The following is a 140,735-nucleotide window of genomic DNA, read 5'->3' as shown; positions in this document are numbered from 1 at the left end:
TATTCTTTCAGACTCCCTCACCAAATCACAGGAGCTTCTCAATCTCCTTTTATTCCCTCTCCGTTTCAGTGATTTTGTTTTTTTTTTAAATCGGGCGACAAGGGTGGCACAAGAGGGAACTGGGCAGACTTAGAGGGAGAAGCAACTTTTTCTCTGTTTACTTATTTTTTTCTCAGGACCATGACCATGGCTACCGCTACCGCCAAAATGGCAACGCAGCTGCGCCTCCGTACAGGAGGATAGATTTCCCCTCTGTAAGGAAAATCGGTTTTTCCTCCCAGTTTCAGTCGGTGGAAGCAGCAGTGGCGGCGATATGGTGGATTCAAGTGTTTCCTTTGGCTCCAATGGTGAAGGAACCAAGAGGTCTTCTTTAGACTCCTCCGCGGGAGGCTCCTTCTCCAAAGCCGCTATGTCCATCTTTGGAGGCTCCAACGCCGGAGAAGGGCAGCTCTCTTTCTCTTCCGCTTGAGATGGAGCGGCGAGCGTGGTCACCGCGGTAGAAGGGATGACCAAGATTTCCCTTTCTTCAGCCTCAAGGTCCTCGTCGTCCTCCTCTTCCTGCTCAAGTCTCTCCTCCACCACGGCTGCTTCCTCGATGACCTCAGCTATCTCCTCCTTCTCTACATGCACAATGTCAGAGTTGGACGAGTTGTTCTCGCTGCGTTCCTCGACTCCACCGTTGCTGTCCAGACTCTTTAGCTCCTCAGGATCCATAGCCACCTGCTGCCAGGACTCAGGACCCAGGGAAGTGGGCAAGCTTTCCGTTTGCCAGGAGGAGGAGACCGCCAGGCTCTCTGGGGGGCTCACGTGTTCTGAGTTATCGCTAGTTAGGATGTAGATGTCGTTACTGTCCTCGACGATCAGACCCGAAACATCGTCCTCCTCCGTGTCCAGACTGAACGCTGTGCCCTAGAAGACAATAAGCAGCGTTAAAAGGAATTCTCCACTTAAGTATAACAGACGAAAAGGATCCCACAAGTCCCACATTGTCATGTATATAATCAGACGGCACAAAAAAAAAAAGTAGCTGAAAAACCACCACTGAAGGGCACTATTACTGCACCCTCTATAGACAGTTTTTCAGCTAAACACCCCCAGCAGCGACTCTGCCCTCCTCCATTAGCGACTCGGCCCCCACAGCGGCCTCCCAGCAGCGACTCACCCCCACAGCAGCGACTCACCTCCACAGCGGCCCCCCCAGCAGTGACTCGCCCCCACAGCGGACCCACGGCAGTGACTCGCCCCCACAGCGGCCCTCCAGCAGTCACTCACCCCCACAGCGGCCCCCCAGCAGTGACTCACCCACACAGATGATCTCCGGCGTACACTGTTATGTCAGTGTGCTGCAGGATGCCTCCTTCCCCGGACGCTCTCGCGGAACCAACAGGTAGGAGACGTCGGGGACGAGGAGGATCCCGGCTGCACACTGACATCACAGTGTATGCCGGGATCAGCGTTGCTAGTAGTGCTGGTTAGTGAATACCAGCAGGGGAGCCACGGCCCCTGCCAGTATTCACCAACAGGGTGAGAGGCAACGTGTCAGCGCTGACACGCGTGTCATAGGTTCGCCATCACGGCACTAGGGGGTACTGTTGTAATGTAGTTGAAAGCTGAGACAGTCGTGTACCTCAATGACCTCCTCTGGGTGCATCTGTGCACGTTACTTGTCGGTCTGCCAGCTACATCACTAGCAGTGAATAGACTCTGGTCAGAATGGGTTTCGGAGGTCCTGGCAAAGCGAACACCATGCTCATTAAGTGAATGTATTCTTTACAGTATTGCTGCTCTCTAAGGACAAGGGAACTGAAGCAATTAGAGCGCATTGAGAGATGCTGTGCTTACTGGAACACAAACTCCGCCGAGAGGTGCTGGGTCCGGGATCCATCTGCACCCCCCGCCCATTCCCGTAATTTGAGAGTAATGGCCGGAATGACCTGATGTCTGATTAACTGACAAACAAGAGCATCAAATGCTCTGGGTGTAACGGGATCCATAACAGCCATCTACCAGACCACACAAATGGACAAAGACTCCAGCTGGAGCTCCACCCACTCGTCTATTAAAGCGTTTATAGTAATCGTGCCGCCCCCCTCTCCCCCCCCCCATTCCCTCCAATCTGACGTGCAGCAAATTACTACATAATAGAATTAAGACTACATTTCCTTTGATGAATAATTCCAAATGCCGATATGATGGGAAACCAGAAAGTGTCACGTACACCACTCCACACTGACTGCAACCACTATAATACTGCCCGCCTATGTACAAGAATATACCTACTATAACACTGTCCCCCTATTTACAAGAATATAACTTCTATAATACTGCCCCCCTATGTACAAGAATATAACTACTAGAATACTGCCCCCCTGTACAAATATATAACTACTATAATACTGCCCCCCCATGTACAAATATATAACTACTATAATATTGCTCCCCTATGTTCAAGTATATAACTACTATAATACTGTTCCCTATGTACAAGAATATAACTACTGTAATACTGCCCTCCTATGTACAAATATATAACTACTTTAATATTGCTCCCCTATGTTCAAGTATATAACTACTATAATACGGCTCCTATGTACAAGTATATAACTACTATAATACTGCTCCTATTTACAAGAATATAACTACTATAATACTGCCCCCCTACGTACAAATATATAACTACTATAATATTGCTCCCCTATGTTCAAGTATATTACTATAATACCGCTCCTATGTACAAGTATATAACTACTATAATACTGTTCCCTATGTACAAGAATATAACTACTATAATACTGCCCTCTGAGCTTCGGTTACAAGTAGTCAGAGCACTGCAGATACATATGGGACATTTCTTCTAGTCTTCCAGGACTGGGTACATCAGACACCTCAGGGACTGATCAGTAATAAGTTATGATTGTACAGTAAGTAACTTCTGAGGCGCAGTAAACTCTAAGGACCTGAGAAACCACCAGCAATTATCAGCCTCTCTGCTGGAAGAGCGCTCAACTCTCAGCAGGCGGGAAGTGATGTCATCAGTACGTGTCTCTACAGAACAAAACCCCAGCTTTTATTTAACACTGGCTGCAGGATTATTACTGTAAGTGCATCCCACTGCTCACAGTCCATCCATAACCGAACAAATATGGCTACAGCAGCTTACTGAGTGTTTCCAGATATGAGAAACTTCTCATATTATACTCATTGTTAGTAACATCCTCTCCTAGAAGTTGTCAGAAACTCTGTTGTTCCGCCTCTAACTTGGATACAAGATGTAATACAGGGGGGCATGGAGGCTCTAGTACCCAGTTGTACTATTTCTAGCTTGGATACAAGATGTGATACAAGTGGTCATGGAGACATACAGGTTCCGTTTGGTATCTGCAGCATATTGCTGCACAGCAGAGAAAGCTAAAGGCCCTTTTACACACAACGATTATCGCTAAAAATTTGCTCAAAAGCCATCTTTTGAGTGATAAGCGTTGTATGTAAATGTGCCCATCTTTCACTTTTCTGCAGAATGACGATTTCATGTTCGGCATTAAATCCATTGTTTGACAGAAGAGCTGAAAGCAGGGACTTCATGCAGTGATCTCCCCGGGAGCGCTGATAACATTATCTCAGCTGTCAGCCCCACTGCAGAACAAAGGGAATGTATTCAGAGAACAGACCAATGATCTCTGAATATAGGTTCCAGCAGCTCACATGCTGCTAATTGGCTAATTGGCCTATTGCTAATAGGCTAATAGGCTACTAATTGGCATTAGTACCATTTTTATGCAAAATGATCGTTCAAAAGCTATGTTTTAAGCAATCATCTTTGCGTGTAAAAGGGTTATTAGCCACTAGCCTACCACAAGGGCTAGTGATGCTGTCAGTTTGTTTTTTTGGTTTCTGATAGGGATTGAGGTGAGGGTTGGGTACTCCGGGATAAAAAAAACTTCAACCTTATGAGTACTTAAGTGTACTCCTCATACTCTGTTAGTTTAGACGGCATCATTAAGCCAGTGTTTAAGGCTGGGTTCACACGGGGCGGATTTGCCGCGGAAATTCCGTGTGAAATTTCGACGCGGCAAAACCACATGCAGCCGCTAATCCCGGGATTAGCCAGCCACGTGGACGGGATTTCTCAGAAATCTCGTTCACACGGGACGGCAAATCCGCTGCGGCTAAGCCGGCAGAAGCTGCCGCTGCGGCGCGGATTTGGCGACCGCAGCATGTTCATTTTTTTCCCCCGCTGCGGCTGCGCTCTCCTCTATGGGAGCGCCGGGCACAGCGGAAGAGCGAGCGGCTGGGCCGCTTCAAAACCGCCACGGGTTTTGAAGCAGCGATTCTCTGTGGAAATCTCGCGGTTTTTCGCTGCGGCCAAACCGCGAGATTTCCGTCGGGACTCCGCCCCGTGTGAACCCAGCCTTAAGGTGGTTTTTCTTCATCCATCATAGATTTCTTCACTATCTAGTGGATAGGTTCCTGATGAAACTACAACAGGGTAGTGGAAACGCGTTGAGCCTGGAACTTATATGTTAGACTGGATATTTTTACCAGTATATTGATCACTTTATTGGAAGTTATTTCTTCCCAGACATTGATCAGCAATAAATTCAGTATAGAACGGCTAATCTATAGGACCTAGCCAATAGCAAGTAGTCTTAAATATGAGTGGCACATTAACATTAGCCACTAAGATACTTGACTAAATTAGTTGAAAGATACACTTTCAGGTCCATATTGCTGATAATCCTCGTTTTTCTTATAATTTAGTAACTTCTTGTGTTTGTGTTGGAATCACTATCAAATTATTTTAGCTTATTTTCATTAAAGGTTAAATTTTAGAGACACAGAATCCTTACAGTGAAACTTGTGTGTAAAAGGGCCTTTAAATAAAGGCCCATTTACACGGAGCGATGAACGCAAGAAAAAAAACACGCTAAAAAGTGATTTAGTTTTAACGATAATCGTTGCATCTAAATGCACGACCATCGTGCACTGCTAGCTGATCGTTAAATTCAGTCCAGCCTAAAAATCGTCCTTCAGGCTTATCAGCAGTTCTCCACGGGGAGTGCTGATAGCATTGTTTTCCCCCGGAGAAAGGATCTGAATACAGATAATAGACCTCAGGCTATTATCTGCTTTCAGCTAAAGTCCCATTTACACCAGCAGATGATTGCTCAAAGATCGCTCAAATGACAGTTTGAGTGACAGCTTTGAGTGATCATTTTGCATAAAGTATTAAGTAGCTACTCAGCTACTTAAATACCAATTAGGTGTGCAAATGAAGCCTTCACTAAATGCAGTTAATAGCCCCAGGCTATTATCTGTGCTCAGATCCTTTGTTCTCCACTGCGAAACAATGCTATCAGCACTTCCCTTGGAGAATTGCTGATAAAAGTGAAGGACAATTTTTAGGTTAGCTTGAATTTAAGGATCAGCTAACAGTGCCCGAAAAGTAGACGATGGGCGCACATTTACACACACCGATTATCGATTAACGACTTTTTAGCGATAGGCTGGTGTAAATGGGCCTTAAGGCGCTATTTGCACATTTAATTGCTCTTAAGTAGCTGAGTAGCTACTTAATAGTTTATGCAATAAAGCTGTCACTCGGGCCGTGTAAATGGGCCTTTATACTGTGGAAATCAGGAAGTTTAAATACAACAGATCCAACCTGCTTGCTGATTGTTTCCAGATAATAAGAACAGTTTATATTTGAATATACGTGTGAATAAGAATATAAACTAAAGCCCCATTTACACGCAGAGATTATTGCATTAAATTCATTCAAAAGATAGTTTGAGTGACAGTTTAGAGCATAAGCTACTAATAAGCACTAATTGTCATTAGTAGCTTATTAACTTCATTTGCATGCATTTAGAGAACAGCAGATGGTCTGTTCTCTAAATACACCTCCTTTGTTCTCAGGCAAGTTACCAGCGCTCCCCGCAGAGAACTCAGCATGTGGTCCCTGCCATAGAAGACAATGGATTTTATGCTGACTTGGAATCAGCGAAGAACGTACAGCAATTGAAAAATGCATAATGGGCGAACACATTTACATGCAATGGCTATCGCTCAAAAGCCATCGTTTGGTCAAATTTTGAGAAATTGTTGCGTGTAAATGGGCCTTAAGGTGGATATATGACAAAAAAAAAAAGTCAATTTGCTGATTACAAAGTGAGGATCAGATATAAGGCAGCTTGTGATGCTATATTGCGCCCTAGCTGTTCGAGAAAAAAAAATAAATATATATATATATTAAGAGAATTAAAATTCAAAAATGACAATTTTTTGTTGTAGATCCTGTAGAACTGCTTGTAACAGTTTGAGGTGCATGTCCCTTTAAGGATCTGGGACAAACTAAAATTCATCATAGCGGACAGTAAAGCTGCCTTATGTGCAGGAATGTCACCAAATAAATACCCATCATCCTCCTGGCTTTGCTCCCGCTCTCCCTGGGGCAGTGGCTTATGTAACAATCAATAAGTCTGTGACTCTCCGGACGAGGAAGGTTTTAGTTGCCGCCAACAGATGAGATTCTCTAGATATGGAGACAGGGCGCCCGAGCATCAGACAACTAAAAACCACGTCAAGACCAGTATCTTTCTGTTGGGTTTTCGGCGCGGATCCTCACGTAGATTTAGCCCTGTAAATGGGCAAAATCTGAATGGGAATTCTGATGCATCAACTAACGACACGTCGCTTCTCGATGCGGGAACGCGATTTTGCTTGTCAGAATTCCCCTGTGAAGTTTTGTCCAGTGATGAAAACCCTCATTACATCTTATGCTCCAGTCACATCCAGAGCTGTAGTCACATCCACAATGTGGGCAAAGCAAAACTCTCTTCCTGCACTGCAGGCTGCTATCCTGACTCAGCCTCGCTTCACATAGCAGAGGGATTGTTACAGTGTAAAGTGTTCCCAGTCACTGACAGCAAGCAAAGCTCTTAAAAGATAGTGAGTAAATGCAAATGATCACCAATGAAGTGTTATTTACATGGGACTGCATGATCACATCATCCCAGCAATGAACAACATTAATCCCACCAAGTGCGTTATGGGATGTCGCAGCTCTTGGCATTAATGCCAAATGGAACTTCGTGTTGCAGCGCTGGGACTCCCTTCCCTTCATATTGGAAGTCAATCAGCTCTTAAAAGGATACAGATGATTACCGCACATCTATTAAGTGGGGTCAGAACATGCTGGGTTGCGTTGTATTGCGGAAGATGTAGTGCTACACCTGCAGTCACTTTGCAGAATGCAATGCGCCAAAGTTACATTAGCAGAGGGTGTCTGTCAGCACTGTACTGACTGAGCAGCCAGAAGAACTGTAACCGCAGCTGTGGATGTGATTGGAGTATAAGAGCAGTAGACATAATACAAGATTATATAATGTGTGAAAGGGTTGATAGTGGGTACGGCGCCAGCACCTGGAGGATGGGGACATGAAAGTGGGGGATAACAGAATAAAAGTAGCGCAGCCAGCAGAACCCAACAGAATGTGGGTTCTGCTGGCTGCACTATGCAGCACCATGCACTATACAGTAAACACCCCCGACAACTAAGCAGCATTCTATTCATGAATTAGGGGGCTCAGGACGAACATCGCTATCAGTGCCACCCAAAAATGATCACCAATTGCAGTGTGCGAGTGAGGGTTCACTTGCTTTAGGGCTCTTTAAAAGGAAGTGCTCAGTATTAAACCCCAGCAGCAAAGGAAGCAACAGCACAAAAAAATAAAAAAAGAGCATTAAATTAGGAGCCACAAAAATGACGCCAAATAAATAAGTGCCGGCCCTTTAAATGTCAAAAGAAACAAAAAAGAGGGCATATAAACAATGTATAAAAATGTAACAACTGCCAGACGGAAAACATATCACCTGGTCACAGCGACTGCAAAAAAAAGAAGAGGCCATCGAATGTCACAGCTCTGCGGTTTCAGCGCAGACCCCCACCCCCCTTTAATAAGTGTTAGGTGCCACATAAGTGACGTCTTACCCTGCGGGACGACTGGAGAGCGACAGGATCCAGAGAAGAGACTGTAACATCTGCGCTGGGAGCAGCAGAGAGCAGGGACAAGGAGAGCGCGCGTGACAGCGATGGAAGGGGAGGAGGGAGCGCGCAGCGACCCAGTTTTGTTTAGGCTTTGGCTCGGCTGCAGGGCAAATGCCGAAGTAATGCTGGGAAATGAGCGGGTGAGATCGAGCGGACGAGAGAGCAAACAGACGGAGGATCAAAGGCTCTGATCACAAGAATCATATGTCTGAGTGCAAGCAACTATACCACGTTATCAGCCACCTCAGGCTTTAGGGGAAAGCTGACTGTAGGGCAGGTGAATACATCTATTGCTTCCAGTTATCTGCCCCTCCAAGATCACTGCTTTATATCACCTTTATATATGCAACTTCTTGTTTTTCACGGGACCTGGGGATACTGATCAGGGCATTTAAATGCTGCTGTCAGGACAATAGCAATTAAAGGGATAACAGTCACAATCAGTGTGCTCTGTTACAGGCAAGTATTGGCTGTCAAAAGGCAGCCAGCACTGCCATGCAGGGAGCGGTTCCTGCTCCATACAAACCCTTCATGCCCAGGGGGTAAATATACATCATAGGGCATGAAGGGGTTAATTCACCTGCGCTTTTTGATGGTTCCGTGACCCCCAACTTCGCACTGCAGAAAGCAGCTGGCATTCTTACCCGCTACCATATGTGTAGAGTGCGACTGCTCTAAGGTCCATCTATAATGCTGCCAGCTAAGAGGGTCAAACACACTGACCCCCCCAACCCCGTTATCTCACAGCAGTCAACAACTACAATACCGCCTTCGTACGGGACAGCTGAAAATGCCCTTGTAGATTTAATGAGACAGTACGACTGCGGAAAACAAAGGAAAATGGCTGAAGACGACCAGAATGTGCATCAGCTGTGACGCAGCGGAGGAGCCAGAGCTAAAGGAGGTCACATTGAGAGCGCCGGGGACCCTCACGTGTCTGACATCTGCACAGCCTCCTGTAATCCACCAGGAAATGACTCCGTCAGCTGCGGCTGTACCCGCCGAGAATTTACCTTCCATCCAGCTGGACGACCGCATCCTGTAATCCTGAGAATTCTCTCCGAGCGCGGAATGATGTGATAGCTCAATGACCTGCTGATATGGAGGGCACTAAGACATACGTTACAAACGCCAATTTGGGGAGCGCTGGTGAGACGTGCAAACTCAAAGGAAAGAATATCCATAGGAGCAGTATTATAGTAGTTATATGCTTGAATATAGGGGACAGTATTATAGTATATTCTTGAAAATAGAGAGCAGCATTATTGGACAGTAATGTAACCTTTCATTATCATCTGACTCAGTAAGTACTACTACACCCATCATGTTATCAGCAGTCATTGGATCATGTTTTGTCGTTATACAGGTTCATGCTATCACACATTCATACCCATCCGCCTTGCTGGATGATGAAGTCTGCGCACACATCCTCCATATAAGAGACTCCAAATTGTACGAGGTTGTCTAGTTGGCGAATACCACGTCTTGTCTGATCCAGCAGGAGGCGCTGCAGGAGGACAAGAGGTACCAGTACCTGCCAAGAGGAAGAATTTAGTGTGTAGTCAGTTTGTGTGTAATGAGCCGTCTATAAGCTTTACATCTAGAAATGATAAGTGGCGACTTCTTAGTGGAAAGTTATGTGCCTGAAGCACAGGAGGAGCCGCAGCAGATACCTCGTGCCTCCCTGAGAGGTGGAGGGTACAAACATCACCCACCTTATTCCAGCCGGCGGTTTGTAGAGCAGGGTCGTCTGACTCTTTCTTGAACTCTTCATATGTCAGGCTCCTGAGAGGAGGAACCAAAATCATTATTGATGCCGCTGACCTTGTCTGTGAAGCTGTACACGGAATGTGGTCCCATCCAATACCCTCATCTCAGAAGAATACTCGGAGGCAAAAAAATAGTAACCTATCACAAGGGGGCAGCACTGAGAAATGAGGCAGCACTCACCCGCTCAAGAGGTTCTGAGAGGCTTTATCCAGTGCAGCCGGGATCTCCAGACACACTCTCACTGCCAGCTTTGCCAAGCACTCCTCGATGGTGCTGTCCGGGCTGGCGGGACTGAAGACTGGAGAGGTGTGCAAGTCGAAACCAGTGCTGGGAAAGGCTAAAACCAGAGAGAGCAGCGGTGACATCAATGAGACTATTGCCTATCCAACCAATAGGGTGCAGCAGCGGCGGCATCCCTCCCGCCCCCTCGCTAGAGCGCAGCGGCGGCATCACTCCCGCCCCCTCGCTAGAGCGCAGCGGCGGCATCACTCCCGCCCCCTCGCTACAGCGCAGCGGCGGCATCACTCCCGCCCCCTCGCTACAGCGCAGCGGCGGCATCACTCCCGCCCCCTCGCTACAGCGCAGCGGCGGCATCACTCCCGCCCCCTCGCTACAGCGCAGCGGCGGCATCACTCCCGCCCCCTCGCTACAGCGCAGCGGCGGCATCACTCCCGCCCCCTCGCTACAGCGCAGCGGCGGCATCACTCCCGCCCCCTCGCTACAGCGCAGCGGCGGCATCACTCCCGCCCCCTCACTACAGCGCAGCGGCGGCATCACTCCCGCCCCCTCACTACAGCGCAGCGGCGGCATCACTCCCGCCCCCTCACTACAGCGCAGCGGCGGCATCACTCCCGCCCCCTCACTACAGCGCAGCGGCGGCATCACTCCCGCCCCCTCACTACAGCGCAGCGGCGGCATCACTCCCGCCCCCTCACTACAGCGCAGCATCACTCCCGCCCCCTCACTACAGCGCAGCGGCGGCATCACTCCCGCCCCCTCACTACAGCGCAGCGGCGGCATCACTCCCGCCCCCTCACTACAGCGCAGCGGCGGCATCACTCCCGCCCCCTCACTACAGCGCAGCGGCGGCATCACTCCCGCCCCCTCACTACAGCGCAGCGGCGGCATCACTCCCGCCCCCTCACTACAGCGCAGCGGCGGCATCACTCTCGCCCCCTCACTAGAGCGCAGCGGCGGCATCACTCTCGCCCCCTCACTAGAGCGCAGCGGCAGTATTCCTGAGACGCCTATCTGCTCACACTGACCCGCAGAGACTTCCTCCTCCAGCCTCTTTAGCGCCTCCTCTATCTCGGCCTTAAGCTCATCCAGCTCTTCTTTGGCGGCACCGCCCGAAGTGTGAAGGACGTCTGTAACAGAGAACCCGTTCTGGATTATAATACTGTAGTTATATTCTTTTTCTCCTACTGAACTGCCATGACGGTGTCGGTCTTAACTGTATTTTTCACATTTTATTCATGAACTAGGCTGCTCAGGATAGACTTCAATCAGCCATTTTGGTTCCCGCACCCAAATTTCTCAGAGGCACAGACAGAGCGTGCGGGTGATCCGCTCAACAATGGACTGTCCCGGTCTTTTCTACGGTGCACCAGTTACAGGCGAGAGCCTGATCTCTCTTGACAGCCTGTCAGATCAAATCAGAAGCCAAGCAGAAAATGCGGGAGGAGCAGGGCCCACCGCCACGCCGAGAATCCACAGTCTCGTTAAAAGCTGCATCTTCCACCAACAGAAGCTGCACGGGATCAGGAGCACTCTGCTGCCACCCGGGCCATAGGAGGTGATACCCGCTTAAGAACTAATCCGCTAAGCAGGATTATGGCTACAGTGTAATCAATACCATTCTACTGCTCATTATCCGGAGGCATGAATAGAATGCAAGACTGGCAGTAAAGACAGACACTGGCATATTAACCTCTTGATGACCAAGCTTGTTTTTTCTCCCCATTTTCATTTTTTCCTCCCCTCCTTTAAAAAAAATTGTAATTCCTTTATTTATCCATCGACGTTGCTATATAAGGGGTTGTTTTTTTGCAGGACCAGTTGTATTTTTCAATTGTACTATTTAATGTGCCATATAATGTACTTAAAAACTTTTTAAAAATTCTAAGTGGCGAAAAAAATGGAAAAAAGAAATGCCATCTTTCGGTGAGTCTTGTTTCTACGGCACACAAACTGCAACAAAAATGACATGCTAACTTTACTCTGTGAGTCAGTACGATTACTACGATACCAAACATATATATTTTTTGTTGCTGTACGACTTGTATTTTTTTCAAAGATATTTGTTTTCAATTATTTTAGGCCACCATCTTCTGCGCGCAATAACTTTATTTTTCAGTCGAGATAATTTTGCAAGGGCTAATTTTTTTGCGGGACGTCCTGTAGTGTGCGTTGGTACTATTTTGTAATACATACAACTTTTTGATTGCTATTCATTGCATTTTTTCTTGGAGACCGGGTGACCAAAAAAGTTCACCCCTCGTCGATATCATCAGCCCTCCACCATGTAATCATGGAGGGCCTATGGATTGCCATGGCAACTATATGTCAGACATTGGAGTCCGGGTCTGCCATGGCCTATGATCTCTATAAATACTGCAGTGTATCATCGGTGCGATCATAGCATCACAGATTCCATACCAGGAGAGAAAGAGAAAGAAAAAAAGAAAAACGCAATAAATGTGATTTTAAAAAAAGCCATCTATACCCCAAAATGGTACCAATAAAAACACATCGCCAAAAAAACAAGCCTCCATACTGTCATGTCAACAGAAAAAATAAAAAAGTTCTGGCTTTTGAAAAGTGCAGATGAAAATCCCCACAAACTGTTGCGTCCAGATGCCCACAGTAAGCTGTGCCACTCAGGGGGATAATAGTTTTGCACTCTTAAACACTTAGGCTGGGTTCACACGGGGCGGATTTTCGCCGCGGCAAATCTGCATGCGGACGCTAATCCCGGGATTAGCCAGCCATGTGGATGAGATTTCTAAGCTCCTTTATGGGAGCGCCGACCGCAGCGGAAGAGGGAGCGGCGGAAATCTCGCGGTTTTTCGCTGCGGCCAAACCGCAACATTTCCGCCGAGAATCCGCCCTGTGAGAACCCAGCCTTACAAAATAAAATGTGTCGCCACATTACGAGTTCCAGAACATTTGTATTTTTCCTTCATTCTGTGGGTCAATGCGATTACAGCGATACCAAATGTATAAATCATATATTTATAATATAGATATCTATGTATATAAAACATTTTTTTTTTGTAAGGGAAAAAAAAACCCTTGAATCAGCGTCACTGCATTCCATGACGCATGTCCTTAGTCTCCTCCTCCCCCCCCCCCCCCCCCTACGGAGATCTGTGATGTCTGTTTTCTGTGCAGGAAGAGTTGTAGTTTTTGAATTGCAATATAAAAACTGATCAATACAGTTTAGTTAAAACAAAAACAAAAAAAACATTAAAAGTGGTTGTCCCGCAAAAGCAAGTGAAGTTATACACTTCTGTATGGCCATATAAATGCACTTTGTAATATACATCGCTCCGGCGTGCTTGCGCCGCACAGGTCGTCTGCGCATGCGCACACCAGCTGTGCGGCGCGAGCACGCCGGAGTGGCCCCATTCAACGGGACAGAAGAGCAGACTGCGCAAGCGCGTCTAATCGAGGGAGAAGAAGGCTTCGGTCGGCGCCATGGAGACGGGGACACCAACACCGGGGGGGTAAGTATATAAATTCTGTATGGCCAATATTTAATGCACGATGTATATTACAAAGTGCATTTATATGGCCATACAGAAGTGTATAACTTCACTTGCTTTTGCGGGACAACCCCTTTAAGTAAGAATTGCTACATTTTATTGAAGTTTTTCAACACTTAGTCCCTCGACTTGAAGATGTGATAACTTGATCACAAAAATGGTAGGCTGATGGCTTATGCATAGTATATCAGACTCTAGTGGAGGCGGGGCCTGATAGGCTGAGCTACATGGCTCACATGGAGGCCGTTGTCAGGCCTCCAGCTGCCATGGAAACCCATCGGCATCTCACGATCTCAATGCAGAGGGTCAATAGGGGTAGCCCCACCAACCTGTCACCCACTTAAAATGCCACGGTAGTTATCGATTGCAGTATGGAAGGGGTTAGGGCTCATGTCCACGGGGAAAATCAGGCCCGCTACGGATTCTCCATGGAGAATCCGTAGCGGGTCCCTCCTGTCCCGCGGACATGAGGCATTAAATCAGAATAAACTCACCTGCTGCGGGCCGTGCGTGTCTTCCTTCCTTCGCGGCCGGATCTTCTTTCTGCAGCCCGGCGGATGTGCTCGGCACGCCGGCTGCGTGCCGCGCACATGCGCCGGGCCGAGGAAAGAAGATCCTGCTGCGAAGGAAGGAAGACACGCACGGCCCGCAGCAGGTGAGTTTAATTCAGGCGCGGGTCTCCTGCGGATTCGGACGACTTCCATAGGCTTCAATAGTAGCCTGCGGAAGCCGTCCCCGCGGGAGACCCACACCTAGATGGAGCATGTCCATTTTTTTTCATGCTCCAGAATTTTTTTAAATTCACTTTTATTGACCATCCGCGGGTATTTATCTACCCGCGGGTGGTCAATGCATTCCAATGGGGCGCGGATCCGCATGCGGGTGATCCGCTGCGGATTTAAATTCTTCTTTTCGCCGTGGACATGAGGCCTTAAACAGACGGGAACAGAGCTTTCTCCACTGCCAGCGGTTCCAGCAGGATCCTAGCCGTCAGGCTTAAGCATGCACCGCCATAAAAAAGGCATAGGGGTGGTTGCTAAGGGGTTAATGTTTAGCATCTCTGTTAATGCAGCCCCCCAGACAATGTGAAGAACTACAAGTCCCAGCTCAGCAGAATGGCAATGATAAGCACTTACCTGCCGTAGAAGGGCCTCCCTCCCTGCGAGCCGCCTGCGCGGTGTGACCCAAGTAGCTGAGTACGACATACTTCGTTTCACAGTGGAAGCCAACAGGCACCGAGGAGGATGACGCCATTAACAGACCAGACAGGGGGCGGCAGAGCTCCTGTGGGGCGAACGAGAGGCAGTTAGAGCATGGACCTCAAAAATAACTCACAACATATACCTTACAGCAGCTCTCCGGCCATCATCACCACGTTACACACAGCACTGACTTATACTCTAGTCACATCCAGAGCTGCAATCACAATTCTGATTCTTCATCAACTGTCAAGCTGCAGAACTTGGCATCTCCCCGATTCACCTCAAAGTTGTACTCTGTGTGGTGCAGACAGGACATGTAGAGTTTACAACAGGTACTCTCCAGTAGCCAACAAAGTTGTTAATGCAGCTCCGGATGTCGCTGGAGTATAAACAAAATAGTGACAATTGTAGATGCAGCTCTAGATCCAATTAAAGCATGAAAAAGACTAACAGCTGAATTGTGAGTGAATGCAGCTCTGAAGTCTCTGGAATATAAGATGTGACAGCATCGTGGATGCAACAGGAGTAGAAGATGTACCAGCAGAACTGAACACCCCTTGAGATGTCACTGGAGTGTAAGATTTGATAAAACAATTGTGGATGCAGCTTAGGAAGTCACTGGAGTACAAAATGTGATAGGATTGTGGATGCAAATCTAGATGTGATTGGAGTATAAGAGAATGCAATAGCAGAATTGTGGCTTGAGCTGTAGATGTGTCTGGAGTATCCAGCATTGTCGATGCAGCCTGGGATGTCACTGGCATACAGAATGATAACAGGATTGTGGATGCAGCTCTATATATGATTGGAGTATAAAATATAATAGCAGAATTGTGAATTAATGCAGCTATGCATGTTATTGGAAAATACGATGTGACAGTAGAATTGTGGACGCAGCTCTAGATGTGATTGGAGAATAAAATAATGTAACAGCACTAGTGAATACAGTTTAAGATGTCTCGAGTTTAAATGAAAGCAAGAGTGTGGATGTAGATCTAGATGTGATTGGAGTATAATATCTAGCTTGGGATATCACAGGAATATACGATTGATGTGACAGCATCATTGTGAATGCAGTTCTAGATGTGATTGGAGTATAAGATATAGAATTGTGAGTGAATGCACCTCTGGATGTAACAAAGGTTCTGGACTATTAATACATGCCCTCATTATATAGTTAAAGTTATCTCCCCTTTAATTACAACCAGCCAATATTAAGGATTGCACCGGCAGGCTCGGCCCGTACAAGTCTCAGCAGGATAAGCGGTGATGCACAATTTTCTTCCACACCTGTTATAAGTGTCAGCGAGTTATAGCGATTCCAGGCCAAGAATTAATTTGCAGCCATTGCTTTAAGAGGAAGAACATTTCATTGAACGACTGTGACTAATGGGGGGCATCAAGTGTCTCCCTGGGAGGATGAGTGGAGGACGCCGGGCCCGCCCTCTCCTAAGACGCTCAGTGTCCTGTCGCCGCGCGGCTCCGGCAGAGGATGTGACCTTCAGCAACTTCTGTAGCTCCAGCTGTAGTTCAGTCATGGCCAGCAAGATTTATAGCCGACACACTGACTGACAGCGGAAGCCAAACTGCTGGCACCTACATGTAGCCAGGCGCTACATGCAGAGACCGTGGTCACCGCCGCATTTAAAGGGCGCTCGTAAAGTCAGGTTACAATGTAACAAGATGTGGCTCACGGATCTACTTCTCAGGGTAAAACTTAAAGGGGTTGTCCCGCGATAGCAAGTGGGGTTATGCACTTCTGTATGGCCATATTAATGCACTTTGTAATATACATCGTGCATTAAATATGAGCCATACAGAAGTTATTCACTTACCTGCTCCATTGCTGGCGTCCCCGTCGCCATGGTGCCGTCTAATTGCAGCGTCTAATCGCCCGATTAGACGCGCTTGCGCAGATGGGTCTTTTCCCTTCGGCTCGGCAGCAGCGGCGTTCTGGCTCCGATTCCAGCCTCCTGATTGGCTGGAATCGGACCATGTGATGGGGCGGAGCTACGCGATGATGCGTTCAAGGGGGCGGAGCCAGAACGCCGCTGCTGCCGAGCCGAGCCGAAGGGAAAAGACCCATCTGCGCAAGCGCGTCTAATCGGGCGATTAGACGCTGAAATTAGACGGCACCACGGCGACGGGGACGCCAGCAACGGAGCAGGTAAGTGAATAACTTCTGTATGGTTCATATTTAATGCACGATGTATATTACAAAGTGCATTAATATGGCCATACAGAAGTGTATAACCCCACTTGCTGCCGCGGGACAACCCCTTTAATAAACTTTGTTTAATCTGTCCCCCAATTCTGAAGATCTCTGCTTGCAGTCAGTGAATGGAACCAATCCTGCCAAGCTTAAAAGCCATCCTACTCTTAAAAAGCTCACAACAAAAGGCTTTGATACAATTGTATCGAGACCCAACACTCTGAACCTTTGCGGGCAAAACTCAGCTTGGTATAGGATGACGTTAACAGTGGCAGAAAAATAAAAGTGCAGCGTCCCCTGATTTTCAGCATTCAGGGGTCCCAGCGATCAGACAGTAAAAAACACCTATATGCGGTGAAGCCAGAAAAGTTGGGCGCAATCTGAAAGTTTTCGGCGAGATGGGAACCTGCTGTTCCCTCCTAGCATGCAATGCCACATACACAGAAATCGCACAGTCGCGTCCCACGCCCCCCTTCGCAGAGCGATCCCGCAGCCACGTGTCCCCCCTCCCTTCGCAGAGCGATCCCGCAGCCGCGTGGCCCCCTCCCTTCGCAGAGCGATCCCGCAGCCGCGTGGCGCGCCCCCTCCCTTCGCAGAGCGATCCCGCAGCCGCGTGGCGCGCCCCCCTCCCTTCGCAGAGCGATCCCGCAGCCGCGTGGCGCGCCCCCCTCCCTTCGCAGAGCGATCCCGCAGCCGCGCGGCACGCCCCCCTCCCTTCGCAGAGCGATCCCGCAGCCGCGCGGCACGCCCCCCTCCCTTCGCAGAGCGATCCCGCAGCCGCGCGGCACGCCCCCCTCCCTTCGCAGAGCGATCCCGCAGCCGCGCGGCACGCCCCCCTCCCTTCGCAGAGCGATCCCGCAGCCGCGCGGCACCCCCTCCCTTCGCAGAGCGATCCCGCAGCCGCGCGGCACCCCCTCCCTTCGCAGAGCGATCCCGCAGCCACGTCCCCACTCAGAGATCCCGCAGCCGCCCCCACCCACTCAGAGATCCAGCAGCCGCGTCCCCCCCCCCACTCACAGAGATCCCGCAGCCGCGTCCCCCTCCACTCAGAGATCCCGCAGCCGCGTCCCCTCACAGAGAGATCCTGCAGCCGCGTCTGTCTGTTCTCTCCCTCCCCTTCACAGAAAGATCCCGCGGCCATGCCCCTTCACAGAGAGATCCCACAGCCGCGTCCCCCCCTTCACAGAGATCCCGCAGCCGCGTCCCCCCTTCACAGAGATCCCGCAGCCACGTCTGTCAGTCCCCTCCCTCCCCTTCACAGAGATCCCGTGCCCCCCCTCACAGAGGTCCCACGGCCGCGTCCCCCCCCACCTCAGAGATCCCACAGCCGCGCCCCCCGCTTCAGATCCCGCAGTAGCGTCTGTCTGTCCCATCCCTCCCCTTCACAGACAGATCCCGCGCCCCCCCCCCCCCCCCTCACAGAGGTGCCGCGGCCGCCCCCCTTCCCCTCACAGAGGTGCCGCGGCCGCCCCCCTTCCCCTCACAGAGGTGCCGCGGCCGCCCCCCTTCCCCTCACAGAGGCGCCGCGTCCCCCCCTCGCCGTGGTCCCGCGGCGCCGCGTCCCCCCCTCGCCGTGGTCCCGCGGCGCCGCGTCCCCCCTCGCCGTGGTCCCGCGGCGCCGCGTCCCCCCTCGCCGTGGTCCCGCGGCGCCGCGTCCCCCCTCGCCGTGGTCCCGCGGCGCCGCGTCCCCCCCTCGCCGTGGTCCCGCGGCGCCGCGTCCCCCCCTCGCCGTGGTCCCGCGGCGCCGCGTCCCCCCCTCGCCGTGGTCTCGCGGCCGCGTCGGCGTCCCCCCGTCCCTCACAGAGGTCCCGCGGCCGCGTCTCCCCCTCACAGAGGTCCCGGGACTGCGTCCCCCTTCACAGAGGTCTTCGCAAAGCGATCCAGCAGCCACGTGGCGCGCCCCCCCCCCTCCTCCCGCAAAAGCAAGTGAAGTTATACACTTCTGTATGGCCATATAAATGCACTTTGTAATATACATCGCTCCGGCGTGCTTGCGCCGCACAGGTCGTCTGCGCATGCGCACACCAGCTGTGCGGCGTGAGCACGCCGGAGCGGCCCCATTCAGCGGGACAGAAGAGCAGACTGCGCAAGCGCGTCTAATCGAGGGAGAAGAAGGCTTCGGTCGGCGCCATGGAGACGGGGACACCAACACCGGGGGGGGGGGGGGGGGTGTAAGTAAATTCTGTATGGCCAATATTTAATGCACGATGTATATTATACGGCCATACAGAAGTGTATAACTTCACTTGCTTTTGCGGGACAACCCCTTTCGACGAGCGATCCGCAGCCGCGTGGCGCCCCCCCTCCCTTCGCAGAGAGCTCCCGCAGCCGCGTGGCTCTCCCTTCGCAGAGCGATCCCGCAGCCGCGTGGCTCTCCCTTCGCAGAGCGATCCCGCAGCCGCGTGGTTCCCCCCCTCCCCGCAGAGGTCCCGCAGCCGCGTCCCCCCCCCCCCCGCAGAGGTCCCGCAGCCGCGTCCCCCCCCCCCGCAGAGGTCCCGCAGCCGCGTCCCCCCCCCCCCGCAGAGGTCCCGCAGCCGCGTCCCCCCCCCCCCCCCGCAGAGGTCCCGCAGCCGCGTCCCCCCCCCCCCCCCGCAGAGGTCCCGCAGCCGCGTCCCCCCCCCCCCCCGCAGAGGTCCCGCAGCCGCGTCCCCCCCCCCCCCGCAGAGGTCCCGCAGCCGCGTCCCCCCCCCCCCCCCGCAGAGGTCCCGCAGCCGCGTCCCCCCCCCCCCGCAGAGGTCCCGCAGCCGCGTCCCCCCCCCCCCCCCGCAGAGGTCCCGCAGCCGCGTCCCCCCCCCCCCCCCGCAGAGGTCCCGCAGCCGCGTCCCCCCCCCCCCGCAGAGGTCCCGCAGCCGCGTCCCCCCCCCCCCCGCAGAGGTCCCGCAGCCGCGTCCCCCCCCCCCCCGCAGAGGTCCCGCAGCCGCGTCCCCCCCCCCCCCGCAGAGGTCCCGCAGCCGCGTGTCCCCCCCCCCCCCGCAGAGGTCCCGCAGCCGCGGCCCCCCCCCCCCCCGCCAGAGGTCCCGCAGCCGCGGCCCCCTCCCCCGCCAGAGGTCCCGCGGCCGCGGTGGAATTACGCATCGTGAGCATTGTGCTATTAGGTTCAATAGAACCTAATAGCAGGGTGCAACGCAGCGGATTTTTGCCGCGGATTTACGCGGCGTAAATCCGTTCGTGGGAAGGAGGCCTTAGGGGGCTCAGGAGATCTATGAACACTTATACAGGCCTGCAGGTATAGGGGGCGCCAGGGGGGCATCTATGTAGAGATCGCCTATGTTACACACACACACGTTGTTATTTGTCTTAAAGAGACAGTAACCACAGAGTGGAGTTTATCACCCTGCAGCTGTGCTATAGGCGGAGCAACTGCTATCACTCACACAAGTTGTAATAGGGGATACTTCTACACCTTAGTCTGACCTGGCGGATAACAGGAGGCAATAGATGGCATCCAGCTAGACATGAGAGAAATCTGATTGCAGGTGGAAGATCCCTATAATAGTCAAAACTAAATAATGACTGGTGCGACCAACGGAAAGAGCGCCAGCAGCAATCGAAACTTCCACAGGACCCAGTTCTCTGTGTGGGGCAAGTGGAGTCATCCTAATACAGTGGGATTAACCCCTCAGTGTCTGGGCAGCTGTACACCAAGCATAAAATGTGTTCTAGCAGCCAGGGGACTTAACGCCCGTCTGCGGGAAACAGCAGAGGATTAACCTACAACAACAAGTGCCGCGAGGCTGGCGACCGAAAGTAATTACAGAGTACACAGTGGCGGCACAACGTAGCCATAGTGTACATTATATATATACTGCGGCGGACAGAACCCACCATATACTACACAACGCCGGAACATTGTATTTATACCGCACACCAGAAACCACATTATATCTATACTGCACCAGGATGTACTGGACTGAAAAAGTAATCATATAGCATACAATGGCGGTACATTATATCCATACCGTCCTCCAAAAATACACTCATTGTTAGTAACATCCGTAGAAGAACACAAGGTGTGATACATGCAGGCATGGAGGCTCTAGTACCCCGTTGTACCACCTCTAGCTTGGATACAAGATGTGATACAGGAGGGCATGGAGGTATACAGGTTCTGTATGGTATCCTGCGACATATCAGTCCAGATTTGCTGTAACTGCGCCTCTAGATCGTACAAACTCGTAGGCTGTGGAAAGTTGGGTGTCCCAGATGGTCCCATACATGTTCTATTAGTGGTACATCTGGCAACCGGCGACCACGGAAGTGACACAATGTTGTGGGGGCTTCCGGTGACCCCCTTGTGTGCGGCCAAGCATTATCTTGCTGTAAGCCACCATGAGAGGATCACATGTGGCTGCAGGATGTCCTGAACATATTGCTGAGCTGTCATTGTCCCTCGTACCACTACTAGGGAGGACCGACTGTCTTATGCGATTATCCCAAGACCATCACACCATCAACCCAAAAAGATGAAGAATTAACGGGAATTTTTAATACTTCTAAGTATATTTTAACTAGAAAGGAATTAGAGATTTTAGCTAAAGGAATGTCTTATAGCCCCCCCCCCCCCCCCCCCCACTCCAGCGAATTTGTTCGATTTATTTATAGATTTGAATCAATATGTTAAAAAACTCACAATTACCAGATATTTTAATATTAAACAGATAGCGGACCCCAAAATAATTAACGATTTAGATTATAATGAGAGCACATTCACTGAAAAAGCCAAAAATACAATACCTGAAGGTCTGCAAAGCAGACACGGTCGCCATAGGCACGATCGCCATAAGGCGGGCACAATCGCCACCGCCACAATCGCCGTAGGGCAGGCGCAATGGCCTTAAGCCCTGAAGATATGTAGTCAGCCAGACAATAATGTGTGGAGGAGCAGCTTGTTCCTGGCAGGCTAATATGCAGTCACTCACTCAACCCAGCCCAGATTGGGGAGGAGTGACTGCATATACTAATAGCCTGCACATGTGAACGATACCAAAGATGTCAGCCATAGATGGGTGGTGACCCACCATACAGGATATCAACCCTGGCTGATATGACAGCGGGTTGCCCTGTATCTCCAAGGTGGGCCACACTGGCTGACACCTTGGGCTCCCCCACCAACTAGCAAACTACATACAAAAATACTAATGCATACTAATAAAATGCGGGTGTTGGTACTGCATTTTGGCTGACATCTTTGGTATCGTTGGTATCGTTCACATGTGCAGGCTATTAGTATATGCAGTCACTCCTCCCCAATCTGGGCTGGGTTGAGTGAGTGACTGCATATTAGCCTGCCAGGAACAAGCTGCTCCTCCACACATTATTGTCTGGCTGACTACATATCTTCAGGGCTTAAGGCCATTGCGCCTGCCCTACGGCGATTGTGCCGGTGGCGATTGTGCCCGCCTTATGGCGATCGTGCCTATGGCGACCGTGTCTGCTTTGCAGACCTTCAGGTATTGTATTTTTGGCTTTCAGTGAATGTGTTTTTTTTTTTCTTTTTCCTCACCTCTGTGATTTTATGTAATTTATTGTGAGTTAGCGTAGGTACTGGCGGAAGCGGTGTGACCTCGACGCGGTCCGTCAGCCTATGCGTTTTGGCCAAAATGCAGTACCAACACCCGCATTTTATTAGTATGCATTAGTATTTTTGTATGTAGTTTGCTAGTTGGTGGGGGAGCCCAAGGTGTCAGCCAGTGTGGCCCACCTTGGAGATACAGGGCAACCCGCTGTCATATCAGCCAGGGTTGATATCCTGTATGGTGGGTCACCACCCATCTATGGCTGACATCTTTGGTATCGTTCACATGTGCAGGCTATTAGTATATGCAGTCACTCCTCCCCAATCTGGGCTGGGTTGAGTGAGTGACTGCATATTAGCCTGCCAGGAACAAGCTGCTCCTCCACACATTATTGTCTGGCTGACTACATATCTTCAGGGCTTAAGGCCATTGCGCCTGCCCTACGGCGATTGTGCCGGTGGCGATTGTGCCCGCCTTATGGCGATCGTGCCTATGGCGACCGTGTCTGCTTTGCAGACCTTCAGGTATTGTATTTTTGGCTTTTTCAGTGAATGTGTTTTTTTTTTCTTTTTCCTCACCTCTGTGATTTTAGATTATAATGAGAGGGATGAATTACCACCAATTAGGACTAATCTCAAACCAAAAAGTGTATTTTATCCGTCAGAAAGTAAAGGTAACTTTTTAGAAACCTTCTATCAGAAAGTTTTGAGCGATTTTACTAAATTATGTGAAACACAACAAGAACATGTAAATTTTAAACTTAAACAAAGAAATACCCTAACAAACTTGGCAAATAATAGGGATATCATTATTAAAAAGGCAGATAAAGGGGGTGCTACTGTCATTATGGACGTAGAATATTATGAAAAGGAAGCCCTACGAATTTTGAATGATGAAGAGTATTACGGTCGGTTAGACCATAATCCCACGGGGGATATTTCGAAATCTCTCTTCAATATGGTTAATAGAGCCTTGGAATTAAATTGTTTCACTAAAAAAAAAAGAGAGGAATTTTATATTAATACGCCAACCGGAGGTCCCATACTTTTATTTCTTACCAAAGGTGCACAAAGACAGATTAGCACCACCGGGACGTCCGATAATAGCGGGAGTAGGCTCCATAACAAGCGCCCTGTCAGAATATATTGACCACATTCTACAGAGGCTAGTCATTAAACTCCCTGCGTATATAAAGGATACAGGGCATTTCTTATGACTTTTAAATCAGATAGATTGGGAAGAAAACTATATTTTATGTACACTGGATGTTAAATCGCTATACTCTAACATCCCCCATGAGAAGGGAATAGAGTCGGTCCGAGAATATCTACAGACAGATATCGAGATGCCAGAGAGACAAAAACGTTTTGTCTTGGAAGGCATCCAATTTATTTTAAAAAATAATTATTTTATATATAAAAATCTGTTTTTTTATCCAAAAAAAGGGACCGCGATGGGGACTCGCTTTGCCCCGGCGTACGCTAATTTATTTATGGGGGCATTCGAGAAAAATATTTTAACCCCCAATATAAAATTTTATTGTAGATTTATTGACGATATCTTTTTAATATGGAAAGGAGAGGAGGGAGAACTGGTGAATTTTATAACAGAATTGAACAAAAACGATTGGGGTTTGGAGTTTTCAGGAAACACAGTTTTAATAAGGCTATTTTTTTAGATGTAGAAGTGAATATTAGGAAATCGAGTCATGTGATGAAGCTCAATTGATGTACAACATTGATCATAGATCCAGAAAAGTGATCAAATAAAGTAGAATCACTCTAAATCTGGTATCCTAATGTGCGTTGTATAGTGGGAAGGACTTGCACATAAGGAGTTTGCTCATTAAAGCAAAAATGCGCGTTACCCAACGCGTTTCTCCCAACAGGTGGGTTCCTCAGGGGTTACAATGCGCTAGTTCCAACCAAAAGGTTGGGTTGTGGCTAAATTTTTATAAAGTGTGGAAGCCACACATAGTCCAGGACTGATAATCATGGACCAGTGGTCGCCAAAATGATCTGTCTCTAAATATAAATGCAATGCAGCGAAGAATTCCAGTGCACCGCAATTTACAAAAGTCAGAAAAGAATGACCTATGACGTGGCAATGATGGTCACAGTAATGGTCATTAAGAGGACAAAATTATCCTCAAAGTACAAGATGAGATCAAAAAGAGATATATAAGCCGTCAGATGCTATCAATAACTTAAGCCCTTAAAGTCCTCAAGATAGATTTGCAGCTACCTAACTGATAAGAAACTATCTGAAGTTGCTAAATAGACTGATAATGCAACTCGAGTGAGTAGCTGAAGGGGACTAGCCCCTAGGTCAGGACAAAGAACTTAAAATCAAAGAAAATAAAGACAAAACGGCGGCATGTCAGTCCTTGTGGTGGAGTGTCACTCGAGTTGCATTATCTGACTTTTGTAAATTGCGGTGCACTGGAATTCTTCGCTGCATTGCATTTATATTTAGAGACAGATCATTTTGGCGACCACTGGTCCATGATTATCAGTCCTGGACTATGTGTGGCTTCCACACTTTATAAAAATTTAGCCACAACCCAACCTTTTGGTTGGAACTAGCGCATTGTAACCCCTGAGGAACCCACCTGTTGGGAGAAACGCGTTGGGTAACGCGCATTTTTGCTTTAAGAGCAAACTCCTTATGTGCAAGTCCTTCCCACTATACGACGCACATTAGGATACCAGATTTAGAGTGATTCTACTTTATTTGATCACTTTTCTGGATCTATGATCAATGTTGTACATCAATTGAGCTTCATCACATGACTCGATTTCCCATTGTTCATATTTCAGAAGTGGCGGTTGCTGTTGTTTTTTAAGGTTGAGTCCTATTATACGACTCCAACCTGTTTGGTCACTAGTCACTAGTGGCCTTCTTAATCCTAATCTTCCCCTTATTTGTTTGTATTTGTTTTGTTCTTCTTTTAAAGGAATTTAATAAAAGGTATTTTTTAATTTTATTAGTTTGGAAGGTCCTAGCAGTAAATTTCCCAAAGTTTTGACTGGGATTAGCTGCCCTTGTAAATTAGAAGTGAATATTAGGGAAGGAAAAATAAAGACCCAAACGTTTTTTAAAAAGACCGATACGAATAGTTACGTTAATTTTAAAAGTTGTCACGCTAGATGCTGGAAAACCAACATCCCCTATGGACAATTTGCAAGGATCAAACGCAATTGCACAGATATAGAGTCATATCAAAAACAGTCCCTAATTTTAAAGAAACGGTTCAAAGAAAAACAATATCCCTTGAATTTGGTGGAAGCAGCCTATTTAAAAGCGCTCCATAATATGGAAACAGTTAAATCAAGAGAGAAAGAAGAAAAAAAAGGGGCTAGAATCCAGATTTATAACTAAATACAACTCGCAACATAAAGAGATAAAAAACATTTTGAGAAAAAAATTGGGACATCCTCAAAGAGGACCCATTTTTGAAAAATACTATAATGTGCAATCCGGTGATCACTTTTAGAAGAAACAAAAATATTAAGGATCTTGTGGCCCCTTCTCGCCCCCATTCGAAAAATGTGAGAGATAATAGTAGAGGACACTTTCTGACAAAAAGACAAATTTGTGGTTCCTACAGATGTGGGGTAGGAAATTGTAAATGTTGTCAAAATATAACCCATGGGAGAAAAGAAATAGATATGGGAAAAGGCAAAACACCATATTGTTTGAAGAAATACATGAACTGTAGCACTACCTATGTAATTTATCTTATAGAATATCCATGTGGACTTAGATATGTGGGCCGCACCACCAATGCATTGAGGACTAGGGTTAATAAACATAGAACGAATATAAAACATGGATTTACAAAACACAGCGTATCGAAACATTTTTTAAATCACCACAATAAAGATTTTACGTTATTAAAAATTACACCGCTAGAGAGCATACAATCAGGGTTATTTACTTTTTTTAAAAATCGTGAGATGTATTGGATTTTTAGATTGGGAACTCTTAAACCGGGGGGATTGAATAAAGTTTTAGAGAAAATTTAATGTAAGGAATAATTTTAATCATTGATTAATTGATGGCTATAATGATTTTATTAGAGTATTTATAAGGAGGAGTATAATTTATTTATAGACATAGTTTTAGTTTTCTAGAAGGATATAGCCCCCTCCCTGTCTTCCCTCCCCCCCCCCTTTTCCCCTTCCTTTCCTTTTTTCCCCTTCCCCTCCCCCTTTCCCCCCCCCCTTTCCCTTCCCCCCCCCCCCTTTTCCCCTTCCTTTCCTTTTTTCCCTTTTCCCCCCCTTCCCCTTTCTTTCATGTGAATGAAATTGTCGACAGCAGAAAAAATAACTGTTTTAAATGTATATGGAATTTCATTTATACAAGTAATCACATAGTTAGTAAATGAATTTAGGGAATGATTAACTTATAATATACATTCCAATGTTATTAACGTTGCGTTTCTGATTGGAACGCACCCGTTTAGTGTATATCACGTGATACGTGGTGATAGGGAGACGCTGTGTAACCACCCGGAATTCCGGGCAACACGTGATACAGGGATGTTTGGGAGAACGTGTGGACGCAGAACGCGGTGACATCACCTGCCGCACGTCCTCACGGTATCCAGGATTACACAGCGTAGTGACAGGCATCCAGACGGGATGACGTCACACGTCGGGTTCATCAGAGTCGCAGCGCATGACGTCTGTAATGCGCAGATGACCCTCCACCCCCCTGAAGGGGGTTTGGAATCAGCGACATCAAAGAGTGAAAGGTAAAACTTTCCTATTTAAACCGCTTATATTTTAGTGTTTGTATAACTTGATAAGGGTACAGTTTGTACCGAAACAATATTATCGTTGGGTGAACTTGTCATATCGTGCATGGTTTGGCGTGTTGCACCATTGTCTGGCTGTATTTTAATAAATCGCGAAGGAGAAAACCCTGGACTGGAAGTTTCATCTTTGACAGTCATTAAGACCTGTGGGAATTAGGAGGGGGAATATTGAAATCATAACCCCCTCCTTCAAAGTAAGTCTCCTTCATTTGAAGGAATATTTACACTGTGCAACTAAAAAGTTCTGTGAGCGCAGGAAAGTATTTTTTACTTAATGAAAAATTTCTTTGTTTTCTATATGGGGGTTCCCTTGATAGATCCCTGAGCCATTTCCAGCGACTCTCCTCTTGTGAAGAGAGGATTTTTTTCTTCAATACAGAACTTAGGAAGATCTACTCTGAGGTAATTATTCTTTTCCGTTTTCTGGGAAGAAAAGGAGGAGTTCATCTTTTTTCCTTTTTTCATCTTCTAATCGCACCAGCATGGGGCAGTGTGCGGCTCCACAGCAAAGGCATGCTGAGTCGTTCACTCTGAGGACCCAGACACAAACACGGCTGTCATCAGCACCCAAACTAAACTTGGGTTCATCACTGAAGACAACCCAGTTCCCCTCCGTAGTGTCCAGTTTCATCGTTCATGACACCCCTGCAAATGGAGGCAACGGGGGGGGGGGGGGGGAGAATGAGGCCGTACAAGTAATTAGAGCTGCGAGACCAAATGTCCTCAAGCCAAGTGCCTCAATGGCACCCCTTGTCTCTGAATGGCAGACATCAGAACAATTGGAGCTGCTGGTGCTTGTTGGACGATCAGACGCTCCTCCCTACTGGTGGTCTGTAGGGGGCGTCCTGAGCCCGGTCACCTTGTGTGCCTTCACACATCCACTGGTCCCAACACTTCGTAACAGTCTGGTCAGACGTTCCTCTCTACTTGGAGTCTGTAGGGGGCGTCCTGAGGGTATTAGTGTATCTTCACGCCACCAGAAGCTAGGGATTTGACAGGAGGAACTCCCCTCTCACACCCCTAGCTCCCGACAGGGTGAAGGCACAAAGGTCCTAGCAGCACAGTGTGGATAGATTTGTCCCAGCGCTGCAGCCTTACGCTCTGGGGTAATATACTTCTTAGCCTTACATTATAACCTGTAAAAGGTGCCATGTTACCGCTGTAACATGGCAGCATTTACATGTCATAATGTAAGGCTAAGAAGTAGATTACCCCGGAGGGTAAGGCTGCAGCGCTGGGACAAGTCAATGCAGATGCTGCAGGGTGTCCAGTCCATCCCGGTCGCCATTGAAGCCAAGTGTGGTACCCGGCCGGCCGCTAACCTATACGGATTACTGCTTTTCTGATCCTAGGGTCTGGATCACCAACCGGGATCGTGCACCATTGGCTGTTATATGCCTGGATTTAAATCAACTGGTAGTGCTGCTTCTCCTACCTAAACCTCTCGGTTCCGCCCGCAGCCTCACTACTCCGTCCCCACCGGCGCAACGGAGCATCAGTAGTCCGTGACGGACGCTCCCGGGAAAGCACTGTCAGTTAGGTTTGGCCTCCCTGCTGTCGACGGAGCGCAGTGCTTCTACAGTCAAGGGCCTGCCGCCGCCGGGGAAGGCACTTGTTCCAGGCAGCGCTTCTACTGTGAGGGGGCTTCCGCCTTCTAGGCCCCGCCACTGGGGAAGACACTTGTTCCTGGGCAGGCGTGGCTGCAGCGGCCACTGTATGGATTTTCTATTACTCTTTAGTGCCCTTGCAGGACCTGGAGGCGAACACCCTGTGCAGCTAATCAGGTACAGGTGGTGTCACCGACCATCATTCTTGACTCCACCAGGAATTCCTGATCAAGATACAATAATCCTGAGCCCAATCACCTTGTGTGCCCTCACACATCCACTGGTCCCAACACCCCCTAACAGTCTGGTCAGACACTCCACTCTACTGGTGGTCTGTAGGGGGCATCCTGAGCCCAGTCACCTTGTGTGCCCGCATCCACTGGTCCCAACACTTCCTAACAGTCTGATTAGACGCTCCTCCCAACATCCACTGGTCCCAACACCCCCTAACAGGCTGGACAGAACGGCCCGGTGGAGGACAATTCATGTATACGACCATCCAGCTTCTCACATCCCAATAATGCGCCCCTTTCAGACTCTGGTAATGGGGTGAAATCTTCTCTGTGGAAGAAGAGGTCACTACACACAAGGAGACTCCGAGAGCCTCTTATAGGCCAAGCAGGGAACTACTTATAGGGTCTACGGTGACAAGACCATTTCTAATGACCACAACCCTCATCAGTTACATATCTGGCTGAGATGGAACTGCATGCCAAGTTCTGCAGCAGTATGATACTTCTTGGCAGGATGGCACGTGACTATGAGCCTGCATGATGTGTACGGAGCCCCCCTATATACAGTATATAATGGTATAGCATTATATATACGGTGCCGGACTGCCGCTGGTCTACAGAAAGCACTACAGGCCCGTTATGCCCATCTATAACACACAGGAACATGCGGGAGCAAAACTAGTCCAGTAGGACACCCGGCGACCCCCCAACATCTATACATCCGAGCTCTGTATGGAGGGGCATGCGGCACCTACAGGGCTTCCTGCCCCCTACAGAAAGGGCTATAACACCCCCAGCTCCGGACTGCCTATCCTGGGGGCCATGGGTAATACCAGAGGGGCAGCGAGACCAGCAGACGACATCTCACCCTCCACCACTAGAGGACAGATACTTCAGCACAAACCTAAGGCTCAAAAAGCAGCTCAGAAGTGTCCTGTCCTTCCAGCAAGGTGCCCCAGAGGTGGTGGTGCTGCTGGTTCTGGCAGGGCTGTACACTGCAGGGTGCTCTCTGTCCCACCACGAAGGGGAGCCTTCTCAGCTCATCCAGCCTGTCATTCCCTCTTCCTGCACCAGAGGGCAGCGCTCCTTACAGAGTAACCGGGAGGATAGCGCCCAGCAAGGTCATTCTTGGCCACCAGGTGGCAGAGGACTCAGAGCAAAGCTCCGGCTCGAGAGACTGGGGCAAATACCCCACAGAGGGGTAACTACTAGAACTACCTCCAAGCCTCGGAGGATGCCCCCCCTGCTGTCCCTGGGGCTGCTGCCGCCCTTCCCGCTCACCTGTGGCCGCAGCTCGGACTGAGCAGTGCCTCCTGTCCCGGCTCCGGTTCTACATAGGAGCCGCAGCCATGATGGGGGGCGGAGCTCTCCCAGGCGACGTGCGAGGCGTGACGTTAGGTCACAGGGCTGTAGTGAACACACCCACACCTGTGGACGGCTGGCCAATCGGAGCAAGGCGGTAAACAACTTGGGTGTGGTCGGAAAGAAAGTTATTAATGAGGACAAGGCGGGGCTTTACTCCACAGCGAGGCGTGGAACATGGAAAGGCGTTCCCTACACTCACGTGGCACAGGTGGGTGGAGTTGTGACCGGCAGCCTGTTAAAGTGACACTGCGTCCTTTGTCACCTCTGGCCGTATGTAGTTCACAGGTGACGTCACACAGTATATATACGTCCTGTATGTACGTGTACAAAGTACAGCTTATGCAGTTGATCAGCCTGACCCTCATGCTTTACAGTTCAGCCTTGCTCTACTATGGGGTCACTTTTATTAGAAACCTAACAGTAATTTCTGTTACAGTTTTAGGGTGCATTCACACGAACGTATATCGGCTCGCTTTTCACGCCGAGCCGATATACGTTGTCCTCATGTGCAGGGGGGGAGGCTGGAAGAGCCCAGGAGCAGGAACTGAGCTCCCGCCCCCTCTCTACCTCCTCTCCGCCCCTCTGCACTATTTGCAACGAGAGGAGGCGAGACGGGGGCGGGGCTAAGTGGCGTGAATTAGCCCCGCCTCCGTCCCGGCTCTCCCCATTGCAAATAGTGCAGAGGGGCGGAGAGGAGGCAGAGAGGGGGCGGGAGCTCAGTTCCTGCTCCTGGGCTCTTCCAGTCTCCCCCCCCCCTGCACATGAGGACAACGTATATCGGCTCGGCGTGAAAACCGAGCCGATATACGTTCGTGTGAATGCACCCTTAAAATGTACTTCTTCCGCTCTGGGACTGCTGATAAAGTCCTTCCCCCATGCTTTACACTGCAGCTCTGCTCTTGCAGAGTGGCCAAAGTGCACAAACTCAGCAGGAAGTCAGCACATCAAGTTTTTAATGTGTGTTTAGCATATATGTTAAACCAATAGCCGTACTTTTTTTTTATGTAAAAAGTAAAATTTTTATTGTAAAAGTTGTGTTTTGTTGTTGCAAATTTTTCTTTTTAGGCATTTGAGAATAAAAACGTAGACGTAAAAATTACAGCAACGGTGCATTCCCACAGTCGATATTGAAACAGTACAGTGCATTTTATGGAGAAATGCGTATCTCATCACATCACTTTAATTGCGATTTTTCACATGAAAAAATATAATATTACTGTAAAGAGGTCACTAAGGGGCACTATTACTGTGAAGGTCACTGAGAATCTCTATTACTGTGAGGGGGTCACTAAGGGGCACTATTACTGTGAGAGGTCACTGAGGGGCACTATTACTGTAACGGGTCACTGAGGGGCTCTAGTACTGTAAGGGGTTACTGTGGGGCACTAATACTGTAAGGGGTCACTATGGGGCACTATTACAGTGAGGAGGTCACTGAGGGACACTATTACAGTGAGGAGGTCACTGAGGGGCACTATTACTGTGAGGGGTCACGGAGCTGCACTATTACTGTGTGGGGGTCACTGAGGGCACTATTACTGTGAGGGGGTCACTCAAAGGCATTATTACTGTGAAATGGTCAATGAGGGGCACTATTACTATGTGAGGGACATTATTACTGTGATAAGGTCACTGATGGACACTTACTGTGGGAGAGTTACTGAGAGGCACTATTACTATGTGAGGTTCACTGAGGGGCACTATTACTGTGTGAGGTTCACTGAGGGACACTTACTGTAATAAGGTAACTAAGGGACATTTACTGTGGGGAGTCACTGAGGGGCACTATTACTGTGAAATGGTCAATGAGGGGCACTATTACTGTGAAGGGGCCACTGAAAGGCACGATTACTGTGAAATGGTCAATGAGGGGCACTAGTACTGTCAGGAGGTCACTGAGGGGCATTATAACTGTGAGGGGTCCCCGAGGGGAAATATTATTGTGAAAGGGTCACTGAAGGGCGTTCTTACTGCAAAGGGGTCGCTGAGGGGCACTATTACTGTGAGGGAGTCACTAAGGGACACTATTACTGTGATAAGGTCACTGAGGGACACTATTACGGTGGGGGAGTCACTGAGGTACACTATTACGGTGGGGGAGTCACTGAGGGACACTATTGCTGTGGGGGAGTCACTGGGGGTCACTGTAAGGGTCCATTGACATGGGCATAAATGTGCTGTGTATTTTTTATGCACGTAATGCGCAGTAAATGAAAACCATTGATTTCAACCAGGTTATTCACGTGTTCCTATTTTTTATGCGTTTTTCAGTCATGTAAAAAAATACGCAGCGTGCCCAATTTAGTTGCGTATTACAAACATATATATATATATATATATATATATATATATATGCCTCTTCAAATCAATTTCATTATGCCTGGGGAAGAATCCTGAGAGGTACGAAAGTTCACAATAAAATCATGTATTTTTGTTAGCCATTAAAAGGTATCATATTTACAAGATTACTTGGCTTCTCTTGCTGGGAACAATCACATTTTAATACTACAGATATGGAAGCTCTGTGGTCGCCCCTGCTGATAATATGCTAGGCTGAATGAAGACAATGTCCATCTAGTTCAGCCTGTTTCAACCTCTAGTTGATCCATAGGAAAGCAAAAACCCCAAGAGGCAGAAGCCAATTAGCGCATTTGGGGGAAAATTCCTTCCCGACTCCCTAATGGCAGTCAGAATAATCCCTGGATCAACCTTTGATAGTTCCTACCTAAATATAAGACTCGGATTAACAACCCGCTGGTCACCTAATGTCTATATCCTGTAATATCCTTCCGCTTAAGAAAGACATCTAGTCCCGTCTTAAATTCCTTAACCCCTTAACGACCAGCCCATAGTGTTTTTACGTCCTGCGCAAGTGGGCTTTATTCTCTGAGGACGTAAAAACACGCCTCCTGCAGAGAATAAAGCCCCGTGGGCTATGGACGTGACAGCTCCATGCTGTCGGTGCCCACAGGTAGCCGACAGCATGGAGCTGTCATCCTGGCCTGCGGGCAGTCCCCCCCCCCCGGCATTGCAATCGGCGCTATCCAATGAATAGCGCCGATCGCAAAAAAGTAAATAAAAGTGCTTGAAAAGTTAAAGATTCAGCTGCCCTGTTGGATCGGATCCATCAGGGCAGCTGAAAGTACTTACCCAGGTTCCCCGATGTCTGCCGCGGAGAAAGGGTCCTCTGGGACCCGGCGCGGCTCTTCTGCGCATGCGCGCCAGACGAATGACGTCACGCGCGTGCGCAGAAGAATGGGAACCCCGGGGAGTTTAAAATCTCCTGGTTCCCGGCTCCTGAAGGTAGCCGGGAACCAGGAGATGTCCCCGGGGACCGCGGCAAGCAGTCCCCGGACCCGCGATCGCCGCTATCCAGTGGATAGCGGCGATCGCGAAAAAGTTTTAAAAAAGTAAAAATCAGCTTAATTTCACCTCCCCTCATGGATCGGATCCATGAGGGGAGGTGAAAATACTCACCCCCGGTCCTCAGCGGCGTCCCGGTCTTCCGGAACCTGAGTCCCCTTCTGCGCATGCGCGCCCGTTGATTGACATCGGGCGCGTGCACAGAAGGGCTCAGGACCCGGGAAATTTAAAATCCCTCTGCTTCAGGCTGCCATGTGTAGCCAAGAGCAGAGGGATGTCCCTACAAAGATGATCACTGTTATCCAATGGATAGCAGTGATCATTTAAAGTAAAAAAAAGTGTAAAAAAGTAATTAAAAAAAAGGTAAAAAAGTTTAAAAAAAAAGTTTAAAAAGTAAATAACAAAAGTTTAAAACGCTTACATTTCATCTCCACTCACGGATCATACCCGTGAGGGAGGATGAAAATGCGTACCAAAGGCCTCCGGATTTATCCGCGGACATTACCACAGCTTCTGCGCACGCGGCCGTCGCCAAAGCCGCAGACGCATGCGCAAAAGCCGTGGATTGCCAGGATAACTTAAAATCTCCCTGCTCTTGGCTACAAAACTTAGCGGAGAGCCTGGAGATTTCACGGGGGGCCCCGGTGAGTGGTTCCTGATCACGCGTTCGCCGTTATCCATTGGATAACGGCGGTCACGTAAAAGTTAAAAAAAAAAAAAGTTAGTTTCAGCTCCCCTCACCGATGCGATCGGTGAGAGGAGCTGAAACTTTTCAACGTGGCCTCCGTATTTGCACCCCAGCGCGATCTTCCTCCGTGAACTTTCCCGGATTCTGCACATGCGACCGCCGGCAAAACACCGGACACATGCGCAGGAGTCGGGGAACCCAGGAAACTTAAAATCTCCTTGCTCTCAGTGACCAACGGTCGCCGAGAGCCTGAAGCAGTGATGGGTGGCCTCGTTGAGCGGTCCCCGGTCACGTGATAAAAAGGTAGCGATCTACCTTAGGTCGGTCTCACATGACCGGATACAAATTACGGATTCCGCGTGCGTTTGATTAGCGGTAATACGTAGATCAATCGCATTGGATTACACAATTCTGCTCACATTAGTGGGTTGGAATTGTGTGATCCACTCGCAGAAAAGAGAACGCAGCAGGTTCTATTTTACCGCGGATATCCGCAACATAGAGCCCATTGTGCTCCATGGTCGCGGATATACCCGCAGCCCATACGCAACTACGTTGTATACGGGCTGCGGGTACCCGCGTCATCGCTAAGCGACAGTGCGGAAAATACAAACAAAAAAAAGTACTGCGCATGACCGCCTGTGTGAGTAGGCAGTTATGCGCAGTACATTACGCAGCCGTACGCAGGGTCACAACCGGGCTCACAGCTGGGATCCGCTGCGGGCCTCCGCAAGTGGATTCCACCTACGGCTGCGTGAGCCCGGCGTTATTCAGACCGCTACCTGTAATACGTATTTTACAAGAAGCCCCGGGAACGCTCGCCTTCATGCAGTTCCAGGAGCAGCTTGTTGAGCGTCTTCTGTGTGAGACCCCCGCACTGCAGCAAGATTACAAAGCCTCTCAGAGGGCCACTTTTTACACCCTATTCCCGCCGCTGAGGTCACGAAATACCCCCAAGCGAGAGAGGAGGGGGGATACCCGTTTTTCTTGCCCCATGTGCCCAACCCAACCAGCCTCCGTAATTACCCCTGTCTTCAGACATAAAATGCGGTTTATATTATCACTTTTATTTAATATTTAGGGAATGCCAAAAAATGGGGATGGCGGGGGTGGGTTATTTTTAGGAAGTCAAATTTTTTTCCGTATAAGTGGGCAATGGGGCCTTGAATTTATTTAGTTGTACCCTGAAATCCAGCGGGCATTCCCTCCATTATGGGCCTAGCCATATGTCCTGTAAGTAGTTTAGGGCCACAATGGGTATGTTTCTGAACACGGGACAAACGGGGGTATCCATTTTGGGGTGAAAGTCTTCATTCTTATGTGTGCTGTACAAAAAAAACAGTTTTTAAACTGACAAAATTGCCAAAAAAATGAAAATCGTAATTTTTTCCTTCTGCTTTGCTTAGATTCAGTCAAATACTGTGGGGTCAAAATACACAGTACACCCCTAGATGAATTCGTTAAGTCGGGTCTAGTTTTCAAAATGGGGTCATTTGTGGGGGTTCTTTTTCGTTTTGGCCGCTCAATTTCTCTACAAGTGGGCAATGGGGCCTGGAATTTATTCAGTTGTACCCTGAAATCCAACGGGTGCTCCTTCCATTATAGGCCTAGCCATGTTTCCTTTAAGTAGATTAGGGCCACAATGGGTATGTTTCTGAACACAGGACGAATGGGGGTATCCATTTTGGGGTGAACGTCTTCATTCCTATGTACAATGTACAAAAAAAACAGTTTTTAAATTGACAAAATTGCCAAAAAAATGAAAATCATATTTTTTTCCTTCTGCTTGGCTTAGATTCATTCAAAAACTGTGAAGTCAAAAAAGTCATCGTACCCCTAGATAAATTCGATAAGGGGTCTACTTTTCAAAATGGGGTCACTTGTGGGGGTTCTCCATCATTTTGGTCACTCAAAGGCTCTACAAGTGGGCAATGGGGACTAAATCTCCTTCAAGCAAAATTTCTGTTCCGAAAGCCACTGGTTACTCCTTTCATTTTGGGCCCCATTGTGCATACAGACGTAATACTAGGGCCACAATGGGTATATTTCTGAACACGGGACAAATGGGGGTATCCATTTTGGGGTGAACGTCTTCATTCCTATGTACACTGTACAAACAAAACTGTTTTTAAATTGACACAATTGCCCAAAAAATGAAAATTGTAATTTTTTTCCTTCTGCTTGGCTTAGATTCATTCAAAAACTGTGAAGTCAAAAAAGTCATCGTACCCCTAGATAAATTCGTTAAGGGGTCTACTTTTCAAAATGGGGTCACTTATGGGGGTTCTCCATCATTTTGGTCACTCAATGGCTCTACAAGTGTGCAATAGGGCCTAAATCTCCTTCAAGCAAAATTTCTGTTCTGAAAGCCACCGGATGCTCCTTTCATTTTGGGCCCCATTGTGCATACAGACGTAATACTAGGGCCACAATGGGTATGTTTCTGAGCACAGGACAAACAGGGGTATCCATTTTGGGGTGCAAGTCTTCATTCATATATGTGCTGTACAAAAAAACTGCTTTTAAAATGACAGAATTACCAAAAAAATAAAAGCGTAATTTTTTTCCTTCGGCTTGGCTTAGATTCATTCAAAAACTGTGAAGTCAAAAAAGTCATCATACCCCTAGATAAATTCGTTAAGGGGTCTACTTTTCAAAATGGGGTCACTTGTGGGGGTTCTCCATTGTTGTGGTCACTCAATGGCTCTACAAGTGTGCAATAGGGCCTAAATCTCCTTCAAGCAAAATTTCTGTTCTGAAAGCCACCGGTTGCTCCTTTCATTTTGGGCCCCATTGTGCATACAGACGTAATACTAGGGCCACAATGGGTATGTTTCTGAGCACGGGACAAACAGGGGTATCCATTCTGGGGTGTAAATCCTCATTTTCATGTGTGCTATAGAAAAAATTCCTGTCTTTAAAATGACATATTTGCAAAAATATGAAATTTTAGTTTTTCTCTTCTAAATTTCATTGACTCCTGAAAAAAAACTGTGGGGTTAAAATACTCATGACACCCCTCAGTGAGTACGTTAAGGGGTGTAGTTTTTAAAATGGGGTCACTTGTGGGGGTATCTATCATTTTGACTTCTATGAGCCTTTGGAATCTTGGCTTGATGTAAGAAAACAAAGTGTTCCTCAAGATGCTGAAAAGTAATGTTAAATTTGTACGTCTCCTAAATGGTTAAAAAAAACGAAAGTTTTTCCAATGTGTGCCCAAAATAAAGTAAACGGATGGAAATATTTATCTTAGCAAAAATTTCTATATTATCTTTGCACATATTTGAGATATTGCAGTTGGAAATGTGAAAAAATGACGATTTTTTTCAAAATTTTCCCTATTTTGGCGCTTTTAATAAATAAACACAAATTCTATCGCTTTTTTTTCCACCTAAATGAAGTACAACATGTGGCGAAAAAACAATGTCAGAATCGCATGGATATGCAAAACCTTTCTGGTGTTTTTCCATGTTAAAGTGACACATGTCAGATTTGCAAAATTTGGCCTGGTCATTAAGGCGCAAACAGGCTTGGTCACTAAGGGGTTAATGGATTTTGCCATCACCACGTCCTTTGATGTTCAGTGGTACTGCAGCAGCAGGAGCTGCTGCAGCCGGAGTGCCGGAGCCGCTAACAGCAGCTATGTGTATTTGTGCCCGAGGGCGCCGGCTTGCAGCTTGTGGAGAGCCACAGATGCAGCGGCGGGAGCGCAGAAGATTTCTATATCTACAGCGACAGCCCCCCATCTTTAGCTGTGGGCGTTCCCTTTAACTCACGCAGGCCAACCCATGTCTCCACCCATTTTCCCGTTGAAGACATATTACACTAATACCGCTAGGGTTAGCGTTTAGCGCTGTCAAAACCATGGTACCAAGTTGTGCCACGTTTTCAGCAGCACTGAAACTGCTGCTTATTAATTTCAATGGGCAACACACAGCTGAAAACAGCCAAAAATAGAACATGCATCACTTTTAAAGCGCGCTTAAAAACACTTGTGTGAACAGCCCCATTAAAATGAATGGGAGCCTTGTACAGCGTTTAGCGCAGCACTGAGAAGGCAACGCTAAACGCTGTATAAAAACACCTTTGTGAGGGAGGCCTCTGCCATAATCCCTGCCTGTTTCTAAGCAAAAATGGGCACAGATGAAAGAGTGTAACGTCAGGATCCGATAGTAAGCAGCCTAATGACACGAAGCTTACATTACATCAATTACATGTGTATATTAAACTTAATTCATATTTACTGTACTGCGCAAAAGTTTTAGGCAGATATGGAGAAATTGTGGCAGAGTGAAGCTGGGTTCACATGGGACTAGTGTCAGGCAAACAATGCCAGACACTCATCCCTGTGTCCTCGCTCCCATGTTGCTGCATGGGAGGTAGTATCGCTGGCTCGCTCACAGAGCGGCCAGCAGAGAGGCGGAGCCGCTGCAAGAGATCTCTCTCCTCTTGCTCCCCTGCCCTTCTTCATTCCCTTAACACAGCGGCCGTTCAGTACTGATCGTCCGCTCTTTACACTGAATGATGAGCGATCAGCTTATCGTCCATCAAATATGCAGCACTACTGTACCGCTGTCCCCCAGGCTTCACTGCTGCCTGCAAACACTCATGTTTGTACCACTCTCCACCAGGCTTTACTGCTGCCTGCAGACACTCATGATTGTACCGCTCTCCACCAGGCTTCACTGCTGTCTGCAGACACTCATGATTGTACCGCTCTCCACCAGGCTTCACTGCTGCCTGCAGACACTCATTATTGTACCGCTCTTCTGTTACAACCAAGTAGTTGTGACTCCTCAGTCCACAGCACTGTCACCTGCTGTCATTTTTCTACACTGCATATTCCATTTTTGTGCGGGCTCCGCACGACGGCTTCCCTATTGCAATTAACGCAATGACGGGGAAAAATTCTTTACTGCGCATGTCTGACGGCTCGCCGGCTGCATTACAGAAGGCTGCTGCACACAGCAAGAAATGACAGGTACGCGGGGTCAACGGCCAGGCACAGGATCGGATTCAACCCAGTTGTTTGCAGCCAGCCTAAGTTTCCATGGCCAACCGCTGCATCTATGACTCCCAATGTTGACCATTTGGTTGTGCTTCTTGAACAGCACATGCTGAACCCACAGTCTGTGGGAAACCTTTGCTGAGAGGGACCTTGAAGATGCAGTATAACTACCATCTGTCTTGTTGCTGTGCTCAGTCTTGCCGTGGTGTATGACCTGTGACATGAAACTGTCTTCCATAACCTCACCTTTGTAGCAGAGTTTGACTGTTCCTCACCCAGTTTTAAGCCTCCTGCACAGCTGTTTCTGTTAATGACTGTATGTCAACCTACATATGAAAATGATGATCATTATCACTTGGTACAGTTGGTTAATTATACACCTGACTATAATCCTTCATATTTCCTGATTGGGTGCAATTGTACCAAGAAGAACTGATGCTGAAGGTGAAGGGGTTACACCAAATACTGATGGGTTTAACATTTCTCTTTTGTTCAATTGCTTTGCATTTTGTTAATTGACAAAAATAAACTACAATTAACCCTTCTATTTCTGAAACACTTACTCTGCAGCATTTTTTCCACACCTGCCTAAAACGTTTGCACCGTACTGTAGATATGTGTGATTTCCAGCTGTGTACGCAGCCGAGGTATCTGCGGGTCCAGTAGCATATGGCCAGGTAGTTAATGGAATACTAGTATGGCAGGGCAATATGTGGCACAAGAGACACTAGAGCACACTACCCACATGTCCCAAAGGCACAATGTATATGGTGTCACGTTCGTATGTAGTCTGTGGAGTGTGTACAGTATGTGAAGCTGTTTTATTTATCCTGGACGGGGAATACTATAAGAAAAAAAATCCAAAAAAAAAACCCTACAGCTTATCATGCAAAAAAAACTGAGCCCAATGCAGCTGCATAGATGGAAAATGAAAAACTGACGGGAGTCAGAAAGCGGCGACAAAAAGGCACCTTATAAAAAGTCTTTATTTCCTAAAATAGTACTACAACTATTTAAAAAAATCCACTGAATAAATTTGGCGTTTCCGTAATTGTACGGACCCGCAGAATAAAGTTAACGTGTCATTCTTACCACACTGTGAAAGTTGTAAGAACTAAATCCCACACAAAAAAAAGGCTTCTGCAAGCCTTTATTCACAGCACATCACAAATCATACACAGTCCATATAGCTTTAGGGTTCATAACCCACAGGGTCCTGTCACTGACCCCGCCTGGGGAGTCTGGAGGGTATCTTCCTCCATCAGACCGGGTGACAGACCCAACTGGTCCGCACCGGACGTCAGGCTTCAAGTCCCTGATGCAGCTCCCTTCACCGCCTCTCTGGGTCTCTCAGCCAATGTCTTCCTGTTCCTGGCATAAACTGGCTCTTTTGTAGCCACTTCCTGCTACACTCATCAGGTTTCAACCTTTACTTTTCATTTCTCTTGGTACCAGACTGCCTATTTAGCACTCTCTGCAGGCCAGTCTGACAATGTCCTGCTACATCCCCCCCCCCCCCCCCTTCCCCCGATAAAGGCATTATCACACTTTTTTCTCTTCTTCCTTTGGCCCTCTAGGGTCAAAACTCCAGACTTGGGGGTCTCTATGTGTGGGGCTATCACTGCCATTTTCTTCATGTTCTGAAACACTAATAGTTTGATTTTTCTGCATGTTCTTAACCATCTTTCTTCAGTCTGATCATCAACTGGCCCTTTCCTAGCTATCACCTCCGCCACCTCTTTTACAGGACTTTCTTCACCTGTAACTTCTGAGGCATCTTTCCTAATCTCTACTTTAGTGGCATTCTTTGCGTCAACATTGTCACTTTCTGCCTTCTCCTTGGCCTCTTGTACTTCAGGAGGTGTATTCAGTCTTCAACTTTTGCTCAGCTCTCACTTTCTCAATGACTTTCACAATGTTTATCTCCTTTTTAGAATTCAACAGGATTTTCTTTCTTTTCATTTGTCTGAACTGGACCTTAGACCCCTCTAGTCTCTGAACCTTCTTTTCAGCAATATGACCCTGATTCCCAGGGTTTCATCTTCGCTCTTAAATTCTAAACAGACTTTTGAAACACCGCTTTTTTCTTCTGACACCACTTTCAGGGTGCGCGTCAAGGTTAGCACTTCAGTCTTTTTCTTAATATTCTCCAACAAGGTCTCCATTCCTTCTACCAGTTGCTGGAACACACTTTAGCTTTTCCCGTAGCAGTGTTCTCTTTTCAGCACCTGTCTTAGTGCTAATCCAGTCTTGCATTTCAGTGCGCACTTGCTTGTTCCACCGTTCTTTCGCAACTTTAGGGAAAATTGGTTTTTCCTCATCTTTTGTTTCTTCTCCCAGTTGGAAGCCATCTGACATTGGTAACAAAGCTTCACACTAATGTCTTCTCCTTCGTGCTGAAGATGCACTGTAAACGTCTCAATTTCATCATAGACATCAGTTTGAAGACAACACAGCTGATTTATCACTTCCACTTCTTCTAGGACTTCACTGTCTTGCTCTTCAGCAAAGACCCAGCATACAGGGTTCTCATCCAGTCTCTCTTCCAGAACTGACACCTGCGGCTAAAGTGTTGAGATCTGCTCTGACAGATTCCTCTCAGTTTCTGTATCTTCCTCTAACTGCTTGAGGAATACATCTCTCTCATCTTGCATTGTCTTCAGGTGTGCACTAAGACCAATCCTCTGCTGCGTCTCTTCTTGCACCAGTCTCTGAGACTCTTCACTTTGAGCTTCCAGCTCCACCTGCAGTCTGTTCACCTTCTCAGACAGTGCTGTCTGCATTCTGTCACCTTCAGTGACTTTTACTTGTAGCTCTTGAAGCTGCATCTGTACTGCATTTCTCTTGTATTTTAATTCATGTTTGTCTTCCAAAAATACCTTAACCTTTTGGGTCAGCTCAATACACTCACTTTTCCATGTTACTTTCACTTTTCCAGTTTGCTCCAACTGCTTGGACAGTGCCCCCATAACTAGAGCATGACTCCGTTCCAGCTCCTGGATCTGGGTTTCCTGTAGTTCAGCTTTCTCATCCAAGCTCATCTATAGCTGGAACACCAGTCTCTCATAGAGTGCTTCTTGGTTTTCCTTGTAACCCAATCTGTCTTTCTGTTTCAAAATATTTTATTGAGATTTTGCAATAAAACATAAAAAATTGCTTTAGGCCGCCTGCAGACGAGCGGGTCGGATCCGGCGGCGAGAATTCTCGCCGCGGGACCCGACCCGAGCGCTTGCAGAGACGAGCGCGTACTCACCCGCGCCCGGCGGCCCCGGCTCTTTCATGTGCCGGCTGCCGGGCAGCCGGCGCATGCGCAGACCGGAGCCGGCGGCCGGGTGAGTGACGTTTCTGTGCGAGGCTCTGCGAGCCCCGCACAAAAATAGGACATGCCGCAGTTTGTTTGCCGTGCGAGATTTCGCGCGGCCAAACTGCGGCCGTCCGCATAGGAGTGCGTATTGTAATGCACTCCTATGCAGGCTTTCAGTGGCGGAAATCCCGTGGCGGGATTTCCGCCAGTGTGCAGGCGGCCTTAGTGAGTTCCCCACGCAGGGGGCATCTTAAGATCATTGACAATATAGAAAAAGAAGAGAAAAAAAAGTTAGTAAATACCGGAGAAAGATAAATGAAGAGAAAGAAAAAGACAGAAAAAAGAAAAGTAAATAACTAAGATTCCACACGGATTTTTGAGCCTTATGATGTTAGCCGTCAAACTCCTAGTCTTCTCCTTCTCCTCCTCACTCCCCTATTCTTACTAACATGAAGTGTGTTGTGTGGGTTCCGTGCTGTCTCTCTCCTCTCTCACCTCTGCGTTCCCAGACAGTCCCCCCCCCTCCAACCCACAACCCCTCCAATGGTGTTGCTTCATCGTATAACTAGATCCGCCTCCCTCCCTCTACCTCTGCGACGCCAGGGGGAATCAGCCATCAGTCCCGGTCTGATGTCTTATGAGCTTAGAGGCCTGGAAATGCCCGGTATGTCTAGATAATCTGCCCAAGGTTTCCAAGTCTTGAGGAACAGTTCCATACTGTCTCCCCTCATGGCTGACAGTTTTTCATAAAGCATCATTCTCGATACTCTTGCTATGATAGGGTCCAGAGAGAGAGTGGGTGACAACCACGGAGAGGCAATATAAATTTTAGTTGCCATGCAAATATGCTGTGAAAGCTTATGTTGCTGGTTTTTGAAACTCAAGGGCTTGTCGGCCAGGAGGCAGGCAGATGGGGACAGGGGGAATGTTCTTCCCAGAACTCCGGAAATAAGTCTGGCCACCTGGTCACCTGTCTCCAAAGCGTCATAACCAATGGGCAGGTCCACCATGTGTGAGCCATCGAGCCCAGGCTGTCACAGCCCCTGAAACAGTTCAGGGATGTGGATGGGGAATATTTGTGGATCGTTGAGGGGACTAGATAGGACCTATGTAGGACCTTCAGAGAAGATTCAATAAGAGCTACTTGATGGCTACCCTTTGAAATGAAAGTACAGCAGTGCTGCCAATGAGATAAAGAAAGGGAAATACTGAGGTCTGATTCCCAGCGAAACATAAAAGGGAGTTTGGTTTCTGGTAGGGGTTTATTCATCATGGCATATAGTGAAGATATCATGTCCGATTGAGGTGGGGACCAAATGCAGGACCTTTCAAAGGCCGTGGGGGTGACGGAGGGGCCGGTGTCGCTTAGCAGAGAGTGGAGGAAGCTATAGATTTGCCTCATTTCTAACCATGAACGGTCCGGGATTGAATATTTATCGATCAACTGTTGTGAGGTGAGGAGTTTGCCAAGTGGCATAAAGTGATAAAGAAGCGTAATGTACCTGTTTCGCCACCACAGGAAGCTTTCATCCTGTAAACTCGGGGAACGCCTGGTTGGGGATAACAGGAAGCAGCAGGGAGATAGGTGACATCAAAGCATATTTAAATCTGGTTTTCCTCCAGGTCAAGAACTGGTGATAGGTTAGTGGGGATAATTGGTGGGTATCTGTAAATTTCCAGTTTTTATCCCAGAAAACTACTCCAAGGTCCAAAGGGGCAAAAAGAGATGCCTCCAGGTCAACCCATAAAGGTCTCCCCGTACCTGCGAATATAAATGGGATTTGCGATAGTTGGGCTGCTAAATAATATTTTTTCAGATTAGGAACAGGCACGCCCCCGATTCTTTTATGATAATGCATCACTTTTTGTTTAATTCTAGGTCTTTTATTTCCCCATATAAATTGGAAAATAGATTTCTGCATTTCTTGCATATCTTTTGTAGAAACATCTAAATAGATATAGGAGATGGGGCAGAAATGTCATCTTAACAGAGTTGATACGACGTATCCATGAGAGGGAGGGCTAGCTCCATTTTTTCATTTTTGCTTTTAGAGAAGCGAATAAGGGGGGATAGTTCCATTTATATAGTACATCTATATTGGAAGTGAGTTTGATACCCAGGTAAGTAATATAATGTGGGCAGGCCTTAAAACCAAAGTTTAATTCTATAAGTTTTTGAGTGTGTGAAGGGATGTTGTGGAATAGGGCCATGTTTACTACCAAACCTGAGACTTCTGCAAATGCATCTAGGGTTGTTATTAGATTTGGTAAAGAGGTAAGGGGTCTAGATAGGGTGAGGAGAATATCACCCGCTGCTACAACTCCTGAGATGTTCAGGTTTTTTCTTATGGCCTGGGCAAGAGGTTCCATTGCCAGTGCGAAAAGGGCCAGGGACAGAGGGCAACCTTGTCTTGTTCCTCTTTGAACATATATTTTATTGGCTATAGAAGAAGGGAGTTTTAGTTCAGCTGAGGGAGTTGAGTAAAGGGACCACAGTGCTGTGATGAAACTCCCTTGGATGCCTACCTTCTCTAGAACTGCGAAAAGATAGTCCCACGAGAGGCTGTCAAAGGCTTTTTCAATATCCAGGGCTACAGTTATTAGCGGGGCTTTGTAAATTTTTGATACGTGGATAAGGTTGAGGACTTTTCTAATGTTGTCTGATGCCTGTCGGGAGGGGATAAAGCCAACCTGATCTTTATGGATCAGTATGGGAAGGAAGGCGTTTAAACGGTGGGCTAGAATACCCAGTCTGTCTTTGAAGACCTCTGCTTGCTTCTCTGCCTGACTGCAAGCAGCTTTCTCCATTTCCAGCTTTTCCTTAAGCTGACTTATCTGGGACACCAATTCACAATTTTTCTCACTTTTCATTTCTTCTAAGCTCTGTTCACACTCAGCAGTTTTCTGTCCCAGCAACAACCTCTGATCTGCTTCAGCTAATCTCCTGTATCAGCGGCCTTTGCCTCTTGGACTCTTCTTCAAGCAGACACAGGTTAGTCCTTTCTTTCTGTAACTGAACCTCATATTTTATATTTGCAGCTTGACATGCTTCCTCCAGAGACTTTATATAAGCCTGCATCTGTACAAATCCCTCCGGAATTTTAAGCAAGTGTTCTTTCTGTCTCACCCTGGACCTCAGGATCTGCACTGACAACCTCACTTGTCTCACTAGCAGCAGCCATTTTCTTCTTCTTTTTTGCACCTACTTTTTTTTGCATACTACTTGTCAATTCAGTCTTTAGTTTCACTACTCCTCTCTATCACTAGAGGCATAGTTGTGCTAATTCCCCATGGGCGTTGCCTGCACTACCTGTAGAACCCTGTTCACACCCTGACTTACTTCAGGGAACATAACAACACATATTAGGCACATCATATAGTAAATACATCCCACCATCCCCCACACATGACAATTCTGGGTTAATGGATCTCAGTTCACATTGTGCAGATTCCCCTGCACTGACCTGCAACAAAGACACATTATGCAGCATTTTAACTACTTTGGCATCAGTTTGTTCACTGTCAAGTCCATACCATACAGAACCCAGTCTTTTTCATGGCCTCACCACTCCATGGAGTCTTCTCCAGATTTTTGGCACAGTCCTTTGGTGGGGACACCTTCTGTTGTGCCCTCAAAAACCCTGCAGTCAACCTCCAACACAGACCAGTGGGGTTTTACTGGCCAGTTAGCCACTGGACCTACCGTACATGCACAAGTCCATTTGAAGACACCCCCAGCATGGCTCTTTTTGGTTGCCTCCCGCAACAACCACCATTTTGACTGCACAGTCTCAAAACTAAACATATGCAACAAGTTCACTAACTTGCCTCGCAGACGTCCTCCTCTGCTTGAATGCTTTTGTTGCTCCCACAGCAACTGCAATTCTTCTGGCATTCTGGCCCTTTAAATATTGTTCCAGCAGCAACCGAACACTCGGCCTCCTGGCCCTTTAAACTGCATCAAGCAGACGTTCGTCACCCCTAAGGCAACCGCGTCTTCAGCCTCCTGGCTCTTTACCCGCTGCCTGCAACTTTTTGTCGCCTCACGGAAACCACACATCCAGCCTCCTGGCTCTTTACATGCGTTGCTTTGTGCGCCACTCCATTTTGTGCCAGCACATCCTCCACCATATGTGACAAGTTGGGGTTCACTCACCTCTGGATCGCCGTCCACACGGGTAGGAGGTGGCGCACTTTTCACGAAAATATGCTTCAGCAGTCTGAAGTTTCTTTAATTCTGGCTTCTGCAAGCCTTTATTCACAGCACATCACAAATCATACACAGTCCAAATAGCTTTAGTGTTCACAACCCACAGGGTCCTGTCACTAACCCCGCCTGGGGTGTCTGGAGGGCGTCTTCCTCCATTAGACCAGGTGACAGACCCAACTGGTCCGCACTGGACCTCAGGCTTCAAGTCCCTGATGCAGCTCCCTTCACCGCCTCTCTGGCTCTCTCAGCCAACGTCTTTCTGTTTCTGGCATAAACTAGATCTTTTGTAGCCACTTCCTTCCACACCCATTAGGTGTTAACCTTTACTTTTCATTTCTCTTGGTAACAGACTGCCTATCTAGCACCCTCTGCAGGCTAGTCTGACACTGCCCTACTACATATGGTACTAACACACTTTGTCAAAAAACAATCCTGACCCTAGAAGTTGTCGTTTTGCTGCAAAACCTGACATGCAGTTCCATCTCAGGCATATATGTAAATGAGAGTTGTGGAGTGATTAGATAAACAATCTTGTCACTGAAGACCCTAAAAGTTGTTTCCCCCTTGGCCTATAAAAGGCTCTCGGGGGCTCCTTATGTGACCTCTTTTTCCGCTTGTGTAGAGCTTGTTGACCACTAGACGCTTCTACGATGCAGAGCAGAGATTTCACCCCGTTACCAGAGTCTGAGAGGGTGTGCTTTATTGGGATGTGAGAAGCCGTCTCGCTAAGCGCAATCCCTCATACAGCATAAGAGGGATGAGTGGTGACCCCCCTCTTACTAAAGCAACTTTGCCCCTTGCTGGTTTAAATTCTGCCCACCACCCCGAATGGACAGAAATGTCACAGCTAGAGATGAGCGAGCACCAAAATGCTCGGGTGCTCATTACTCGGGACGAAATTATCGCGATGCTCGAGGGTTCGTTTCGAGTAACGAACCCCATTGAAGTCAATGGGCGACCCGAGCATTTTTGTATATCGCCGATGCTCGCTAAGGTTTTCATTTGTGAAAATCATGGCAATTCAAGAAAGTGATGGGAACGACACAGCAACGGATAGGGCAGGCGAGGGGCTACATGTTGGGCTGCATCTCAAGTTCCCAGGTCCCACTATTAAGCCACAATACCGGCAAGAGTGCCCCCCCCTCCCAACAACTTTTACTTCTGAAAAGCCCTCATTAGCAATGCATACCTTAGCTAAGCACCACACTACCTCCAACAAAGTACAATCACTGCCTGCATGACACTCCGCTGCCACTTCTCCTGGGTTACATGCTGGCCACCCCCCCCCCCCCCCTCGCACGACCCAGTGTCCACAGCGCACACCAAACTGTCCCTGCGCAGCCTTCAGCTGCCCTCATGCCACGCCACACTCATGTCTATTTATAAGTGCGTCTGCCATGAGGAGGAACCGCAGGCACACACTGCAGAGGGTTGGCACGGCTAGGCAGCGACCCTCTTTCAAAGGGGCGGGGCGATAGCCCACAATGCTGTACAGAAGCAATGAGAAATCCAATCCTGTGCCACCTCCATCAGGAGCTGCACACGTGGGCATAGCAATGGGGAACCTATGTGCCACACACTATTCATTCTGTCAAGGTGTCTGCATGCCCCAGTCAGACCGCGTTTTTTATAAATAGTCACAGGCAGGTACAACTCCGCAATGGGAATTCCGTGTGCACCCACAGCATGGGTGGCTCCCTGGAACCCACCGGCGGTACATAAATATATCCCATTGCAGTGCCCAACACAGCTGATGTAACGTCAGCTTTAATGCAGGTGGGCAAAAAATTAATTGGATTACACTGTAGGCGAGGGCCCCCAAAAATTGGTGTACCAACAGTACTAATGTACGTCAGAAAAATTGCCCATGCCCAACCAAGAGGGCAGGTGAAACCCATTAATCGCTTTGGTTAATGTGGCTTAATTTGTAACTAGGCCTGGAGGCAGCCCAGTTAAAATAAAAATTGGTTCAGGTGAAAGTTTCAACGCTTTAATGAGCATTGAAACGTATAAAAATTGTTTACAAAAATTATATGACTGAGCCTTGTGGGCCTAAGAAAAATTGCTCGTTCGGCGTGATTACGTCAGGTTTCAGGAGGAGGAGCAGGAGGAGGAGGATGAATATTATACACAGATTGATGAAGCTAAAGGTCCACGTTTTTGATGGTGATAGAGAACAATGCTTCCATCCGCGGGTGCAGCCTACGTATTGTTTAGGTATCGCTGCTGTCCGCTGGTGGAGAAGAGAAGTCTGGTGAAATCCAGGCTTTGTTCATCTTGATGAGTGTAAGCCTGTTGGCACTGTCGGTTGACAGGCGGGTACGCTTATCTGTGATGATTCCCCCAGCCGCACTAAACACCCTCTCTGACAAGACGCTAGCCGCAGGACAAGCAAGCACCTCCAGGGCATACAGCGCGAGTTCAGGCCACGTGTCCAGCTTCGACACCCAGTAGTTGTAGGGGGCAGAGGCGTCACGGAGGACGGTCGTGCGATCGGCTACGTACTCCCTCACCATCCTTTTACAGTGCTCCCGCCGACTCAGCCTTGACTGGGGAGCGGTGACACAGTCTTGCTGGGGAGCCATAAAGCTGTCAAAGGCCTTAGAGAGTGTTCCCCTGCCTGTGCTGTACATGCTGCCTGATCTCTGCGCCTCCCCTGCTACCTGGCCCTCGGAACTGCGCCTTCGGCCACTAGCGCTGTCGGATGGGAATTTTACCATCAGTTTGTCCGCCAGGGTCCTGTGGTATAGCATCACTCTCGAACCCCTTTCCTCTTCGGGTATGAGAGTGGAAAGGTTCTCCTTATACCGTGGGTCGAGCAGTGTGTACACCCAGTAATCCGTAGTGGCCAGAATGCGTGTAACGCGAGGGTCCCGAGAAAGGCATCCTAACATGAAGTCAGCCATGTGTGCCAGGGTACCTGTACGCAACACATGGCTGTCCTCACTAGGAAGATCACTTTCAGGATCCTCCTCCTCCTCAGGCCATACACGCTGAAAGGATGACAGGCAAGCAGCATGGGTACCCTCAGCAGTGGGCCAAGCTGTCTCTTCCCCCTCCTCCTCATCCTCCTCATGCTCCTCCTCCTCCTCAACGCGCTGAGATATAGACAGGAGGGTGCTCTGACTATCCAGCGACATACTGTCTTCCCCCGGCTCTGTTTCCGAGCGCAAAGCGTCTGCCTTTATGCTTTGCAGGGAACTTCTCAAGAGGCATAGCAGAGGAATGGTGACGCTAATGATTGCAGCATCCCCGCTCACCATCTGGGTAGACTCCTCAAAGTTTCCAAGGACGTGGCAGATGTCTGCCAACCAGGCCCACTCTTCTGTAAAGAATTGAGGAGGCTGACTCCCACTGCGCCGCCCATGTTGGAGTTGGTATTCCACTATAGCTCTACGCTGCTCATAGAGCCTGGCTAACATGTGGAGCGTAGAGTTCCACCATGTGGGCACGTCGCACAGCAGTCAGTGCACTGGCAGATTAAACCGATGTTGCAGGGTGCGCAGGGTGGCAGCGTCCGTGTGGGACTTGCGGAAATGTGCGCAGAGCCGGCGCACCTTTCCGAGCAGGTCTGACAAGCGTTGGTAGCTTTTCAGAAAGCGCTGAACCACCAAATTAAAGATGTGGGCCACGCATGGCACGTGCGTGAGGCTGCCGAGCTGCAGAGCCCCCACCAGGTTACGGCCGTTGTCACACACGACCATGCCCAGTTGGAGGCTCAGCGGCGCAAGCCAGCCGTCGGTCTGCTCTGTCAGACCCTGCAGCAGTTCGTGGGCCGTGTGCCTCTTATCTCCTAAGCTGAGTAGTTTCAGCACGGCCTGCTGACGCTTGCCCACCGCTGTGCTGCCATGCCGCGCGACACCGACTGCTGGCGACGTGCTGCTGCTGACACATCTTGATTGTGAGACAGAGGTTGCGTAGGAGGAGGACGAGGAGGAGGGTGGTTTAGTGGAGGAAGCATACACCGCCGCAGATACCAGCACCAAGCTGGGGCCCGCAATTCTGGGGTTGGGTAGGACGTGAGCGGTCCCAGGCTCTGACTCTGTCCCAGCCTCCACTAAATTCACCCAATGTGCCGTCAGGGAGATATAGTGGCCCTGCCCGCCTGTGCTTGTCCACGTGTCCGTTGTTAAGTGGACCTTGGCAGTAACCGCGTTGGTGAGGGCGCGTACAATGTTGCGGGAGACGTGGTCGTGCAGGGCTGGGACAGCACATCGGGAAAAGTAGTGGCGACTGGGAACTGAGTAGCGCGGGGCCGCCGCCGCCATCATACTTTTGAAAGACTCAGTTTCCACAACCCTATACGGCAGCATCTCCAGGCTGATAAATTTGGCTATGTGCACGTTTAACGCTTGAGCGTGCGGGTGCGTGGCAGCGTACTTGCGCTTGCGCTCCAACACTTGCGCTAGCGACGGCTGGACGGTGCGCTGACAGACATTGGTGGATGGGGCCGAGGACAGCGGAGGTGAGGGTGTGGGTGCAGGCCAGGAGACGGTAGTGCCTGTGCCCTGAGAGGGGGGTTGGATCTCCGAGGCAGGTTGGGGCACAGGGGGAGAGGCAGCGGTGCAAACCGGAGGCGGTGAACGGCCTTCGTCCCACCTTGTGGGGTGCTTGGCCATCATATGTCTGCGCATGCTGGTGGTGGTGAGGCTGGTGGTGGTGGCTCCCCGGCTGATCTTGGCGCGACAAAGGTTGCACACCACTGTTCGTTGGTCGTCTGCACTCTCAGTGAAAAACTGCCAGACCTTTGAGCACCTCGGCCTCTGCAGGGTGGCATGGCGCGAGGGGGCGCTTTGGGAAACAGTTGGTGGATTATTCGGTCTGGCCCTGCCTCTACCCCTGGCCACCGCACTACCTCTTGCATACCTCTTGCAACCTGCTCTGCTGCTGCCCTTGCCTCCCCCTCTGAAGACCTGTCCTCAGTAGGCGTAGCAAACCAGGTGGGGTCAGTCACCTCATCGTCCTGCTGCTCTTCCTCCGAATCCTCTGTGCGCTCCTCCCTCGGACTTACTGCCCTTACTACTACCTCACTGATAGACAACTGTGTCTCATCGTCATGGTCCTCCTCACCCACTGAAAGGTCTTGAGACAGTTGCCAGAAGTCCCCAGCCTCATCCCCCGGACCCCGGGAACTTTCCAAAGGTTGGGCATCAGTCACGATAAACTCCTCTGGTGGGAGAGGAACCATTGCTGCCCAATCTGAGCAGGGGCCCGAGAACAGTTCCTGGGAGTCTGCCCGCTCCTCAGAATGTGTCATTGTAATGGAGTGAGAAGGCTGGGAGGAAGGAGGAGCAGCAGCCAGAGGATTCAGAGTTGCAGCAGTGGACGGCGCAGAACTCTGGGTGGACGATAGATTGCTGGATGCACTTTCTGCCATCCACGACAGGACCTGCTCACACTGCTCATTTTCTAATAAAGGTCTACTGCGTGGACCCATTAATTGTGAGATGAATGTGGGGATGCCAGAAACGTGCCTCTCTCCTAATCCCGCAGCAGTCGGCTGCGATACACCTGGATCAGGAGCTCGGCCCGTGCCCACACCCTGACTTGGGCCTCCGCGTCCTCGCCCGCGTCCACGTCCTCTAGGCCTACCCCTACCCCTCAGCATGGTGTATTACCAGTATTGCAGAAACAGAATGCTGTAATTAAATGTACCGCTTATTGGCCTGTGGTTGGAGGCTGACTTCGCTTACGGAACGCCAGGAAATAATTTTGCGCAAGCCTGCTGTAACACTTAGCTGGCTGCGTATGAATTAGGAGGACAACTACCCCCAGCAGAGACCCAGTACACTGAGGACAGTCACAGGCAGCCCAAATAGATTTTTTTCCACAAATGTTTTTGGAAAGGCCCACTGCCCTATATACACTGTATATGTCTTCTGTCCCTGCGTCACCACTACTGGCCCTGGAGTATGTAAAATAACTGCACACTGTTGCACTGTGGACTGGAATACAGCGGTGATTTAACAGCCAACACAGAGCCAGGAAATAATTTTGCGCAAGCCTGCTGTAACACTTAGCTGGCTGCGTATGAATTAGGAGGACAACTACCCCCAGCAGAGACCCAGTGCACTGAGGACAGTCACAGGCAGCCCAAATAGATTTTTTTCCACAAATGTTTTTGGAAAGGCCCACTGCCTATATTCAATAAATATATGTCTTCTGTCCCTGCCTCACAATATATGTCTTCTGTCCCTGCCTCACAATATATGTCTTCTGTCCCTGCCTCACAATATATGTCTTCTGTCCCTGCCTCACAATATATGTCTTCTGTCCTTGCCTCACAATATATATGTCTTCTGTTCCTGCCTCACCACCACTACTGGCCCTGGAGTATGTATAATTACTGCAGGGTGCAATGCTCTGCACGGCCGATATACAAACAAAAAATGTGCAACACTGCAAAAAGCAGCCTCCACAGTACTGCACACGGTTAGATGTGGCCCTAAGAAGGACCGTTGGGGTTCTTGAAGCCAAAAATACTCCTAACACTCTCCCTATAGCAGCTCCGGCACCAACAGCACTTTCCCTTCTCTATGTCAGAACAAATCTGTGGCGAGCCGCGGGAGGGGCCGATTTTTATACTCGGGTGACACCTGATCTCGCCAGCCACTCACTGCAGGGGGGTGGTATAGGGCTTGAACGTCGCAGGGGGAAGTTGTAATGCCTTCCCTGTCTTTCTATTGGCCAGAAAAGCGCGCTAACGCCTCAGAGATGAAAGTGAAAGTAACTCGAACATCGCGTGGTACTCGTCACGAGTAACGAGCATCTCGAACACGCTAATACTCGAACGAGTATCAAGCTCGGATGAGTACGTTCGCTCATCTCTAGTCACAGCACAAAACAGAGCTGGCAGCAAAAAGAGCAGTTTGTCAGGACTCAAAACACAGACCTCCTGCGCCCCAGTTGATAGCTCTCTCTATGAGCCATCCAACCTGTGCACAGTTCCCTTGCATGACTCTCAGCCTTGTTCCCTGATCCCGGTTATCCAGTCCTTGCCTCCTGGCCCTGACCCCATTTCTGTTCCTGATTGGGCTTGTAGGGGGTCCTCCAAGGGGGACCAAATGCTGATGTCGCCTGGGTCCAAATTAGTATAAGCAATTAACGAGCGCTCGGAGAAGTCACGCTGACCAAGCATAGTGCAATCAAAATGGCTTCTGGTTTATTGAAAGAAATACATTGGATTATAAAGACCATAGACCACTGCCCAGACAGGAGGGGCTCTATCTTGTGGTCAGCAAATAACTGCAAGAATGCATTCCTTTTTTAATGAGCTATTGTAAAGAAAAAAAGAGAAACTTTAGAAACCATCTTGTTAGTTTAGAACACAGGATGTTCTTGTTCATTAGATAAGACACAGTGAGAGACCTTGAAGACTTCTGAGAAGTCTTCTCAGGCACCTGTTTCCCTAACCAAAACAGATTTTGTATTTCTTACTATTTATTCGTATTTTGATAGCCTAGCAACTAAATTAACCCTCTACAGGCTCATTATAAAAGCCTAAGGGCTCCCACATACTTGCGGTTTTTTTTTGTTTTTTTTAACGCAGTGTTTTTTAACGCGAATGTCACACAAAAATCGCAAAGCACAAACTAGCGTTTGTGCTCCAACCCTTGATCAAACTCAAGTTCTACCTCCTCATCTGCTATTCAACCTCCCATTGCTGACCCCTAGCTTCCCTTCTGACTATGCTACCTGCCTCCTCCATCTGTGCTGCAAACTGAGACCTCCCGTTGCTGACTCCTGGATCTTCCCTGGCTACTCTCCAGACCTGCGGCTATTACACCTGAGGCTCCAACCTAGTGCCTGAAACCGCTATACAGTCATCCTTAAAGTGGCAGAGCCCTCTTTGGAGAAAAATGGCGTGAGCAGCAATAGTGTCATGCTGGGGAGTGGCCAGGGGAGAGATCATCAGGGACCAAGTGACCAGAGGCCCAATCCGAGATAGCACTGATGACCCAGAATGAAAAACAAGAATGAAAAACTCAAAATGTCAGGTCTTTAAAGGTTTAATGTATATGGGGCTCATCCTATAGAGGTGATAGATGTTGATGGTGTGCTTCCCGGCGCCCCCCGAATCTTTTCGTCCGAGTAGTCAGTTACTCGGAAAAAGCGGTGCTCGGGTCCAAAAACACCCGAACCGAGTATGTTCGCTCATCTCTAGTATTTATACATAGTTATTTGATCACCCCTTAGACATCTTTTTTCCAGAGTGAATAATCCTAATTTTGATATACCTCTCTGGGTATTCCAGTCCTCGCATTCCATTTTATTAATTTAGTTGATCTTCTTTGTACCCCCTCAAGCACTGCAACATCTTTCCTGGGCACCGGTGTCCAGAACTGTACAGAGTATTCCCTGTGGGGCCTGACAAGTACTTTATATAGTGGGATAATAATTTTGTTGTCCCTTGCCCCTATTCCTCTATTTATGCACTCCAATACTTTATTAGCTTTTGCAGCAGCTGACTAGCATTGGTTGCTCCAGTTAAGTCTACAGGACGCCAGGAGCAGCGGCACGAGACGGAGGCACGAGCGGGGAGCTGAAGGGGACAGCGGAGCAGCTCAGCAGCCGAAGCAGGTGCGAGGGCAGCGGCAGCCGAAGCAGGTGAGGGGGCAGGAGTGACCAGTGAGACCGGAGCGCAGCAGCCGGCGCCAAGAGGCCACCAGGAGTTCAGCGGAGCAGCTGAGACAGGAGGGCAGAGTGAGCGGCCGCCGGGACAGCGGGTGACGTCACCAGGAGGAGTGGAGGAGCTGATAAGTATCTACTTCTGTGTGTGTTTGTGAGCTGTGTGTCTTCTGTGTATCTGGTTAGTTGTGTCTTCTGTGTGTGTGTGTGTCTGGGGGTCTAAGTGTTTGTGAGGGGGGAATAAAAAAAAAAAAAAAAAAGTTTTTTGACTGGTTGCGCATAAGTGTCAGCGGGTAAGAGGTTGCGCGAGAGGGGCAGCGGGTGAGGGGTTGCAGCAGCGGGTGAGGGGTTGCAGCAGCGGGTGAGGGGTTGCGACAGCGGGACAGCGGTTGCGACAGCGGGACAGCGGTTGCGGCAGCGGGTCAGCGGTTGCGGCAGCGGGTCAGCGGTTGCGACAGCGGGTCAGCGGTTGCGACAGCGGGTCAGCGGTTGCGGCAGCGGGTCAGCGGTTGGGACAGCGGTTGCGGCAGCGGGACAGCGGTTGCGGCAGCGGGTCAGCGGTTGCGGCAGCGGGTCAGCGGAGTGTGAGCAAGTCTATCTTCACTACTTCAACAAGTAAATTGTAGATCCCCATTAGGATGAGCTCTATGCCTGGCAATGCCATCCAGTGTGCTACTTGTGCAATGTATGCGGTCCTTGATCAGCCGATCGAGGGTGCATACTGTTGCGCAAGATGCGTGCACGTCGCACATTTAAATAATTTAAATTAAATAAATAAATAAATAAAAAGTTTTTTGACTGGTTGCGCATAAGTGTCAGCGGGTAAGATGTTGCGCGAGAGGGGCAGCGGGTGAGGGGTTGCAGCAGCGGGTGAGGGGTTGCGACAGCGGGACAGCGGTTGCGGCAGCGGGTCAGCGGTTGCGACAGCGGGTCAGCGGTTGCGACAGCGGGTCAGCGGTTGCGGCAGCGGGTCAGCGGTTGCGGCAGCGGGACAGCGGTTGCGGCAGCGGGTCAGCGGTTGCGGCAGCGGGTCAGCGGTTGCGGCAGCGGGACAGCGGTTGCGGCAGCGGGTCAGCGGTTGCGGCAGCGGGTCAGCGGTTGCGGCAGCGGGTCAGCGGAGTGTGAGCAAGTCTATCTTCACTACTTCAACAAGTAAATTGTAGATCACCATTAGGATGAGCTCTATGCCTGGCAATGCCATCCAGTGTGCTACTTGTGCAATGTATGCGGTCCTTGATCAGCCGATCGAGGGTGCATACTGTTGCGCAAGATGCGTGCACGTCGCACATTTAGAAGCCCAAATTCAGGATCTAAATGGGCAATTGGCAACACTGAGAGCCATTGACATCATGGAAAGGAGTTTGGTGCTCACTGAGCAGGCACTCGCTGGGGTAGAGGCGGGGGCGGATGGTAGTACGGAAGAGCAAGGGGAACAGGCAGTCAGCTGGGTGACAGAAAGAAGGAGGGATAGAGGGAAGAGAACCAGGGAGGCTAGTCCTGAACTGGCACAACCCAACAAATTTGCAAGATTGGCAGATGAGGGGGATGCCATTACAGAGCCAGCACCGATGCAGCACGACATGCCCTCTGAACGCCAGGGGGATGACTGCTCCAGTGAGACGGGGACGGGGAGCGCAGGGCAGGCTAGACAGGTTCTAGTGGTGGGGGACTCAATTATTAGGGGGACAGAGAGGGCAATCTGCCATAAAGACCGGGATCGTCGAATGGTGTGTTGTCTTCCTGGCGCTCGAGTTCGACACATCGCGGATCGGATTGACAGATTACTGGGAGGGGCTGGTGAGGATCCAGCAGTCATGGTGCACATTGGCACCAATGAACAAGTTAGAGGTCAATGGAGGGCCCTCAAAAATGATTTCAGGGACTTAGGGTCCAAGCTCAGGGCGAGGTCCTCCAGGGTAGTTTTCTCGGAAATACTACCTGTACCTAAAGCCACACTAGAAAGGCAGCAGGGCCTTAGGGAGGTAAACAAGTGGCTCCGGAGTTGGTGTAAGAAGGAGGGATTTGGGTTCCTGGAGAACTGGGCTGACTTTGCGGTCGGCTACAGGCTCTACCGTAGGGACGGGCTGCATCTTAATGGGAAGGGTGCAGCTGTGCTGGGGGAAAAGATGGCTAGAAGGCTGGAGGAGTGTTTAAACTAGGGACTGGGGGGAGGGTAAAATGAGAAATGGTGGGGTAGCCAGTGTAATTAGCGATCTGGGTCCAAGCAAAGGGAATGGGGGACGAGCAGGGGGTGGGGTTAGTACAGTCAGCTGCTGCAAAGGCAAATAAAGTCTTGGGGTGCATCAAAAGAGGTATAGGGGCGAAGGACGAGAACATCATCCTTCCATTATATAAGGCACTTGTCAGGCCTCACATGGAATACTGCGTACAATTCTGGACACCGGTGCTCAGGAAAGATGTCACAGTGCTTGAGGTGGTTCAAAGAAGGGCAACTAAACTAATACATGGAATGACGGGACTGGAATACCCCGAGAGGTTATCAATATTGGGACTATTTACTCTAGAAAAAAGAAGGTTAAGAGGCGACCAAATAACCATGTATAAGTACATGAGGGGACAATACAAGGATCTCTCCCAGGATCTGTTTACACCACGGACCACGACGGTAACAAGAGGACATCCGCTACGATTAGAGGAAAGTAGGTTTCATCACCAACACAGAAAGGGGTTCTTTACTGTAAGAGCAGTTAGACTGTGGAACTCTCTACCGGAGGAAGTGGTGATGGCAAAATCCATAGAGGAGTTTAAAAGGGGACTTGATGTCTTTCTGGAGAAGGATATTACAGGATATAAATATTAGGTTAAGTGTCAATCCTGGTATATAGGCAGGTAGGAACTATTAGGGGTTGATCCAGGGAACAGTCTGATTGCCATTAGGGAGTCGGGAAGGAATTTTTCCCCCAAAAGGGCTAATTGGCTTCTGGCCTTGGGGTTTTTTGCCTTCCTCTGGATCAACACAGTAGGATAGACAGGCTGGACTAGATGGACAATGTCTTCATTCGGCCTTACATACTATGTTACTATGTTACAGTCCATTAGTACCGCGAGGTCTTTTTCCATATCACTTTTCCCAAGCTGTACCCCATTCAGTGTATATTGGTGACATCTGTTTCTCTTGCCCATGTGCATAACCTTACACATTAAACTTCATTTTTATGCCCAAGCCCCTAGCTTATGTAGGTCCTTTTGTAGCCGCACATTGTCCTCCGTTTCATTAATTGTTTTATATAATTTTGTATCATCTGCAAATATTGATATTTTACTGTGCAGCCCCTCTATCAGGTCATTGATAAATATGTGGAACAGAATGGGGCCTAATACTGAATCCTGTGGCACCCCACTAGCGACGGTGGCCCAATCAGAGTACAAACCATTTATTACCACCCTCTGCTTTCTATCTCTGAGCCAGTTCTTCACCTAGATACACACGTTTTCGCCCAGTCCGAGCTGTCTCCTTTTATATATCAACCTATTATGCGGTACGGTGTCAAATGCTTTAGAGAAATCCATATATACGAGATCAACTTACTTAATCGTAGAAGCTGATCAGATTGGTCTGACATGATCGACCCCTCATGAAGCCATGCTGGTGAGGAGTTATTTTGTTGTTCTCCTTGAGGTATTCTAGGATGGCATCTCTCAAAAACACCTCAATTTTTTTTTTCAGTTATTGAAGTGAGACTTACCGGCCTGTAGTTACCAGGCTCTCTTTTGGACCCCTTTTTGTAAATTGGAACCACATTGGCGATGTGCCAATCCAGCGGTACCAGTACAACCTCGCTTTTGATAGCGTCCATAAATATAAGAAATAGTAGTCTAGCTACCACATCGCTTACTTCCCTTAGAACCCTTGGGTGTATTCCATCTAGCCCCAGCGATTTATCCTCTTTAATCGGCTCTGCGCTTCCTCCTGTGTTAGGTATGCAATATTTATCGTTTTCTTCCCCTGCATCTCGTGTGACATTTCCTTTTCGTTTAGATTTGCCTTCCCCCCCATCGTCTTCTATGATTTCTCCTGCATTATTCGTTAAAGGGCCACTGCTCTCAGTGTAAATCCGTTTGCTATTAATATAGTTGAAGACTGGTTTAGGGTTATTTTTGCTCTCTTTGGCAAAGTCTTTCTGCCTCCTCCTTAGCAATTTGGATCTTTTCTTTACATATTTAGGTTTTTTTGCCTGTATGATTTTAATGCTTCTTCGCTGCCTTCTTGTTTTAGTAGTTTAAACGCTTTTTTTTTTTTTTCGTTTATTGCCCCTCTTACAGTTTTACCGAGCCACAGTGGTTTCTTTCTACTTGTGGTTCTTTTTTTTTTAAAGGGTATGAACTGCTCACATGAGGTGATTAGAATGTTTTTAAACTTTTCCTATTTGTCGTCTGTGCTTTTATTTCTGAGAATGTTATCCCAGTTAATGTTACCAATAGTAGCTCTGAGCTGATCAAATTTTGCTTTACTAGAGTTTAGTTTTCTTGTCGCTCCCTGGTAAGGTTTCTTATTGAATGACAGCTGGACATTCATTATATTGTGGTCACTGTTCCCCAAGTGCCCCTCAACCTGCACCCCAATTATTCGGTACGGTTTGTTAGTTAGTACTAAGTCCAGAGTGGCCCTCCCTCTAGTTGGTTCCTGCACAAGTTGGGTAAGGCAGTTATCTTTGAGGCTGCCTGTCCACTGGCTTAATTGCATTGCGTAATCTGCAACGTTGCTATGGAAAGCGCAGCCCCCCTGTCCACGAGCGGAGAATCATAGCGAATCTCTGCTCACGGAATTCAAATCACGGCATGCGCGATTCCCTGCGGTGAGCCTATCTGTCGGATAGGCTCAGCGCAGAGATCCGTCAGCTCTCCCCTGCTCCCTGTAGCGATATCCCACGGCAGATCTGCCGCGGGATATCGCTACGCCCGTGGACAGGCAGTCTAATTGTTCTCAAGAACTTATCACCCTTGTGAGATTTGCAGGTTTCGTTTTCCCATATTATATCCGGATAATTAAAGTCCCCCATAATAATTACTTCATTGCAGTTTGACAGCTCTTCTATCTGCCTTCATAATTAAGGCCCATTTAGACACAACGATTATTGCTCAAGCGACTTTTGAGTGATAATCATTGTGTCATTTGTAGCGCAAGATGATCACTCAAGATAAGTTATCACCTTGCTCTGCCAGCGGAGGATGCAGAAGACAAGCGGGGTGTCCCCGCTTGTCATTTGCATCCAGCTGTTCCCAGCTCCGAGCGCCTGGCTGTTATACAGCCGGGCGCTCGGAGCGAACGATGCAGAAGACAAGCGGGGTGTCCCCGCTTGTCTTCTGCATCCAGATGATTTCTGCACGCAGCACCCGGCTGTTATACAGCCAAGTGCTCCGTGTTGGGTATAGAGAACAGAGCTGGACTGCTCTGTTCTTCATACCCAGCCTGTTATCAGGGAACGGGATACAGCTGAAACAATAGTATCAGCTGTATCCCGCTGTGAATCCCTGATAAGGCTCATAGTCATCTTTCAGCAGGCTGAAAATCAAGGATGAGCGAAGGCTTAACGAAAACTGCACAATGTAAGTGCAGTTATACACAACGATTATCGCTCAAAAGATTGCTTTTGAGCGAATTTTGAGTGATAATAATCGTTGTGTCTAAATGGGCCTTAAGATTTCAATTTTTCAGTGCTTTCGGTGGCGTATAGAAAACCCCTATCAGTATTTTGTTATTTTTTTTCTCCTTGTATTTCTACCCACAGAGATTCCACGTGTTCATCTCCTGCCCGTATATCGTCCCGTAGCCTCGGCATTAAGTACGATTTAACGTACAGACATACCCCTCCCCCTTTCACCACGCTCTCTTCTGAAGAGATTGTAACCCTGTAAATTCACCACCCAATCGCACTTATTATCAAGCCATGTTTCCGTTATTCCAACTATATCGTATGTATAGGTGGCTCCTACTATAGGGACAGGGATGGTAGATGTATAGGGGACTCCTCTATAGTGATAGGTGTGATAGATGTATAGGGGGCTCCTACTATAGGGACAGGTATAGTAGATGTATAGGGGACTCCTATATAGTGACATGTGTGATAGATGTATAGGGGGATCCTACTATAGGGATGATAGATATATATGAGACTCCTCCTACAGCGCTGACGGATGTATTTTGGGCTCCTCTATAGGATGACAGATGTGACCTCTATATTATGATGTGAGGGGGCGTGGATTTTCGCTCAGGGGGGCGGTCTTTTCGGTCTTCCTACTCTGGGCGTAGTTAATCTCCGTAGAAACCGTCATGCGACCCGGAAGTGGGCGGAGCTCCGGTCAGGTGACTGCAGTATAAGAGGACCGACGCCGCTCGCTGTCATTGTGTCTTGAGTCTGCGGGTTCGCAGGGATTACGAGCAGGATGGCGCTCAGCGATGCCGACGTGCAGAAGCAGGTGAGTTGGGGCCGCGGGGAGGATGGTCCGGAGCCCCCCCCCCCCCCGACATCACCCGCACGAGGGGTCCCCCCCTATGACTATGTCCCCCTCCCGCTGATACTGCTCTGAGGCCTCTTTGTTTGGAGTCACCTGACGTCTGGGTCACATGACGGCGACACGAATAGAGGAACTACAACCGCCATCGCTGCGCGGAATCCTTCTATTTATAGATTCGGGAGGGTCTAAATCCTCCTCTTAGGGGGGCTGTTGGTAATCTGGGGGTGTTGTAAACCATGTGAGATATAACAGTGCTGTGCTGGGGAAATGTAAGAACACAGATTATTAAATGGCGCAGAAAAATGACTAAATGCGTCAGCTATAACAACATATGATAAATGTTGATGCTGTGAAAGCCCCTCCCCAGTCCATTTAATGGAGCAATCGGAACAGTAAAGTATGACACTTGTATTGTCCGCGTAATGCTGATGCTATCAATGTAATGGTTACAGAATAAACGGGTGCCATAAACTCCAAGTCCGAGAGGAATCCACAGAAAGCCCTGGTTATAGAAGGAGCCCAGGTGCAGCTATGATGCTGGGTGATCGATGGCATTGGAGGCGGCGCTGTTAGGGGGGAAAAGGTCTTCTACTCGCTGAGGAACACTTCACCGCAGTCGCTGTCTGTCGTCCGTGTTGTGTGTTTTATAGTTGGCACTTTTAGTTGACTTTACTGATGGCAATATTTCTGCGCCATTGTAATATTGTCTTTCCCATGGCATTCTGACCCGTGAGACGCGCCCTCTGCCGAGTCTGTACGCTCCTATGCTTTATTTGACGCTATCTTGTGTGCATTTCGCTGCTCCTGGATGCCATTCTCCATCTTTATATTACAGACCAGTCGGGGCGCTTCGTGAGAGACCCACCTTGTGGCTATGTTCACCTGCACCGCACTCTCCACGGAACAGATAGGACAAGTCAAGGACATGACTTCTCTCTCCCCCCCCCCCCTCCCCTCCCCTCCCGCCTTCCGTATCGCTCGTCTTTTCCTGAGTGTTGACTATAAACATGGGGTGGTTCAGTTATGGCAGGTTCCGACTGACCGCTTGTTTGGATGAAAATGCGCTATATGTCTGATGTACACAGTGGCTGCGGGCTCTAGGAGCTGCCCCTCTTCCATCTCTTGCTGTGTCAGTCCTCACAGTTTGGTCATTGTATTTGTGGCACAGGCAATCGGATGAGCGGCACCGGTCGTAATGCGATGAACTCGTTTCCTAAACGTCTTTACATCTTGGGTCTGACGATGCGGATCCAAGTCATGTGACAGACTCCTACCCCAGTGTCGCTTGGCGGCGATGGGGGGGAAGTGACACGGTCCTTGCAGGTCACTTGCGTCAGAATGTGTGCTTCCACTTCTCCATTATGGGAATTGCTTTTTAGGCTGCATTTACATGGGCAAATGTGACCCGACAAAAGCGGGGACAGATGCCGCACTCCAGAATCTGACTTCTATGTGAGGGCTTTGTGACTCTTTCATTAAAAGCACATTTCAATAAGGTGGGGGGGATGTAAAAATGGCACTCGCATAACATGTTGCAGTCGCGTGGACATGTGACGTGCATTTTAGTTTTTAAACTCGTAAATAGAGTTCGATGGTGCATGAAAAAATACATTATGCATCTTTTCTGTCCTGCAGCATCGCTGTGAGAAAGGACTGCCCATGTGAATGACCCCCTCCCCCAAATGACCAGGACGGCTGCTATCTTCGTGTGTCTTGCAACGCACAAAACCCATACGGTTTTCTATGTGAAAGCGCCTGGAGTCACATGACTGTATTTGTGTGAAACATGCAGTGAAAAGAACCAGTGTGATTTCAACGGACTTGTTGACAAGCATGTATTTTGCGCGCACAGAACTTGCTGCACAATGGAATTATTTCGTAGCACACTTGCGCACCAAAACATATGAAACTAATTAGCCATCTCAATGTATGGGGGGGGGGGGGGTCGCTTTATTTATTTTTTTTGAAAATTCGTACAACTTGTGGGTGCAAAGCATACAGTAAAAGATGCAGTTGTGCAGATAAATATGCAACACAAACCTCTCTGAGAATCTGGCACTCTGCCCCAACCAGCAGGGGGAGCTGTTTCTTGGTGACACCCAAGGGGGGGGGGGGGGGGGTTACAAAGAATGGAACTGCTTTGATTTCTCATGGTACTCAAGATCTCTGCTTGCTGTCGGGCTAAAATAAACTTCACGGACCTGGACCTGCTCATAGCTGAGGGGTTGTTACAGTTGTGACTGATCTAGACAATCCTCTGAGGGTGTAGTCCTGCGGGTGACTGCGATATCGTACTCTCAAACCTGTTGCTCAGAGAGGGGGAGGGAGGGTGAACCCATACAGTCACAGATGACGCGGGGGCATTCTCTCACGTGTTTTGACGGAATATCCGCCATAATATCGCACTTGTGAGCCTGAGGAAAGTGTATCTGCAGCACATTTGTCCCTCCTGTCCTGAAACTGATACATTGTAACGAACGGAGAGGATTGTCTGACTGGATACATTGTAACAAACTCTCCACTGTGAGATCAGGTTTTATATTTTAAGTTTCCATTCAATGATAGCAAGCTGAAATCTTGGAAATAAAATGCTGTCTATGAGAAAGCTGTAAAGCTTCTCCTGCTGCTTTTGTGTCGCCATAATCTGTCCGATTACGGTCGTGGCGCTAGCTTGTATGCTCTGTAGCCACCATCTTGACGCGCAGTATTCTGTTTCGTAGATCAAGCACATGATGGCTTTTATCGAACAAGAAGCTAATGAGAAAGCTGAAGAAATCGATGCCAAGGTAAATGGGAAAGAGTGTTGCAGGTCATCTGCAGCGGACTCTAAGTCCTGCCCCCTCCTGTAACATGCACTTTTTTTTTTTTTTTTGTGTGTCCTTCTGTCAGGCGGAGGAGGAGTTTAACATCGAGAAGGGGCGCCTGGTGCAGACGCAGCGGCTGAAGATCATGGAGTACTACGAGAAGAAGGAGAAGCAGATCGAGCAGCAGAAGAAAATGTAAGCTGGCGGTGGTGTGGTGCAGTGTGCGTGAGTCCATGCGGTTACTGTATCTGACTCTGCTCTCTTCTGCCACCTACAGACAGATGTCCAACTTGATGAACCAGGCGCGGCTGAAGGTGCTGAAGGCTCGAGACGATCTCATCTCGGTGAGTACCTGCCTGTTCGGCGCTCCATGGGGTTCCTGCGGACGAACTCTGATTATCTCCTTCCCTTCCGCAGGACTTGCTGACCGAGGCCAAGCAGCGACTGGCGCGTGTAGTGAAGGACGCACCGCGGTACCAGGCGCTGCTGGATGGACTCATCCTGCAAGTAAGGACCCGTCGGAGTAAGTCCTAAACTCTGTCCTCTGTCCTTCTAACCTCTGTTCCTCCTTCCTGCAGGGTCTCTACCAGCTGCTGGAGTCCAAAGTGGTGATCCGCTGTCGCAAGCAGGACCTGCCGCTCATCAAGGTGGGCTGATAAAATACATTGACTTTCATGTATGGGGGTTGTAGTGCTGCTCATACAGAGCTCCAAATCTTCTGCATAGGCAGTAATGCAGCCACCACCAGGGGGCAGCTCTCTGCAGGGAGGTGTTGACAGCAGTGGGAAATGCATAAATCTGTATGCAGTGAGCTCCCTCTAGGGGAGGCAGCATGCCAATATATTCTGCCACTAATTTCCAAAAGATGGAACTTTTTGCCGTGTTTAACTCCTTAAGGACACAGTGGACTCCTGAATTGTATGAACCACCCAATGTTGACTCCCCCTCCCCCTCTCCCTCTATTCTAGGCTGCTGTCCAGAAGAGCATCCCTATCTACAAGGCAGCCACAAAGAGAGAGATGGAGGTGATAATTGACCAGGAGAGCCACCTCGCCCCGGAGATGTAAGTGCTGCCAACTTGAGGGAGTACTGGGTCATTGATGAGGTTCACATGATTATTTCACCCCCGCCCTTTCTTCACAGCGCTGGAGGCATTGAGGTCTATAACGGAGATGGGAAGATCAAAGTGGCGAATACTCTGGAGAGCCGACTGGACCTGATCGCTCAGCAGGTTAGGCTGGGACGCAACTGGCAGCTGGTTGTATGTGGCATGAGCCAAAAAAAATGCCCATGTGGTTTTAGATTTTAAATTTTTTTTTTTCTCCTTTTGGTGCCGCTAAGATGCCACGTTTAGCCTAAGGTCACACAGCTGATATTCTTGCTGAGAATCTCCAGCCAAAACTTGCCCTCAGCAGTGTTAAGGGCCATCTACATAATGACTACTGTACAGTTTTGTTTGTACGATAATACAAAGCCATCGTGTGCTAGTTGTTAACTTGTCGCTCAGTTTCAACCACCAGAAAAATCATCGCTGGTTCTCTTGCTGCGTCTAAATGTAACTGTTTCATAAAGAATTAGAACTCGCGGTGATGTCATACATCCTGTGTAAATGTACCATAAGTGTGTATGTTGGGGCTTATTTACATGTGCAGGAAAGCGCACCAGTTCTGTCCTGCATGACACACAGAACACCTGCAATGTATTAGGCTGCTGTAGCTAAAGGGTTAATTTATCCCCCCCCCCCGTATGTGAATGTTCCCGACAGGTCTTATATGATGTCAGGGGGGGGCATAGATGGTAAAAAAAAAAAGATCTTACATAAATAAGATTCACAGAATAAAATGAAAAATATACATAAAGACCAAAAGCAGTCACTGTATGTGCCCAAAATATCCAAAACGTTATTTTAGGGTAAATACACTAATGAAAGGAAAGGGGTCTGGTCCTTCTTTAAGGGGTTAATCAATTCCTTCATTTTGCCCCCTGTGTAAATCCCAGTCTGAAAGAAAAAAAATTAATTTTTCTTCTCTTCTTCTGTTCAGATGATGCCAGAAATCAGAGTTGCTTTATTTGGGGCCAACACAAACCGCAAGTTCCTGGACTGAGAGCTCTCACCATACTGCTGTACAGATAAGAGGAGAATCTGCAGAATACTTATGTTCTGGTGTCGTTTCCCCATTTGTCGCCGTTCTTTTAAGTATTAGCTGTGTTAGACTAACGTGGAGAGGGTAGCAATGATGCAGGGGCTGAGGGCTGCAGTGCTTTATGATCGGCTAAAGGTTCATGACCCTTTATGTACAAATTTTTGTATGAACTAATGGCACACGCTGCGTCTCCTTTCCCACAGGGGAGTAGGGCATGCACTGTGGCAACTAGATAGACGCTGTCTGGGCTGCTGGACACCATGTGCTGACTTTTCCCTTCTATCACTAAGCTGTCCTCATGTAGACCTGCTCGTGGGAGGATAGCCACCTGTATGACCGCGGCCACCATTGTGAAGTTGTCTTTTATTTATTACTATTAAATGTGTGAACATCAGCCTTATTTCCTGTCATTATAACCGGTGGCTGCCCTTGTGGTGTCCTGAGGATGGCTGGGCTCAGTCTGCAGCCTGCCAATAATAGTATTACAGGAGCACTGCTAACATGTATGTAATGTGTCCACAGTGGCTGGATTTTACAATAGCAGCAAAGTAGATGAGATTTTCTAAATGTCATTCAGGCGTTGAAGGGGGGGGGGGGAAACCATGCCAAACCTGTGTGGAAAACGACAGACACAATGTGTTTTAGAGCTTCAGCATCTGTTTATAGCACTGGATTTATTAAGTGGATGCCACACCTTCTACTGAAGGTGGCAACTTCTGTACTAAATGGTGCAGTTTTCGTCTGCAACTCTACCCCGTGTAGACATAGCATCAGTCTGATGCCAGTGGAGCCCTCTCTGGTTTGGCAGCAGGTAGATGCTGTATAATAGTGCCCTCAGGACTCTGCCTCATGGCTGTGTTGTATAGTACAGTTATGACAAAAAAAACTGATTTAGTGTGTATTTATGCACAGCTATAGCAATGGGCTACTGTGCTGTGTAATAAGTACCAAGATCAGACATGCTGGTTTTTCTTCATCCAGCTGCAAGTTAGCACATTAAAATCAATGGGCGTAGTCACTGTGTATTTACACTTGTGTTATAATATAGATGAAGAGGTCCTGCAGCACCACTTTCAGTATCCAATCATGGGGAAGAACTTCTGCACAGCCGATCAATAAGGGTGAACCAACCTTTATCTATTGCAGTCCAAATAAACAAAGAAGATCTGCAGCAGACCAGAGGATGAAGTAAAACAAAGTTCTTTTATTCCAAATCCATAAACGGTACAGGCAGCGACGTTTCGACCGTCTCCAGTCTTTATCAAGCATGCATGTTACCTCTATCCCACCACCTTATATACTAAAAATCTAAACATGTCAGCCAATACCAGCAATTCCCAAAAAACACTCCCATTAACCAATTAAAAATATTACAATCAGCTGCTGGTGTCAGTCACCTTACCGCAGAGTCTCCCACGTGATGCACTTCAGTCCCATCCAGCCGGAAATGTGGAATTCATGATAAAGGCAGATGAACAAAATAAATATTCCAGCAGCTTCTTAATGAATCATGTTGAATGCTGAGCCGGCACCTTCATGATGTCAACACATCCATAATCACAGTGTTAACTTTCGTTGTAGCTGCTCGTCATCAGAGCGCATCCTGCTGCATCACGAGCAGGCGCCTCCATAGTAACTCTAGTTACCAGGGACGCTGTGTCACCTCTCCGTGCAGCGCCACGTCATCAGGGAGAGTCCAGCCTGTTTCTCCTAGCGATGTGGCATAATAGAAGCCTCAGCTCAACCTGACATGCTGCATCACATGGTATGGATATGGACCTGATGACGTGGCGCTGCACAGAGAGGTGACACAGCGTCCCTGGTAACTAGAGTTACTATGGAGGCGCCTGCTCGTGATGCAGCAGGATGCGCTCTGATGACGAGCAGCTACAACGAAAGTTAACACTGATTATGGATGTGTTGACATCATGAAGGTGCCGGCTCAGCATTCAACATGATTCATTAAGAAGCTGCTGGAATATTTATTTTGTTCATCTGCCTTTATCATGAATTCTACATTTCCGGCTGGATGGGACTGAAGTGCATCACGTGGGAGACTCTGCGGTAAGGTGACTGACACCAGCAGCTGATTGTAATATTTTTAATTGGTTAATGGGAGTGTTTTTTGGGAATTGCTGGTATTGGCTGACATGTTTAGATTTTTAGTATATAAGGTGGTGGGATAGAGGTAACATGCATGCTTGATAAAGACTGGAGACGGTCGAAACGTCGCTGCCTGTACCGTTTATGGATTTGGAATAAAAGAACTTTGTTTTACTTCATCCTCTGGTCTGCTGCAGATCATCTTTGTTTATTTGGACTACACTTGTGTTATAGAGACCTTAGGTCTCTGTGGCACAAGATGGAATATTTTGCAATGACGTCTGTCCTTGACAAGTGGGATCCTGCTGGCACTCCTGCATCGCAATCAGTGGAGCAGAATTCATGGATGCAACACGCTTGTAGAATATTCCGTCCGCTGTGAAAGATCCCGTGGCTTTTACAGTAGACTAGTGGGATTTTACAAGTAATCACATATTGCACATATTCTGCAGTAGAAAAGCTCTGCAGTTTCCAGAGTGGCAGCCTGACTAATTATGATGTGGAAGTTGTGGATTCTATCCAGAGAGATGGATAGGTAATGTAATCTGCAGATAGTAGTGGTACATTTTGGTTCTTTTGTTGGCTGCAGAAATGGTCCAAATCTTCTTGAAAATCTGCCCCTGTGACATCTGTGCAGGAAACTCCACACATACTCTACCACATCCTGCACCACTCGTTCACTCTCGACCTGGTGCAGCTCAGACGTTGTGTATGAAGTTGTCCTGAGTGTTTATTTACACGCAGTGGCTTTCTTTTAAGCATTTCTGTGGCTATTGGTGTAGTCACCACCGGTGAGAAGCACAAAGGTATAACCTATTATGTGCTGTTACACAGGTGCCTCTTCTCTTGCAGCATGTTCTAGTTTTGTGCTACTCTAAAACAAGCACATGTGGGATTAGCCGCACAAGCCCTGACCAAGAATGTCAAACGCAACTTGCTGTTGCCCGTGTGCATGCACCCTTACACTCAGAATGGGGGATTCCTACAAGTCTCATTCAGCATGTGACTCCTTCTCTCCCTTCCAGGCACCATATTGGTTGTCACCCAGTTTTCGGTGAAACAGATGCATGATGGTGGCATCTAAACACAGGTGGAAAGCTGCAATTGCATAAATGGATTTATTAACCCTTTCAACATAGAAAGTTATTTATATAAAAGCTGGACAGGAAACACATCAAATAGAAATATAAGGTCTTGGCAGCATCAATCATAACATGCTTGATAGGCACCCTTGTGGGGTACACATGCTGATAGGTTGGCCCAACAATGATCATTCATGTGCTTTTACACAGAAAAAAGTGTTGCTGACCGACTGAGGCAGGGATTGTGTCCATTCACAGTAAACAGGCAGAAGTGATAACTGCCTGTTAACAGAAAAATATGGTGTTCAGTTTTCTGCATTGGCCCATGTAAAAGGGCCCTAAGGGAGAAGGAACTACAAGTCGCAGCCTTCCCTTCAGTCATTGATAGCTATTATGACCCAAACTTACATAGTCTCCATATGCGGCAGCATCCGTAATACCAGTCTCCTGGCCATTGTGTGTCTGTATTTTACTAGAAGTAGTCACTATGGAAGGGTAGAGCACAACTCCTTACCACTTCTCAGTCTGTGTGAAGGGGAATGATCATTTTAGGATTTAAAACTATAGTGGACTCTCGGCTAGTATTAGTAGAAGGGGGGAAATATGAAAGTGTCTCAGCTGCAGTCTTTATATGCAGTAACCTCAATCAGCTACAAGGTGCTAACGGTTCACTGCCCAATTGACTCTCAAACTGCAGTAACACGGGCCGCTCCCAAGATAGTACTGCAATTCAAGTCAATGAATTAAGATTACTGCAGTAACTTCTCTTGGCCACAAGATGCCATGGCTGCAGTAACCTCTACCAGCCACTAGATAGTGCCCCACAAGCCAATTTTATAATACAGAAAGGGTCCAATTGAAGCTGGTTCTGTATTGAAGGCCAGCTGTGATCGCCATCTGCAGGAGGACAATGAGACCACACGAAGAAAAGTTCTGTTTTTGACATTCGCCACTTCAACTTGTAAATCCTTTTTCAGTGTTATATAAGATGACAGGAGGAACTAATCACATCCTAAAAAACTTAAACTAAACCCACTCAGCAATTTACTGCAACTTGGAACCTTGATATCTGATAATGCACTACTCTCACCAGTGCTATAAACAGCACAAGTAGTCTCACCTAATGCATTCGAGACCCCCAGAACTGTAAAGAATTCTAGTTTCCTGGTTCTGGGAAAGTTAGGTGAGAACCAGTATGGCAGCTGCTTTTGCATTCTCACGCTTAAAATTCTGCTTCCAAGTTACTACACAGTGTAGCTCTAGCACAGCTACTGTATAACTAGATCAGTTTGGCATTCAGTACTCTTGGATAGTCACCATTTTCCCCAAAACTGAGCAAAGTTATAAAAAAAAATAAAAAATTGACTAATTACCAAAGTAGAAGTTTCAAGAACTTTAGGATTTTTTTTTTTTTTTTTTTTTTAACTTTCAACTCTGAACATCCAGAACTGCAGTAATGTTCATGTGCTCTGGGGGACAATAGAACACAGAGGGTTGTGATTGTTTGTGGGAGCAGCACCAAGTCAGCGGCTCTCGGAGCAAAACTCTTTTTGTAGGAGTTGAAAAACATTTTGTGGACAGTTTTTGCAACATCAGGATTTGGGGTTCTCAGATCCTTTATGGACATATCCCCCTCAAGTTCTCGTCGTTACTTAAAATGCCCCAAGATGTATTCTCCGATGCCGATAAAATAGACAACTTGAGCGATTCCAAAGAGAGGAGCGATGACCAGCGCCCGGCACCAGGCCCCCTTCATAAAGGCTGCAGGACCCTCATTACGCCAAATCTTCCTGTTTTTAAAGAAGAAAAAAAAAACAGATCAAACCAGAGTTCGTCCTCAGATAAATGGTCACTAGTCACTATCACTATGTACTTACCTAGCGCAATCAACAATTCCATTATAGGTGTCTTCTCCAAGACCTTTCTTCAGGGTCTGGATCCGAGTCTTCAACACTATACAAGACACATTAAGGAAATTAAATCTCAAAAACTTTGAAAGTTACAGACATCCCAAAATCCATCAAGATGTGGAATCAACTATTATCCATAAACTTAGACCCTCCATGACCTGCAGAGTGACGCTGACGCCTCCAACCCCTTTACTTTTGGGAGTCCGTAACGGTCCAAATGTATCGACTCCTACCCAATGACAGGGTGAACACTTCTGTTTACCAGTGCGTAAGCAGTCCATGTTCTCAGACCCCAACAATACCTTCCCTCCAGCATATCAGAAAAGTACATTTTAGTTACATCGCACCTTCAAATACTGATTCCACCATGAGACCATGTTATTAGTTTTTATGCATCATACTACAACTTTTACTAAAATACAATACCAGAACTGACCCTTATAAGATGTGGAATTCATTTGCAGTCACATATTTACCCTAGAGCACATACAGCACAGTGCAAATGTTTTGGGCAGGAGTAGAAAGAATGCTGCAAAGAAAGAATACATTCATAATTAGAAGGGTTAATAGTTTTTCTGTCAATTAACAAAATGCACAGTGACTGAACAAAAAAAATATCAGTATTTGGTGTGACGCCCTTCACCTTCAACATCAGTTCTTCTAGGGACGGTTGTACAGTCAGGGAGTTTACAGGATTACAGTCCGGTGTATGATTAGATCAAACTATACCAAACAGGTGATAATGATCATCATTTTTTATGTAGGGTGACACACCGTCATTGGCTGTTCTTCACTCAGTTTAAAGTCTCCTACACAGCTGTTTCTGTTTCAGACTCTGTTACAAAGGTGAAGTTACAGAAAACAGTTTCATGTCACAAGTCCATACACCATGGCAAGACGGAGAACAGCAACAAGACACAAGGTAGTTATACTGCAATAGTAAGGTCTCTCCCAGCAAAGTTTTCAAATCAGACTGGAGGTTCAGGATGTGCTGTTCAAGAGGAAGCACAAGAAAATTGGCAACATTAAAGAGCGTAGACGCAGCGGTCAGCCAAGGAAACTGCAGCAGATGAAAGACACATCATGCTTAGTTTTATTTGAAAATCAGATGATGTCCAGCAGTGCCATCAGCTCAGAACTGGCAGAAACCAGTGGGACCCCAGTACACCCATCTGTTTGTGAAAGTGGTCTTTGAGGAAGAATTGTGGCCAAAAAGCCATTGTAGAAACAAGGCCGAGCGACTTAAATAGGCATGAAAACATAGAACCAGGGTGTAGAAAAATGATAGCAGGTGCTCTAGACTGTTTGGTTGTAACAGAAGGCAGTTTGTTCAGTGAAGGGCTTGAGAGCGGTACAATAATGTGTCTACAGGTAGCACTGAAGCATGGTGTAAACGATCTCCTGACTGCCAAATCGGGAGGCGACTACTCCCTACTGATCCTTCTTGATCTCTCTGCGGCATTTGACACTGTTGATCACAAACTCCACCTTCGTTCCATTGGATTAAAGGACACTGCTCTCTCCGGGTTCTTCTCCTACCTATCTGACCACTCCTTCAGTGTCTGCTTTGCTGGCTCTACCTCCCCTCCTCTTCCCCTCGCTGTTGGGGTCCCCCAGGGTTTGGTTCTCGGTCCTCTCCTCTTCTCCATCCACACAGTCCCTATTGGACAGACCATCAGGAGATTTGGCTTTCAGTACCATCTTTATGCTGACGATACCCAGCTATACACCTCTTCCTGTGACATCACAGCAACATTCCTCCAGAATGCCACAGACTGTCTGTCTGTTGTCTCTAAGACTATGACCCCTTTCTACCTAAAACTGACCACGTGTTTCTGCCCTGTACTAACCGACCTCATCCTGACATCTCCATCTCAGTGTGTGGTACCAACATAACTCAGACAGGACGCCCTCTGCCTTGGGGTTATATTCGACTCAGCTCTCTGCTTTAGCTCCTACATCCAATCTCTTGCACCTCAAAAACATCTAAATCTGCCCTTTTCTCACCATGGACACGCTAAAAACGCTCACTGTTTCCCTCATCCACTTTCGGCTCAATTATTGCAACTCGTTGCCAATAGACCTTCACCGTGCCAGACTCTCCCCTCTCCAATCCATCCTGAATGCAGCAGCAGACTCATCTCCCTGTCCAGCTGCTACTCAGATGCCTCTGCCCTGTGCCAGTAACTGCACTGGCTGCCCGTCAAATACAGAATACAATTTAAATGCACTACTTTCTCATCCATAAAGCTCTCCACAGCACCGCGCCACCCTACATTGCCTCCCTCATCTCAATCCACCAGCCAGCCCAGCCCTCTGCTCTAACAAAATCAGATTAAGTGCCCCTTTAATTCGAACCTCTCATTCCTGCCTCAAAGACTTCTCCAGAGCAGCACAGTCCTCTGGAACGCGCTACCAAAAGCTATCCGGGACACTTAACTTCAGATGTGCTCTAAAAACACACCTCTTCAGAGAGACATACCATATTCCCTTAAACCAAACCTCTCTGTACACTATATGGCCTGATCATTGTCTATGTGTATTAGCACCCCTCACTCTCCCTCGCCATACCGTGCACATCTCCACCCCATTTACCTTCTGAATCCCCCTATTATTTGTAGTATGTAAGCTCGTTGAAGCAGGACCCTCACCCCTACTGTTTCCATCAATTGACTACTTCATGTAACCGTGGGCTTGTTTTTCATTTCCCGTCTTGTAAGCACTGCAGAATATGTTGGCACCATACAAATAAAGATTATTATTAGATCGGTACAATAATGAGTGTCTATAAGTGAAAAAGCAGCATGGAGGAGAGTGGTACAATAATGAGTGTCTGCAGGCAGCTGTGAAGCATGGTGGAAAGTAGTACAATAATGAGTGTCTGCAGGCAGCAGTGAAGCATGGGGGAGAACTGTACAATAATGAGTGTCTGCGAGGGGGGCGTGGCCAGCGACTGGCATGAACAGTCGCATGTAAGGAGAGCTCCCCAGGGGAAAACTTAAAATCCTGCAAAAATCCTGGCCAAACTCAAAACCTGGAATTCCAAACAAAGCCTAAGGACTCCTAGATCCTGAGGGGGCGATTGGACCGTGGCCGAAAGCGGCTAAAACCCCCTGAGACTTACTGCAAGGCCCTGGACCGGGGGGGAAGAGGAGCGGCGCCAACGCCCTACCAGTCTCCCGCTCGCAGCCCGACGCCGACCCTCTCGGCTCCCTGCTTGTGGGCCAGGTAGGAACCTGAGGACCTGCCCTTGCCTGCCCGGACGTGCTGTGCCCGGCGGGTCTCCCTCGGGACCCGGTTGCTCTGTCTGGGCCGACCCTCCCCCTCCACACCTTGCCGCCGCTGTCCGGACGAGCCCCGAAAGGCGGGAAAACCCCTGAGTTAAACTCCGGACCCTGGGACGGAGGGACCTACTCCCGAGAAGCGGCCGCGCTAAACCTGAGGCGCGGACCACGGCTTGTGAGCCGCTACGACCGCCCCGCCGATCCGACACCCCTGCCGCCGCCGCCGGCCGGAGCCGACGCGCGGCTTGCGAGAGACCTATCCTCCCGGATTGGGAGGCCCGCTTGGCAGCCCCCCCAGCGCGCAGTACCTGCTGCCGGGACCCGGCTGGGACCGCGGCTTGCTCCAGCGTCCGCTCACGGGCACCCGGAAATCCTCCACGGCCGGTGAGAAACTGGTCCCTCCTGGATGGGAGGGGCTGCCTGACCTACAGCCTCCGGTCTCTTCTCCCTGCTGCAGAAGCCGAGTGTATCCTACGGCTTGCCTGGCCGGTCGCCCGCCTTGTAACATCCTGCTACCGCCCCCTAGCGGCACGGCACACCCTGCAGAGCCCCGATTTCAGCCCGGAGAGCCGCATCGCTTGCAGACCGGCAGGCTGGGAATCCTCTCATTGGGTGCAGTCACCGGACAGGCAGACGACCACAGACCCATTTGAAATTGCGGTCGACCCGACCACACCATCAGCCACCCATCAGTGACCCGTCTTATGACACCCGGAGACCCCGGGGATTCCGCGCCGCAGTACCCCTCTTTCCACACCCGGCCCAGCAGAGCCGGCAGCTGAATCGTGAGTAAACCAGCGGGGGGCTGAGGGACAACACATCTGCTAAGGGACACTGACCCCTCTGGGGCGACACACCGGGCAGATAGCCCACAACAGTGGACCCCCACTACCCCTTGGGAAAACATCTATAGCTGCTTTCAACATTATATAACAGCATCCTGGGAGGTGCGCGAGGAGTGGACTGCCTCAGATCATAATTCCATCTGTCCGACCTTTTACCCCCAGCGAACGACGATATGACAAGGGGCCGGCGCCGTTCTTCACCCCCAATTGCAACCAACCCCAAACTCGGTCAAACCACACACAGTTGTGACCCGGGCCGCGGGACCTTCGCCCTCTAACAACCATTGTAACCGCATAACTACAAGGACCGGACAGCCAACTATATCCAAACCCCACAAAAGTCGCATCAAACTGCCGATTTTGCTTCTAGGTACCTGCCACAAGCAACAACTTCGACACCCTTCATATCAAACTACACTAAACGGGAAAGGACAGGAACCTTCACTTCTTAATTGCCAGCGCAAGCGCATAACTACAAGGACTGTATAACCAAAACATTTAAATCCTGTAAAAGTCACGTTAAAACACCAGAATCGCTCCTTGGCCTCTGTTACAATCAATAACCCTCGACACTCTACACACCGCATTATACTAAGCGGGAAAGGTCCCTACCCTCTAACAACCACCGCAACTGTATAATTATAAGGACTCTAGCTGACAACATCTAAACCCTGTAAGAGTCATATTAATCCATTACAGCCTAAATCTCAGGTCGGAAAAGAGGAAAAGCCATCTATTTCCATATACCACTATACCAATCTACGTCCCCCCATCATGAGCACACGAGCCAAAAGTGGCTCGGCAGCAGAAAAGTTAAAAGAATTCGCCCATTCCAAGACCCCGGATCATACGCTAAGACCAACACAACCTATCCAGATGAGGGAGCCCGAAGACGAGAGCGGGCAACCCCCGGAACCGACCATGCGACAGCTCCTCGAAGGAATCAACACTTGCAAGTCCTCTCTCACTAATAAAATAGAAGAGATAAAATCTGATTTATCTCTACTGAGACAGGACTTATAGAACATGAGAGGTAGAATGCGGGAAATGGAGGACCGCATCTCCAACGCAGAAGACTCCCTACGCCCGCTCTCCGTGGCAGTTAAAGCCACGCGGGTAGCAGAATTCTGCCAATCCAAGACGGACGACCTAGAAAACAGGTCGCGCCGTAACAACCTACGGATAATAGGCCTACCCGAAAAATCAGAAGGCTCCCACCCAGAAATATTCGCCGAAACCTGGCTGAAGTCTTTGCTGAGTGACGAAGCCTTTTCTACGCATTTCACAGTGGAAAGAGCCCATCGGGTCCCAACAAAACCACCACAGCCGGGAGCCCCCCCGCGCCCCTTCCTAGTAAGGATCCTCAACTGCAGAGATCGCGACGCTGCACTTCGTCAAGCTAGACTAAAGGGCCCATTAAAACACAATAACGCAACAATCTCCATATTTCCTGACTTTTCTGCCGAGTTACAAAAGCAAAGGGCCACATTCATAGAAGCCAAAAGAAAGTTCAAAGAAAGAAACATCCCGTATTCAATGGCATACCCAGCACGCCTGCGAATCGTAACCCAAGGAAAGGTCGTTTTCCTTCAATCTCCCACCGAGGCCTTGGAGTGGCTGGACATGCACCCGCAAACACCGAAGGACGATTGATTCTGCAACATCTAAGGCAGGACTTCAAACCTAGTCACAATTTATGCGACCGATACCCCTTTGACCTATAGACGGTGAAAAGGTGGGACGACGATACCTTTGAACTGCCAATGGACTTGGCAATCACCCACAATCCTCTGTAGGCCACCGGGATATTCCCCCCCCCCCCCCCGTATTAGAGTAACATCTGCTACTTCTGAATAGGTTGTAGCTAAACTATTTTATTTTTGTTTTCTGTGTTTGACATTTGCGCCGAAATTAAGCAAAATGTCAAAAGTTAAATGTTTAAGTTGTTATAATCTGCTCTTTAACAATACTATTAGCAGGTCTGCATTGACACAATTCCCCTCCCCACACCCACCGGTCTTTCCCCTTTCTCTTCACCCCAGGGACACAGAGGCAACACTTCAATTATATGCCCACACAGCCAGCGATGACTTTAAAATGTCTTCGCTGGAATGTCCGGGGCCTCGGCACCGCCCTCAAGCGAAGAGCAGTCTTCGCTTATATTCGGCAAACTAACCCACACATTATAAGTTTGCAAGAGACCCACCTCATCAAAGAAAAGGCCGACGCCCTTGCAAAGCCGTGGGTGCAGTGGGCCGCCCACTCCTTCCACACCTCCTCTTCCAGGGGCGTCTCTGTGCTTATCCATAGGTCATTGCGCTGGAACCCTATCAATGTTCGCAGGGACCCCGAAGGAAGGTTTATATTCATATTTGGCGAAATAGACTCCAAACCTTACATTATCCTATCTATCTACAACCCACCCCACAATAATCTTCATCTTTTACAGTCCGCCATAACATATGCACATCAATACCCCTCGGCGGGGGTGATCTGCTTAGGTGACTTTAATATGGTAATGGACTCTGCAATAGACAGATTCCACACATCCCCCAACATGACCCCCACCCAAAGTTCTTCTCTAAAACAACTAATCGAAAGTGTCGGCTGGATTGATCTCTGGCGATTTAAACACCCTGACGCGCGGGAGTTCACCTGTCATTCCCCGGGACATAGCGCGCTGGCAAGGATTGATTATATATTTAGCTCAGCAGAACTGGCGATATACCTTTCCAACATCACGCACTGCCCGCGCGGCATATCCGATCACAGCCCCATACTGCTAACATTGAAATTCCCTCAACAAACTATAGTACCCACCTGGAGGCTTCACCTTTTCTTGCTGAAGCTGATCGGAACGGATGACCAAATGCCTTTCCACATATCCCTTTTTCTAGAGGCCCACAATGAGAACACCCATCCCGCTCTGAAATGGGATACCCTGAAGGCTTACGTTAGGGGATTCCTCAAGTCCGCCATCTCATACATCAAAAAATCGACAGCCCAGGCCGACAGAGAACTAGAAACCCAGACAATAGAGGCTGAAAAGATATACACATCTAACCCCACAGACGCTAACAAAACAGCCTGGCTCAGTCTACTCCAACTTCATAAACATCAAATATACGCTAAAGCCAAGCGCAAACTATTCTTCACCAAGCAACATTATTTCGAACTGGGAAATCAATCCAGCCATCTACTAGCCAGCCTCATTACACGGGAAAATAAAACTAACACGGTCCTTAAGATTAAGAACCAAAGTGGGGTGGAGCTGACTGACGGCCCATCTATCACAAATTGCTTTAAAGACTTCTATAGCAACTTATACAACTCCTCCTCTCATAGCACAGTGGCTGATATCCTGAGATACTTGAAGGATCCAAATTTCCCAACCCTATCCGCAGATCAGGTTGAACTTTTGGAAGCCCCAATCACGCTGGAGGAGATTCAGCAGATAATTCAGGATATGGCCCCCAATAAATCGCCCGGCCGGCTCCCAATAGAGACATACCGGAAATACAGTGAACAGCTAGCCCCGCTATTACTTGAGACACTAAATCAAGCCCAAATAGATAACACCCTCCCACCTTCATTCTACAAAGCCTCCATAGTAGTGATACAGAAAACTGGAAAGGACCCGATAGAATGCAGCTCTTATCGCCCAATCTCATTAGTAAACGCGGATTACAAAATCCTAACTAAAATCCTAGCCACTAGATTAAATCAAGTAATCTTATCCATTATCCATCCGGACCAGACGGGTTTCATGCCTGGGAAATCTACAACAATAAACATTCGTAGAGTCCAGACAGCCATGCAATTAGGTAAGCAATACAATATGCCCTGGGCTTTAGTCTCACTGGACATGGCAAAGGCCTTTGACTCATTGGAGTGGGCTTTTCTCGGGGCTTGTCTGGTTCGCTTTGGATTTGGACCCAAATTCCAACAATGGATCAAAACCATATATAAATCCCCGAGCGCGAATGTAGTGGTAAACGGCATCCCATCACCCGAATTTCAATTGGCAAGAGGCACCCGACAGGGATGCCCCTTATCCCCGGCCCTATTTGCCATAGCCATTGAAGCGTTGGCGATCCGCCTGAGAAGCACCCCCAATGTAAAAGGTATTAGATGGTCGGAGCTTGAGAGTAAGGTGGGACTATATGCGGACGACACAATTCTTTTCCTATCAGACCCAATGAACTCTTTTTCCCAGGCCATGATCCACATAGACAGGTTCTCGAGTTTCTCGGGTCTATATGTTAACTGGTCCAAATCGACAATTCTGTATACAAACCTTAACCCCGGAAATGACCCCTGCGTTACCAGGTACGGGCTAAAACCGGTCCAAACGTTTAAATATCTGGGGATACTTATGCCATATGACCACAACAACGCTATAACAGAAAATATAGACCCGCTACTAAGACATTATAAAACACAAGCTAAAAGGATGGACAAAACTACCGCTCTCAGTGGCGGGGCGCATAAACCTCGTTAAAATGGCCGTCCAGCCTAAATGTTTGTATATACTGCAGCACATGCCAGTAACTGTCCCCAAACGTTTTTTCCAGACATTAAACTCCCTGATCATCTCCTTTGTATGGAACTCCTCTCGCTCCAAACTAAGCCTGTCGACACTACAAAGGCCCAAGGAGCAAGCCGGAATGGCCCTCCCGGACCTCAGACTCTATTACCTGGCAGGACAATTGAGGAACATACGGGCCTGGGTCTTAAACGGGGAGCTGCCCATAGCAGACAAACAACTGGCGAAGCAAGTAAAAGGCAATAATCTTTTAAATTACTTAGAGTTCCCGCAACACACCAACCCCATCGACGTGATCCCGCTTCACAAACTAGCCCTTGGCGTGTGGAGGGAGGTGAAGAAGCTGCAGCGATACCAAGACACAATACCCGAGCTCTGCCTTTGGAATAACCCTGGTCTTACCGCCTTACAATCAGTCCCAGACCCACAGTACTGGATGGCCCAAGGGGTATACACACTAAAAGATGTATACGCAGACGATACATTCCCTACATTCACGGAGCTACGCGACAGGCTGCAGTCCCCACATCTCCAACTATTCCGATTTTTTTCAGCTAAGACATGCCCTAAACTCCCAATTCCCGCCCGCCTCAACACATATATCCAAGTTCCCTACAATTGGCATTCTCAAGTCCCAGGGACCCAGGGGGCTAATCTCGGTCCTATATACACATCTCCTTTCGGCAAAAATAGCCCTTAACCCGCCCCTAGCATATGACAAATGGAAACAAGTTATCCCATCCCTTACATCCGAGGAGTGGCAGGACATCTCCGAATCCCATCTGGCAGTCTCCCCCGCCGTAAATAATAGACTAATTCAACTATACATAACACACCAGGCCTATCTTACCCCTAGCCGCCTATACAGAATGGGCACCACATCCTCAAATGCCTGCCACAGATGCCGTCAACCAGAGGCGAACTTCTGGCACTTGATATGGGAATGCCCTCCAATTAATGAATACTGGTCGGAAATTATCAACCTCATAAACACGCTACTACCTCCCCCACTAGCTATAGACCTAGATCCTAGGGTGGCGCTGTTCGGCCTACTGGAGGAGGAGGCGTGGCCACATTACACCCGCGCCTTTCAAAAGGTGCTATTCCTGGCCCGTAAGATAATAGCCATGAAGTGGATGGCCGTCGAGACCCCCTCAGTCCCACACTGGATCCAAATGGTAAACACCGTAACCTCCTATGAGAAGATCATTTACCAAAACCAAGGATGCCCGGCCAAATTTTGGAAAATATGGGGGATATGGATCGACTCCCACTCTACCCTATACACGGAATGAGCCTTGAGACCCGACTTACACACACCCCCCTCCCCCCCCGCCTCCCAGATCAGTGTCAGCAGACCTGCACTCCAGCTCTATTATTAAAACCGAAAGAAATCAGAGCAGAACCATTTTGCAAAAAAGTTGTAAAGTTTATTGTTATCAAGTTACCTAAGGAATACAGTAACAAAATTAGACTGATTTAATTATAATGGAAAATGCATATATGTACAATGATACACCTAGCAAAGTTTTCTATTCTGTATTCTACAATACCTTTCCTCATTTAAAATAAAACAAATTTAAAAAATAATGAGTGTCTGCAGACAGCAGTGAAGCATGGGGGAGGCTCCCTGTAAGGGCTCATGCACATGGGCGGATTTTTGCTGCGTAATGAAACGTGGGGAATTCCGCAACAATTTCCATCCATAGCATACAATGAAAAGTGATTTTTCCTGCACACAAGCAGAAACCAGTTGCGGTTTCTGCTCGCAGATGACAAATCGCAGCGTGCTGTATTTCAGAGCGTTTTCCATTGAGGTCAATGGAAGCCGTCTGATCCGCAACCCTTCCGCAATCATCATTGCGGAAAGCCCGCTGGATCCATGTCATCGCCTAGCGACAGCTCAGGGAATTCTGTACTGCCCATCCGCTGTACAAAAGAAAAGATAGGTACGCAGGGTCGACAGCAGGGGGCATGCACAGATTCCTTGCATGAATCCGCATGAGGAATCTGTGCGTGTCTGTGTTCAAGCAGCCTAGGTTCGGGGTGGCAATTCAGCACATGGAGTTGCAGATTTCATCAGTATTAATGGTGTCCTCAATGCTGAGAAATACAGGCAGCTACTTACCCATCATGCAATACCATCATGGAGGCGTCTGATTGGCCACAAAGTTATTCGGAACCCAAACCATCCAGCCAATGTCATTAAGAACTATCTTTGGCAGGGTGCAGGAAAACATTGGAGCCGCTAGCCGCAGGGAGACATGCAGATCTACTGTAGAATCCGTCCAGCGGGGAGAAAAGGAGCAGGTCCCGAAGCGGCAGGAGGCCAAAGAGTGCGACCACCGGTAAGAGAGGTCCCGATGCTGAGCCTGCGGGCGACATCATCGGCTGCCGGACTAGGGTAAAGAGGAGCTGTGAAGAAGATTGCTATTGACAGACAACAGACAAGTATATTCTGTGTGTGTAAATGGCAGCGTGTAAGAGAGTGAGTGTGTAAGTGAAGCGAATCTTAGTGACTGAGAGTGAGCAGGCAGTGACCATGTGAGCGACCTAAAAAAAATAAGCAGGCAGAGGCACGTGAGTGGTTGCGAACGGGCAGAGGCACGTGAGGAGTGTGATCTAGTTGATTTTCATTACTTCTGTAAAGTAAATTTGTAGATCTCCATTAGAATATGCTCCATGCTTTGCAATGCCGTCCAGTGTGCTACTTGTGCAACATATGCAGTCCTTGATCAGCCGATCGAGGGTGCATACTGTTGCGCAAGGTGCATGCACGCCGCACATTTGGAAGCCCAAATCCTGGATCTAAATGAACGACTCGCAACACTGAGATACATTGACAATATGTAAAGTAGTTTGCTGCTCACTGAGCAGGCACTCGGTCGGGCAGATGTGTGAGTGGACGGTAGTTAGGGAGAGCAGGCAGCTAGCTGGGTGACAGAAGGGGTAGAGGGAAGAGAACCAGGGAGCCTAGTACTGAACTGGCACACCCCAACAAGTTTGCAGATGAGGGGGATGCCAAGAGCAATAAGGGGGGGGGGGGGGGGACGACAGTGTAGACAGTAATCTGGGACCAAGTAATGGGAATGGGGGTTGAGCGGGGGGAGGGGTTAGTACAGGTAGAACTGATAGAACAGCTAATAGGACCATAAGTAACAATGAATATAAAGAATAACAACAACCTTATAAATTGTATGCCAACGAATGCATGAAGTCTGATCAGTAAAATGGGTGAGCGTGAAGCAAGAATGTCTGAAGAAAATTACGATATATTAGGAATAACTGAAACATGGTTCGATAAGTGCGATTGGGCGGTGAATTTACAGGGTTACAATCTCTTTAGAAAAGACCATGGGATATAGAAAGGGGGAGGGGTAATATGTCTGTATGTTAAATTCTACTTATTGCCAAGGATACGAAAAGATATAGATATAGAAGATAAACACGTGGAATCTCTGTGGGTAGAAATACAGGGAGGGAAAAATAACAAAATCCTGATAGGAGTTTTCTATAGGCCACCAAAAAAAACTGAAGAAACTAAAAACTTATTAAGACAAATAGAAAAGGTGACAAACTGCACTGAAGTGGTTATTATGGGAGACTTTAATTATCCAGATATAACATAGGAAGACAAAACCTGCGAATCTCACAAGGGTGATAAGTTCTTGAGAACAATTAAAGATAACTACCTTTCCCAACTTGTGCAGGAGCCAACTAGAGGAAGGGCCACTCTGGACTTCTTATTAACTAATAAACCAGACAGAATCATAGGGGTGCAGGGACACTTGGGAAATAGTGACCACAATATACTTAATTTCCAACTGTCATTCAATAGGAAGCCTTATAAGGGAGCGACAAAAATCTAAACTTTAGTAAAGCAAAATTTGATCAGCTTAGAATTACACTCAGCAACATTAATTGGGACAACATCCTCAAAAATAAGCAACAAATGGGAGAAGCTTAAAAACATCTTAATTACCTCATGTGAGCAGTTCATACCTTTTAAATATGTAAAGGGGGCAATAAGCGGGAAAAAAAAGAAAGCGTTTAAATTATGAAAACTAGAAGGCAGTGAAGAAGCACCAAAAACATACAGAAATAAGAAAATTATCAAAACTGCCAAAAATAACTAAACTATTTTTTAATTATATAAACAGTAAAAAGATTTGCACTGAAAGCACTAGCCCTTTAACACAAAATGCAGGAGAAAGCATAGAAGATGATGGGGGAAAAACAAACTTTTAAAATAGTTTTTTCTTAAGTGTATCCACGAATGAAAAAGAAGTGTCACATGAGGTGCAGAGGGATAAAACGAACCCCCCTGCTAAATATCACCTGCCTAACGCAGGAGGAAGTGCAGAGCTAGTTAAAAAAGATTAAAATAAACAAAATCGCCAGATTCAAGGGTTCTAAGGAAACTAAATTACGTGATACATAGACTGCTATTTCTTATATTTAGTGACACAATTGAGACCAGGGTGCCACTGGATGCCTATGTGGTTCCAATATACAAAAAGGGGTCAAGAAGAGAGCCCGATAACTACAGGCTGGTAAGCCTCACTTCAATAATTGAAAAAATATTCGATGGGTTTCTGAGAGATGCCATCCTGGAATACCTCAAGAAAGACAATGGTATAACTCCTCATCAGCACAGGTTCATGATTTGATCAGCTTCTACAATGAAGTAAGTTCTAGACTGGACCTGGGAGAGTCTATTGATCTCGTATATCTGGATTTTTCTAAAACACTTGACAGCGTGCCGCATAATAGATATATAAAAGGAGACAGCTCGGACTGGGCGAAAACGTGTGTAGCTGGGTAAAGAACTGCCTCGGAGATAGAGAGCAGAGGGTGGTAATAAATGGTTTGTACTCCAATTGGGCAACCATTGCTAGTGGGGTACCAAAGGGTTCAGTATTAGGCCCCATTCTGTTCAATATATTTATTAATGACCTGATAGAGGGACTGCACTGTAAAATGTCAATATTTGCAGACGATACGAAATTACAGAAGATAATACAACAGAGGACAATATATGGTTGCAAATGGACCTAGATAAGCTGGGGGCTTGGGTAGAAAAATGGCAAATGAAGTTCAATGTTGATAAATTTAAGGTTATGCACATGGGCAGGAGAAACGGATGTCACCAATATACACTGAATGGGGTACTGATAGGGAAAAGTGATATGGAAAAAGACCTGGGGGGTACTAGTGGACTGTAGACTTAACTGGAGCAACCAATGCCAGTCAGCTGCTGCGAAGGTAAATAAAGTCTTGGGGTACATTGAAAGAGGTATTGGGGCGAGGGACAAGAACATTATTCTTTCACTATATAAGGCACTTGTCAGGCCTCACATGGAATACTGCGTACAGTTCTGGACACCGGTCCTCAGGAAAGATGTTGCAGTACTTGAGGGGGTTCAAAGAAGGGCAACTAAATTAATAAATGGAATGAGAGGACTGGAATACCCAGAGAGGCTATCAAAATTGGGATTATTCACCCTGGAAATAAAGACGGCTAAGGAGTGACCAAATAACTATGTATAAATACATTGAGGGACAATACAAGGATCTCTCCCATGATCTGTTTATACCCAGGACTGTAACAGTAACAAGAGGGCATCCGCTACGTCTAGAAGAAGGCAGGTTTCATCATCAACATAGAAGGGTTTTTTTTACTGTAAGAGCAGTGAGACTGTGGAACTCTTTGCTTGAGGACGTGGTGATGGCAAACTCAATAGAGTTTAAAAGGGGACTAGATGCCTTTCTAGAGCGCTATGATATTACAAGATATAGACATTAAATAACCAGTGGGGTTGTTGATCCGGGCCTTGGAGTCAGGTAGGAACTTTCAAACACTGATCCAGGAATAATTCTGACTGCCATTATGGAGTTGGGAAGCAATTTTTCCCCCAAAATGGGCTAAATCGGCTTCTGCCTCATTGTTTTTTTTCTGTCTCCCTCTGGATCAACAAGGAAGAGGGAACAGGCTGTACTGGATGGACATCGTCTTCATTCAGCCTAACATACTATGTTACTATATTCGGCGTCAGGAAGAACAATGAGACCTCGAAGTGCTGATTTGGCCCCATAGACTCCTGATTTCACATCATACAGTCTGTCTGGGATTACATGAAGAGACAGAAGGATTGCAGCGAGCCGACATCCACAGAAGATCTCTGCTTCGTCCTCCAAGATGTAATTAAAAATGAAATAAATATCTGGAACAACCTCCCTGCTGAGTTCCTTCAAAAACAGTGTGTAAGTGTCCCTAGAAGAACCAATGCTGAAGGTGAAGGGCGTCACACCAAGTACTGAATTTACATTTCTCTTTTCTTCAGTCACTTTGCATTTCTCTTAACTGACAGAAATAAACCATTAACCCTTCTACTTCTGGAAGCGTTCTGCAGCAATTTTTTTTACACATACCTAAAACTTTTGCACAGTACTGTAAATAAATTGAAAACATTAAACAAAAAAAAACTTACCATCCAAGGGCGTCACCGCAACGGCCGCCACTGAGCCAGCGAAACATCCGGCAATGAACGAATGGTAAAATGGAGCCTTGCCCTGGGGAGACTTCTGGCCAAATTTGTTAATATTGGCGAAGAGGGGGAAATAGATGATGGAGAATGGAACGTCCCTGCAGGGAAGAAGGCGGGATTACAGAAGACGTATACAGCAAACTTCAGATAATCTGGCATCACCATCTCTTTGGCGCTGTAAAGTTAAAGGGGTTGTGCCAAGATAGCATCCCCTGTTTAAGTGCCTATTAGTACATATGAACATCAAGATCATTAGCTCTAGTGCAGAGCGTTTACACAGACTTCATTGCTGGATTGCGGGTTTCTCGCTCGGCGCTTTAGCTTCTACGTGGAGAATATATACAGAGAACGACAAGCCAGCGATGGTTTTTATACTGACTGAAAGTCAGCGATAAAAACCTGTGAATGAATAATGAGCAATAATCATCACTTGTAAATGGTCCATAACATCCCTCCCCTATGATATACACACACACACACACACACACACACACTCGTGTCCCTCCACTAGAAGGAGTGTGTGTGTCTGTTTGTATACATATTATATATATATATACACACACACACACACACATACACACACACTCGTGTCCCTCCACTAGAAGGAGTGTGTGTGTCTGTTTGTATACATATGCACACACACACACACACACATTATACAAACATACATATACATATATATATATATACATATACATACATACACACACACCAGTCATTGTCAATAACGTTTGTATAAGTAATGGGCCATTTAAGATAGCCAATTACTTATGTGATACGTGCAGGCATGGAGGCTCTAGTACCCTATTGCACCACCTCTAGCTTGGATACAAGATGGGCGGGTAAAGAGGCTCTTGTACCCTGTTGTATTGCCTCTAGCTTGAAAACAAGCTGTGATACGGTGGGCATGGAGGCTCTAGTACCCTTTTGTACCGCCTCTAGCTTGGATACAAGATGTGATATGGGCGGGTATAGAGGTTCTAGTACCCTGTTGTACCGCCTCTAGCTTGGATACAAGATGTGATATGGGCGGGTATAGAGGTTCTAGTACCCTGTTGTACCGCCTCTAGCTTGGATACAAGATGTGATACTGGCGGGCACGGAGGCATACAGGTTCTTATCGTTTCACATTTGCTGTAATTGAGCTTCTAGATGTACAAACTTGTAGGCTGTGGAAGCTGGCGTCCCAGATGGTCCCATATATGTTCTATGGGTGATAAATCTCGCGACAGGATGTCCTGGACATATCGCTGAGTAGTCATTGTCCCTCGTATCACTACTAGGGGGGACCGACTGTCGTGTGCGACGGCCCCCCCAGACCATCACACCAGCATCTACTGGCACCAACACCTCCTAACAGTTTAGTCAGAATGGCCCGGTGGGGGACAACGCATCGATACGGCCATCCAGCTTCTCACATCCCAATAATGCGTCTAGTGGTCAACAAGCTCTACACAAGTGGAAAAAGAGGTCATCACACACAAGGAGACTCCAAGAGCCTTTTATAGGCCAAGGGGGGAAACCACTTATAGGGCCTCCGGTGACAAGACCCGTTCATCTAATCACCACAACTCTCATCATTTACATATCTGCCTGAGATGGAACTGCATCCCGGGTTCTGCAGCAAAGTGACAACAATTTTTCTGGGCGGATTGTTTTTTTGTCAATGAGTGTATGTTCATTCTTGCCTAAGCAGTGTGGCCCCCAGACCCTTATAGACGCCAGATATTCCCTGGCTACGCAGCAGGTTTTTCGTTATCAGCAGAGCAGAGGGTCTCTCATAGGTGGCAGCGGTCGTGTGGGGGATGGTGGCTGCAGCTCCTCCTTCTCCTGTTAGAACGTTCTTTGTTGCTAAAGAAAAGAAAAAAAAATAACAGAAAGAACTGAATTCACATTTTCTGACTCAGTTTACTGTCAGGCGCATAGCTCTGCCTAGGAGCTGTATACACAAAACAGCAGTTTTGGAATCAAGGCTGCTCAACTTGCAACGTTACTTCATCTATATATATAAAAATGAATGTATGTCTGTGTGCGTGCGTGTCTGTCTGCGTGTCTGTTTGTCCTTTATGCGCTACTACACCATTCATCCGATCGCCGTGAAACTTTGGGAAGTTGTTGAGTACACTCCTGGGAAGATTATAGGCATAGTACAACTATCCTACGATAAATGGCGCGCGCGCGAGCGTCGTCGAAAGTTACCACCCCCCCACGTAGATCGAATAAGTAAGCCACCTGCTATTGTGATGTCATCACTGATGTCATCAACATCAGACGCCCTTGAACATGCCCCAACATGTTCTATAAAGCTGCATTGTGATGTCATTAAGGCTCTATTATGACACGTACAGCTTGGAACCACTAGAGCACGCCAGCCAATTACCATTGGAGTTGTAAGTGGGTAAACAAGTACTAGGATATCTTCCTAAGAAGCCACAGCAGCCAGATAAATTGTATGTTCCACCCAACGGCTATTTTATTCAGCCCGCAAGGGGGAAGCAGCGGCCTACAAAATCTCATTCAGGTAGGTAGGTTCAGTTCTTGGAGGTTGGGGAATGCTTATGGGCAAGGCCTTATGTCTCATCCCAACTCGATTATTCAATTCTAAGCGCAAAAGAATTAGCGTCCAAATTTTATGTACGGAATTTAATTCTCTCATTTCCCAATGTCATAGAAACTTGAAATTTGGCACGAGCATTGATTATGTCATAAATAGGAAAAGTTAATGGGTCCCAACTCGATTATTCAATTCAAAGCGCCAAAGAATTAGCGGTCAAATTTTACGTACGGAATCTAATTCTCTCATTTTCTGATGTCATAGATAGATAGATAGATAGACTGTATGCAATAACCCTGATAGATAGATAGATAGACTGTATGCAATGACACGTACAGCTTGAAACCATAAATACTAGAGCACGCCAGCCATTTACAGTCAGTCTCCATTGGAGTTGGAAGTGGGCAAACATGTACTAGGCTATCTTCCCAAGAAGCCACAGCAGCCGGATAAATTGGATGTTCCACACAACGGCTATTTTATTCAGCCTGCAAGGGGGAAGCAGCGGCCTACAAAACCTCAGTGGTCGCTGCTGCCGTCATCTAGATATATAAAAACGAATGTATGTATGTATGTCTGTCTTCGCAGCAACGCGCGACGGGTACGCTAGTTAGCAATAAAAATGGCTTTAATGCGATATTATGCTAAAAGCTCACACAGGCGACATGATGCGCCATAAAACGTGAGGCTAAAAGACCATTGATTTCTATTGGGCGACTCACACCTGCGTTTCTTTTTTTCTTTCTTTTATACATTTATATTTTATTTCCTTTGTTTTTAAGTATTTCACTTATTTTTCTCATCATATTTATTTTCAATAAATAAATGTACTTTTGAGGACATAAGCCTACGGGAGTTTTATCTCATGCTGTATTTTTATTGCCATTTATACATTTATTCTTAAGATTCATTTTATTTCCTGATGATCCCATTTAAAAATTATATGAAAATAAGAATGTAACGATAAAAAATTAATTTCTTAGGACGTTTATACTTAACATTTTATCTTTTTGCCCCACCTGAACTGGTTACGTCCGACAGTCTCCATTCCCCACTCCCCTTTTTTCTAAATAAACACCATTTTATTCTCTTCCTAGTAAATGTATTACGAGGGGGCGTGGCCAGCGCATGGAGGAGTGAGACACTGCTCAGAGAACTCCCGCAGCGCTTACCTGTTCAGAGGACCCGGGCACCGGCAGATTCAAGCGGATCACCCTGAAAATACTCCCTGAAGGAGATGGGGAGGCGCAGGACCGAACGGTCAGAAGTTACAGCGGAGGAGGGTAGCGGCCGCCCCATAGAGCGCTTCCTTCATACCCCGTGCTCGGCTCCTGGCAGACCCAAGATGGCGCCGGAGCGCCACGTGCAGGACTCACCAGCAGCTCCCACACAAGCAGCGCGCACAGCAACAACAACCGGAGGCTTCATAGACGTAGAGGGAGACCCTCCACCTCCAACAGCAGTGGCAGCAGCAGCAACAGCCCTAAAGACCCCCCCCCCCCCCCAGCGCCCATGGCAGGGCAACAGTGAGTACCCAGGGCAACAGCCCTGCAGCACAGCAGCCTCACACAGCCCTTCTCCCTACCACACAACAGAGCCAGATATATGCTGGGGGTAGTAGTCCCCCCTGGGACATTACACAGTCTCCCACAGATCACATTGTGGAGTCTTCCAGGAAAGCAAGAAGGATGCTACCAACAATGTCCCCACATGATACAGGGGAAGACACGTGGAAAACCCACATTATGGCTATACCCACAAGAGATGATCTAAATGCGCTGTTTGCTAAATTCGAAGCCTCTAACAAACAGGCCCTGGAGTCCATACATACCGAGGTACACCAGATTGGCCATAGGCTGCTTCAGGTCGAGGAAGTACAGAGTGAAACGGCAGCAATTTTGGAATCACATAAACAAGCAATACAGGCCCAAGCGGATCAGATTGCTAATCTTACTATGCACATAGACGATTTAGAAAATAGAAGCCGGAGAAATAATTTGCGTATCAGAGGCCTCCCCGAGGAGGTAGAAGGGGATCAACTCGAACAATGGGCACAATCGCTTTTCATGCGCATACTGGACAGACCACCCGATCGCCCTGTCGAAATACACAGGATTCACAGAGCGCTGGGCCCTAGAGCAGTGGACCCCAATCGCCCCAAGGATATTACATGCAGGATCCACTATTTCCGCGATAAAGATACCATAATGCGTAAAGCAAGAGACAAGCCAGACCTCCTGATGCATGCAGGAAAAACCATCATCATATTGCAGGACTTGGCCCGCCACACATTACAGCTACGAAAGGCCCTTCAACCCCTCCTGTCAGCCCTCAAAGATCAAGGAATTCAATATCGATGGGGATTCCCATTCTCGCTGTCGGCCAGGAAAAGCGGCAAATCTGCAGTTTTCCGCTCGCTGGGGGACCTGCCTAAATTCCTAGGCACATTTGAACTGCCTCAAATAGCACTCCCGGACTGGCCGGTTCCCACCAGTCTGCTAGCACAATCCACCAGAGAGCAGTGGCAGACTGTTCAGCCACGGAGACAGCGAGAGAACCGCAGGGGAAGAGATCACGCCACTTGAAGAGTGACTATCAGGCCTGGCGGGCCAGTGGCGCTTATCCCACGAAACGTGGGCCCTGGAAAGCAGGACTATTGGCGGACGCCTGAGCATGCTGGTTCGCGGGGTCTGTTCCTGGCCCCCCCCTTTCTGCCTCCGGCTGGGGGTGGAGGGGGGGGGTGCGCAGGCCCCGCGCGGGGACTTGCGGTTCCTTACCGCTTATATACATGGGAGGTCCGGATCCGAAGGGGCCTGCCACCTTAGAGTTCTCTAATTTTACCGGGTTGCCGGTGCCCGGGGTTTACTATTACTGTTATCTCCACAGGAGACCTCGGATAGGTCTTCTAGTTGTATGTTGTTTTAAAGGGGGCGGGGCGGGGGGGAGCTCCTGCACCCTTGATGCGCTTCCACTCTCCCTACTGGGTGACAAGCCGCCCGATTAAGGGCGACGTCTGGCGATTCGCTAAAATCTCAGATACACCACGACACGGTTGCTTCATACCGTCAACTACTGCTATTTTTCCTCCTCACCTCAGCTTTCCTTTCTACCCCTCAACTGTCTCCTACCCCCCAATTCTTGTCCGCTCGGTCACAGGAAAATTTCCCACAGCTATCACATGATGGCTAACCTCACATTCGGCACCTACAACGTGAGGGGCCTAAACAAGCCGGCCAAAAGAGGTCAGATCCTAGACCACCTTCACAGACAACACGTAATGATCGCCCTATTCCAGGAGACTCACTTCCATACAGGAAACATCCCTAGCTGCAAGCACCGCCATTACGCAACCTGGTACCACAGCCCACACCCACAGAAAAAAGCTGGAGGCACATCTATTGCCATCCACAAACAGCTTCCTCACAAACTTCTCTCATCGGAGGCTGACCCTGAAGGACGCTATCTGTTTGTGAAAATTCAGATGCGCTCAGAGGTGGTTACTATTGCTAATGCTTATTTTCCTAATCAGACACAGGTCCGCTTCGGGATCCGGATGCTGGGGGCCCTGGCGTCCTTCGCAAACGGCTCCGCCATAATCCTGGGGGGCGATTTCAACATGGGTATGAATCCTGGTCTCGACTCAACGGGAGATAAGTCCAATATTGCACACACAGCAACACGAAGGCTTATGAGAGAACTTACGAGTTTAAGGTTAGTAGACATGTGGCGGGTACTCCACCCTAGAGAAAAGGATTACAGCTACCACTCCCCAGTACACAATAGCTATCACAGAATAGATTACTTATTCATCTCACACAGACTCCTAGATAGAAACCCTAAATGCTCCATCGGACCTTTCCTATGGTCGGACCATGCTCCGGTTTGGGGATCCCTAGAGGGGGGTCAAAAAAACAGGCTAAACAAAAACTGGAGACTAAATGACAATCTGTTAGGCGATGGGGCTTGTTTGCAGGAGATCCAGCAAGCAATAGAACAGTTTAAAGCCAACCACATGACAGATGATACCCCGGCCCCAATTAAATGGGAAGCGCTCAAATGCGTGCTAAGGGGCATCTTCATCTCTCACGGGTCACGCCTAAGAGGGGAGAGAAGTAGAGCTTTAGAGGGATTAGTCGCTAAATTGGGCCTCCTGGAGTCTTCCAACAAAACGTCACCCTCCGACTAGGGAGCAGCAGAAATTTCTGAGGTCCGCAGTCAGATTTTACATCTCCTGGACCAAAACTCACTCTGTCAGAGAGACAAGACGAAAGGGTACTTCTATGAATACGGAAATAAATGTAGCAGAGGGTTAGCTAGGGCCCTCAACCCAAGGGCCCCACTAACATATGTTTTCTCTATTCAGACACGAAAAGGGGTACAGGTTCATACCAATAGGGAGATTCTAGACAGCTTCCACTCCTACTACCACGATCCCTATAATCTACAGTGAGAACGCATAGAGACTCCGGAGGAAGCAGACTTAGTGCAGGGCACCTATCTAAAACAAAACGGCCCTAAAAGTATCCCCATATCTGAAAGGAGCGCTCTGGAAGAGGACTTCTCCCTGTCAGAGATATCTGATACAATTCAGACTCTTAAGATTGGTAAAAGTCCTGGGCCGGATGGCTTTACCCCACGCTTTTTTAAGGTGTGCGGTGAGGCACTGGCCCCTCTAATGCTAGACGCCTTCAACGACGTTTCACTTGAACATCCATTCCCCCCCAAGCTCTTGGGGCCACTATAACAGTCATACCAAAACCTGGAAAGGACCCCTCGACGTGTGGCAGCTATAGGCCCATTTCATTACTGAACATCGACACCAAAATCTATGCCGGCATGCTAGCAGCCCGCATGAGACCCCTTATACCATCATTAAAAAAAAAAAAAAAATTAGGGAGAGCGCCATAGCCAGAGGAAGAAAGATAATTATATGGGATTCTACTTACCAGGTGTCAGGCGGAGCAACAAAAAAGCTTTTTGCGTCCCGTCTGCACCGGGAATCGAAGTTCACCTTTTCTAAGGTTTCTTTGCTGAAGGGTCTTCTTGTTTTATCCAGGAGAGTAAATCTCTGTGTATCTAATAATACTCCACCACACTCTCCTGGAGAGCAGCAGCTTATAGAAATGCCCCAAAGTTTAAAATAAAAACATATGGGGAATAAATAATAAATAGAAAAAAAGAAGAAACTTTCTTAATAGCTGCGCTACAACATTAGCCCTTGGGTAGATAAGGGAATAAGCCTCTAAAGAAACCTTAGTTCAATAGAAAGCAAATCTTTTTATTCCCCACATAACAATCAAATACAAGTAAATCGTTAAAAGCAACGCGTTTCTGCGTCTAACTGACGCCTTTATCAAGCTTATAATAATCCTCTTCTAACACACATATAAATACATAGACGGCATACCTTAATCACCAGTCCCGATAACGTACATCTGATTTCCTCCCCTGCATCATGCCGGACGCCAGTCTCCAGCATGTGTAGTGAAGGCGGGGTTCCTCTTATAGAAACTATGCTACCGACGTGAGAGTGATCACGTGGGTAGCACTCTGGTCTCTGTGAGATGACGGAGACAGGCTAGTGAGGAACCCCGCCTTCACTACACATGCTGGAGACTGGCGTCCGGCATGATGCAGGGGAGGAAATCAGATGTACGTTATCGGGACTGGTGATTAACTTATACCATCATTAATAGATAGAGACCAGGTCGGATTTGTCCCGGGGAAGGGAGGCAGGGGACAGCACGATCAGAACACTGGCCATGGTGTTGAGGGCGCAACGCTCAGGGGACCCGCTTTGCCTGCTATCTGTGGATGCCGAAAAGGCATTCGACAGGGTAAACTGGAGGTTCCTTGAGGCTGTTCTGCAGATGATAGGCTTAGGCCCGCGTTTCTTAGGCAAAATAATGGCCCTGTATAGCAGCCAGGCAGCAAGTGTGCGGGTTAATGGAGAACTGTCTGAGCCAATTAAGATCAGCAATGGCACCAGACAAGGGTGTCCCCTGTCTCCCTTCCTCTACATTTTGATAATGGAAACCCTGGCGAACGCACTGCGAGCCAACAAGGACATTCGGGGAGTTCAGATAGGCCAGAGGGAACATAAAGTCGCCTTATATGCAGACGACCTGCTAATATACGTCACTAACCCCAGAGTGGCCCTCCCATGTATAATGAAAGAGTTCGAGCTGTTTAGCAGTATGTCAGACTTTAAAGTCAACCTCAGCAAATCAGAAATACTGAATGTGACACTGACTGAGAGAGACGTAGAGGCAATGCAAACAGCGTTCCCGTTTGTCTGGAAAAGGGATGGATTCAGGTACCTGGGGACGGTTATCACAGCGGACCCCGAGAAACTTTTTGAAACAAACTACACGCCGCTGATTACAGCCCTTGAGAAGGACTTAACTAGATGGAAAACCCTTCCACTATCATGGTTCGGGAGGATAAACACAATTAAAATGAACTCCCTCCTCAGGTTCCTGTACATCTTCCAAACAGTCCCTATAAAACTAACTGAAACATTCCTAGCAGACGCTTAGTCATGAGATTCATTTGGGGCAACCATAGACCCAGGAGAAACTGGAGCGCCCTCACAAGCCCCAAAACGAGCAGAGGAATGGGAGTTCCTAACTTCGCATTATATCACAAGGCCTCCCTGACCAAATGCGTGCTAGACTTATTACACAGCAGGGACCGCAAAAGATGGGTGGAAGCGGAACAAGACTCCACGCAATACAGGGGACAGGGATACATATGGATCCCAGGTAGGGACAGATACAGAGGTATGGGACTCTCCCCCTTCATAGAAAACTTGCTCGGCACCTGGGTCGGCCCTGCCGTAAGGTCGGGACTGATCACATCTCCAGGTCCACTTACTCCCCTATTGGGCAACCCGGACGCGCCAGACCTCCCAAAAGGCACCCCACTACTAACAGGGACAACGGAGTCGGTCCCCAGAATTAGGGATATTATGATAGGCACGAGGTTGAAGACCCTACAAGAGATACTAGACGGAAGGGGCCCCCCGACCGGAGCATGGTACCAATACCTACAGTTGTGCCATTACATCAGATCTATGGGCAACATACAACAACTAGGAGGGGCAATTAGAGCTTTCGAAAAGATCTGCATTTCCAACCCAGCCCCCCCCAATAACCATCTCCTCAATATACAAGCTACTACTAGAACGAGACACGGCAGGCAGGAACAGACCTCTGGAAATGACCTGGGAGAGGGAACTAGGAATAGAAATAACAACTGAGGCTTGGGAGAAGGCATACACCCTGACCCACAAATTAAACGCTTCCAGTAAGCTCCAGGAGCTTAATTACAAGATCCTGACCAGATGGTACAAGACCCCGGTAGGACTGGCCAGAGTCTACCCCCAGTATCCGGATCTCTGCTGAAGGTGTCTCAATGAACAGGGAACCTTCGTCCACCTCTGGTGGTCCTGCTCACAGATACAACCACTGTGGCGAGAGGTAGAGGCCTTATACATAGCCACCTGCAAGAGCCCGGTTGTCTTTTCCCCTGAGATGGCCCTACTATCGATAATACTGGGACCACTGTCTAATATCAAAAATTCTCTGTTACGCTTCTTTTTAATGGCAATGAGACAAATAATCCCCAGAAAATGGAAATCCATGACCCCCCCCCCAACACGTTTGATGTGGCTGGAGGCCATGGATAACATGAAACAGATGGAGGAGTTGTGCGCCAAAGATGAGATGAGGCATTCTAAATTCTATAACACCTGGGCAGTATGGCTACAGTTCCGGGCATCACCCGAACTAGAAACATGGTTGCGTGATGGCTCTGCGGCACTCTAATCAGTTAGGACAGTCTCAATATAAAAGTCTCAATATAAAAATTAAAACAACGAGGCGCGCTGGCAAAAATGAAACGAATAACGGGACAATTTCAGAACTTCAGAATTTTGGACCACGGACAAGATGGACCTACTTTTCCCCTCCCCCCTCTCACCCATCCCTCCTCCACTCTCTCCCTTCTTTTACTACCTTTCTGGCCATCTAGGCCTTTCACACACTTCAAAACCCATTCATAACTTTATTGATTCGAGTTTGCTTTATATACCTTTAATTCCCTTCTAAAGAAACGAGTTGTTCAGTGTTTAAGACCCAGGGAATGCGATTGTTATATTTTGTACTGTTATGCTATACTTATAGTACTTGTTTCCTAAAAAGTCCACACGGGATATCAGGGAATGACCAAAATTGTCAGGCGACGTGACAGACTCGTCCCTGACAGAAATGTAAATTGTTTTATTGCTGTACTGTATTTCCAACTACGGGCAATAAAATACTTTTGAATCATAAATGTATTACTCTCCATGTTCTTATAATCCCTTAAAGGGGTTGTCTCGCGACAGCAAGTGGGGTTATACACTTCGGTATGGCCATATTAATGCACTTTGTAATATACATCGTGCATTAAATATGAGCCACAGAGAAGTTATTCACTTACCTGCTCCGTTGCTAGCGTCCACGTCTCCATGGCTCCGTCTAATTTCGCTGTCTTCTGGCGTTTTTAGACGAGCTTGCGCTGTGCGGTCTTCTGCCTGGTGAATGTGGCCGCTCGTGCCGGAGAGCTGCTCACCGCGTCGTCATCGTAGCTCCGCCTCCGTCACGTGGTGCTGATCAGCCAATGAGGTGGCTGTATCGGCAGTGGAACACGGAAGACAGAAGAAGAAAATCCACGGTGCACCATGGGAAGACCCGCGGTGCACCGTGGGAGAAGACCAGCGGCGCCATCTTTAAAAGAAGAAATGAAGAAGCTGCAGAACGCTGATGCAGGTAAGTGCAATGTGCTTTTTAAAAACTAACACATGCTTTCTTTTTCACAGGGCATAATGCAGGGGTCCATTTGAAGAAGAAGAAAAAAAAAAAACGCTTTCGCCGCGAGACAACCCTTTTAAGTAAATTAGTAAGTTGGGTGCGCTTCTGTTTGTACTATTATCCCTTTTCCTCATTCTGTCTGCTTTTATATAGTTTTTTTTTTTTTTAGGAAATATGTGATTTTATATGTATTTTTGTACTTTTAACCTTATTATGCTTTTAATTCGTGTTATTGATCTATATAATTATATACTACATGTCACTTGTTAGTGCAAGATGCTTTGTTCTTATTTGGGCACTACCGTTGCTAGGACCGTGCGGTTTGGCATGCGAAACCTCACAAGAAGTTATCGCGTCACCTCCATATCCAATCGCCACTTCCGGCCTTTGGATCGCATCAGCAGAGTTTCATCTTGCTGGAATGCACGCCCACATCTATTTGCAGGAGTAATGGATTCCAGAGCACACAATTTCTGTCTGTTTTGGTGAGGTTTCTTTCTTGCCGATACTCTATTTTGGGCCACGATTGCCTATAATATATATACCTGTCATTTATGGTCATCTGACTGTGCATTCCTCTACCTCTGGACCTCCTACATGGATAACTGCATTTCTGGATACGGGGAGTCGACCGAGGTCCTCCTAGGCCTCCCTTGTAAACTAAGTGACCCCCTTTCCAGTTCTACCTATTGATTGGATTGCTACATGAAGGATTGTCTTTGAGCGCCATCTGCCCCTTTTTGTTTTCACATTTCACCACTCTTTACAGTAAGAGCGTTAAAGTTGTGGAAGGCTCCACCCACGAGTAAGATCCATGCAAGAAGTGAAGATTGACTACAGGGATGTGTGAGAACTCATAATACTGCCACCTTGTGGCATTGTATTTGACTGCAGCAAACTTAGGTGCACTGTTCAGACATAACCTTCTGCTATTGTGTATAATTAATGCAACGGAGGACAATGTGCGGCTACAAACGGACCTAGATAAGCTCAGGGTTTGGGCAGAAAAATGGCAAATGAAGTTCAATGTTGATAAATGTAAGGTTATGCACATGGGCAGCAAGAATGGATGTTACCAATATTCGCTTAATGGGGTACCGCTAGGGAAAAGTGATATGGAAAAAGACCTGGGGGTACTAGTGGACTATAGACTAAACTGGAGTAACCAATGCCAATCAGCTGCTGCAAAGGCAAATAAAGTTTTGGGATGCATTAAAAGAGATATAGGGGAGAAGGACGAGAACATTATCCTTCCGTTATATAAGGCACTTGTCAGGTCTCACATGGAATACTGCGCACAGTTCTGGTCACCGGTGCTCAGGAAAGATGTTACGGTATTGGAAGGGGTTCAAAGAAGGGCAACTAAACTAATACATGGAATGACGGGACTGGAATACCCAGAGAGGCTATCCAAATTGGGACTATTTACTCTAGAAAAAAGAAGGTTAAGAGGCGACCAAATAACCATGTATAAGTATATGAGGGGACAATACAAGGATCTCTCCCAGGATCTGTTTATACCCAGGACTGCAACGGTAACAAGAGGGCATCCGCTACGTTTAGAGGAAAACAGATTTCATCACCGACATAGAAAGGGGTTCTTTACTGTTAGAGCAGTTAGACTGTGGAACTCTCTGCCTGAGGACGTAGTGATGGCAAAATCCTTAGAGGAGTTTAAAAGGGGACTTGATGTCTTTCTGGAGAGGAAGTATATTATAGGCTATAAATCTAAGATTATTTGTTAATCCGGGTATACAGGCAGGTAGGAACTATTAGGGGTTGATCCAGGGAACAGTCTGATTGCCATTAGGGAGTCGGGATGGAATTTTTTCCCCAAAAGGGCTAATTGGCTTCTGCTCTTGGGGTTTTTTGCCTTCCTCTGGATCAACAAAACAGGAGGCTAGACAGGCTGGACTAGATGGACATTGTCTTCATTCAGCCTTACAAACTATGTTACTATATTACTATGTGTCTGACAGACATGGGCGTCGTCATGCTCTCCCTGTTCACTGAGCTTATATTTATTCTCTTCCAGCACTCCCAGGGTTAATTGCTTCTTGGTCTCCTGCTCAGCTGATGCACCTTTTCTAATCACCGCCCTATATAGCAGTCCTGGGTCTTTCAGACAGTGCTTCAGTGTTATGAGATTTGTGTCCATAACTCCATGTTTGGCTGCTGCTCTTGCAGTTATATTATCTAATCGTGTTCTGTGTTTTATTGTTTCTCCGTTGGTGTATCCTGCTGTCTGTTATCCTTGTGAGGCTGCTTCTCTGTTTATTCTTGTCGCCTGCACATCCTTTGTTCCTGCACTCCCCGGTATTGTTCTGTCTTTTTGTCATATAGGTATTCTGTCCTGTCAGGGTCAGTCAGTGCCTAGAGGAAGACTGTGGGGTCATCCTTATCAGGTCGCCAGCCCCGCTTATAGGCAGGGGTTTCCCTTTTATGAGCTCAGGGCAAGATACTTTCCCTAGTTTTCATCAGTATGCAGAGTTTGTACATCTGGTATCTTATTTCCCATACTGGAGTCTGCTGTCAGCCGTGCAGGATTGGATCATCACCTACCCAGTAGGTTGACACAGTGGTTCCACATCCACAGTCGTTACACCATCACCCTGAGATACTGCACATACGAAACCCGAGTTCACGCCGTGAACAATCCCTGTGATACTGGAATTAACTGATGTCATGTCAGCCTGAAGAAGAGATAGCGCTGACGGCTGCATTACTCATGGGTAACAGGCCACTGAACATTTAGCGGAGCCTCCACTCAACTTTTTGCATTTCCAGTCAATTTGTATAGTCAGCATTATGGGAGGGCATTATGACCCCTCATACTCCCAATTACCCAGACGTCCTGCATCCTGCAGCTGGATTTTTAGCATCTCCATGGGCGACGTTACAATCACCTGGCAGGTTCCTGCACCACAACCAGCCAACATCTCCCGCAGCAGCGTTAGCTCCTTCCTGCAATAAAAACCTCATCAGACACAAAGGGAAATGTTACAGCGCACCCCACAGGACCTTGTTCATGTATGGACTATATAGGACCTGTAGGCTCAGTTACCCACTGTGACCTCTTAAATGGTTAGAAAAGCAATTCTCTTCAAATGCAGCTTGTCACAATGTTTTTGCCTAAAATGGACTAATACAGGAAAAACGTACCCCTCCTGGGAAAGACTGTTCCGAAAGAAGTCATTGGCTGCCAGTTTGATGGCCTTCTCTGGAGTGACCAGGGTGAGATTCACAGCGGCTCCTGTAGGCGGAGGAGAGAATTCTAGACAGTGCACTATACAGAGTGGAGGGGAAAAGCAGGCTCCAGCGCTATATCTCACTACTGGTGTCCTATAGTGAAATAATAGCGAACTTGTATAGTAAGGCATGGATGTGCTGCACAATGGTATGGCGTTACGGATCCTGGGGGCCCCAGAACATGGATTTCAATTGTGTGTTGTGACCCTTATAAGAGAGAGAGAAAAGTCAACAGCAAAGTTGAAGAGTAGCATACGAGAAGCAGAAATACACTTTCTGAATATCTTAAAGTCAAGTGGGACCGATGCTATGACTGAAGAAAAGTGTACTGGAAGTGGCCTCCATCTGCTAAGATAGTGGTTGCTTATCCAGAAAGTCACCACTGTTGTCTGCAAGAGATCTGAGTTGAGAGCCCCTGGAATGAGCACAGGTCCAACGAGGCATTCCAACCCACTTGTTCACATTGAAATTTGCATGGTCTTCTGATTGGGTCGCACTCTTACTAGGAATCAGCATTGTATCTGCACTGAATCCACGCTTCACCGTTCACAAACATGGTCCCTGCATGTATCATAGCAGAAGGAGGTCACTTAGAGTACGCTTTCCTTACTTCAGTCATAGCAGCGGTCCCATGGGACGTAGAAAGTGGATTTCTGCTTCTCACGTGCTACTTTTCAACGTTTCAAGTTTACACTCTCTCTTACAGGGACCACAATACAAAATTGACATCCAGGCTGAACTAGATGGACATTGTCTTCATTCAGTCTAACCTACAATGTTACTATGTTTTGGGGCACCCCAGGTGCACCATACTGTCATGTAATGCACCTGTGCTTTCCTATTCAAGGAATGCTCTAGATGTGTTCGTGTTGTTAGTTCTGTCAGCCATCCTGGGATTTTGTGGTGTAATCAGACCTCCCAGTAACGTTGCTTTGCAGGTTTCTCAGTTCTCACCTCTGTACATTCCAAAAACTCCTTCTGAGCGCACCGTCTTAATCAGGCAGTCAAACCTGCGGACAAATACATGGAGGCGTTAGGTAGCTCGCTGTACGCCATTTAGCATCTGTAGGTAGCTGGGCAGTAATAACAAACTATAATAGTCCAAAGTAGAGAAAGCAGAGCAGCACTCTAATTTAATTTAAATAATTTAGAAATTAAACGCTTTAAAGTTCTAAAAATGCATCATGGTCGATGCTCCTTTATTGATCCCAATAAAAAGAGAACACACAGGCAACGTTTCAACTGTATGCAGAGTCCTTGTCAAGCTGAATAGAATACCACCAGCCCCACAATAAATACAAAAATGCACCAATTACAAACGTGCACTGAGATTAAAAATCACTCCCACAGCAGGTGCAACACTCACCAATCCATAGAGCACAGCTGAGAGAACCGAAACTGGTAGTGGCTGATAGAGTTATCCCAAAAAGGGACTCAATAATTATCATGTCAATCGGCTTCTATGCGCCATATTGCGCATTCGCGAGAACTCGCTGTTCTCGCGGTACCATGAAGGGAATACTCTCCTCACCATAGCATCAGGACACCGCACTCCACAGTGCATGTGCGGGAGCATATTGCTCTCACGATATCGCGGCCGGAACTCCATCCCCATCCACACTGTAGTAAGCGGAAAAAGGGCTTTAGTGCACATGCATGGAAGCCATACGCGCCGACAGTGAGCCCCATATAGATAATTTAATAGTCCAATAGGTCAAAGCAGTAAAAGGGGAAAATTGGCGCATGCGTAAATAGTAAATGGTAACGGGGACATCATACTCACAGGTCTCCTACTGTTTCGAATACTTAAACTCCTCCCCGAATAAATGATTGTAAATAAGTATATATGTCTATATAACCAGACATAGACTAGTGGGACTAAAAATCCTTTTAAGGTTCAATAGCTTTATTCAAATTAATACACAAATAAAGAAAAAAAGGAATAGGGAGACTCCTGATCACTCCCCGTCACAATATATATGAAGATATTGATTGAGTCTATATATACACACATCAGCCACTGTCCATGTCCCGTATCTCAGTTGTGTTCACAAGATCTGTGGATAAACCAATAAAATGTTAAAAACAATAATATGCAGGACAAAGTGAAATACATACACTCCAAGATGCTTATACAAATGGAAGCGGGTTATACTCCAAATTCCATCCATGTGGATGGAGGGAATCAAGCTCAAAGATCCACTTGGATTCAATGAACTTGAGCTTCCTCCCCCTATCTCCTCTCGGGTTGTCAGGAACCGAGTCAAAAATTTGGAAACGCAGTTGGCTCACCGAATGCCGTTTAGCCACAAAATGCTTAGCAACCGGTAGATCCGTTCTTCCTGTATGGATTGTGCTTTTATGCTTTGAGATCCGATTCCTGCACTCCATCGTCGTTTCACCCACATATAATAATCTACAAGGGCAAGTAATGACATAAATAACAAACGATGTAGTGCAGGAAAATCTCCTTTTGATGGAATATCTCTTACCTGTGCATGGGTGTGTGAAGGTATTGCCCCTAGTCATATTATTGGAACTGGCACAATTGAGACAGGGATAATTACCTGCTTTCAAAGGTGCCAGCACATTCTGTCTAGTATGTGTCCTGGGAGTACGTGCTGTGTGTACTAATTTATCCCTAAAGTTTCTTTCTCTATGATTTGCCACAATCGGGGGTACCTTAAATTCAGGAATTGTATCATGGCAATTGGCGAAAATAGACAAATGCAGCCTCATAATCTGAGCCACCCATTTACTCACAGGACCAAAATCCGAGACAAAAGGGATATGAGACGGAACTGCTCGCTTAGCAGGAACCAAAAGAGACTCTCGTTCAATCAGACGTGCTTTAGAGCATAACGCTGTGGTAAGTTGATCAGAAAAGCCACGCGCCTTGAACCTGGCACAAATCTATTCAAGCCTCTTATCCACCCTGTCATCAGTCACGATACGACATACCCTGAGAAGCTGATTCCATGGTAGAGAGTCACGCATGCGCAGAGGATGGTAGTTGCTGTAATCAAGAAGGCTATTCCTGTCCGTCTGTTTGGTAAATAGGTCTGTCTTAAGTCGACCTTCATCCTTAATGATCAGAACATCTAGGAATTGGATCTGTACAGTAGAGTATTTCAAGGTAAATTTGAGGTGTGGGAGGATGTTATTTTTCATCTCATGGAAGAGTTGTAATTCATTCGCTGTACCATCCCAGATCACAAAGATGTCATCTATATAGCTGACCCATGTCCATACCTTGCACCAGTGGCTGAAAAGATAGAGCTGAGATTCCTCGACGTATACCATAAACAAATTGGCATACGTCGTTGCCACATTAGTACCCATGGCCGTGCCGCGGCACTGCCTATAATGGGTTTCACCGTATATAAAGTAACTGCTATTGAGTACCATCTCCAGCAACGCCAGCACAAATAGATTCTTCCTGTTGCTAAAGTCAGATCTTGTCAAGAAATAATTAACTGCCTCTAGTCCTTTATCATGCTGTATAATTGTGTACAGTGACGTGATGTCAAAGGACCCCAATATAGATTCATCAGTCACGGATATTTCCTTGATCCTCAATAGGAAATCCATAGTGTCCTTGACATACGACGCTGTCCCTATTACAAAGCTCCTCAGCACTCTGTTCAGAAAACGCGAAAGATTACACAAGAGTGAGCCCCTACCGGAAACAATGGGACGTCCCGGGGGGTGTTCCACATTCTTGTGGATCTTAGGTAATGTATAGATTATCGGAGTGATTGGATGAGCAACATAAAGAAAAGATTAAAATTTTTGATCAATGATGCCTGAAGTCAATCCATTATCCAACAGCATCATCAAATCAGTCTTAATCACGAGATGTAGGGTCTCTGCCCAGAGGCTCATATGTGTCACGACCTGCCAACTGCAAAAGCAATTCCTTATGCTAGTAGCGGGTGTCCATCACCACCACGGCTCCGCCTTTGTCGGCCACTCGAATGGTGATGGACGTATCCTCGCCAAGTGACTTGAGGACCACAGCCTAGAATACTCGTCACCTTGTCACTATCACTCAGGAATAGCAGCATAGAACATATGACACGAATATTTCTCAGTCATGTTTTGGCTTTAAAGGGACATACTCCGCAACTACCATCTGCAGCTTCTCTGATGGATTCCTCCCAAGCTGCATCCTACTCATATCTTAGGTCTTGTGGACATGTAATAAAGCTGTGAAATAACTGGCTCCTGGACGTAATACTGAGTATATGGCCACATCGCTCTGCTTGCAGGTGACAGATGCACTTTAAATACCCTTTATTGCAATCAACCGCAGACACAGGAGAACTTGTCACCATTGGAGTTCTCCAGAGCTGCACCTGCCATTATCTTGGTCTACTGCCCTACTTCTACCCTCTGGTCTGCCCTCATCCTACACGTAGGGCTCTTTTACATATAATGACCTGTCGGGAGCAGATGCCCGACAGGTTGTCCCAGCAATAATCGTTACACAACAACAAGCATCGCTCAGTGAATGGAGGCGGAGCAGGCCGGAGATCGTTCCGACCCACCCGGCCCGCTTTATTGATAGTAAAAGAGGCAGTTGCTCAAAGTTGACTGACTACCTGTTTACACAGGCCGATCAGTCGTTACGTTTTCTGCATGCAGAAACTGAACGATGAACAACAAATTCTCATTCAACGGTTTGGATTCCCGCTGGATGCGGGACTCTGAACGATTTATCGGCCCATGTAAAATGGCCCTTATCCAAACCTCCTATGCCATCTCCCAGACTTCTCTTCTGCTGCACCTTCACCAATACTTCCCTCCTTACTGTCTACCACCATTCTCTCCCCCTCTCATTGCCTAGACTAGTACCCTTGACCTGCCCTTCTGCTCTAGCCTGATCACATCCTGCAGTTCCGGTCTCCTCCTGTGCTGCACCTAGACTCTGCATTGCTCTTCCTCACACTGAACTTCTACATGTTTGATAACAGGGATAATATGTTTAAGCAGAAACATTAGCCTTACCTTCAAGACACTGAGTGATTGTTAGAGCCCACTGCAGGGGTGCGGTTACCAGGCGCTTTAATAAACAAATTTTATAACATTTAGGATGCGGTGGAATGTGAATTATTAGCGGGAGGCGGAGGGAGGATGGGCAGACGCTAAAACTCCACTAAAGGAAATATTGTATGTTTGCCAGTCTAAGTCAGAGAAGACGTGAACTAGAGCGAACACTGGGAATGTGAAGACAAGTTTTGTGGCAGCGGTGTTCCAATTATGCGTTTGGTCACAGGAACTCTCAGATTCTGTTCCTTAACCACTTCGTGACAGCAATACACCTTTTTACTAACCTCACTAAACCTGCATACACATCAATTTAAGGCAGTGGCTCGACTGACTACTGACAGTAGAGGACAAAACTCAGATTCTGGTCATTTAACCCCGTACATGCCACAAATAAGAGCAACTGTAACATGTAAGCAGATGACAGGGGTAAGGGACCCCTCCTGTCACCCATCAGCACCCAGAAGTGCGATCACAAGGTTCCAAGTGGTTTCCCATGACAGCCAGAAGCCTGACAAAGGCCTCCATGTCTGTCAAGTAACTCAGCCTATTGGCCCTACTCCAGCAGAATCTAATATGCTGCTATAATAGGCTTAGTAGAATGCACTACATAAGTGGTGCAGTGTACTATCCTAGTTTTAGAACAATCAGATCTTCAGGTTCCCTTCAGGCACTAAAAAAAAATAGTGTAAAAAAAGTTCAATAAATTCTAATTAAAAGAAAAAAAAATCCAGCTTATAAAAACACATTTTATTCCCACAAAAAATTGTTTTTAATAGATAAAATACAATTTTTCTTTTTTTAAAAAGCAACACATTATCGTTATTACTGCGCTCATAACAACCCAAACAACTAAAATATTTTGTTATTTTTCTCACACGGTGAATGCCATAAAAATTGATTTAAAAAGGTAACGTCAGAATTGCTATTTTTCTTTTGTCTACCTCCCAAAAAACTTAAAAGTCAATCCAAAAGTCACCTGTACCCCAAAATGTTGCCAATAAAAACTAAACTCTTCCTGCACAAAACAAGTACTCACAGAGCTCTGCTGCTGGGAAAATAAAAATGTTCTGGGTCTTATAATGCGATGATGCAGATTCAATGGATTTTCTTTAAAAATGCGAAGCCAGCACAAAATAAAAAAAAGCTCTATAAACTTGCAGAAATCGTGCTGATCAAATAGGAAAGTTAACATGTTTTTACCGAATGGTAATCGCTGTTAAAACAAAACCCCAAAACATCTTTTCCCCCAAAAAAAGTAATAAAAGTCAGACAACACATTAGATGGACCCCTGAGTGCAGCCATTAAAATATACAACTCAGCCTAGAAAAAACAACCTCCCATACGGCTATCAACGCGAACAAAATCACTTGGTCATTAAGGCACAAAATAGACATCATGAAGGGGTTAAAGGGGCCTGACCCCTGCATTCACACTTCTATCTGTCCACTGCTTGTTGTTATCTACCTAGGATTTGTGTAGAAGAAGTTAGTGCTGACCCACTCCTCCCTTACTCAAGTGAACCGAAGGGTAAGTTAAGTCTGTCCCATCTGGCTACTGATGTGGCCAGAGCAGTGAGACCAAGCCATGCTTCAGAAAACAGGCCCACAAAGGGGCAGAAAACTGCGCCAAATTCAGGCACGTGGAAGCACTAGAAGATGAGGTTCCGCTTGCCATGATGTCAGCGGTGACCTGAGGCACCCTATAAAAGAGATAGTAGCGGCACCGCAAGCATGTGATGCAGCTCAGAGAGGTGAACAGTGTGATGCAGCAGCTAAGGCAGGGTGAACTTTTAAAGTGGCGGAGGTTGCATAAAGTGGCTATAATGGCCGTATTCCCATGCTGGAGCAGTGTCCCGGAGCACTGCAGATAAGGAGCGGTAGAGACCAGGCAACCCTGTTGACCTGATGGGGCTGGAGATGACAGTGATGACTTTGCACTGCATGGAAGGAGAGTAAGACACTCTTCCAGCACAAGACGTGGTCACAGAAGATGCTGACAACGCCATGGACCTGGGACTAGGACAAAGTAGTCACACACCAGAGACTTTGTCGAGTACACACTGTAGGGACTTTGATGAGCCCATGAGGACAGTAATGTAGGGATTATGACAGTGATTTAGTAAGCGAATTTATGTACAGATATCGTATGTAGACCTTTTGTACTGCGGATGACAAGGACCTTGCTATGGCGTTATGCACTGCAAGAATGCATAGTTACAGGAGTGATGTACTACTTTCCATGCAGACTCTTGCACCAACGGTGCAGTTGGTTGCGACATTTGTGTTATGATGCAGACCTTTGAAAGTCTAGTATGGAGTACAACGATGATGATGGGTAGTTACAAATTAAGTCAAAGTGCCTTGTCATTCCGATGTACCTAGATAGGATAGATATGTATCCTTGTTAACCCCTTAGTGACACGGCCTATATGCTGTAACCTTTTTATTTGCATCGACATGGCCGTAAGAGGGCTTGTTTTTTGCATGGTGAGCTGTAGTTTTCATTGGCACCATTTTTTGGGTCCAAATAATTTATTGTAGGACTTATTTAATTTTTTTAAATCATAGGGAATTTTTTTTTTTTTACAGCATAATGCCCACGGATGGAAATGCCGCAGCGAGATTCCGCGTGGAATTTTCGCCGTTGCATGCTGCCATAGGATTACATGCGCGCACGCAATTGTACGCTGACCGATGCAATTTTGATCTGCACGGTAACAAAATTGCAGCATGTACTATTTCTGTGCGAGCCTCGCAGAGGCTCGAACAGAAACATCACCGCTGATGCGACGCCTCTGCTCTGCGCATGTGCGACTGTGCTCCAGCCAGCACATGGCAGAGCAAAGAGAGAAGACGCTGGATGGGTAAGCGAGAGGTCAATGCAGGGGCACGGATCGCATCCCGCTGAGAGAATCTCGCAGTCGAAGTCCGACTTGGCTGTGCACATGAGGCCTAAATGACATGATACGTGTTTTTTGCGGGTTGGTACGATTACAACAATACTAAAATTATATTTTCTTTTTTCAGGTTTTTCCACTTTTGCACAATAAAAAAAAAGTATTTTTTGGGAAAAAAATATATATATTTTTGCATCCAAGTCCCAGATCCTTTTTACTTTTTCCATGGATGGAGCTCTTTGAGGGCTGTATGTTTTTTGTGTGATGAGCTGTAGTTTTTATTGGTACCATTTTGGGGTACATACAGCTTTTTTGATCATTTTTATTGCGTGTTTTTGGAAGGCAAAATGAACAAAAAATAAATTTAGCCACAATTTCTTAGCGATTTTATTTTTTAACAATTTATTGAACAGGTCATTACTAATGCAACGATACCAAACGTGCGGGGGAAGGACGAGGGGGGGTAGGTGGGAGCGGACGTGTTAAACAATAAAAGGAAGTGCACAAAGAAGTTTTTTCACTATGCAGTTTTTTTAACCATTTATCTTTTATTGTTTTACATTTTTTATGTCCGTGTAGGTGATTTGAACCTGTGAAACTATGATTTCTTTGACAATACATTGCAGTACTTCTGTACTGCAATGTATTATTGCTAGTAGTAGCGTTCATCGGCCATGTCAGATCTGGACACCATTGTCTGGCCTCCAGTTGCCATGGCAATCCATCGGCCTTCACGATTACATAGTGGAGAGCAGATGATGTCAAAGAGGGAGTGCGCTGTCTCTGTGAACCCTTTACATGCGGTGATCACCACTGATCACAGTATGTAAGGGGTTAACAGCGGGGATCAGTGCTCTCACAGAAGTCTGGCTGTCAGCCCAACAGGCTCCCACATCAGAAGGCGTGTGCTTAGCTCCCAGGGAGGAAAATGCTTCTCTGCCAAGACATAAGTTACCATCCTGCGGAGGGAAGGGTTAAAATGGAAACGTTTAAGTACAAAGATGGGATGAAAGAAAGCCACAAGTTTCTTTAGTAAATACTGTATCGTTCTACCAGTTGCTGCATCACCAAGTTATCCCAACTGTCTAACCATTGACTCGTTTCACATAAAAAGTTTAGGGGGTGCACATACTTTTACTTCCAGACTCAGGATGGTATCACTTACATGCCCCTGTAGATGCCCTGTCCCTGCTGGTTCTGTAGTCGGGTCTTAGCAAGATCTATGGGAAATACGCAGGTGACTCCCACCAATCCAGCGATTCCGCCATTGATCAGTTTAGCGGGTAAGCTGCAATACAAACAGATTCAGGTATCAGCGCACGGACAGATAATCCAACCCCACCACATCTCACCTGTATCCTTCCACCTGCTGCCCCACATTTAGGAAATTCAATACGTCACCCCGTACCTGATCTTCTCAGCCATATTGCTGTTCTGTGGGTGTCTTGTTGTCAGCTGTAGTTCCGGTCCCTAGCCTACAGGGGGAGAAGGAGCAGGCGATAAACAACTCAAGGTGAACATGTTGGCCTATTTTGCGTTTTTGGTGCATTGCGTTGCGTTTTTAACATTAGAAAGTCCCATTGACAATCGCGTTAACAAAAAACGCAAACGCAAGTGTGTGGGAGCCTTTAGGCCTCCTTCCCACGAGCGTGACGGGCTCCGCCGCGTAATATTACGCAGTGAAGCCCGTCACGGCGCCCCCCAGAGCCCCTATACTTACCTGCGGGAGATAGCGTGAAAACGCTTCCCCGCCCACCGCCGCCGCGTCACTGGCCGTGTCACGTGACGCGGCCGGCCGCGTCATACGGCGTCATATGACGCGCGGCGGTGGGCGGGAAAGCGTTTTTTCACGCTATCTCCCGCTGGTTACAGCGGGAGATAGCGTGAACGGACGGCTTCCATTGACTGCAATGGAAGCCGTCAGTGCGTACAGCCCGTCCTCACCCGCAGAAAATAGAGCATGCTGCGGGTGAGGACGGGAGAAATCGCGGTGCGTAATTCCGCGGTGGAATTACGCATCGTGAGCATTGTGCTATTAGGTTCAATAGAACCTAATAGCAGGGTGCAATGCAGCGGATTTTTGCCGCGAATTTACGCGGCGTAAATCCGTTCGTGGGAAGGAGGCCTAAGTGATTAATGCTCAATCTATGCAGAGGTGCAGTACTCAACTATGCCTGCAGGTGACAGCCCTATTATAAACCTATAGATAGGAACAACAATGACACCCTACAGGCAATAAGGACTAGTGCAATGGTCTTCAATCTGTGGTTCCGCAGCAGATAGGACATGCTGAGACTTGTAGTTTCACAGCAGCTGGAAATCAATGGGTTGGAGACCAATCTACACAACTTTGTTGCTTCTGGTTGCCCGTGTGTATATAATGGCAGTCTTACAATATTTTCTTCATTTTACCCCCAAATGTTCTTATAATAGATAGAAGCTAAGATGCCGTGGTCACGGACTTACCTCGCAGCAGTATAAATGCGTCCGCGCTACTCAGTGTCCGGGATGTCACAGAAATCCTCGATTCTCGCAATGTTTAACCACGAATGACCACATGTGACCACTGCAAACATAACTGTGTACAGAGCGTGGCCCTTTTATCCTCCAGTACAGGGCCTACCGACTACAGAGATAGCGGCCAATGTCCCAGCATTGAGGCACCTGCCAAATATCCCTGCTCCCTGTGAACTTTGTCCCCATAGCTGGGTACAGAACAGATCAGGTGGTCACACTGATGAAATAGCCCATAGGCTACAGAGTGTATTACATACGGCAGTATTAGATACACAGCTCAGGAGACAGTATCACACACAGCAGGGTTAGATACACAGTTCAGAAGACAGGCTCACTCATGATAGGATTAGATACACAGCTAAACAGACAATATTACACAGGATAGGATTAGATACACGGCTCAGACAACAGTATCACACATGGTAGGATTAGAAACACAGCTCAGACAACAGTATCACACAGGATAGGATTAGATACACGGCTCAGACAACAATATCACACAGGATAGGATTAGATACACGGCTCAGAAGACAGTATCACACAGGATAGGATTAAATAAACGGCTCAGACGACAGTATCACACAGGATAGGATTAGATACACGGCTCAGGCGACAGTATCACACATGGTAGGATTAGAAACACAGCTCAGCATACAATATCACACAGGATAGGATTAGAAACAGCTCAGCAGACAATATCACACAGGATAGGATTGGATACAGCAGCTCAGCAGACAATATCACACAGGATAGGATTAGATACAGCAGCTCAGACGACAATATCACACAGGATAGGATTAGATACAGCAGCTCAGACGACAGTATCACACAGGATAGGATTAGATACACGGCTCAGGCGACAGTATCACACATGGTAGGATTAGAAACACAGCTCAGCATACAATATCACACAGGATAGGATTAGAAACAGCTCAGCAGACAATATCACACAGGATAGGATTAGATACAGCAGCTCAGACAACAGTATCACACAGGATAGGATTAGATACACGGCTCAGACAACAGTATCACACAGGATAAGATTAGATACACGGCTCAGACAACAGTATCACACAGGATAGGATTAGATACACGGCTCAGACGACAGTATCACACATGGTAGGATTAGAAACACGGCTCAGCATACAATATCACACAGGATAGGATTAGAAACACAGCTCAGCAGACAATATCACACAGGATAGGATTAGATACACTGCTCAGACAACAGTATTACACATGGTAGGATTAGAAACACAGCTCAGACAACAGTATCACACAGGATAGGATTAGATACACGGCTCAGACAACAATATCACACAGGATAGGATTAGATACACGGCTCAGACGACAGTATCACACATGGTAGGATTAGAAACACAGCTCAGCATACAATATCACACAGGATAGGATTAGAAACACAGCTCAGCAGACAATATCACACAGGATAGGATTAGATACACTGCTCAGACAACAGTATCACACAGGATAGGATTAGATACACGGCTCAGACAACAGTATCACACAGGATAGGATTAGATACACGGCTCAGACAACAGTATCACACAGGATAGGATTAGATACACGGCTCAGACAACAGTATCACACAGGATAGGATTAGATACACGGCTCAGACAACAGTATCACACAGAATAGGATTAGATACACGGCTCAGACAACAGTATCACACAGGATAGGATTAGATACACGTCTCAGATGACAGTATCACACATGGTAGGATTAGAAACCCAGCTCAGCAGACAATATCACACAGGATAGGATTAAATACACGGCTCAGACAACAGTATCACACAGGATAGGATTAGATACACGGCTCAGACAACAGTATCACACAGGATAGGATTAGATACACGGCTCAGACAACAGTATCACACAGGATAGGATTAGATACACGGCTCAGGCGACAGTATCACACATGGTAGGATTAGAAACACAGCTCAGCATACAATATCACACAGGATAGGATTAGAAAAACAGCTCAGCAGACAATATCACACAGGATAGGATTAGAAACACAGCTCAGCAGACAATATCACACAGGATAGGATCAGAAACACAGCTCAGCAGACAATATCACACAGGATAGGATTAGAAACACAGCTCAGCAGACAATATCACACATGATAGGATTAGATACAGCAGCTCAGCAGACAATATCACACAGGATAGGATTAGATACAGCAGCTCAGACGACAATATCACACAGGATAGGATTAGATACAGCAGCTCAGACGACAGTATCACACAGGATAGGATTAGATACACGGCTCAGGCGACAGTATCACACATGGTAGGATTACAAACACAGCTCAGCATTCAATATCACACAGGATAGGATTAGAAACACAGCTCAGCAGACAATATCACACAGGATAGGATTAGATACACGGCTCAGACAACAGTATCACACAGCATAGGATTAGATACACGGCTCAGACAACAGTATCACACAGGATAGGATTAGATACACGGCTCAGACAACAGTATCACACAGGATAGGATTAGATACACGGCTCAGACAACAGTATCACACAGGATAGGATTAGATACACGGCTCAGACAACAGTATCACACAGGATAGGATTAGATACACGGCTCAGACAACAGTATCACACAGGATAGGATTAGATACACGGCTCAGACAACAGTATCACACAGGATAGGATTAGATACACGGCGCAGACAACAGTATCACACAGGATAGGATTAGATACACGGCTCAGACAACAGTATCACACAGGATAGGATTAGATACACGTCTCAGATGACAGTATCACACATGGTAGGATTAGAAACCCAGCTCAGCAGACAATATCACACAGGATAGGATTAAATACACGGCTCAGACAACAGTATCACACAGGATAGGATTAGATACACGGCTCAGACAACAGTATCACACAGGATAGGATTAGATACACGGCTCAGACAACAGTATCACACAGGATAGGATTAGATACACGGCTCAGACAATAGTATCACACAGGATAGGATTAGATACACGGCTCAGACAACAGTATCACACAGGATAGGATTAGATACACGGCTCAGACAACAGTATCACACAGGATAGGATTAGATACACGGCTCAGACAACAGTATCACACAGGATAGGATTAGATACACGGCTCAGACAACAGTATCACACAGGATAGGATTAGAAACACAGCTCAGCATACAATATCACACAGGATAGGATTAGAAACAGCTCAGCAGACAATATCACACATGATAGGATTAGATACAGCAGCTCAGACGACAATATCACACAGGATAGGATTAGATACAGCAGCTCAGACGACAGTATCACACAGGATAGGATTAGATACACGGCTCAGACAACAATATCACACAGGATAGGATTAGATACACGGCTCAGACGACAGTATCACAAATGGTAGGATTAGAAACACAGCTCAGCATACAATATCACACAGGATAGGATTAGAAACACAGCTCAGACAACAGTATCACACAGGATAGGATTAGATACACGGCTCAGACAACAATATCACACAGGATAGGATTAGATACACGGCTCAGACGACAGTATCACACATGGTAGGATTAGAAACACAGCTCAGCAGACAATATCACGCAGGATAGGATTAGATACAGCAGCTCAGACAACAGTATCACACAGGATAGGATTAGATACAGCATCTCAGACAACAATATCACACAGGATAGGATTAGATACAGCAGCTCAGACGACAATATCACACAGGATAGGATTAGATACAGCAGCTCAGACGACAGTATCACACAGGATAGGATTAGATACACGGCTCAGGCGACAGTATCACACATAGTAGGATTAGAAACACAGCTCAGCATTCAATATCACACAGGATAGGATTAGAAACACAGCTCAGCAGACAATATCACACAGGATAGGATTAGATACACGGCTCAGACCACAGTATCACACAGGATAGGATTAGATACACGGCTCAGACGACAGTATCACACAGAATAGGATTAGATACACGGCTCAGAGAACAGTATCATACAGGATAGGATTAAATACACGTCTCAGACGACAGTATCACACAGGATAGGATTAGATACACGGCTCAGGCGACAGTATCACACATGGTAGGATTAGAAACACAGCTCAGCATTCAATATCACACAGGATAGGATTAGAAACACAGCTCAGCAGACAATATCACACAGGATAGGATTAGATACACGGCTCAGACCACAGTATCACACAGGATAGGATTAGATACACGGCTCAAAGAACAGTATCACACAGGAAAGGATTAGATACAAGGCTCAGACGACAGTATCACACAGGATAGGATTAGATACACGGCTTAGACAACAGTATCACACAGGATAGGATTAGATACACGGCTCATACAACAGTATCACACAGGATACGATTAGATACAAGGCTCAGACAACAGTATCACACAGGATAGGATTAGATACACGTCTCAGATGACAGTATCACACATGGTAGGATTAGAAACACAGCTCAGCAGACAATATCACACAGGATAGGATTAGATACACTGCTCAGACAACAGTATCACACAGAATAGGATTAGATACACGGCTCAGACAACAGTATCACACAGGATAGGATTAGATACACGGCTCAGACAACAGTATCACACAGGATAGGATTAGATACACGGCTCAGACAACAGTATCACACAGGATAGGATTAGATACACGGCTCAGACGACAGTATCACACATGGTAGGATTAGAAACACAGCTCAGCATACAATATCACACAGGATAGGATTAGAAACACAGCTCAGACAACAGTATCACACAGGATAGGATTAGATACACGGCTCAGAAGACAGTATCACACAGGATAGGATTAGATACACGGCTCAGACGACAGTATCACACATGGTAGGATTAGAAACACAGCTCAGCAGACAATATCACGCAGGATAGGATTAGATACAGCAGCTCAGACAACAGTATCACACAGGATAGGATTAGATACAGCATCTCAGACAACAATATCACACAGGATAGGATTAGATACACGGCTCAGACGACAGTATCACACAGGATAGGATTAAATACACGGCTCAGACGACAGTATCACACAGGATAGGATTAGATACACGGCTCAGGCGACAGTATCACACATGGTAGGATTAGAAACACAGCTAAGCATACAATATCACACAGGATAGGATTAGAAACAGCTCAGCAGACAATATCACACGTTAGGATTAGATACAGCAGCTCAGCAGACAATATCACACAGGATAGGATTAGATAGAGCAGCTCAGATGACAATATCACACAGGATAGGATTAGATACAGCAGCTCAGACGACAGTATCACACAGGATAGGATTAGATACACGGCTCAGGCGACAGTATCACACATGGTAGGATTAGAAACACAGCTCAGCATTCAATATCACACAGGATAGGATTAGAAACACAGCTCAGCAGACAATATCACACAGGACAGGATTAGATACAGCAGCTCAGACAACAGTATCACACAGAATAGGATTAGATACACGGCTCAGACAACAGTATCACACAGGATAGGATTAGATACACGGCTCAGACAACAGTATCATACAGGATAGGATTAGATACACGGCTCAGACAACAGTATCACACAGGATAGGATTAGAAACACAGCTCAGCATACAGTATCACACAGGATAGGATTAGAAACACAGCTCAGACAACAGTATCACACATGGTAGGATTAGAAACACAGCTCAGCATACAATATCACACAGGATAGGATTAGATACACGGCTCAGACGACAGTATCACAAATGGTAGGATTAGAAACACAGCTCAGCATACAATATCACACAGGATAGGATTAGAAACACAGCTCAGACAACAGTATCACACAGGATAGGATTAGATACACGGCTCAGACAACAATATCACACAGGATAGGATTAGATACACGTCTCAGACGACAGTATCACACATGGTAGGATTAGAAACACAGCTCAGCAGACAATATCACGCAGGATAGGATTAGATACAGCAGCTCAGACAACAGTATCACACAGGATAGGATTAGATACAGCATCTCAGACAACAATATCACACAGGATAGGATTAGATACAGCAGCTCAGACGACAATATCACACAGGATAGGATTAGATACAGCAGCTCAGACGACAGTATCACACAGGATAGGATTAGATACACGGCTCAGGCGACAGTATCACACAGGATAGGATTAGATACAGCATCTCAGACAACAATATCACACAGGATAGGATTAGATACACGGCTCAGACGACAGTATCACACAGGATAGGATTAAATACACGGCTCAGACGACAGTATCACACAGGATAGGATTAGATACACGGCTCAGGCGACAGTATCACACATGGTAGGATTAGAAACACAGCTAAGCATACAATATCACACAGGATAGGATTAGAAACAGCTCAGCAGACAATATCACACGTTAGGATTAGATACAGCAGCTCAGCAGACAATATCACACAGGATAGGATTAGATAGAGCAGCTCAGACGACAATATCACACAGGATAGGATTAGATACAGCAGCTCAGACGACAGTATCACACAGGATAGGATTAGATACACGGCTCAGGCGACAGTATCACACATGGTAGGATTAGAAACACAGCTCAGCATTCAATATCACACAGGATAGGATTAGAAACACAGCTCAGCAGACAATATTACACAGGATAGGATTAGATACACGGCTCAGACAACAGTATCACACAGGATAGGATTAGATACACGGCTCAGACAACAGTATCACACAGGATAGGATTAGATACACGGCTCAGACAACAGTATCACACAGGATAGGATTAGATACACGTCTCAGACAACAGTATCACACAGGATAGGATTAGATACACGGCTCAGACAACAGTATCACACAGGATAGGATTAGATACACGGCTCAGACAACAGTATCACACAGGATAGGATTAGATACACGGCTCAGACAACAGTATCACACAGGATAGGATTAGATACACGGCTCAGACAACAGTATCACACAGGATAGGATTAGATACACGGCTCAGACAACAGTATCACACATGGTAGGATTAGAAACACAGCTCAGCATACAATATCACACAGGATAGGATTAGATACACGGCTCAGACGACAGTATCACAAATGGTAGGATTAGAAACACAGCTCAGCATACAATATCACACAGGATAGGATTAGAAACACAGCTCAGACAACAGTATCACACAGGATAGGATTAGATACACGGCTCAGACAACAATATCACACAGGATAGGATTAGATACACGGCTCAGACGACAGTATCACACATGGTAGGATTAGAAACACAGCTCAGCAGACAATATCACGCAGGATAGGATTAGATACAGCAGCTCAGACAACAGTATCACACAGGATAGGATTAGATACAGCATCTCAGACAACAATATCACACAGGATAGGATTAGATACAGCAGCTCAGACGACAATATCACACAGGATAGGATTAGATACAGCAGCTCAGACGACAGTATCACACAGGATAGGATTAGATACACGGCTCAGGCGACAGTATCACACATGGTAGGATTAGAAACACAGCTCAGCATTCAATATCACACAGGATAGGATTAGAAACACAGCTCAGCAGACAATATCACACAGGATAGGATTAGATACAGCAGCTCAGACAACAGTATCACACAGGATAGGATTAGATACACGGCTCAGACAACAGTATCACACAGGATAGGATTAGATACACGGCTCAGACAACAGTATCACACAGGATAGGATTAGATACACGGCTCAGACGACAGTATCACACAGGATAGGATTAGATACACGGCTCAGACGACAGTATCACACAGAATAGGATTAGATACACGGCTCAGAGAACAGTATCACACAGGATAGGATTAAATACACGTCTCAGACGACAGTATCACACAGGATAGGATTAGATACACGGCTCAGGCGACAGTATCACACATGGTAGGATTAGAAACACAGCTCAGCATTCAATATCACACAGGATAGGATTAGAAACACAGCTCAGCAGACAATATCACACAGGATAGGATTAGATACACGGCTCAGACCACAGTATCACACAGGATAGGATTAGATACACGGCTCAAAGAACAGTATCACACAGGAAAGGATTAGATACAAGGCTCAGACGACAGTATCACACAGGATAGGATTAGATACACGGCTTAGACAACAGTATCACACAGGATAGGATTCGATACACGGCTCAGACAACAGTATCACACAGGATAGGATTAGATACACGGCTCATACAACAGTATCACACAGGATAGGATTCGATACACGGCTCAGACAACAGTATCACACAGGATAGGATTAGATACAAGGCTCAGACAACAGTATCACACAGGATAGGATTAGATACACGTCTCAGATGACAGTATCACACATGGTAGGATTAGAAACACAGCTCAGCAGACAATATCACACAGGATAGGATTAGATACACTGCTCAGACAACAGTATCACACAGAATAGGATTAGATACACGGCTCAGACAACAGTATCACACAGGATAGGATTAGATACACGGCTCAGACAACAGTATCACACAGGATAGGATTAGATACACGGCTCAGACAACAGTATCACACAGGATAGGATTAGATACACGGCTCAGACGACAGTATCACACATGGTAGGATTAGAAACACAGCTCAGCATACAATATCACACAGGATAGGATTAGAAACACAGCTCAGACAACAGTATCACACAGGATAGGATTAGATACACGGCTCAGACGACAGTATCACACATGGTAGGATTAGAAACACAGCTCAGCAGACAATATCACGCAGGATAGGATTAGATACAGCAGCTCAGACAACAGTATCACACAGGATAGGATTAGATACACGGCTCAGACAACAGTATCACACAGGATAGGATTAGATACACGGCTCAGACGACAGTATCACACAGGATAGGATTAGATACACGGCTCAGACGACAGTATCACACAGGATAGGATTAGATACACAGCTCAGCAGACAATATCACACAGGATAGGATTAGATACACTGCTCAGACAACAGTATCACACAGGATAGGATTAGATATACTGCTCAGACAACAGTATCACACAGGATAGGATTAGATACACGGCTCAGACAACAGTATCACACAGGAAAGGATTAGATACACGGCTCAGACGACAGTATCACACAGGATAGGATTAGATACACGGCTCAGACAACAGTATCACACAGGATAGGATTAGATACACGGCTCAGACGACAGTATCACACAGGATAGGATTAGATACACGGCTCAGACGACAGTATCACACAGAATAGGATTAGATACACGGCTCAGACGACAGTATCACACAGGATAGGATTAGATACACAGCTCAGCAGACAATATCACACAGGATAGGATTAGATACACTGCTCAGACAACAGTATCACACAGGATAGGATTAGATATACTGCTCAGACAACAGTATCACACAGGATAGGATTAGATACACGGCTCAGACAACAGTATCACACAGGAAAGGATTAGATACACGGCTCAGACGACAGTATCACACAGGATAGGATTAGATACACGGCTCAGACGACAGTATCACACAGGATAGGATTAGATACACGGCTCAGACAACAGTATCACACAGGATAGGATTAGATACACGTCTCAGATGACAGTATCACACATGGTAGGATTAGAAACACAGCTCAGCAGACAATATCACACAGGATAGAATTAGATACAGCAGCTCAGACAACAGTATCACACAGGATAGGATTAGATACACGGCTCAGAGAACAGTATCACACAGGATAGGATTAGATACACGGCTCAGACAACAGTATCACACAGGATAGGATTAGATACACGGTTCAGACAACAGTATCACACAGGATAGGATTAGATACACGTCTCAGGTGACAGTATCACACATGGTAGGATTAGAAACCCAGCTCAGCAGACAATATCACACAGGATAGGATTAGATACAGCAGCTCAGACAACAGTATCACACAGGAAAGGATTAGATACACGGCTCAGACGACAGTATCACACAGGATAGAATTAGATACACGTCTCAGATGACAGTATCACACATGGTAGGATTAGAAACACAGCTCAGCATACAATATCACACAGGATAGGATTAGAAACACAGCTCAGCAGACAATATCACACATGGTAGGATTAGATACACTGCTCAGACAACAGTATCACACAGGATAGGATTAGATACACGGCTCAGACGACAGTATCACACAGGATAGGATTAGATACACGGCTCAGACGACAGTATCACACAGGATAGGATTAGATACACGGCTCAGACGACAGTATCACACAGGATAGGATTAGATACACGGCTCAGACAACTGTATCACACAGGATAGGATTAGATACACGGCTCAGACGACAGTATCACACATGGTAGGATTAGAAACACAGCTCAGCATACAATATCACACAGGATAGGATTAGAAACACAGCTCAGCATACAATATCACACAGGATAGGATTAGAAACACAGCTCAGCAGACAATATCACACAGGATAGGATTAGATACACTGCTCAGACAACAGTATCACACAGGATAGGATTAGATACACGGCTCAGACAACAGTATCACACAGGATAGGATTAGATACACGGCTCAGACAACAGTATCACACAGGATAGGATTTGATACACGGCTCAGACAACAGTATCACACAGGATAGGATTCGATACACGGCTCAGACGACAGTATCACACAGGATAGGATTCGATATACGGCTCAGACGACAGTATCACACAGGATAGGATTCGATATACGGCTCAGACAACAGTATCACACAGGATAGGATTACATACATGGCTCATATGACAGTATCACACGTGGTTGGGTTAGATACTCGGCTCAAGAGACATTATCACACGGGAGGATTAGATACAGAGTTCAGAAAAACAAACACACACAGCGGGGTTAGATACACCGCTCAGAAAACAGGATCACACATGATAGCATTAGATACACTGCTCAACGGAGTGCAATCACACATGGTAGCATTAGATACACAGCTCAGACAACAGTATACCACAGGATAGGATTAGATACATGGCTCAGACAACCGTATCACACATGGTAGGATTAGATACACGGCTCAGAAGGCACGATCACACACGCCATGATTAGATGGACAGCTCAGGAGACAGGATCACACACGGCAGGCTTAGATACACATCTCAGGAGACAGGACCACTCAACCGTATTGCCGACCCCGTTTCATCTATTGCATTATATATTAAGAGCAATCCCTCCAGCAAGCGCTCCCTTTCTGGAGCTGCACCCAATTTTATAGAGGTTCATGATGCTAATATTTCATCATTCAGAGTTATTGGTGTAGAAAAGGTAACATGTCCGGTGAGAGGAGGTGATTGGTTTGGAAAATCGTATGCCAGGGAGGCCTTTTGGATCCTCAAACTAGGTACACGATATCCCAAGGGTCTCAATTACAGGACTGATTTGCTATATGTCTATATATATATATATATATATATATATATATATATATATATATATATATATATATATATATATATATATATATATATATATATATAAAATGTGTGTGTGTGTGTGTGTGTGTGTGTGTGTGTGTGTGTGTGTGTGTGTGTGTACTTCATATACATATATGCCACTACCATATAAATAATTTTTTTTTTTTTTTCAATCTGACTGCTGTCACTGTTGGAAACATGGCCACAATTGTATTTTGATTTTTTGACCAGCATTTTGGTATGCATATGCATTTATTTTATGTGTATGCATTTGTGCATGTCTGTAGGCATTTGTCTATCTATAATTTTTTTTCTCACTATTTTTGGTTGTTCAGATTGCTAGACACATGACCATAATTATTTTTTTGACAAACATCTAAAAATATGCATTATTAGCATTGTTGGACATATCATCATTGTCATGCTGCATGATCGATATAAGTGTCCTCCATGATTGATATAAGTGTCCTTATCAGTATGTGCTCTATACTAGGGGGGTGAGCTCCCTCACATCTGTGATATGTGGTCATCAGCTGATACTCATTCAGTTGTTTAGATACATGGTTTAGCAGACAGTGTCACACATTATAGGATTAGATACATGGCTCAACAGAGAGCATCACACATGGTAGGATTAGATACACGGCTCAGCAGACAGTATAACACATGGTAGGATTAGATACATGGCTCAGCAGACAGTATCACACATGGTAGGATTAGATACACGGCTCAGCAGACAGTATCACACATGGTAGGATTAGATACACAGCTCAGCAGACAGTATCACACAGTATAGGATTATATACACGGCTCAGACGACCGTATCAGACAATATAGGATTAGATACACGGTTTAACAGACAGTATCCCACATTATAGGATTAGATACATGGCTCAACAGAGAGCATCACACATGGTAGGATTAGATACACGGCTCAGCAGACAGTATAATACATGGTAGGATTAGATACATGGCTCAGCAGACAGTATCACACATCACAGTAACTTTATTTTCTGCTTATAAAGTTCACAAGAAAGTTACAGAACTTTTTATTTTCCCGCCTTTCACCAGAAGCCCCACTGACACTACATGAAGGGGTGCCCCCTCCCACTATGTGAGTCGCCCCACTAGTCGCTCGGTCACTTCTCCCGCACAGAAAAGAGCAGAACAAATCCGGCTGCCATGGCGACTTCTGATGCCAATCGCCATGGAGACAATTTGGCTGCAGCATCTACCTAATCTAGGGCAGGCCTGAGGCCTTTGTGACTGATTAGTCAATGACAGCAGAGACCTGCAAATGTTAACACCATCATGTCCGCACGCTACCATTCTGAGGGGCTTTGTCAAGCTCCCTTATGCTTCAGGACAGAAAATGGTGTCATTACAGGATTGTTTGCCTTTATGTGGTTTCCTGGCATATTTCTCCATTGTGTGATATTCAGGTCGCTGCATTGTTGTCTCTGTTCCCACGGCCTCCCCATGTTAATGATGACACCGCCACATCTAATGACCAGCAGAAACTACCACACCCATCAGGCACTAAGGGGTCCCAGACATTAGTGCCGCCATATAGTAACTTGTAGCACGGGGGTCACACAGAGGTCTGAAATCCCCCACAAAGTCCGAAGAGTTAAACGGATATTTCAGATTATCAGGACGGCTTCACAGAGACATATTTGTACGCGTAACATGTGAGTGCGCTATACATTGATTTCACATTTCCATGCATTTCGGTAACGCAAAAAAAAAAACACAAGATGATGCTCTATTTTTCTGCGTATTTGCGCACCAGAGGTCCCCATATTAGTCAATAGCAGGTGCGCAAATATGCAAGGAGGTGCGTGAAACACTGCATAATTGGTCAGAAAAAAAGAACACATCTGGAACTAAGTCAGTTTAATTAGTCACTTCATTTGGTAAATCTGTGTTTGTCGCGCGCAAATAAACTTGCCTTGTGGGCATAAAAAGTACAGCAAAATATGCAGATGTGCACGCAAAATACTTATTCACCTGTGTGAAGCTGGCCCTACGACATTTTCACAAAGTGTGCCATGAAAGTCTGATAGGCGAGAGGTGGGACCCCTATCTATCTCCTGTTCTGACCCCGCAACCCACAGCTACACCAATTGTGGTGGTTGAGAGCACGAAAATAGCCGCGCTCCCCGCACTACACTCTTTCCCTAACTCCCATATAAGTTAATAGTTACAGAAACAGCGCATCGCGGGGGGTCTAACCACACTGCCTTATGGTGTCCCCTTTTTAACGTATGGATTTCGGAAGTGCGTCCTGGCCTGACTGCAGGTCTCCTGACCCTAAATCCAAGCATTATGCGCATGTATGATGCTCAGAATTCTGGTTAGGTGAGCGGCGGACAGGCTGGGACACTTTCCAATTCCACACAGAAGACGGAGACAACATAAGGCAGTGTGGTTAGTCACTCACATCTCGTATTCAATAGGGTTCCTATTTCGGCCATGCTTGTCCAAGATGGGAACAGCTCTTTAGGGTATGTTCACATATAGCGCAAATGCTGCAGATTCTCAACAGCGAAAAATTCAGCAGCAGTTCTGCATTAAAAGCCTCATAATAATCCGCACCACTGCCTGCATTGCGCTCCTCTCACTTCCCAACACTTCACTTGGCTGTATCCACACAGGCTACTGAGCGCTATCATGGGCGGTCATGTGATGCCACTTCCGCATCACATGACTAGCAGCACCCGGCAGCCGTTGCCAGTGTGTGCTATACTCTGGGTGCCGCAGGGTGCAGTACTGGGAAATGAGAGGAGCGCTGCTGAGAAGCGCTGTACAGGCTAAAATCCAGATTTTAGGTGAAAATACGCGCCACTGGTGTGGATTTTGATGGGGTGTTTGATACGAAAAAGCTGCAAATTTTACCACAGAAATTCTGCAGCACTTTCACTAGGTATGAACGTAACTGAATGCTCGTTTGGCTTAAAGCTATTCTCCTGACTCCCCCATTCACATAAATACTTAACAACTATTCCTCCCATCTCCCCCATAGACATGAATGTACATTCGGTCGAGCGTTCATGCATTTTCCATGCGGAGAGTGGAGAAATTTGCAGCCAGATAGCTCTCACCCACAGGGGGTACAAAGGGATCAGGCAGTGATCTTCACCTTTTTCCCAGCATCATCTATCAAGGGACAGTCAGGAGACCCCCGTACACACATAAGGCTGCCTGTCCATGGGCGATGCGGAGATCCGCCGCGGGAGCCAGAGAACGTACCCCCGCTGTGAGCCTGACAGATAGGTTCACCACGGAGAATCGCGGCAATTTGCAACATGCTGCGATTTGCCGTCCGCGAGCAGAGAATCGCCATGATTCTCCACTCATGGACAGGGGGGGGGGGGGGCTGCACTTTCCATAGCAACGCTATGAAAAGCGTGCACTCCGTTCCCCGCGGCTGGATTATCGCTCCGGGGAACGCAATGCAAAAACGCCCGTGGACAGGCGGCCTAAGTTGTCCAATCCCCCCGATATCGGTTAATGTAAATGAGGACATTTAAGCATAGAACAGGTCAGCAGAAGGAGAGGCAATCTACAGAAGCAACTATCAAAAGCAAGAAAACATTTTTACAAAGTTCTTAACTCCTTACTTCCCCGGAGGCGTTCGTCACTACACAGATGGACTTTTTTGCATCAAAGTGTCAATTTTTTCCCCCAAAATCTGCAAATAATAAAAATGTTAAATAGCAAAGAAAAAAACTGAGAAGCCAAACAAGCGGCATGTGCTCTGCAGCCTGCGGGTAGTTAGAGATGTAGCAGAGCCGGTTCCAGGACACTCACCAGGTATGACAACTCACGGACAGCGAGTGCCCCCTTCTATCTGCTCCTCCAGAAGTAGCTAGGATTCCCTTGGGCAGGAGTCAGGGCTTGGCCTCTGGGAGGGACAGGAAGAGCAGGAGGAGGAGAGATTCAAAGTGCCTGTCAGATACTACAAACAAGTTTAGAGGCAATTACACTATCCAGAATGGCGGAATGACGTGCACGCTCCGCATTGTTCATAGACTAAAACCCAGACAGCCAAGTCACAGACAAGGATCAATGTGAGGTGTGCGGCTACAGAGCCGGACAACGAGAATCACAGCGAATACAACAGCGCCAGGGATGACTTAATTAGATAACGAGCGCCTGGAGCTAAAACACTTGTTAACAAGCAATGAAATCTATAGGATCTGTCTGAAAATTCTTCATATATTGTGTAAATACAGGACTGTGAGGCCAAAATACAGGGAGGCACATAGAAAATTACCCCAGCAGCAAACACTTAGGAAAGCTGTCAAAGAAAATAGGTTTTTGTTCTCCATAGCAACCAATCACAGCGCAGATTTAGGCCCCCTCTTCACGGCAGTGATTTCGCTGATGGTAAATTGCCAGCCAATCATGCCGTCTGAAGCTTTCCATAGCGTTGCTATGAAAAGCGCCGGACCCATGTCTACGAGCAGAGAATCATTGCGATTCCCCCCTCGCGGACGGCAATTCGCAGCATGCTGCGAATTGCCCCGATTTTCCGCACTCGGCCTATCTGTCAGATAGGCTGACTTGCGGAGATCGGTCTGCAGGCTCCTGCTCCCGCGTCAGAGATCTGCCGCCGGACTTCACAACGCCCGTGGACAGGGGGCCTAAATTTGTTATACTGCTGAGGTAAAAACAAAGCTGTGCTGTGATTGGTTGCTACAAAGGGGGCAACAAAGACAGATTTTCTTTAACACCATTTTCATAAGAGTGCAGTGCCGGGGGACTTTCCCGTATCCCATCCAGATCAAAGATCTCAAGAATGAATTTTTCTATTGATCAGTGACATATTCTGCAGATAAATAAGCTGCGAGTAGGTAAAAGGAAGATACTTAGAGCACAAATGTTCAATTTGTACATCCCATCTTCATACTGCCCCCCTATGTCAAAAAACATAACGACTATAATACTGCCCCCTATGTGATTGTTCCCAGCAAGAGAAACCACGTAATCTTGTAGATATGATACCTTTTAATGGCTAACAAAAATACATGATGTAATAATAGCGGGCTTGCGAACCAATGCAGGGTTCTTCTTCAGGCTTAATGGATTGGATCTGAAGAGGCATGGATAGTTATACACACTTATAACATACATACTTATGACAAGGCACAGATATGGATGTGATTGGTTCGCACTTAAAAGGAATTCTGCAACAGCAAACAAACGTTTTTTGTCTAGGCACTGATAGCAGAGTGAAAGTTTTATGGTCCCTAAATTACTGTTGGGGGGGGGGGGCAGGTCAGAAATGCTACAAGAGGTACACTGACATTTATAACTAAACACTGATAAGGGAGTGAAAGTTTATGGCCCCTGAATTACTGTTGTGTATAAATATTCATGCCTCTTCAGATCCAATCCATTAAGCCTGAAGAAGAACCCTGCGTTGGTTCGCAAGCTCGCTATTATTACATCATGTATTTTTGTTAGCCATTAAAAAGGTATCATATCTACAACCCCCATCAACAGTAATTCAGGGACCATAAAGTTGCACTCCCTTATCAGTGGAAAACGGGTTTGTATTCAGTTTGAAGACCTGGAGCATTTAGGTTTAGAAGAACGATCTCAGGTGTGAGGGTGACATTAGATTTGAGGATTAGGCCCAGTAATTTCTGGACCTCTTCCCAGAAAGGTTGTAGAAGTGGACAAGTTAACCAAATGAGAGAGAATGAACCAATACCGTCTGAGCATCTCCAACATAGCGGGGAGTAACCTGGGTCTATTTTGTTAAGTAGGACTGAGTCTTATACCATCTAGAGACGATTTTATAATTTAGTTTTGGAACCTGGTAGAGGAAGAAGATGAGTGAGACCTAGAAAGAATATCCCTTATCTTTATCTGTGGTAAAGGTGGTACTTAACTCCGATTCCCACCGGGAGATAAACGAGGGTTGCTGTTTGTTCTGTGTCAGGGCCCTATAGATTTTAGATATAGTACTCTTGACAGGTTGGAGGCTCCAGAATAATTTATGGAATAGTAAGTTTTCATCTTTGCCTACAATATCTGGGGAGTGCAGCACAGCTGAGTCCCTAATAACGTCCAAATCTTCGCTATTGAGTAGAGTGTCTACTAGGGGATTTAGAAACTGTAAATCCTGGGGCACAGACTTCTCCTTAATGAGGGCCCCGCACTGCAATGTCCTTAAATGGGTGTCCCTCTTAGGCCTCCTTCCCACGAACGGATTTACGCCGCGTAAATCCGCGGCAAAAATCAGCTGCGTTGCCCCCTGCTATTAGGTTCTATTGAACCTAATAGCACAATGCTCACGATGCGTAATTCCACCGCGGAATTACGCACCGTGAAATCTCCCGTTCTCACCCACAGCATGTTCTATTTGCTGCGGGTGTACGCGCTGATGGCTTCCATTGCAGTCAATGGAAGCCGTCCGTTCACGCTATCTCCCGCTGCAACCAGCGGAAGATAGCGTGAAAAAATGCTTCCCCGCCTACCGCCGCGCGTCATATGACACGGCCGGCGCGTCATGTGACGCGGTGGGCGTGTCACATGACGCGACGGCGGTGGGCGGGGAAGCGTCTTCACGCTATCTTCCGCTGGCAAGTATGGGGTCTCTGGGGGGCGCCGTGATGGGCTTCACCGCGGAATATTACGCGGCGGAGCCCGTCACGCTCGTGGGAAGAAGGCCTTAATCTTTTGTTTGAGCGCTCTGAATTTGTTAGGGATTAGTGCGAGAACTGGGCTGTAGCCGCTAATCTGGGGTACTAGATTATGCTTCTTGTTTGCCTTATGCCATAACCTTAGGGTTAGTTGGGTGAAAGGGTTTTGGATCCCCTTCAGTTTAGCTTTATTATATGGGGTGGACCAGAATAGTAGTTTCTGATCTTTGTTTAGTGAGAAGAGTTCCACTTCTACCCAAAGTTTGAGACTGGTTTGACGGGTCAGGTCTACCATGCGGATCAAATGTAATGCGATGCAGTACAAGTCTGGCAGACCTATTCCGCCCCTTCTTTTGGTTTTGACAAGAGTTGCATGACTAACCCTATGTCCCTTTCCCTGCCATATGAACTTTGCAGTAAGGCTTTTATGTGTGGCAAAGAGATTCTATGGAATTTCTATTGGAAGTGTTTGGAGTACATATAGTATTTTTGGCAAATAGATCATTTTGATTAGGTTCTTTCTGCCAAACCAGGAGATTGACAGAGAGCTCCAGGAGACAAGATCCTTCTCCATCCTCTCAAGTAGTGGCCTGAAATTTAAATTGTACAAATCCGCAGTTTTCCGGGGTAAACTTGCCCCTAGGTAATTGATTTGTTTGCTTGAGTTTTTAAATGGCGAGATTTTGGATATTTCTGCCCAGGAATCATGTTTGATGTTTATATTTAGTAATTCCGACTTTGAGGGGTTTAATTTGAAATAAGAAAGCTGACCAAAGTTCTTGAACTCCTGCAGAATATGAGGAATTGTTGTTTTGGGATCAGTGAGGAAGAACAGCATGCCGTCTGCATATGAGGCCGACTTGTGTTCCCTGGAGCCGCATTTCATACCTATAATTTTATTGTTTTGTCTATTTTCCAGGAAGGTTTCCATAGTTAAAATAAATAATAGGGGGGGTAGAGGGCAGCCTTGTCTGGTTCCATTACTAATTTGGACTGTAGGGGGGAGAAAAAAAAAATCTGAATTAATTTTGATTCTAGCCAAGGGGAAGGAGTACAAGGCCATGATCTGGTCAATGAAAGTTTCTGGGAAGCCAAATTTTGAAATGGACATTCGTAAAAATAACCAGTCAACTCTATTAAAATCCTTTTCGGCATCCGTGATGAGAAGGGCTAGTGGAGTTTTGAAATATAGGGATCCAACGCTATCAGGGCCAGGACTTTTCCCATTCGGAGCTGACTGGATACATTCCTCTACTTCCCTAGGGGAGATTAATTTGAGGAGGGGTTGTGTTTGGCTTGTGGATATATTAGGGAGTTTGACAGCGTCTAAGTTGTCGCGTATTTTTTGCTGTTTAATTGATAAAGACTCTAGGGGGTTTTAAAGGTTGTATAAATCAGAGTAGAACGCATGAAAAATATTTGAAATCTCTGATGTTTTGTGATGTATCACATCATTTTTATCTTTTATTTTAGGAATAAATGCCTTTGTGTTCTGTGCTTTAATTAAGGCTGCAAGCTTTTTACCACATAATGCTTGTATCTTGCGAAAAAGATATTTTTTGGATTTTTGATTTAGGAGCTCTTTTAGCTTAGTACGCAGGTTGAATAATTGTTTTTCATATTGAAGTAGGACGCTTTTCTTATTACATGTTTCTATATTTTTGATCTGTTCAATGAAAGAAGCCATCTCTCTCTTTTTCCTTGCGCCCAATTCAATAAAAAGGCCTCCTATTACTGCGTTATGAGCCTCCCAAAGGGTTGTGGGGTTGCAAGGCTCCCGTGCGTTCTCAAAGTAGTGCTGTAGACCCTTTTGTATATATTCAATGTCCTCTTTACTCTTTAATAGGTTGTCATTCAATAGCCAATTGGACACGGATCTCCTTTTGGGGGATGCGGTCATCTTCATGAAAATCGGGGCATGGTCAGAGTACAGAATAGAGTCATAGAAGGTTTTGGTGATTAAGTCTAATAGGGAATGTTTGACATAGAAGTAATCTATTCTCGAATATTTCTTATGAACCGGGGAGTAAAAAGAAAAATCCTTTAAGTCTGGGTTGAGAACTCTCCCAGGGTCTACCACATGGAGATCGGCCAACAATTTTTTAATTTTAGAGAATGGGACTGCTGAGGAGCCATTAGATGAGTCCAGAGTGGAGCAGAGCGGCACGTTGAAATCCCCGCCCATAATAAGATCCCCCTCAGTGAAATCTTGCAAGTGTTTGGTGACTATAGTGAAAAAGGCGTCTTGGTGGGAGTTAGGAGCATACAGGTTAGCTAAGGTAAATACTTTATCACCGATTGAGCCCTTGACAAAGATAAATCTGCCATCCGGGTCAGCTAAGACATTTAATGTTTGGAAATGAACATATGTAGGACAATAGCAACCCCTCTATGTCTTTTTAAAGGAGTGGTGGCATTGAACCATTTGGTGAAAGATTTGTTTTTGGTGAGCGGGGTGCAGTTTTTCTTAAAGTGGGTTTCTTGAAGGAAGATAATATCCACACCCTGTTTATCCAGACAGTGTAGTATTTGGGAACTTTTTTGTGGAATATTAATCCCTTTTACATTAAAAGAGGCTAGGTGCATATCAGCCATGGATAAAATGACGGGGAATATTTTTTAAGCAAATAGTATCCGCAGAACTGTCAGGGAAATTCAGAACACAAAAATAAACAAGAACATAACATAACTATGGCAGCTGGTCTCTGTTAGACCAGAAACAAAAGAACACATTATAACCTTCTGCTGCTGGACCGGATTTGGGAGCAAGGTCCTATCCGAAACCAGATTATCGAGCAGGAATTAAAAGAGTTGCGGGTACGTGAAGAGGCACAGGGGGTTCGTGACTCCCAACGTAGTCTGCAGATTCTTTAAGTAAAAAGATTAAAGAAAAGCAAAAGCAGATAAACTCAAGCCAAAAAGGAAGCAAACAGTAAGATCAAAGGAAGATGAGGTATCAAAGAGAAAAAAAAACAACACCATCCAGTTGTGTATCTGGTGTGGTGTTCAGGTGTTGTCATTAGGAAGTCCTCCTCCGAGGGGTCTGACTAAACTCGTATCTTGGGTGCGAGATTTCTTGGCTTTGCGCGATGTCACTGATGACCAATTCTCTCGCAGGATGGAAGACTAGGCAGGTTCAGGAGAGCTTCCTGGCTCAGATCCAGTTTGGATAGGACATGGGGAAGATCCTCAGGAATTCTGATGGTCCATGTTCTGTTAGCACCGGATATCGCCAGGCTAAAAGGAAACAACCACTTATAGACTATAGCTTTGTTTCTTAAAGCTTTGGTGAGAGGTTGAAGTTGCCTTCTGAGATCAAGAGTCAATCTGGATAGATCTTGGAATATCATAAGCTCTTTGTCGGCATATTCAATCTTTTTAGCTAGTCTAGCTTTGTATAGGATCTCTTCCTTAATTTTGAAACTTTGTAGACAACAGAGTATGTCCCCTGGCCTATCTGCGTTAATTGATCTCGGTCTGAAGACACGATGTGCCCTCTCCATGCCCAGGTCAAAATCCTCGGGCTTATTCAGGAGCTCTGTGAAGATAGCTGATAATACTGTTGGTATTTCTTTATCTGAAACCGATTCAGGGATTCCGCTAACCCGTATGTTGTTTCTCCTTAAAGGGGTTGTCCCGCGAAAGCAAGTGGGGTTATACACTTCTGTATGGCCATATTAATGCACATCGTGCATTAATTATGAGCCATACAGAAGTTATTCACTTACCTGTTCCGTTGCTAGCGTCCTCGTTTCCATGGTGCCGTCTAATTTCAGCGTCTAATCGCCCGATTAGACGCGCTTGCACAGTCCGGTCTTCTCCCTGGTGAATGGGGCCGATCGTGCCGGAGAGCTGGTCCTCGTAGCTCCGCCCCGTCACGTGTGCTGATTCCAGCCAATCAGGAGGCTGGAATCGGCAATGGACCGCACAGAGCCCACGGTGCACCATGGGAGAAGACCCGCGGTGCATCGTGGGTGAAGATCCCGGCGGCCATCTTAGTAAGGTAAGGAAGAAGTCGCCGCAGCGCGGGGATTCGGGTAAGTACCGAACGTTTTTTTTAACACATGCATCGGGTTTGTCTCGCGCCGAACAGGGGGCCTATTGAATTTAAAAAAAACCCGTTTCGGCGCGGGACAACCCCTTTAAGCGATTTTCGAGGTCATGAATTTGTAATTTCTGGAAATATGATTCTTTTTGTTTGTCAATGAGGATCTCAGTCACCCTCTCGGAGTGGTGCACCACTTGAGTGTAAGTGTCCTCCAGAGTTTGCACTATTGAGTAGATTTGTTTGACGTTTTTTCTCAGCTCTGAGATTTCTTCTTTGATTGTCTGAGTACATTCTTTAACAAGGTCTCTTATGCACTCTTTGGTAGGTAGCGCTTTAATATAGTTTCTCAGATCCGAATTATCTTGTGCGTACGCCTCTTCTTCTGACTCACTATCCAGGTCTGTATTCTTGTACATAGGAGGGCAGTATTATAGTAGTTATATTCTTGTACATGGGGGCAGTATTGCAGGCCAGTAAGTCTCACTTCAGTAACCAGAAAAATATTCGAGGGGTTTCTGAGAGACGCCATCAAAGAATACCTCAAGGAGAACAACGGAATACCTCCTCACCAGCATGGGTTCATGAAGGGTCGATCATGTCAGACTAATCTGATCAGCTTCTACGATGAAGTAAGCTCTAGGCTGGACCTGGGAGAGTCTATTGATCTCGTATATCTTGACTTCTCTAAATCATTTGACACTGTGACGCATAATAGGCTGATATATAAAATGAGGCAGTTAGGATTGGGTGAAACCGTGTGTATCTGGGTAAAGAATTGGCTCAGAGATAGAAAGCAGAGGGTGGTAATAAATGGTTGGGCAGCCGTTGCTAATGGGGTGCCACAGGGTTTAGTATTGGGGCCATTCTGTTCAATATATTTTTCAACGACCTGATAGAGGGGCTGCACAGTAAAATATCAATATTTGCAGATGACACAAAATTATACAATATAATCAATGCAACGGAGGACAATGTATGGCTACAAACGGACCTAGATAAGCTGGGGGCTTGGGCAGAAAAATGGCAAATGAAGTTCAATGTTGAAAAATGTAAGGTTATGCACATGGGCAGGAGAAACCTAAATGGGGTACTGCTAGGGAAAAGTGATATGGAAAAGGACTTAGGGGTACTAGTGGATTGTAGATTAAACTGGAGTAACCAATGACAGTCAGCTGCTACAAAAGCTAATAAAGTCTTGGAGTGCATTAAAATAGGTATAGGGGTGAGGGCTGAGAACATTATCCTCCCACTATATAAGGCACTTGTCAGGCCTCACATAGAATACTGTGTACAGTTCTGGTCACCAGTGCTCACGAAAGATGTTACGGTATTAGAGGGGGTTCAAAGAAGGGCAACTAAACTAATACATGGAATGAAGGGACTGGAATACCCAGAGAGGCTATCCAAATTGGGATTATTTACCCTAGAAAAAAAAGACAGCTAATGGGTGATCAAATAACTATGTATAAAATCATGAGGGGACAATACAAGGATCTCTCCCATGATCTGTTTATACCCAGGACTGCGACGGTAACGAGAGGCCATCCGCTACATCTAGAAGAAAGCAGGTTTCATCACCAACACAGAAAAGGGTTCTTTACTGTAAGAGCAGCCTGAGGATGTGGTGATGACAAAATCCATAGAGGAGTTTAAAAGGGGACTTAATTTCTTTGCAGAGTGGAAGGATATTACAGGATAAATATAAATCTTAGGCTAATTGTTAATCCGGGTATGGAGGCAGGTAGGAACTATTGGGGGTTGATTCAGGGATTAGTCTGACTGCCATTAGGGATTTGGGAAGGAATTTTTCCTGCCTCTTGGGTTTTTTTGCCTTCCTATGGATCAACAACAAAGGAGGATAAACAGGCTGGACTAGATGGACATTGTCTTCATTCGGCCTTACATATTATGTTACTATGTTATAGTAGTTATATTCTTGTACAAGTGAGCAGTATTACAGTAGTTATATTCTTGTCAAAGGGAGCAGTATTATAGTAGTTATATTCTTGTACATAGGGTGCAGTATTATAGTAGTTATATTCCTGTATATAGAGGGCAGTATTATAGCAGTTATATTCTTGTACATGGGGGGCAGTATTATAACTACTATAATACTGCCCCCATATACAAGAATATAACTACTATTAGCAATTATTAGGATATTATAGTACCAGTGTTTCTGGTGGCACATCACTCACAGCAGCTTGATTACCACAAAAGACAAACATCTTGGCTCCACCCACAGCAGTGACATCACCACAGGTCCTTCAACCTACTGAATCTCTGTGGTGGCGGTAGGTTGTTGTCTTCTGTCAGGACTTCTGAGTTGTGTCTGAGATAATAATGGCTTAGTTGTATTCTCAGTGTGTTATTTTTGTCTTCCCCCTCCAAGAGCCCTAACTGTGTTTAATATATGTTGTAGGACCTTCGATGGAGTCACCAGGGGGCAGAGCAATGAGATCAGCAGGTGCGGAGCATGAGAAGCACTCACACACATACATTAAGACAAGTGGTCGTTAGTAGTTTGATAATACTGCACCCCCATGTACAACAATATATAACTACTATAATACTACCCCCTATGTACAAGAAAATAACTACTATAATACTGCTCCCCTATGTACAATATAACTGCTATAATACTGCCTTCTATGTATAAGAATAATACTACTATAATACTGCTCCTATATACAAGAATATAACTACTATATTACTGCCCCCTATGTACAACAATATAACCACTATATAAGTTCTAATTTTTGTACCATAGTTTCAACGCCTCTGAAGACCGTCTCACTGAATGGCGTACGTCCCCCCCATAAATGATGGCATATATAGGGTTATTTCAAAATCTTCTGTATAAACGAGTAGCTGTTAAGAACAATGTAAACAGCTTTCTGTGGCAGTGGAAGTGTTCTTTAGTGATGGGTTAGGAGGGGCGCTCACTCCTCGCTCCCATTACATAACCATTCCTAGCGCTCAGGTAGGGAAGAAACAGACAGAACAGGATACACAGGAATTATGTGAATCCCAGATATTTCTTACACTCCAGATATTTTGCAGACATGCAGCGATATTGCTCATCGAGTGACCAGCAAGGTACTTGCAGCAGGGACTTTTCTCAGTTCCAGTAAGGCTGCATTCACATGGGCAATAGAATCACGTGAGTTCTGTGCATTTGAGATACCTGCATGTTGAAATAATCCATTATTTAGGGCAACTTTACATGAAATCAATGGGTTCTACTCTCTGCATTGTGTGTGCGCAAATACGTGAGTGTGAAGCTGCACTTACAAGAGAAAAAGCGCAGCATATCCTATTTTTTGGACGATAGCGGCCATTTCTGAGAGCAAAAAAAAATAAATTTTCATTTGTGTCCGATGTAATTTTTTTGTGTGAAAAATCACATATGCAGAGAGGCAAAGAGATTGTAGGTTTACAAGCATGATATTGATCCGAGTTTTTCTAACAGTTATCACGCCACGCTTCTGTAGAATGGACGCTGCATATTGGCACACGCAAAAAAACATGCAACCACGCTACCATTCATTGAAATGGATAATTAAAGTTCTTTTTCAATGTGAGATTTTCATCTGCAAACAAGTAGGAAAATAGAGCACGTTAGGTTTTAGTGCTAATGAAATGCACATGCAAAATATGTGTGTGAATGAATCCATTGGAATCGAAGTGTTCTATCCTCTGAGTATTGTGCGTGCAAATGTGTGTGCATATACATCTATGTGAATAAGCCCTAAGGCTAACTTCACACGGACGACTGCGATATCGAGCCATGAATCATGGCTTGATATAGCGCTCACCAAAATGTAATATCACCGTGATATCAACACCATCTGGCATTATGTAGGATCGTGGAGTTTCCCCCATTATTTTCAATAGGGAAACATCGCACCGCGTGCACCTGTAGCACGTCGTGTGAGGCTGCCACCGGCCCCATTGGCAACGATGAGAGATGGGATGCGATGCGAGAGCACTCCAGACGATAGGACGTCCTGCGTTGCGGGGAAATAGAAAGAAAATACAAAATTACTTATGTGTATGGTGTTTGTATTCATGCCAGATTTGTGCCCCTTGCAATGCGCAAATCTCGCACGATTTTCTTGGCCATGTGAAAACGGCCTATGAGAGACGCAAATCAAACGACAAAGGAGTGAAAGCACGACTCTCACAAGCAATCCGCTGTATCCGGACAGACGTACAGCCGGCCCATGGGGCTGAATCATCCTAATTACAATTCTCAGCAGATTCTCAGCCTATTTTACATACATGAAAAACACAGGTCTGAAAACCCCAATGCTAATCAATGGGGTTTCAGTACTGTGTAGTAGGGCTCATTTACATAGACTTTTGCAATTGTGGTATTTCATGCAGGTTGCGAGTATTTTTTGCACGCATGAGAATTGCATATTTCACAAGCACAAAAAAGAAAATAAATAGGCCCCATTGATTTGCAGCATTAATAAGCAGTATGTACGAATGTAGGATACGTATTTATGCGGGCCAATTGACTTTATTGGTCTGTTTTGGTCCATGACACAACCCAAAACCGGAGATGTGGTTATTTCACGCACATAAAAATGTGGGCCTCAATGCAAATCAATGGAGATTCAGTCCTTTGTATTCCGCACTTAATACGGTGCGTATTTATTTTTTTAATACTGTGGTTTTATTTGAGATTTTTAAATTTACAGCAGTGTAATAAACTTTCAACTAAAAAGCATTACAGTCATACAGTGCGAATTTATGCCTTCGTAAATGAGCCCTAAAAGTACATTATATGCAGTACAAATACTCGTGTGTGTGAATGAGCCCTTAGGCCAGACTCATAGTAGGCGACCGAGGTCAGAATATTAACATGTCTGGCAGTTTACATACACACGTACATACCTGAGAGAGCAATTCGCTACTTTGGACAATCCTTCCTTGGAAAGCGGGATTCTGAGGATACCATAAAGTGTCTACCCTACTGGGGATGCCAAGCAATCAGCTGTTATCTATGAGAAAACCTGGCAGACAGTGTAAAACTTCCCAACAGTACCCCCACAGGAGAAATGAGGAATTACACAGTGCCTATTCAAATCAAATCAATGGGTTGTCTGCGTGATGCAGGATGGGACGGGTCCTCCAGAGAGAAAAACGCTCTTTGTAACCATAAGCATCCTGAAAGGGGAACAGCCTGCAATTAACTGCAAACTGTCTTAAAGGAATTGACCGAGTTATATAAAAGTGCAACAACACAGGCCCCTCGTGGTGTAAAAGAATAATCAGCTGATACTCCCTGCTCGCCGGCAGTTTCGGGTCTCCCGGCTGACGACATCTTAACAGGTTGTAGTCTGCCTGAATCGTCTACAAAGTAGTTGGCTGCAGCCAATGATGGCGCTCAGCAATTATCGCTATGCGCTGTCATTGGCAGCCGCCACAAGTGTTTGGAAAGTCAGAGACTGAATGTAGCCTGTATAAAAGCAACACAGCAATGGCCGAAGCTGCCAATGGGGGGGGGGGGGGGGGGGAAGAGCGAGGAGTATACCCAGATTGTTATTTTACACCATGGCGGATCTTGTGAGATGCACTTTACATAACTCTGACAACCCTTTTATTCTGAAGCACTGTCTTTTGATCTAGTTAACTTTTACTGATTTAGTTATCCTGGCCTCTAGAAAGAAAAAGGAATAAGAAGCAATTTATATACTACATGTTCCCATATAAATGCAGACTAGAATGCATCTCTCAACAAACAGTGATGAATTCCAAAACGTTATGGCTCTGGCAATGCGGCAACACAAAAGCAAATCACTTAAAATAATTTAAACACACACACACGTGTACAAAAATATCAAAATAAAAAA

General features: G+C 46.7%; 3 protein-coding genes across 6 annotated transcripts; 1 reads left to right on the top strand and 2 right to left on the bottom strand.

Moving 5' to 3' along the window:
* Positions 1-11: 11 nt before the first annotated feature.
* Positions 12-30,593, bottom strand: BCL2L13 (BCL2 like 13). Of its 3 annotated transcripts, none has more exons than XM_066590979.1 (6): positions 14,721-15,387; positions 11,083-11,184; positions 9,998-10,154; positions 9,763-9,832; positions 9,438-9,581; positions 12-909 (listed from the first exon to the last, which is right to left on the bottom strand). In XM_066590979.1, exons 1-6 carry the CDS (start codon positions 14,836-14,838, stop codon positions 130-132), a joined length of 1,371 nt encoding a protein of 456 aa, XP_066447076.1. In that variant the 5' UTR covers positions 14,839-15,387; the 3' UTR covers positions 12-129. The 3 variants fall into 3 exon arrangements, with proteins under 3 accessions (XP_066447076.1, XP_066447077.1, XP_066447078.1); XM_066590981.1 differs by lacking the exon at positions 12-909 and adding an exon at positions 30,458-30,593 and having other exon boundaries at positions 9,432-9,581; positions 14,721-14,868; XM_066590980.1 differs by lacking the exons at positions 9,438-9,581; positions 9,763-9,832; positions 9,998-10,154; positions 11,083-11,184; positions 14,721-15,387 and adding an exon at positions 9,061-9,373.
* Positions 30,594-62,022: 31,429 nt separating this feature from the next.
* On the top strand, positions 62,023-67,561 carry ATP6V1E1 (ATPase H+ transporting V1 subunit E1). The gene is made up of 9 exons (XM_066590978.1): positions 62,023-62,180; positions 64,940-65,005; positions 65,109-65,218; positions 65,301-65,367; positions 65,441-65,530; positions 65,602-65,670; positions 65,992-66,086; positions 66,167-66,254; positions 67,066-67,561. Exons 1-9 carry the CDS (start codon positions 62,148-62,150, stop codon positions 67,126-67,128), a joined length of 681 nt encoding a protein of 226 aa, XP_066447075.1. The 5' UTR covers positions 62,023-62,147; the 3' UTR covers positions 67,129-67,561.
* Positions 67,562-70,369: 2,808 nt separating this feature from the next.
* On the bottom strand, positions 70,370-128,092 carry SLC25A18 (solute carrier family 25 member 18). 2 transcript variants are annotated; one of them, XM_066590976.1, is made up of 11 exons: positions 127,981-128,092; positions 127,791-127,861; positions 111,501-111,567; positions 111,258-111,380; positions 103,098-103,153; positions 102,057-102,147; positions 101,740-101,858; positions 89,174-89,336; positions 87,429-87,583; positions 72,230-72,305; positions 70,370-72,142 (listed from the first exon to the last, which is right to left on the bottom strand). In XM_066590976.1, exons 3-11 carry the CDS (start codon positions 111,515-111,517, stop codon positions 72,001-72,003), a joined length of 942 nt encoding a protein of 313 aa, XP_066447073.1. In that variant the 5' UTR covers positions 111,518-111,567; positions 127,791-127,861; positions 127,981-128,092; the 3' UTR covers positions 70,370-72,000. The 2 variants fall into 2 exon arrangements, with proteins under 2 accessions (XP_066447073.1, XP_066447074.1); XM_066590977.1 differs by lacking the exon at positions 127,791-127,861 and having other exon boundaries at positions 127,981-128,086.
* Between the last annotated feature and the right edge of the window lie 12,643 nt (positions 128,093-140,735).

Source organism: Eleutherodactylus coqui, chromosome 2, assembly GCF_035609145.1.
Source record: "Eleutherodactylus coqui strain aEleCoq1 chromosome 2, aEleCoq1.hap1, whole genome shotgun sequence".
Lineage (NCBI taxonomy): Eukaryota > Metazoa > Chordata > Amphibia > Anura > Eleutherodactylidae > Eleutherodactylus > Eleutherodactylus coqui.
Note: the sequence above shows the minus strand (reverse complement) of the source record. Positions and strands in the feature narration are given on the sequence as shown.

Excerpts from the sequence above, each read along its gene's own strand:
- BCL2L13 (XM_066590979.1), bottom strand. The coding sequence starts at position 14,838 with ATGGCGTCATCCTCCTCGGTGCCTGTTGGCTTCCACTGTGAAACGAAG. Across the intron at positions 11,185-14,720 it reads GGGAGGCCCTTCTACGGCAG|ACGTCCTTCACACTTCGGGC; the intron begins GTAAGTGCTTAT and ends TCTCTGTTACAG. Across the intron at positions 9,582-9,762 it reads AAACCGCCGGCTGGAATAAG|GTACTGGTACCTCTTGTCCT; the intron begins GTGGGTGATGTT and ends TCCTCTTGGCAG.
- ATP6V1E1 (XM_066590978.1), top strand. The coding sequence starts at position 62,148 with ATGGCGCTCAGCGATGCCGACGTGCAGAAGCAG. Across the intron at positions 65,219-65,300 it reads ATCGAGCAGCAGAAGAAAAT|ACAGATGTCCAACTTGATGA; the intron begins GTAAGCTGGCGG and ends TGCCACCTACAG. Across the intron at positions 65,531-65,601 it reads TGGATGGACTCATCCTGCAA|GGTCTCTACCAGCTGCTGGA; the intron begins GTAAGGACCCGT and ends TCCTTCCTGCAG.
- SLC25A18 (XM_066590976.1), bottom strand. Across the intron at positions 101,859-102,056 it reads AACAGTCTTTCCCAGGAGGG|GAAGGAGCTAACGCTGCTGC; the intron begins GTACGTTTTTCC and ends TTTTTATTGCAG. Across the intron at positions 72,143-72,229 it reads GGAATTGTTGATTGCGCTAG|GAAGATTTGGCGTAATGAGG; the intron begins GTAAGTACATAG and ends CTTTAAAAACAG.